Raw genomic sequence first — 135,607 nt, 5'->3', positions numbered from 1 at the left:
TTGTGAGGAATCGGTCAGTTTTCGGGTGCAGGAACAGCTGTAAGGATCGGGTGGACGTACCAAACGAGACCGAAAGCTCCCATGCCAACAGGCTGGAGATCGGAGTATCTGCGCAAGACGAGTCAGCAATGCGATGGATGGACGACTGGTAAACCTCAAAAAAGGATATCTAACTTACCTCGAGGTGATCTCGAACGTGGTTCCGAAGATCTGGGCGCGTACAAACTCGGCCATGGTGAATGTGTGGTTGTTGGGCGAGAAGGTTGAGGGTAAGAGTGAGAGTGAAAGGTGAAGAGTTTCCTAGCTGCAAAACGAGGAACAGGATGCAATGAGGTATAGATGATGGATGGTGGGCGGGGCGCAGACGTAATCGTCCAAGATCGTCAAGTCAGGGCTGGTTGATGGTCCTGGCGTGCAGTGCGAGATAAAGTAAAGAGTAGAAAAGGCAATCTAGCTGTTGGATTGGACGGGTTGCTGGGGATGGAAATGGGATGGACCGATAATGGGTCAGGTGAATGGGAAATCGACGATCGAGAAAAAGACGATGACCGTGACCGGGGTAGCAGTAAAAAAAAGCGATGCAGGTTTTCGATGTCGATTAGAGTGTATCGAGCGCGGGGCGGGAATTTCCCACTGGATAGTGGTTCAAGGAATTTGGTTGATTGATGACTGGATTACTGAAAGTCTTTCTCGGCGATCGACGTTTGTCGTTAATTGTCGCTTTGGACTCTTTTGTGACTGTTGTTTTCCTTCGACGAATGTATTAAGGTGTCGTTGACAGGTAGGACCTAAGCGGGGTAGGTAATGTAGGCGACGGCAACGTGTCTGTCAATCACTGAAGTATTAGCGACTGCTACATAGGTAGGTACTGGTAAAAATGATAAAGTCAATCAGGCGGGTTGGTGAGCAGTTCTGGAAGCCGTCCATAGAATCGCCACCCCAAGCAGCCAATGCTGAGCAGCAAATAACCACTAGAGCAACTGCTGGTGAATCGGAAACAGTCCATGAGTTCCATGTCGTGTACCGTAAAGTCAGGGCTATGACTGGTGAGGGGCAGCTCCGGGCGGGGCGTCTGGGAATGAGACTGCCCTGAAGGCGAACTAGACGTCGGAAGACCAGGTCCTGTCTTGTCCAACAATAGTGGTCGGGTGGCAGCACAGAAACCAGAAATAGCGCCTGAATCTGTCTGTATCACTTCCTGTCCAGTGTAGGCGACGCAGACCTGAACCTTGGGGGGCCTGGGCACCGTCTAACTTGGAGATCACCGCGGCTCTTCACTCCGGGCTGTGTCCCATACACCCACAGCAGCGGTGGGGTCCAAAACTGCCCAACTCCATAGATTGAGGTGCCCTTGACGCCATCGTCCCCCAATAAACCAACCAGCCAATGCTCTCTTGTGGTTGATTGCCAGAGGCCGGACGAAACAGGCACATTGCCTGGTCTTGACTGGGGGGTAGGATCGGAAGCGTTGAGGGAGACTCTGGGGTATTGTCTGCGCAACAAGAAAAGCTTACCTCTGTTCGTCTTTTGCTTGTGAAAGCGACCTCGAGTGCAAGACTTGTTTCGGGTCAAGTCAGGATGGTCGGTCAAGTGTCGATCGCAATGCTAACAAGGCAAAGGATGGTAGGTAAGCAGGTTGGTTGTAAGAGGAGAAAGGTTGCAAGAGGACGGAGGGAAAAGCGAAAGTTCAACAAGGAGACGGGTTTACATGAGGGATGGGAGGGTACATGTACATATATACGTGACATCCATGGCAGAGGACATGCCATGACATGGAATAGGAATTCCTAGGGCAGTCATGAAGCGTCAAGTATTGGTATTGGTTTGTGTGAACGGAGGGCCGCCGGTTTCTCTTTTTTTTTTAGGTGGGGGGTGCATGAGGAGGGGAAAGAGAGCTCCGGGGCGTATGGAGGCTTGAGATGCTCTGTGCCTACCTACCTGCGACTGACTACTTAGTGCCTACAGGTTCCTACCTAGGTACCTACCTAGGTAGACAAAGACGGGAGGACCCCATCCCTTGTCACCGTCTATTTGGTTTGGTCTGGTTGATCTCTGCTCTTTCCCCTTGGAGAGACCCTGGCAAGGCGCAACACGTAATGGGATCGAGATCTCTCAGAGTGGTGGATATCAAGGTTATGCGCTACACTTACTCACTTACAGCAGACACTATCTGTTTTACGAACAAATGATGGGGCTTTCTCATTCAATATGCGGAAAGTTGAAAATTTGATTGATCGATGGACCGATGGATGGTTACCTGCTGCGAGCCCTTACAGATATCGGTTGGCCTTCCTAGGTTCTATACCTAGTCCATGCAAATCAGGGTCTTTGAGAGACGGTTGAAATCATCCTTCTCTCATTATGGATGTTACTTGACTTGATGATGAGACGCTAGATGCACTGCTTGCAATACCTGATACTTGTTGAGTGTCTGGTCTTTGTATAGTCATTCCATGCCTGCGTATGTAGAAACTGTTTGTTGTCTTGCTGGCATCTATGTGATTCAAGTTAATAAGTAAAGTACATAAGGTAGTACATAGACTGACTGCCATGATGGACAGAATCCACTCTCAAGCCTATACCTGCTGGGACTTTCATGCCAAGACCACCCTGACTTGAGCAAGTCACCTATCATGGCATCACTTTAATAAACCACCATGTTCGATAATATTATCTGTTGCTCATATTTACAATTATAACCATCATACAAAACATCATAGTGCCTTGAATTAACCATGTTTTCTTCTACTATCTGTCTTGTCTTGTCTCGTGTCTGCAGAAACCTGCATTCAACTTCACATGGCATGTTTCAAGATATGACGTCAATTCAGCCTCCACTGTCCTAACTCCTAACCCCTGTCAACTATCTTGACAGCGCACGCCCAATGCACTAAGGTTCCTTCCCCTTAGGTTCCCTTTACCTCTCCTTAGGGTCTTTTCCAACGGCGCCAGAACCCTCTTCGATCTCTGATCTTTTTGTGTGGGTCTGTACCTTTACACCCAACATTCGCCCAAAAGGTACTTATGGTCCCGATCCCTCACGCTCAACGACGTAACCCGCTCATCGTGAATTGCATGGGACGATCGAATATTCTCCCGAATAATCTCTGAGGTGGAGCCACTTCCCAAACAATCCAACTCAACTTGAATTGACTACATATCACATCAATCTGAGGTTGGTTTTCATCACGCGCTCACTGCGACCCTGCAATGAATTTGTCCAGGTTTATCGGCATCTCTTTTTTTTTTTTCCCTCGTTTATCTACGTCATCTTGAATACACACACTTTATTGTATGCATGTGCTCGGATGTGAATGGTAAAGAGTCCCACAGGAATAATAGCCCTGACATTGAACAACTGTTGTACAGTACACCAACAGTCCATGCAGTAGGTACATGGATGCAATGGTTTTCTTGATGAATGAATAAAATGTCCGTCTTCCTCAATCATGGCTTGCTTGTTTCACTGTTGCGGTGAGGACTTGCAATGTCATTGGCAAGTGACAACAAGGCTCCCCGATGACTTATATGCAAACACTGAATCGTAACGAGGTCACACACTCGATTACCATTCGAGATCAAAATGTCACGGTTTATCCGTACACAAGTAGATAAAGCATGTATCAATCAGGCCATCACCGCTCAACCCTCGCTTCATAATACGAGCCTGCCCTGTCGATCCCTCCATCCATCTCCCTTCCATCCCATCTCATCCTATCCCGTCTGAGATTCATCTTGCCCTCCCGCTCCCGTTCCCCTAACCCAGGAGAACCCTCCTTATCCTATTCTCGTACAGATCGGCTACTGCCCCTCCGTTCGAGACCATCTGATCGGCATCCACCGAATCTTCAAACTCTGTCTTTCTCACAGATCTTCGCACAGGCGAGCAACCAAGGGAACTCCCGCCCCAACTGTACCAACTGTTTGGTACCGAATCATCGTGGTCCACAGCTCGTCAACCTTTCACTCTGATCATCCACTCAGACTACTGTACATATTATATAGAGCACAGTACTAAGCCAAGTGCTAACGATATCGCCATCTCCGACTCCCTCTTCTGACATCATCCTTTACCGCGGTCGTGGTTCAGGGTGCAACCCTTTCAACACAATCTAAAATGCATGTGCGTGGGCTGTGTTTAGTCCTAGAATATCGTCCTCTCTTACGGTCCGGCTAGAATCCTTAAATCCCTGGACTAGCATTCACACTTGACATGCAACATGGCAAAGATGCCTATAAATCCCCAACTAACCCCTGCCTAGACCTCCTCTAGAACACCAGCTTCCTTCGATTCGTGGACATACTTCCCCACAGAGTACTCTTACCGATGTTTCTTTCTTTAGCAGTGCGCATATGTATATGGTGTGGGGTTGGGAAAATGCGGTGTCTTGCAGGCTGAACAGCCCGTTCGGATTCTTTATCGATCTACACTACTGATCTTTACCCTACTTATCGTACCTGAACATTAGGTAGCACCCCATTCGTTTTCAAGTAACTTTTATCTTGACAACAAACAAGATGACCACATGAAGCATACTCATACGACAGAGAAGCAGGCGCTTACAAGACGGCCAAGGACTAACTATGAACAATGTATCGTGAACGTTTCATTACAAAAGAGAAGCCTATCCATTGCACACTCTTGCCATGTATCTGTCTCACTGCTCAACATAATTCTCTCCATCCAATCATATTGCATCAATCTACTCATCTTTACGCTTCTTGCTATCCCTCACGTTTAATCCACGCCGGACGGTGAATCTATCCACATACCCATGTCTACCTTTATTATAACCAAATCTTTCATGGTCTAATCATGGACAACAAGAGGCTCGGCATTCCAGATACTCTCAGCATATTCATCAATGCAGCGATCACTGCTGAAGAAGCCCATGCGAGATACAGACGTGATTGTCTTCTTGATCCACTCCTCTTGGTTTTGATATGCCTCGTCCACCAGCTTATGGGTCTCGTTGTAGCTGTGGAAGTCGTCAGACACCAGGTAGTAGTCACCATGATCGCGGACGGCTGCAACCAAAGCACTAAAGTCGTGGACTGAACCGAACGTGCCCTTCTCAATCTCAGCAAACACCTTCTGCAAATCAGGATCGATCTCGTGTGAGCCGTATTGATGACTGTGGCGGAGGTCTTCGACATCTTCGGCAAGGTTTCCGAACAGGAAAATGTTGTTCTCGCCAATCTCGCGAGTGATTTCGATCTAGGTCTGGTCAGTGATGGACTCTGAAAGGAAAGTTGATATTTGCTTACGTTGGCACCATCGCAAGTACCAATGATGAGACCACCGTTCAACACAAATTTCATGTTGCTAGTGCCAGACGCCCTGTGGAATATGTCAGTCGCTTTTCTCTCATCTTTTTGGTGCTCACTTACTCGGTACCCGCCGTAGAAATATGCTCGCTGAGGTCCGAAGCCGGTGTGATGATCTCAGCCTTGCTGACATTGTAATCAGGCAGGAAGATAACCTTAAGTAGGTCGCCAATGTCCTCGTCGTTGTTCACCACAGAACCAACAGCATTGACGAGATGAATAATCTGCTTCGCCATCCAGTACCCGGGTGCAGCCTTGCCTCCAAAGATGGAAACACGAGGAACGACCTTCCTGCGCTCTTCAGGGGACAGAGACTTGAGATAAAGGTATCGATGGATGACACCAAAGATGTTGAGCTGCTGGCGCTTATACTCGTGAATTCGCTTGACTTGGACATCAAACAATGCGGAAGGGTTCACAGTGACACCCACGGCGGACTTGATGAGCTTAGCAAGTCGAACCTTGTTGGCGTACTTGATCTCTGACCACTCCTTTCGGAATTCTTTATCCTCGGCATACTTCTCGAGTTGGTTGAGAGTTGTGAGATCCTTGAGGAAACCGTTGCCCCCAACCTTGGATGCGATCAGTTCCGAAAGGCGAGGGTTAGCCTGGTGGAGCCAGCGGCGAGGAGTGATACCGTTGGTGACATTGGTGAATTTGTCAGGGCCGTAGATTTCGACAAAGTCTTTGAAGATGGTGGTCTTGATCAGATCGGAATGCAACTCTGCGACACCGTTGACCTTGTGCGATCCGACAATTGCTAGGAACGCCATGCGTACCATCTTTGTCTGAGACTCCTCAATGATAGACACTCTTCTCAAGATGTCACGGTCGTTGGGGAAAGCCTTCTCGACCTTCTGGAGGAAGAAGAGATTAATGTCGTAGATAATCTGCAAGTGACGAGGCAGAAGGTGCTGGATCAGACCAACAGGCCACTTCTCCAGAGCTTCAGGCAAGACAGTGTGGTTGGTGTAGCCAAACTTGACCGTTGTTAGAAAATAGAAGCATGTCCAGAAGAGGCAATACTCACAGTGTTGACGACAATGTCCCAGGCCAAGTCCCATTCGAGATGTTCAATGTCGATGAGAATTCGCTGCAACTCGACGATGGCCAGCGTAGGGTGAGTGTCGTTGAGTTGAATAGCTACCTGTTCGGGGAACTCCTTCCAAGGACGGTTGGACTTCTTGAAGCGGCGAACGATATCATAGAGGGAGGCTGCAACCCAGAAGTACTGCTGCTTCAGACGAAGCTCCTTTCCACGCTCCAAGTTATCGTTGGGGTACAGAACGGCGCTGATGGTCTCAGCGCGCTGTTGATCGGCAACTGAACTTTCGTAATCGCCATTGTTGAACTTTTGGAAGTCGAATTCTCCACCAGAAGCTTTACTGGACCAGAGTCTCAAATTGTTGGTAGTGGGCGTGTCATAACCTGGGATAGGGACGTCGTAGGCGACGGCTTGGACGATTTCACCCCCTTCCCAGATAGCAACAGACTTACCGTTCGCATCCGTGGTCTTCCTAACATGGCCGAAGAATTGAATCTATACCTGATCAGCTGTGCTTCGACCATGATAAGATGTTGTGTTACTTACATCAACTGTAACATCGTGTCGAGGGAACTCCCAGGGATTAAAGTCAAGCCAGTAGTCAGGCACCTCAACTTGATACCCATCGACAATTTCCTGCTTGAAAATACCATATCGATATCGAAGACCATAACCCCAGGCGGGGTAATTAAGGGAGGCCAGACTGTCAAGGAAACAAGCAGCCAGTCGGCCAAGGCCACCGTTGCCCAGCGCAGCATCGTTCTCTTGAGTAATGATATCCTCAATTCGGAATCCGAGCTCAGCAAGACCAGCTTGATACTAGTGTCAGCGCATGAAGAGGATGTTTAGATTCGAGTTTACTTACCCTTTGCAGTATCTTTCTGGCCTACGTTGAGCATGGCATTGTCGAGGGCTCGACCCATTAAGAACTCTAGACTGAAGTAGTAAACACGCTTGGAATCGCGGTAGGTCTGCCTTTGTTGAGTCCTGTTCCAATCTAGAATTAGACGGTCGCGGAAAGCCAGACTGGTAGCAGAATAGGCTGCATGTTCATCGCAATTGAAAACCGAGCGAGCGAGTGTTGTCTCGACATGGCGAACTACTTCTTGCTCGAAGCCGTCTTTACCAGTAAATCCCTTAGACTGGTTACGCTTCCAAGCTTCACGCTGAGGCTCGGGGATAGAGGCTAACAAGTGTAAGTGGACGTTGACAAGTGGGTCACCGAGGGTCACGAATGGGTAGCTATAAGGAGAAGGAAAGGAATTGGGAAAGTCAAAACGACCAATCCCCCGCTATGCAATTTTGTTGTATGATAAACAACGTACCTTCAAAGCTCTTGATCTCACTTGGACCAAAGCCAGTGGCAGTTCGGGTGTGCTTTGGACGGGAGATGCCTGCGGGGCCAACAGCACCCTGGATATCGACGATCGGAGCCGACGTGGAGGGGCGCCTCTCACGGGTGGGCAGACGTTGCTGTTCGGATGCCATTGCGTCTGTCGGCAACCTTGTTAGTCAAGTGATATGAAGCAGAAGGTAACTGGAAAACGAAAAAGAAGAGAAAGTGTCCCACGAGGCAATTAAGTACTCAACCGCCCAATGCAAAACCCATGTCATATTCTGAAGCGAGAATCAGATCAGATCACTTACATCAAGGTTGACTGATGCCACTGAACGAGTACTGTACGTCAGATAAGACGACTGGCTAAAGACACGAGATGTGTACAGCTTTAGGTGGGGGAGCGGGGTCGTTGGTGCAAGGTAAAGTTGCAGTAGCTTGTTGAGTGCCCTACTACTTTCGGGGAGCTCAGATCCCAATCAACGTAGGAAATCAGGCGGGTGTTTCTTGGCAAATAGGTTGATGTGACAAAGAAATCTTGAAACTGATAGATTTCAAGTAGGGCGTTGCGATTATCCGTCGAACTCTCCAAATCACAGGGTGCTTTGGCGGATGGGGACGACTGGAGAACTCGTTCGTTTAGCTGATCCGATGGGGATCCGGAGAAGGCGGCAGCTTGGGGAACAGGGGAAGCTTGAGCCTTGGTGGAGTTGACAAAAGAGATATGGGGAAGAAGAACGACCAGGGTACAATAAGGACGGATGAAGGTGAGAGCTGTGAGTACCAATTGCAAACTGATACTGCCTATAAGGCGAAGTTAGGTAAATAGGAGGTCAATAGAGGATGATGAGGTTGGGAGTGGAAGGGAAAGAAAAGGAGGAAGAGACCCGATCATGACTGACAGAAGCTGAGGGGGAGCTTTGTTGAGCTTATAGGTCGGCAAGTGCGATGGTGGGAGGGAGCTTTCCGTCCATCTCCTTCACGGTCCCACCCCATCCATTCATCATGACAACCTCCTGCCTGCTCTTGTTTGTGCTTGTACATTCGTCCTTACCTTACTCCTCATGGCAAGACGAGACAACAGAGCTACCATCGATTGCTTAAATTAGCGTGCAATAGCATGGATGGACTGCTGTAGTGGTACTGACCGGTACAGTAGCCGCTTCTTCTAACTCATGTTGGGTCACATCCAGTCACTTTCACTCCGGTTACCCGCCAATGTCGTCTTGTTGTTTGGCCTGCTCCCCTCTCAACCCAGTCGCATACCATCACGAGCTGGTGGGATGGCATGGCATGGCATGTTTCCCCTCCCCCCGCAGCAACCGTTCCGTTCTGTAACATGACGACATTGTCGACGCACGCATCCTTTTATAGAACGATGCATTTGTTACCAAGGTCAATACAATTGCTGCCAGTACTTATAAGGAATACAGCTCGAGTGGACAATAGATGTGTAGATACTACCTTAGTAGAAAGGTATCTAGTCCACATAACATACCCTGTACCTCCAAGTATCTTACCATATGGCATGGTCAAGCTCGGCTACGAGTGTCTCATTCCAATGACCCATGGACCGTTTCTGCGCGTCAATGGTCTTCCCCTCCCCCTCATGCCAATCGACACAGATCCAGACCGTATTCCAACTCCATTGTCAAAGCAACTTACACGCTTACAGCAAAAGAGACCCGCTCACATACGAATGCAAGAGTGAAGCTCGCCTTAGCGCCAACTTCTAATAGAGCGGAGTGCGGGGCCGTAACGCCTGGCGTCTATTACCTTGTAGATACTGTATGATGTGTGGGCTCTTTTCAAGTCGAACCAAGCTCAGCTTTGTTGTAAACATCGGCATCGAAAGCTATCCTCCAAGCTATGATCCAAGGTAGCACCGAGTCTAGCTATGGCTTCCAGGTAACACATGCGAAACTCTAAAAGACAACCCACACTAGGTACCTACCTAGGTACTAAGGTAGCTTAGCTCCGAGTAGTAGGTACTACCCCTGAAAGGCAGTCACATAGATCGGGCCATTATGAGATATAATAATCTCAGTCAAATAACAATGGCCAATCTCAGATCCCCCAAGAAACCATACTGCTGGGACAACATGAACCTACCTATTAGCCTATGCTTGAGCACATTTGATTGATGGCGTCCCCAGTTCTCTTCGAGTATGGGGAACGCATCAGCCCCCGCGTTGGTAACGCCGAGATGTGTCCCGTCACAGGCAGACCGACGTTGATATGTGGTCTAAAAACAAACGGAACACTCTGGGTGAGAACTGCTTTGCTGACATGCAATGCGTGCTCGGCCCTCACAGACCTTTCTTCTCGAGCACACCCGAAGACATTGTCGCCTGGTGTTTCTTTTTTCTTTCCTGTTTCTGGTCTTAAAAATAAAATCTCAATTGCTTAAAGTCTGATCTCGCCTTATCCAGGCAGTCATGATGGATGGATGTATGTCGTTCATGAGAGTTGGTCCTTGCTTACTAGCTCGTCGATCACCTCATGGTCCAAGGTCAAAGCTCCAAGCCACGGCCAGCCCCTCCCACTCCCACTCGACCTCAAATCGACGCACAACCTAACCTAACCCAACGTCACAGGCGTACTTCCCATTCCAGGACAAACCACGTCACAGCGCATTGTGCTTCATCACATGCTCAAAGACCTTATATTGACATGGATACTGCAATCTCATTAACAAAGCGCTTGTAAGGCTACCAAGTTCTGCTTCCAGCCAACCTATCGCCTACTGATGTCTTCATTTATGCTCACGCACGTTTCACGATTGGATAGATTTACTCAGGTTGCTCAGAGGCTCAACTTTCACTGTTGTTGATAAACCGCCCATTCGTTCCTCTCCCATTACATACCTGATGCAGCAGGCTATCAAAATCGGACATGTGCCCAGAATATCGTCAATTCGTCTCATTTGAGCCGAAGAAAAAGCTACATATGTAGGAGTTGAAGCTGTCCATTAGCATGCCAACCCAGACCTCTTCCTGTGACGTTCCCAACCAGCTCCAAAAACACCACTCCCTAGAAACAAAAACCATACGCCTACTTCTCTTCAGCTCTAGGCTCGACGGGATCCATTAGAACGTGGCCAGGTCTTTGCCTGTCCCACGTCCCACGATTACTCCCCAATCCAAAACAGGACCTTTCGCCAAGAAGCATCGCAATCGCAATCCGTTCGCTTCGTGATTTCCATCTGTTTCGTCTCGTATAAGGCCCCAAGCCTTAACCCAGCCAAACACACCCAAAACATGAGCTCCTGCAAGGTCTAGTCGCTCCAAAGTCCATAAAGCTGAACACATGCTAGGCCAAGATATATAAACCGAAAATCAACAGTGCCGACTGTACCCTTTGACGGAGGCCATCGTATGGGTCTTTCGGCTAGTGCGCGTATTCCGAGTAGTCGCATTCCGTCGAGGAGAGTAGGATGAGAAACCTCCACCCGTAGCCGGTGGAGCCATTGTGGAGGAGCGTTTGGAATATAGAAGTCGCGTCGAATAAAAATGAATAAAGCAGGAATCGTATAAATCGAGGTCGTCCTTCATCCTGTGCCCCAAACTCCGAAAATGCTCTTGACGCCAGCCAACGGTGTCCCGTACCCTAACGTCGTATTGTAAACAAAAGAAAAAGCAGTGCTTCACCATCAAAGAATGCCAGAGTCCTTAAGCGCGTTATTCAAGATAGTCTCCTTTACTGCTGCGAAAACAAGTCGGATGTTTGAAGTGTCTGTTGCTTGTGTCAAGCTAGGCTGCGTTAGAAACCAAGGAGCTTGTCATATCAGCATGGGAAAGACTTACTGGGGATACAAGTTCAGATGTGCCCGGTTGACCTGATTAAATCGCCAGAGTAAATACTTGGCTGCTTTGTTGACATCGTTACCGCCAGAGTAGTCCGGGAAATAGTTGCCCAGTGGCGACCGGCTCAGCTTTTGCTTGAAGATATCAACCTTGTTGAGGAACAAGATGATGCTAGTACGCATGAACCACCTTGAGTTGACCACCGAGTCGAAGAGCAATAAACTCTCCATCATTCGATTCTAGTTTTGATGTCAGCGAGAACTCGTGTACCACTATCGCGAATCCAAAGCTTACTTGACTACTCTCCTCAAGTAGAACTTGGTCGTATTCACTCAGAGCAACGCAGAATATAATGGATGTAACGTTCTCAAAGCAGTGTATCCACTTCTTCCTTTCGCTTCGCTGGCCACCTACGTCGAACATGCTGTGATAATGTCAGCAAGACCATACGCAAGATGCGAAATGTGGGTGAACTTACTGTATGCTTAATTGGCCCATCTGGAATCTCGTTTCATATATACCCGTTGTCTTCGTTCGTGCCCGGAGCACGTCCATTTCGTTGGGAAGATAATCGGGTGCTACTATTCGCATTGCTTCTTGAAAAAAACTGAGTTGAGACTCGTCAGATATGAATCGCGTCAAGCGGGCAAGATGCTTCACGTACTATTCTGCTGAGTCCATCAGGTAGAACTCGGTCTGATGCTCCATCAACAAATCTTTCGCAGGGTCGTTCCACAAAGCTTGTACTGCGACTCCGACTTTTGCATCAATCTGTGCTTGGGGGCCAGACTCGGCTTGGTATTCCAGCAGGAATTCGGCATGCGCCTTGTTTTCCTCGTTTTGCGGCTCGATATCAAATTGTTGCATAGCCATAATAACGGCTTTGGCGCATTCGATGAGGTTTTTGAAAACGGTTGGCCGATAATTGAACAGCTCGTCTTCTGAGTAACCCTTAAGATGAATGATTTTCATCTGTTTGACAATCGTCGACTTGCCGCTTTCTCCAGAACCTAGTGCCTTGGTTAATTATCAAAGCTTGAGGTGAGCAATTCAGCTTTCGCCAAAGCACCCTTACCTAATAGCAAGATTTTGCATTCTTTCCGTAAGCGTTTTGAGTCTTCCTCGAGGATCTTATCGATAGCCTGGCTCTTTTTCTTTTGATCCACCTCCTCATTGCTTGAACTCATGCACGCGCCCATCTTGACAAGTCAAAAAGCGGCCTGAAAAAGGCCCTTCAGTTCGTGGAGAAATCGTTCTGTTCGCAGCGGTTGTCAATTCGTAGTACTCGGTTATGATGCGTCCTTTAAACGTGCATGACGGTCGCAACGGTTTGCGATAGTAAGCGGTGTCGAATATTGTGGGGATATCGGCACAGCAAATAGTTCCAAGGGTTTAATGAATCGGGCTTCGACTTGATATATCACGATTGAGTGTGGTGATGAATAGTCGTGGTAGAGAGTTGGCGATAAAGATGGCAATCAGGTACCGCGTATAGCAATGGTGGAGGACGAGGTCGGGGAGATCGGAGCGTGACGGGTGGGCTGTCGTTAATAAGACTCGAAGCTCTGGAAAGGCACCCTCGAAATGGTTTGCTGGATGGTCGACCGAGGCCGAAAGGTGAAAAAAGACGACGAGAAGAAGTCGGACGAGATATGCCTGAGCAACGTCAAGGCTAGAAGGGGAATGTTTGGCGGTGGGCAGGCGAAAGAAAGAGATGGATGGCTGGACGGATGGACCTTGTCGCTCCAGATGGTCGGCCGTAACCAGCTAAGGACGGTGCTGGGGAGCTTCGTGGAGGCAGGGCGAGCGGGCGAGACTAAGAGGTACAAAGGCACCAGGGAACCTCGACGATGACGAGACAAAGTCGGCGGAGGGCAGCGCCAATTGGTGAGAGAACCGACGGTGGGGAAGGAGTCGGGGCCAGGGGTGTGTGAGCCAGCGCGAACCAGTGAGCAGACGGGTGAAGGCGAGAATTTGAAGGGAGCCTAGGAGCTTTGGGGGGTCGAGTTGAAATGCGCCGATGAATGTGGCCTGGTTGAAGGGGCGTCTGCAGCCAAAGTAGCTAGCAGATGAGCTAATAGGAGCGAGATGTGCGAATCAAAGCGCCCACAACCGGATATCGTTGGTTTCAAAGAGACCTCGACCGTTCGTGGCAGAGTTGATTTACAGATCTTGAGAGTCTGGTTAGCAACGATCTCGGTCAGATAGCGAAAGCGGAAGGAAGCATTATCAAGTAGCGGAAGTTTGACTGTCTCCCATGAGGGTAAGGTAAATCGATGGATGGTGGGCAGGCACCGGTTAGTACATACTAATTAGGGGCCTCTCAGCTGTATTCTATACCTAGAGATGATAATATGGGATTGGATGGGTTTGACGGAAAACGACGGGTCCAAAGGTGACGGGACCTATTCCACTACCTACGCGGAAGGCACGGTACTACTGTATACCTTAACTGAGTACTAACCAGCTAAGACGTCGGACGGACAGGCTGCAGAGATAAGATTGGATAATAAATGGAGTTGGGAAAGTATAAGTCGGTACCTTCCCTCATTTCAAATCCATTTTAAGCAGGAGCGCAGGAAGGAGCAGGAGGCATGCGTGGTCGGGCGGTCTTACTGTCTGTAACCTGCAGCGGACTTTCAGCTTTTAGCAAGGGGTTGCATTTCAGCGCTATTCTACGCCGAATTGAAATACCTCTCCATTCATCAACATACTGTATGCTTGCTACCTCTATTCACGCGCACACATAAACAGGCACAGTGAAGTAGGCAGGTACTGTATCTGCATCTATATGTTGGAGTCATTTTCCAGCTCCCCATAATTCGAGCTACGCGTCACTCTGTTGAGACAAGCATTTGCTAACATGTACCTCAAAGTACCTACAGAGAGATATTTCCTCGAGTTTGTTTATTCAAGATCTGGACCAACGAGAAGCTTTGGTTTATCCCAGACAAGGGATCGATTCACCAGGCCAGTCATATTATTCATCGTACACAACAATGATTGAAAGGGCATTGTCCAGTCGCGAAGCTACTTTCTTCCCTGCGATGGAGATGCACAAGAACGAATGCTCAACCATCGCTCAAAGAAAAGCGCAGCGCCCTTGGTTTTTCGATATCATCTCCCCTCCCGGGTTCAATTTGCGCTTGACACGTCCCTCCTTCACAATTAATCACCGGTATATTCCCTTAATGTATACAAACCCCCAATAACTAGCGCTCCTTCAGCTACTTTGACCCTTGTGGGCAGTTCATCAGGCACTGATCGGCGTGCCAAAATCGCATTCTGCCGCTCAATGTCTCAAATTCCATCCGCTGTGGCTTGGCAAGAGTCAGGCTTATGCTAGATGCTGTCCATTGGTTCCCGAGAATCATTCACAATGGGAAGCCGACTGCCCGGGTCTTTGCTGAAAACATCAGCAGGGTCAGATGCTGGATGTGCATCAAGGCATTGGCACTGATGAGTTTTCCTCAAAGTCAAAATCTGATGGCGGGTCTGGTGGAGAGAATATTATCTTGCCGCCCGCACACGGCAGCCCTCTGTCTGGCTGGTACATAAGGTAGCGGAGTTTTACTTCTTCACTGACCCCGACATCCCCTGCATGTACCGCGTATCCCCATGTTTCCCAAGCTGCCTTAGTTGGTAACGACTCCTAATCTGGGCACTAAGTCCCAAGGGCCAAGGCTCGTCGCTGAGGGCGCTGCCCGTAGCGCCATGAGATCTCTTACATATAAGGTTGGAGCGATTCATCCGCATTCCATTCATGAAGCCAGTCAAGGAGCGCGAAAGAACGAGGCAATTATTGAGCACGAGATATCCGTACTGTTTCCTGATTCGCGTACAGCACCTCAAGATATACAGCTTGTAATCAAGCATGCGACTTACTCTGTGTACATGACTCCAGATTGCCGGATCACAGGAGAATCTGTAACTTTACAAAGTATCCGTACAATACGTACTGATGTACAGCCAATCCAGCATAATGAAGCTAGTGGGTATCAGAAAAGATGTCCTTCAATTCCTTGCGGTGACAAAAACAAATGGCCTCAAGATTGCTTTCAATCGAGCAAAGTGGTCAAACTATTTCGTCTCTCGAGTTCTCGGCGGTCAAGTTTTCTGATATCCTGACGGCGAAGCCAGCTCAATGGAATTTTGACCAGGGGGTTTTCGCCGGGGTACCTGGAGATGAAGTGGATCTGGCATTGGAACCCTTGTCAACTCATATTACCGGTATTGCATATAATTATCCATTTCTATTTTCTGTTCTCCTCATACCATGCTGCATTGGTGTTTGCATGCAGAAACGCCGTGCTGGTCACCCAAATCTTTCCCCTTCCCCTCACCGAGTACCGCTACTGTACTCCGTACCAGGTTTCGATATCTGATCAAGTCTCACCACGCGAACTGTATTTACCTACCTGGGTACGCAATATCTTGGCATAACCATTGTTCCTGCTTACAGAAACTTGAAGAAAAATCGAGACTTAAAGCATCCAATGTCCAAGTCATTTTGTCAATAAGCTTCTGTATCCTGGTCATTTTCTGGACCGCCTGATGAGGAATAAGCCTTCTTGATATGGAGAAAATCGCAGCTTGGGCTGCCCTTTTATGTTTGCATGCTCTCGTTCTTGTTACCCCTCGTTGTTAATGCGAAACCCTCGCAATATTGTTAATGAAATTTCTCTTGGCCGCTCTTGAAACGGCGTACTGTATGTATTGCTTGCTGCCCCCGCGGGAAGTTTTCTTGTCTCTGCAGAATACGGATACCGGTACTCTGTACTGTACATGCTATCGCCCCAAAACCGGATGGCTCTGGCTCTTATTTCCGTCCTCTGATCATGATTATCTTGTTTCGTTTCGTTTTGTTTCAGCCTCATTGAAAAACGCTTGTCAAACGATGCCTTCACACCAAATCTTGATATTGTCCTGGCAATTCCAAGTCCATCTAAATCCATGTGGTTCTGATGATTCATCGATCTTTATGACTTGTACTATATGATGTCTCCTTATCCGGCCTATAATATTGGACGACGAGTCGAGCCTGTCGACTTGAAAGGATTGCGTCTATCAAACTCGACTTTCTAAGTATGTCTCATTCAAGGCCGTCTTTGGGAATTGCGCCACATGAGATATTGGCTAGAGCCAGGCCTGCCATGTCTCTGCATTCCTCCCAATTACGTTGAGTTTATGGTGACTTATCTGGCTTCAAACATGAAACGAATTGAGCTACACCAGTGAGATGTTGACGATCACAAGAGAAAGGAGTCTGTCGGCCAACTTTGGTAGCGGGTTCACTGATCTGGTTGTAACATAATAGGTTCTACCTTAGTACAGGTCCGGGTTGTTTCTCAAATTTTTAAAGAGCCTCATCGATCTTCCGCTTGTCTCCGATTGGATCAATGACAACGGTAGATTCAATATGGTCTACGGTTTCGGCCAAGTTACAAGGTATGTGTTGTTATCAAGATGGTGGATCTTTGACAGTGAGATTGCGATTGATTTACGTCCTGGTTCTTTTATCCTTGATTTTTGGTTATATCTTGTTCCGAGCCTTTGACTACCTAGTCTGGAAAACGTGGGTTTGAATTGCTGAAGCGACCACGAGTATCCGTACGCATCCACGTATGGAGGTAACAGAAGAATTATCCTCTAATGCTTAGGTTGCTGAAATCAAGTAACCCAAGAGCGGGCCCAAGCTGGTATAAAATGACTAATAAACTATTTCATCTTTTATGCTTTTGGCGGTCATTTCTTCTGACACCCTGAGGGCATCCCGTCCTGCAACGAATGAACAATGCCCTGTTGAGCTGATACTGAGATGGAGGTTTCCATGCAGCCAATGCCATTGACAATATGCAAGACACGTCGACTTACCTGCACCAGGCGGATAAGACCAATCGCAGCTTAGTACCCGAGCAGAGAATGTTTCTATGTTTAGGCCGAGGCATCGAGTCTACATATTGTATGGAATGCCACAATATGTCTTGAAGAGGAGTACACCTTGATTTGGGCCTCTACGATAACATACATGACTATAATCGACGTCATTCGAGTTTAAGCATAGGTAGGTCATGGGAATACGCCGTCATTAAAATATTTACGTACCTTGTTGATCAAGAATAATATGTGATTATTACCTAGTAGTCTTTTCACCTCCATATTATATATTGAGCTTTGATCCTGGATCCTGTCCGGGGAGGGGACGTGCTTCCATTGTTAATTGGTGATTTTATGGATCTAGCTCTGTAGGTGCCCCTCAGAATATCCGTACCGCTTCCCTTTTCTGGTGATACTGTACGTTACAGTACCTTTCCTGTATTAGTTTGATTTCTGTTACTGCACGTCTATCTTCTCCTTAAAAGTGATCCACCTCCATCACTCAATTTCATCTACATACTGGCTACCAGCATCAGCATAATCACCACCATCAACACCAGAATCGCCATTTCTCGACGGAACCAGTATAGTCTGGTCAACTCATATTGCAGCAAGCCAGCACAGCACAGCATAGCACAGCACAAAGGACATATTATATTATCCATACCGCATCTGTCGAGAGCATTTTGCGATCAACTGTTATGCGACATTGAACTTTTATCGACACATAAATTTACTTTTACAACTAGTCCCGACTTCTTTGACCGCTTCACCAGCACTAGCACCAGCATATCATCCCTTCGATAGCTTCAGAAGTGCGACTGAGGCCAAGCAACCCCCCAGCTTCTCACGAGAACTGGGCGCCTCGACGTCCAACCGACACTCGCCTCCCCCATCCCCGACTTTCGGACTCGAGTCAAGCAAAGCCACCCTTATCGCGTCAACAAGCCGCTTCACTTGTCGATCAGCCCCTCAATAACGAAAGAAAAAGAGGCACGGATTCCATCGTTAGGACAAAGTTTTTAGATATCTTTATGGCCGGCGATTGACGACACTCCCTTTGGAAAATATTAATACAATGAGCTCCGACGAGTCCCCTCCCGGCGGTCTTGGCGCGCCCGAGTACAGCAATGACCTCAAGCCTGTTCTGTCACCTATTTTGCCCGCCTCGCCTTCATCCTCCAACAAGCCCGATTTCATACCGCTCGTTACCGTTGTCGGATTCCACCATGCCAGAGGCCCTGAGGTAGAGAATTGGTTTGGCGTGGAAGAGGGGACTGATCCAGCGGTCGACTATGGCTGGCCTTTGTTACCTTTTATGGCCCTGAGCGATGGTGCGCACGCGTGAGTTCGCCTTTTTTATTCCAGTCGGCTCATCTATTGGGAGAGCGACCACTTGTTGTTAATGGTGCTGAGATTGTTGGGTAGATCAGAAGAGGACTTTTCCTACTTTACACTCCTTCGTCCAGCAACGGACACGAAGCCGGCTACGTCACTTTTTGGAATATCCTGTACTCGACAGCTCGACTCAACCCAACTCATCAACCGTCCTGCCGATGTCACACGCTCCACTGTACAGAAAGCTGTTGTGGTCATTGCCGACAGCCCACAGTTCTTTGGCATGCTTCGTGAGCGTCTGAGTATCGTGACACAGGCTTGGTTCGCCCAACGCGAGTTCACTGATGTCGAGATCCTCCGCAGGTTCCAGGAGAGCCTCGCTGATGAGAAGACTAAGGGTGTGCTCAATGACCAGGTAGATCGAGACCAGTACCTCGGCATGAGTCTACGTGAGTTGATTCACGAGTACAAATGGCAAACGCTGGTTCTCTTGAAGTGCTGTCTTCTTCAGCCAAAGGTAAAAGCTTTCTTTGCGCTTCTTGAAGCTTGTATAGCTAACCCACTTACCAGATGCTTTTCTTTGGCTCGAGGTGTGATAAGTTGTGCATGATGCAGTTTTCTCTTTTGTCCTTGATACCCGGCCTCATTCGCAACCTACAAGACAGCGCAGACCCCGAACTAAACAGCTATGAGACAAGTTTGACAAAGCCTACCAGTTTGCGAACTAGTGATCGCAACTCTTTGCTATGCTACATGGGCCTTCCGCTTCAGATATTTGGCAAGGTGCGTCTTACCGTACCGCATTCTTCACAGCAGTAATTAATATTTAGTGCAGGGAAGCTTATTTGGGCCTTATACACCCTTACAGCAACTCGACATCCTGGCCGACTTTGGAACAAAATCCTATATCGTCGGTAGCACAAACTCACTCTTGCTTCAGCAGAAAGACCGCTATAGTGACATTCTCATTAACTTGGACGAAGAATCAGTCGTAATCAACTCACAACCACTCAGAACCGCTCTTACTCTCACAGCTGCGGACCGAAGATGGATAGATTACCTGACCCACGAAATTAACGAGACATGGGATGAAGCCAATCCCAACAGACCGAAGACTTTGAAGTACGTCGGCAGCGAGGAATTTATCAGGCTCCAGTTCGAAGAGTACATTCTCGCCCTCATCTCGTCCGTTAAATACCACAACTACCTCAATGCAAACCCAAATAACCCCAAAGCTATGCTTCCCGAGGTCGAGGGTGACCCCGTTGCAGACTTTGGCTACGAGTGGGTAGAAGCTTGGAAACGCACAGAGAATTATCGCATGTGGAACGCAAACACCGACTCTCACCTGTTTGACATTGTCGACCCTCGACATCCCTGCGCAGGCGGCCTCAACATCGAGGATGTTCAACGTCGAATCGCAGAGCAAGTAAAAGAGCTGCACTTAGACGAGCGTTTTGCGCAAGGGCGCGAAGTCCTTGGCAGGAATCTCGCTGCTGGTCGGGAGAAGGCCTCATTTGTGCTCAACAAGCTTTATGCTGACATGGAAGCTCTACGAGAAGCCCAGAGACGCCGCGCCGAAGAAGCCCGAGCAGCGACTCTACAAGATAATCCTGACCAGCCTGCCGGAACCGACCCATCAAAAGCTGGACAAATTGGACAATCGGCTGGCGCGCGAGCTGGCGCTTACATCGGTAGCTGGGCAGCCTGGGCTGGCGAGAAGCGCCGAACAAGCGGCTGGGGAGCCAGTTGGGGTCGCAAAACAACGACTAAGCCGGAGAAATCTGCTGATGACTCTACATCAAGCAGCCCGATTGACAGAGATTACCAGATGATCAGTGCCCCTGAATCTAGAGGGGGGAGTTCAGATGATCAGGCCTCGCGAAAAGACAGAGGAGCAAGCTTTAGTGAGAGTATACTCTCAGGGGTCAGTGAGTCCAACAGTCGACCAACTTCAGGGACCAATAAGCCTTTACCTGGCCCACCAGTGCCCAAAAAGGAGGATAATGGTTTCCAAGCAGAGGGAGTCGTTGGCTCAAAGGACAGAGGGCTTGAGGTGAATTCTCACCCTGAAGGTAACGGTGCAGCAGTGAAGGATTGATGAGACTATATATAAGTGAAAATAAGAAGGATACGCTGCTATATTGGACGAACACCTCATGGAATATAGATATGATGATCAGACCAAAATGGGTTAACCTCTAGCGAAAATCATATATGTTGTTTGCACCTGGTCGGGATTTGTCGCCAATACATCGTAAAGTCACAGGTCAAGCACAAGTCATCAGCACGAGTTCAGCTTTGCATGAACGTTTATTCTCTTCAAGTTTATTCATGACCAAGAGCTTTCTCTTGTGCCGCTCATTCCAGTCCTTTTATCACTATACCCTCAACCTGATCGACCAAAATCTTCTGCCCCATGGATGGCCGCCCTCTTCCAAAAGCATGATCAAAACCGACGACGTGTTGAACACCAGAATAACATAGGGGTGGTATAAGGGGGAAGCTCGCAGCACCTTGTCCTGGATCAAAGTGCTGACATCTAATGTTAACTCCGGCCTACATCACCTTTATCCACGACCCTTTCCTGACCACTCAAGGTGACAAGAGGCAGTCGCGTACGACGGGTGAGAACCAGATAACTGTGCTCGGAGTAGACACCCAATAGACCGAGCGTGAGAAGGATTGTAGGATGAGGAGGGCCTGATTTTGTAACCCTCGTCTTCCAAGCGATGTTGTGTAAAAATTGAGACTTAAGCAAGGTATCCTAACTCATCGTCGTCTAGACGCTCTAGGTACTCCTTGTCAAGTAAAATTTCTATGCACTTCTTGATGTCGCCAACCTTTGGCACAAAGCGGGACCTGATCTGGTTGATAGTCTCACTGACTAGGTTCTGGTGCTTCATCTTCTTACGTGCCTTCATGATTCGCACGATTGCGGACTATAATCAGTTAGTAAAGTTCTTGTAAAGTCCCTTGCTGTGGAAGAAAATACATACCTGAAGAACCAGCTTTCGGTCCTCCTCGATTGTCTTGTTGGTCTCGACCTCCTCTTGCTTAGCCTCCTTAACACCACCAATGTTCAAATTAATACGGATTTTCTTGCTCTTGAAGTCATAGTTGAGCTTGAAAGTCTTACCCGGCCCTGGCTTTTCACCAGATGCGCCGGGCATGACGAGCACCTTTGCCTTCAAGATAGTAGCAAGGGCCTGATCTATAACCTCCTTGCTGAGTTGAGTAGCGCTGAGCATATCATCATAGCTGTAGCTGTCCTTCTCGTTGAAAAGCAGGAGGATAGCCATCTGGTAGATCGATACCTGGAAAGTGTAGGGAGTCTTGCTAGCCTTGCAGTAGCCAGCCTTGATCTCACCCTTGCAAAGATGCCACATCCACGTGAGCTTACGGCCATCATGCTTGTGCTTATAGAAACGTGAAAAACGCTCGATCTCGGCTGCGATTTCAGGAGGCGGGTTGAAGTCAGTGGACGGCGCCGTCAATGGCCAAAAACCGGTTCCTAGAATAGAGAAAGTTGAGTCGACCACCTTCGCAGACTCAACGTCTTCGAGGTGAGCCCGGAAGTCCTTGTTCAAATCTGCCGAGATTTGCATATCCTGGAACATACGCTGAAGCTTGTTGGTGTACTCAAAACCGCACGCTTCCTTGAGTTTGCTGATCATGCTGGTCTCTGCATCATCGGAAGACGAGTTGCTGTTTACTAGGCGTCGAGCAAGCATCCGTGAGTAAAACTTTTGGAATACGTCCTTGTCTTCGATGTACTTGAATACCGTCATGATCTGATCAAGAATATGTTCCAATTCGGATTCCTCGATGCTGGTACTGCTCTTCTTGAGCAAGTGATCGGCGTACTTAGCCAACAGCTCCGGCGATTTGCTAGATCCGGATTTGCAGACTTCGTTACGGTTGACGAACTCCCTGCATGCATTGTCCAGAGATCGTGTAAACTCAGGCTCGCTCTTGAAGGCTCGCTCAACAAGACCCTGATACTGTGTGTGAATCTCAAGTAGAGCGTCCACATAAACCTTTGGCTCAAGCTTTTCACCCTCCGAAGACGAGACCTTTTGCACGGCAGCAAGGCCAGCCTTCCTGACGTGTGTTTCGAAGCGGGATCTAAGCGGCTCGAGCCCGTCCGGAATCCTTGACAGAAGCTTATACATCCTGGCCATGTCTTCTTCGCGATCATTATCAAGAAGTACTTGGAACTCCTCCCTAAGAAGAGCTGAGTGGTCTGCAATAAGAGCTTGATTGCAAGACTTTTTGAGTGGGATGGCAATGTCCTGATGAAGATACATGCGAACACGTTCCTCTTCCTCAGCGAGGCGCGCTTCGGCCTTCTTCATGTATTCCACAACACTGTTCTCTGCCACAAATTGCTTCGATTCGGCATTGTAAAAGTCCTTAGTGGCATCGAGGAATGGGCGCTCGAAATGGTAGCGGTAGACATCGAGGGTTGACTTGGATGGGTCTGCCTCGTCCAATCCCAGAGAAACGAAGGAATCCACGACTTGCTTAATCTGGCCGTGCTCGATAGTTTCGCCATTCCTCTGCTTCTCGACGAGCTTGAGAACCGCATCCATAACCTTGACGCTAACCTTCTCAAAGAGCTCCTTTCTCCATTGCACGAGATGCAGCGTGTAGACGTCGTAGATATTCTTCTTGCCCTCGTCAATCTCCCGCTTGACCCAGTGCCGGTTGAGGTAGCGGAAGAGGTGGTGAATGTACTTGGCAGCGACTGTGTATCGACCCCATTCTTTGATGTAGAAAGCGAGCAAGGCCTCGTCGGTGTGAGTCTTGCTTTGATTCACGAGATTCTCGAGGTGATGCTTCAGGTAATCTATAAGTTTGTTGTATAGCTCCTCGCCGAGAAGATGCGCTGGCAAAAGTTAGATCTGCTATCCGTAAGTAGAATATGTGGATGTACTTGCCTCCTCGATGGTTAGAGTGCATCGCAGGACTGTTCATGCCAACAGCTTTCTGAGACGTACAAAAGTTGTGGACGGCGCTAGAAAATGTTAGCACATGATCTCCGTAGACCAGGGAGTATTATCAAAGGTTACTGACGTATAGACACCCATATACATTTGCATGTCGATACCCTGTTCAAGGTCGTTCATTACGCGTGCGATACCAGCTTGGAGGTAATTCCATCTGGTCTAGTCAGCTTCTGCAGTTCAAAGTTACCCAAGCGGGAGACTCACGTTGCGACAATATCCTCCCTGTTGGGTATGGGGGGCATCTGGCCCTGTGCGCCCATCTTGGCGGCCATCATGCGCTGACAGAGGGGGGCGAATGGAGAGTTGACGAAGGTATCGGTGATGGAGGCGGGGTCGGTATCGAGGGGCTCGACGCGATGTCGTCAGAGTCGGCGAAGTGTGTTTGCGTGATGGGAGTAGGATTACAAGACGGGAGACCGAGATGCGGAGATTCAGGGCGACGGTGAAGACAGCCCGCGGTGTGGTTGTTTGAGAAAAGAAAGTTGTCGGATTTAGGATCGAGTTCGTTAAGTAGCAAGAATTCTGGCTGGGGTGAACTCAAGAGGCGGCTTCGGATGGATAAAGTTAAGGGTCGATCAAGAGTTTGTGCTTTGGGTGAAGTAACAGCAGGTCATAAGTTTAAATCAGTCCGAACCACGCCAAATGAGTCATAAAAAAGAAACAACTCGTGAAATGAGGGCGATTCTTCACGGTCAAACAAATGCACAGGAATGGGAGGAGGATCAGGCAGTAGCTGGAGGTCAGACCGCAGCTGGGATGAACAGGAGGACATGGGCAAGGCAAGGCAAGGCGTACCTAGTCTACCTAGGCTATCGCTATAACTGGCTTAGTGCTTGGATCTGCCGTCATCCACCGCCAAGGGATCAGGCTGGGTTTTGGGTTTTGTCTCCGACGACAGGGGCCTAGAACGTGACAATGGAAGCCTAGAATAGGTACTTTAAAATACTATTCCATTGTTTCAAAGCTGCATGTGGAAGTGTATAGCAGAAACCTACCTCTACTCTATAAAGGAAGGCCATTCAACACAGACGATAAATCAATCTGAAGTTTAACTCAATAGAAAAGATGAATACATGAAACACTATTTAAAATTCATCTTAGTACACGTTTCATCAGCAGCATTGTTCAAGTTATTTAGTTCTGTTCATTTCATCTATTTGAGGTATCCCCGACACTAAGAAATGTACTACGAGGTATCCGCATTGTTATAAGATACCTGTCTGTCTGCCTGCCTGTAGGGAGCCATCCGTAATTGCTCATGATAATACTGATAAAGGAAAGAAAAAGCAGCAATGAACGCTAAACACGGTCTACCGTGATATCAAAGTCAAATGTTCCATATTCTAACAAGCCACGCCATAAGCACTCCCTGCTCGAAGGGGTATCCCAAAATTCATAAGCCAAGTCCGTTGCACCGACCCTCATTCTAACCGTGTACGCCATCATCCTCGCCTCCTCCCAGACGCTCAACAGTGCGGAATATGTTGACTGCAAAGTTCATGGACCAGGCAACCAATCCTATCAACATAAATGCTGCCAGAGCTTTGGACAGATTCCGCACTGCGGTGTCAGACAGGTTATGGTAAACGAGGCTTTCAAACGCGAGTGCTGTGCTCGCGGATTTGAAGATAATGAAAAAGAGGTCCAGTAAAATCAGGGAAATCTTGGACACAACTGATCGTAAGCCCAGAGGCTTTCCTGTGTATTCGTCCCAGATCATGTAGCCGATGTAAGGAATAGCTACACAGTCTACAGCGACGGCAACGATAGATTGTGTCTCCTCAGCCGAATCTGAACTGTCGACGTCTTCAAGTTGATGTATTCGTGCCGCGACACCAAGTGCAATAATGGAAGTGACCATGACACTTAGCCTGAACATTAGAGGTGCGAGAGAATGACGGATAGCCATGTACCATATACGCTTGTATGGTGCAAGGCGCTTTCTCTTCCGAGATATCTTGGCTTCCTCGGCGTTGTAGGGGTGGCGAGCTGGCGTATCAAAGTTTGGTTGCAAGTTCCGGAGAGCCTCAATATCCATCACTTTTGAGTCCTCGTCCGTCATGCGGCCCCATGCGGATGACTGAACAAAGTCTTGCCAAGCTACACTCGGTTGCGAGGTTAAGGCTGGTTTATGTCCAGGCACAATAACAGGTTCTGCGGATCTCAAATGATCCCATTTCCTGCCACGCATCGAGGCGCGCCCATACCGCATAAAATGAGGAATCTTGCCCCTCGTTTCCTGACCTTTACCGAGAAGGGGATCCTGTGGATCGATGAAGCCATCTTTGGAGACCCGCCTTTGAGGGTCGCTTGGTGATGAATTGTGCTGAGGTGGAACGGCGCGCGAAGGAGGTCGAAGGAGTCGTAATTGATCGTCACTCGCCGAGCCATGTTCGCCATCGTAAGAGTTAATCCATGCTATATTCAAAGTCAGCTTTTGAGGAATCGAACAAAGACATCTCGCGAGCGCTTACGTGGGAGAGATCGAGGAGGGCGGAGACGGGCAGATCGACTCGCAACAGAGCTGCTCAAGGTGCGACCGGAATCATAAGTACGGGGGGAGTCGTGATGTGTGCTAGAGCCAGTGCCATTTCCAGTACCAGTTCGTGGGGGTGAAGGAGGTGAAGTCATGACTTGCGGGCGGCAACAGTGAAGAGCCCGGTCAATGATGACTTGAAACTATATCTTCAGCCGGACGTTGAAGCCGGCGAGGGCGATCGCAAAGCGCACCCAGAACAATCTCTCATGGCAATCGGTTTGTTGGAGCGCGGCTGAGCCGGCGAGCGCGCAGGATTGATACCAAGATGGCAAATGCACAAGAGCGTATGTAGAGTAATGCAACCAAGAAGTGGTATGGGTTAGAGAATAATGTAGTAGGTATAAAGTAAAGTATGGAAAGTAGCCCCAGGAAGGTAGGCAATTAATTAAATCTGGCGACAGTCGAGACTTGGGCTCAAACTACTGTACGCAACACACGACAGAGACGGCGACAGCGACAGGCAGATAGACAGACAGAAAGAGAGACAAAAATTACAATGAAAACGGGGAAATTGAGATGAGCTTGAATGGGAACATGCCCGGCCGCAGCCAAAGCCGTATTCCCTGTCGCCTGTCTACCAGGTTACTTTGTTCCCCCGGGCGTTTCGACGCGCCTGGTCTGTGCAAGCCCGTCATTCAGAGTCCGTTAGTGGGTGAGACTGCCTGGGCTCCACTGTCAGCCTATGTCCTGGGAGCTCTGGCAGCGCTAAAAGGCGTCATTGCCAAGGTTTCTCGTGCCGCTACCAGCGTCTTGTGCCGGTTTTTCTTCTCACAATAGCTGTAGAATGAAATCATGAAGACAATGCACGTGTCCACTGTCATCGAGAGGAAATATCCGTTGAAGCAGTGAACCGACAGTCTTGCATGGTTTCGCTCACTGCAGAGTAATAAATAAATAAGCTTCAAGTGCAACCCGTCATTCTCAAATTACCCCTGCCAGCCCCAGTCGTGCCCAGAGTGCCCAGTAACCATTTTGCATACCTGCTGGCTGCCTCCTTGCAGCAACGTAGATCCTACAGGCACGGAGCAACAGGGTCTCTGTCCCAATGTCCCAAATGATGGATTGGGCAGGCACTCTATTTATACGGATACGCGCGAAAGTCACAGCGTTTAATTAACATCACGCGACAACCCGACCTAGCTCCACAGCCGCAAGTCTAGCTATTTAGGTCTGTATCAGAATCAGGAATCTCTTTCATTCATCTATATCTGTCTGTATTCGTACATATGCAATGGACACAGAATTACGAGTACTATTCAACAAAAGGGCATGACATAATGGATTCAGACAGGATACAATGACTGCAACCCAAAATTGTATTCTCCGAACTTCCAAAGACCAATAGATTGAATGTCATCTATCCCCACATCACAACCATACCCAATGGAAGTCTGACGTATGTCTATACTCGGAGGGCACATACAGATACACCCTTGCATCTTCGGTACCTTGCTCGTCCCTAAATAAGCTTCAAGGGTCCCTCCCGTTTCTCGTTTACATCAACGGCCAAGTTACATACATACTTAGTTACAGCAAGATTGCCTTCAGGTTCCTTGTTCGAACAGGAACTCAGGGACATATCGACAGGCTTATTGAAAGCTACCTAGGTCGAAAGAAATGTCGAATTAGTGCCTAACACAGGAACAAAGTACAACAAGCAGGGCTGCTACTTTTTCCTAACTGGGTACCTTACCGACCTACTTTAAGGTGCAGCTATGCAAGCTGGAGTTTTGCTACATAGAGTTCTGGTTGCTGGCTACGTCTAATCAAATTACAGCAAACAGTCTTCAACTCCCAAAAAGCTAATTCCCGGTTTTGGCTTGCGTTCGCAGCTACGTAACTTCCTCAGATGCTTAGCAGACCTGATTACATCTCAACAAGTGAATGGACTGAATTGAAGCTTTAAATATTTTTTTTTTCTATTGCTGTTGTTTACCTGAGATATATCTCCCCAAGAGACGGATATGATTATGCTGTAAAGGCATAGCCCATGATAATATTGACCTCAATTGTGCTTCGGCTATCCAAGGCACGATCCTCGCACTGAAGTAATTCAACTTTCTTGTTGAATCTTGTAGGGTTATAACTGACGTCGAGCCGACGTTCGGGATAGGCGATCTGACAGTCAAATATGAGCTGGTGAAGGAAGTTGCTCAGCTGGGTTTCGTGGTTGTCAAGGCCATGAGTATGGAATTGGGGTATATATGCGTCCGATATAGTCCGCTTGAAGTTGTTGTATCAATTCTCGTGGGTCATCGGCCCGTCTCGTTATCGTTCTTGTGAAACCCTAACCATTCTCCTAGCATACCGCCCGGTTTCGGTAGAGGACATTCCCTCTTGGCTCTTTCCTGTGCGCTCTCGGCTTCCTCGCTTGACACATCGTTGAATTGTACGATTCCGTCTTCGACCTTGGGGTTGGTGTCCTTTCGCTTCCACCTCATTCGTCGGCCATTCTCATCAACCATAATATCTCCATCAGCGAATCGGGCCCGTGGTACGGGGCAAGGGAGCATGTGTGGAATTGTGACGACGATAAAGCAGGCGGCGACAGTCGTTGCGAAGAGCGACGACGTCATTCGCGACTTTGGGTGAAGGAGTGGTGGCATGATATGATATGATCCGATTCCAGGATTCAGAAGTAAGTCGTTTGATGAAGGACTCTAAAAGTCTCAATTGGCCGTCAGCGGGTGCTTCAATGGGTGTTTAGTGCCATTGAACTCACATAGCGACCGTAGCATCGTCCTCCCGACACGCGTTGACGAGGTCGACGAGCCGGTGGTTTCGAGCGATTTGTGGTGGTGGTCCGGAAATCCAAAGCTGCTCACTCAAACCTGAGTTATGCTATCTTTCCCATTGGCTACCGGTTGAAGGGGATGCTGTCGGCGGACGGTCGAATGTAAGTCCGATGTAAGCCAATCTTTCGCGGGGCAGGAGCTTGGATCCACTCCGATAAGCCGATAGAGCGTCACTCAGCAGCGCGAATCGCGAAATCTCCAAATCTATCTCCAACACACGCGACCCAGCGTTTTAGTATTCCCCACGCATCCCCTTAAACGGCAGATCGCAACTTTAAGGTTGGATTAACTAACTATATCTTCATTCTTGCTTAACTGCCCCCAACCCCCTCCGAGCCGTCTCTTAGCAGGCACGCACCACCCAATCGCCACTCAACTGTATAATTAATTATGAGCGACCTCGACAAGTGAGACTCCAAGTCCAACCGCCGATCACCGGACCTTTCGAGCTAATATTTCGTTTCAGGGCCATTGCGCAGCTGCGCGCATGCCGACCGATCCCAGAAGCGCAAGTTCGGGAGCTTTGTCACAAAGCGCGTGAGCTTTTGATTGAAGAGGGAAACGTCGTCACTGTATCGGCGCCTGTCACGGTATGCGCTGTTCCCCAGCAAAGGCATCTGCTATATCTTAACAATCGCTGATATCTCTGGTAGATATGCGGTGATATTCATGGGCAATTCCACGACTTGATGGAGTTATTCAGAGTTGGGGGTGACGTTCCTGATACAAACTATCTATTCATGGGTATGGTCTTTCACCCAGTTTTGCTTTTTTTTCTTAAGTCAGAATTCTAACACGGATTGCCAGGCGATTTTGTCGATCGCGGTTTCTACTCACTAGAGTCGTTCTTACTGTTACTTTGTCTAAAGGTCCGATACCCCGATAGAATGACTCTAATTCGCGGAAACCACGAGTCTCGCCAGATCACAACGGTTTACGGTTTTTATGACGAGTGCATAAGAAAGTATGGCAGCGCAAATGTTTGGCGCTATTGTTGCGACGTTTTTGACTACCTGGCACTTGGTGCTATCGTGCTGGGCGCCTCAAACACCATGTCACCTGGTGTAGAGCCCGTCGACGACGAGACCGAAATCGAAGTTTGCGACCAGAACGGCTCCATCATGAGTCGATTTCCCCGACGCCGACCAGATGAAAATTCGCAAGACCAGATTCAGAGCCCAGGGGGCACCGCGATGGACAAGACAGGCCCACCAGGATCAGGCGCTTCAGGGTCAAGTGGTGGCTCTGTCGGAAATCCCGCTGGAGCAGTACTCTGTGTTCACGGTGGCTTGAGTCCTCTGGTCGATACAGTGGATAAGATCCGACTGATAGACCGGAAGCAAGAAGTACCTCACGAGGGAGCTATGTGCGACCTGCTCTGGTCCGACCCCGATGAAATCGATGGCTGGGGTCTTTCGCCGCGAGGAGCAGGCTTCCTATTCGGTGCAGATATTGTGAAGGTTTTCAACCATCGCAACGACCTCAGTCTTATTGCACGCGCTCATCAACTTGTTATGGAGGGATTCAAGGAAATGTTTGACGCTTCTATTGTCACTGTTTGGTCTGCTCCAAACTATTGTTATCGTTGCGGCAACGTCGCTGCTGTTCTTGAACTCTCTGAGGATGAGTCTGGCACGGGCCTGTTTGCCCGTAGCAACGGTGATGTGGGAAGAAGCGATGGCGGCGCCGGAGTTATGATGGAGGGTGCCATGCCGCCTAGAAGCGGACCTGCACGGAGATACAGAGTCTTCCAGGCTGCGCCACAAGATTCGCGGGGCATGCCTGCTAAAAAACCTGTCGCTGATTACTTCCTGTAATCTGGGTAGCATGCCTTCGGTATTCATTTTTCCTTAATATTTAGACATGAGGCGGTTTTTGCATTACGAGATTCATTAGGTTTGGGATTATGGATATGGCGTGGGAGTTAAATTCTAAATCCATTTTTTTCCTTTGCTACCTGACTAAAGGGGTATCACTATAATGCGCCACTCAAATGTTTCACGATGCAATAGTCTTTGATACATGATGTGCTGTCTCCGGGTGGGTTGTGTTTGTCCAGCATGAAAGCTCATACTACAAAAACACCTTCTTCCTCTTTTGGTTCAGCCCCTGCGCGACTGTCAAATTTCTCCATCGTCTTCAGTTGATCCTGCAAGTGATCAAAACTCTCAATCTCTCCCCAGTCCGTCGAATCAGGACTATCGTACAATCTTATCAGAAATTCGAATGCAGACATAAGATCTTCTCCTTGTTGTTCTCGTGCCTCTCGTGTCATGAGATATGGCATCAATTCGAAGAGTGTATGCAGTTGGCCTCGTTCTTGACTAGAAGGCTTCCTAGCCCCCTGGCAGATATCGGTGACAACACTAAGTATGGCAGCGCCGGTATGAACATCGTTTGTATCGAATGAACTCGAACCGTCTGCAGTGGCAACAAATTCACCAGCAACGTGTTTGTCGGCCACAAATACATATGTGCTTGCTCGAAATGAATCTCGGTCTTGGCTCTGCTCTGTCTCGACTTTTGATACCGCATGAGTAACCCCCTTTTCGTCATCTTCCAGAATGTCAGACCTATTAGCGATACCTATCACTTCGCCAGGTTCTGACAATCGATTCTCACCTGACCCAGGCATTGTCGTCTGCCCTTCTTTCGCTTCCCCTTCGTCTTTGGGTCGATGCTTCTTAGAGTGATGCTCTTCGCCTTTCTTCTTTGGGGATCTGAGTGACAGTCTCTGGCCCATGTCCACTTCGGTTTCTCTTTGACGAGTTTCTTCGCTTGCCTCAGATCTTTTCTGGTGCGTTGGATTCTGGGCTTACCCACCCACGTAGGATATAGTCGGTCTCGATCCGGGCGGTTGTTCGCGCCTGAAGAAAACGTAGCCAAAGTTGGAGTTGCGAACGAGAGTTTGATTTGGGGGATGTTGTCGATTGTTGTAGTCAAAAATATACTTGATCTTCGGCTGATCGAAAGCATTTGATTGATGATAGAATCTAGACTTGATGGATAATTCGACATGGTTGATATGATGAACAGTTGCACCAAGGCATCGGGTTGCTTTATAGCTTCGTTGGAACGAATGTTTCTGGCAATCTTAAGGCGAAGTGTTCTTTCATCTGAGATAACAGGAGGTGTAGCTTCTGAACATTTTCGACTGTTCGTTCGTTTGTCTTTCTGCATTGTTCAAAGACATTGTCCAATATCTGAGAGGCAGGTTCGTGGATTGGTTGATGTTTGTGCAATCGCTGTAGATATGAACTGCCGCTAAACGTAACAAAGAGAGCTAGAACTGATAGGTTATGTGGCAAAGCATGAGTTTGTTATGTTCTATTCTTCTTTGATACTTGCTGAAATCCCGTTGTCCATCCGTGCTGTTTGTCCGGGCGATATTCGTAGGTGTTCGAGCTTGATATTCTTCCAACGATCCGAAAAAGGTGAGTTAGTAGCCAGGCTGTCGTTGTAAGCCGCAAAGCTTGAAGAATACAACGGATCATAGGCCTTAGGCTTTTCTTTGTCAATATCATTTTCGCTATATCGTGATCAGATTTCAAGGGACTGAAGAGATCCTGAGCGCGTGGATGTATCCCTCTAGGTCTCTGTGCTCGAACCATGCAAGGATATTCAAATGGAATTGCCATTGAGGCTCCATCGTCCCGTTAAACATAATGCGTTCTCGTCGTCTAAGTGGGTGATGTAGTCGTGGATTGGTGTTTGGACAAAATCAGCTATGGTTGAGTCGGCTTCCTGCTGGGATCCAGCAAAGATCGCAATGTTAAGCTAGTTTCTGAGAATGCTGCGGTGCAAATGCCCGAAAATTTTGAGGCCACCAGATGCAGCATGGATTGGATCGAGAAAGCCCTCTGCATGATGCTCATCCAGTCAACACGGCCCAGGAGGACCACCATCTTGTCCTACGGGGTTATGAAAAGTATTTATCGCCATACTGTAGCCCAACGATGACGAGACATCTGTAGGCATGGGTGCCACAGAATAGCTATGCCGCCGAGGATCATCCATCAAAGATCCAGGGGTACTGATAGGATGATAGTTTTCCGTTCGTGAGACTTGAGGGTCAGAAAACATTTGCGATGTGTATTGCTGTGGGTGCATCGCCGAAGTGATCGAGTGTCTCGGTACTGGCGTAGGAACGTTAGAAGGGAGTGGCCGGGCATGGGCATGGGCATGGGCATGGTTATGGGTATGGGCATATGCTGAGCCAGGCGGAAGAGATTGGCCAGATTCCCAGAGAGAAGAGCTACTGGTAGATCCACTGGCGATAGATGGTTCGCGACTCTCTTGGGGAGGAACAATATAAGACATGCCTGTTTCGAGAGTCGTAGGCCTTCTGGGCGCAATGACTTGCTGAAGAGACTGAACGCTCTCGCTCGGTGTGTTGGAGGTGAAATGGGATACTGCTGCTGGGTCTGTCTGCGCCGTCGTTGTAGAAGTTAAGTAGCTAGATATGTAATCGTCGCCGATTCCATGTCTGTTAAGGAGACCACGAAGCTGTCTATTCTCTTCGGCAACCCTCCGCGCAGCGTGCTGAACCTCCGAGGACGCCTCGACACCCTGAAGCTCGTACACTCGAAGTCTTTGCTCTAATTCCTGGAGATACTCTCTCCTGCGGGCCCGGGATCTTCTCTGATTGTCTCTGATCCGGGCAAGATTGGCTTTTTGCTAGAGGCAGGGACGCGTTGGTGTTAGGAACAGTCAACCGCAAGAAAAAGGAGATAGACGAGAGAACAGAAACGTACTGCCGGTGTAGACATTGTGCCTTTGTACAATATGATAGGGCAGGCGTCGTCAGTCTGCGGTGAGAATTGGCATCTGTGTAGTTCGTAAATCTAGCAATGGCCAATTTGCAAGAACACCGTAAGGCTAGTCGAACGACCTTGATCAAAGTAACGGGAGGCACTCAAGCCAGGTTGTGAGAGCTCAAGATGGATCAAGCTGAAATAATTTAGATGGGGAGCACCCAGGTCTAATAGATGACGCTTTCCCTTTTATCGAAAAGATTGATGGGGCACCAGCAGTGACATGTCCCAGGGTATTTATGAAGACGTATTAAGACGATAAGCTCATGAGAAGGACCGCCACATGGGAAATGTCAGCCACGGCGGCAAGTCCTTTCTTTTGGAGAGGGCGAAAGGAGACAAAGAGATTGGGGGCCTCTATACTACAGTATGGAGGAAGTATCAGATACATGTATAGATTCAGGGCCCGGAGAACCCCATCAACGGACAAGGCAGCCCTATTGGGACGACGACGAGGACGCCGGTGCGGGATGGAAAAGACCAGTCAATGCAAGTTATGTCGAAAGAGCTGCAGGGCTGCGCTACGAAATAAAAGTTACGAGCTAGCTGCAACCCTGGTGCAAGTCAATCTGCGACAAGAGCCGGTGAAGTACAGTAGTTAGGGGAGTCAAGAGACGGCTCGAACGAGCAGCACGCCACCAACTCGATATGTGGAAAACGGTAACAAGCCACACTTGGGCGCTGACACTGCGACACTGGTCTTATCCATTCACAATCCTGTTCAAATATCTGAAGTTCTTGATAGGAGGCGACGCAACTTTCGCTCGCAGGGTCACGGTGCGAAGTTGGGGCGTGTGATGGGCCTCTAGACAGGCGTCCCATTAGTAAAGAACGACATATATGATTCCAGGTCTTAACAAGATGAGCTGTGGATGTGGTATGGTAAACTGTATCGAAGCCTGTGAGAGGATATTTCACTGAGCGGCTGTGCCAAGTTGCAGTTGATTGAACAGGAAGTGATGCCGTATGCAAGCTGCTCAGGGATCTTGTGAGTTGAGGTAGTGGCTGAGAAAGGTTTTGAGTTTGCAGAAAGCGGAGATGTAGCTGAAATGACGGAGGTCCGGGACGGCAGGAGGGGCCAGGACCAAAGGTCGATGTTTAGTGATTCGATGAATGGGTATCATTCTGTGGTGAGGTACTGCAAAACCTCATCGACGACGACGTGATTCGGCGACCGCCAGCGTAGGAGCTCCGAGGGTATGGCTACCAGACGATACATCACACCCACTTTGAAAAACGCGCTGCAGAAAAAGACGGGTTGGCGTATGCCGTTGCCCCCTTGTGGCGATAAGGTAGGTGTAAGTCAGACAGACAGGGTGCACTATACGGAGATCATTACTGAGCCACGCGCTCATAAACACGCATCCTTGAATTTGTATCGCAGAGGATTCGAAGAGATGAAAGCGTCAAGCCCTCCCAAACCATTTAACAGTGCGGGGTGCGGTGTGTTGCCCAAGAGTGCCGCGCTGGATGCATCAGAATACATCTTTCAGTTGCTGCACCGGGCTGCTAGCTTGGCTTGTTGACGGGCGGCTCTTACCTCTGCGCTAGGTTGTCGTGGCTAGCATAGTACATACTAGATATGTGTTGATGAGATTCATGTACTTAAATCGCTGACAGGCATCCCGTTTGGCCTAAGTAGGGTACTCTTGATACTGTAGGTAGGTCGTACAGTGAGAATGTGAACCCCCTGGGTGTGACACTGTTCCCCAGTTGCCAGTAAGGGCTAAGCTTTGCTGGAGGAGTTGCCGGGCGCCGTTCCTTTCTTTTTTCGAGATAGAATTGTGAGGTAACTAGGTAAGTAGGCATAGGTCCAAGGACAAGATGCAAAGTCCGGGACCACGCTAGCGATGCACGGTCGCTCATGGTTTAAGGGACCGAAAAGGGAATCGCGAAAAGCAGATTGACGATGGCGGTAGAGGTAAAGGCAGATCGGTACGTACTGTATCACCGTTGGCTGGTGGCTCAACCCTACAGCTAGGTGCTGTGGTAAAGAGACCCGACAGCTGAGCTCCACGGACGGCGTGTAACTTGGGCCCGGCACCAACGGCCAAGAATAATAGCAACAAGCGGTGATGATTGGGTTCAGGAGAGGCAGCCCAGAGCCAGGATACATGGATCCGTTGTTCGTACCGTACTGCACCGCATCGCATCGCATCACACGATACGGGCGCAAATTCAAGGAAATCAACGTCTTCGATCAGGCGTAACATCGGGAATTTGAACTTAAGCTTGAACTTTGGAGTTATCGAATGAGACAGATGGCGAGCCTAGAATCATTTGAGCGGATCAAGGTCAGAAGGAAGACACTGATGCAATGTACGGATACAGTAACATTGATTCATCTGAGCCAAGCCTACAGTGCAGCAAAATGCAGTACCAGGACAGGGACAGATGCATGGATGGATGCAGAGGCCGAGGGGCGAACACAAAAGAACTCTCTCTTTTTTTCTTTTTCTAATGATGATTGAGTTCTATTGCCTTGTCATGTTTGGTGATGGAACATCAAGGTCGTGATATGATGCGGTGTGTTGTGATAATCGACTGGCGGCAGGCACCACCAAAAGTACAGTACAGTAAACCTCACCTTCCATCTTTTGGAGGAGGTGACGGGACCGAGGAAGGACTGGACCTTCGTCATGTGCCTGTTATTCCCCAAATCTAGCGAGCCCCTTCCCTGGGTCTGGGGGTTCTGTCCGAGTTCAGTGGTTGGAGGCTGGAGGCTGGAGGTAGGAGCCGGGGCCGCCCCCAAATCTCGATCTTCGCCAGGGAAGGGAAGGAAGCACCAAAGGCAGTTCCAAGGGTTTGGAACTCAACGTCGAATGTGGCTGAGGGGCTCAAATTCCAGACCCTGCCACCCCACTTCGGTAAATGCCGACCGTTGGAACATTGGAAGATTAAACAGAACATGACAGATGCAAGTGCTGACAGACAGAAACATTTATTCATACATACATACATACTAACAACGGAGCAACATAATGATTGACCTGCCTTGGATTGAATTCAAACAGCAGATCCCATTGCTAAGATAGATCTGAACAGCAGAGCAATACCCAGTTGTAAGTTTTATGTCAGTATTTGTAACATTCAAATAGGGACAAGCGGACTATGTACGTAAGTTCAACTACTCGGCTAACATTAATTGGAGTTTGCCGAAAGACAGCCTAGCCTATCATTTACAGTATTACATACAAATAACCTTTCAACATTTTTTCATCATGTACATACATCTCGTGTTCCTTGTCTTGTTTCGGTCCTTTGAAGCCGCTTAGTTATGTGATACGTCGAAACAAAACAAAACAGGCCACAACCATGGTCGTGCAATCCCAGCACCGTGGTAATGGTAACGGGGGACACCGGGCTTGTGTTCCGTCCCGTCTACCAACCTACAGTACTGCCTAAGTACATGACCGTACAGTACAGTACAGTACCTGGATCTGATCTGATCTGCGCAACTGCATCATATCATATCATCTGATGGGCTAAAAAATGAGAATGAGACACATGGATCTCTTCACATCCATGACCCGTCTCCTATGCAGTGCAGACTGAGACTGCAACATGTACGTAGGCTATCAGGTATCAGCCGAGGTCCTCGGTCTGCGTAACGACAACCAAAACCCAATCCGACACATAACCGTCTGGTGTACGCAATCCGTGTGACACGAAGCATGTCTATTTTTTTTTTGAGGCATAAACCGTCGCTTTGTTCAGAATATCTTGGTAATATCTTACATGAATAGTAATGGAGTGGTCCTGACTTGTCCCGACTCCCGAGACCCGCTCTTGTCCGCCCCGGTCACGGAGCTGCCGTTGAGAGTGGGTCCTGCATAGGCCGGGTGTTCTACTCTATCATTCGGCGTCCCCTTAGCTCAATTTTTTCCTCCCCTACACCTACAAGCCATGCTACTGATCCATTCGCAGTTTTCAACCCTCCTTTTGAGTCCTTTCTTTTCTTTTTGCTTCCAGTTCTCTGATAATGGATGCATCCGATATGCGTCTCTCGGGTGTTACAACTGCGAACCCAATTTCCTTTATTGTACTGTCTCAGCCAAGCAACTCCCATCTAACCATCCACCCGGAACACCGTCCGCTACCAACTGCCAATAGAAAGCCGTCGAGTCAGGTGCAAAAAAATTGTCTCGGCTTGGTAGTGGACACTGACACCTACCCAAGAGTCAGACTCATGCACAATAGATGGACCATGAGATCCCGACCAAGCTGAATTGTCGGTCCGCCTTCCAACATCTTCGGAAATTTATTTTCCAGATCTTTTGTGTGTGTAGGAACGTAGCATCCACGTCAGATTCACGATTCAGGCGGTCAAGGGGTACCTTGAAGAGAAAAACGTGGTTGTGTATTGACAGCTTTACCGATGATACGTTAAGAACAGTACCATGTGGCAGCTGGTGTGACCCTTTTTTCTATCATTTTCAGCCATCCTATCCCTGTATATCATTGTTTTTCTTGACTCACGCATCAACGACAGGTTAATATTCGTTGTTCACCACAAGTACCGTATACTTCAACCTTTTCTATGGGCTGTTCTCATCCCTACCTACCTACCGACTTGACCAAGATCGAGTCATGGCTTTTACACCGCAAACTCTACCAGCTTGTCAACCACGTGCTGAGTTGCTTGAAGTAGACCTCATCCCGCAGCACCGTCTCAAACTCGTCTCTCTTTGCAAGCATGATTAGCTCATCATCAATCGCTTGTGTTCGGGAGAAGCGCAGCCTTGCCGCTCGAAAGTCTTGCGTAGCTTGTCGAAATTTCTTTTCTGCTTGGGTCAGCAGTTTTTCTTTGAGACAGTGTGCGCAGAGACTCGGGATCCAGCCCTGATCTGGCAACGTTCTCGGGAGTAGGTGAAGTCCTTCTCTGGTTAAGGACCTGGTTGGAATTGCATGTCCACATCCAGGGTAAACGAGATCAACTCGACAGAAGGGGCAAGTGTCCTGAGTCTTGAACCACTTTTTCAGGCAGCGCGAGCAAGCAGTGTGTCCACAGGGCATTAAACTGAAATTGGTCTCGTCGAGCGGCTCTGCATCTGACTTGATCTGACAGCTCACTTGACGACATATCTGGCACTCGAGTCCGATTGGCTCATCGATCAGAAATGTAACCTTGGGAAATGGGACAAATGACTCTTCAGAGTCGTAGCATCGGTGAGGCTGAAACCACGAGGTGAATCGTGGCAGGAGTTTTGACTTTATCCGTGATCCCAAGGTTGTTGATGCATACGTTTCCTGGCTCTGAGTTCTGGACTTAGTGTTAGCACGGGTTCTTAGGTATCTCGTCCGAAGTGGTTTCTGGTGCGTCGTCATGGTGGATGCTGCAAGTGATTCTTGATCGAATGGTGTAAGTTGATATGTTACTGCTGTTAGTTGGCAAAATAAAGAGGTAAGTTGCAATTTGGCGAGAGATATGAGTCAAAAGTTGAATTGGAACAGCACTTAGAATCTAGAGAAATGCAATCATTACTACTCGACTCTCTATATAAAGAACAAAGAACGTTTTTCTAAGTTCGGTGGTTGACGTTAAAAGAATGAGCTATGTTGAAAACACTTTCTGTTCAGAGGACAGGACAGAACAGTCCCTCGTTTGTTGTCTGTGTCCACATGTTCATCATCAGTACTCCGTGGACTCTTGTTCAATGTGGAACCAAACACTATTGTTCGAAGTTCGGACTAATCAACGACATACAATGTATTTCTCAGAACATTTATTACGATTGTACACCCGGCCAGTTTGCTCCGGTGTGCATTCAACTACGAGATGTCTTCACTATCATATATCACAATACACATAGCAAGATTAAAGGTGGAAAAGATCCCGTTAAGGATGGTTTGATTTGATCTTCTCCTTGGAAATCCTTGTATAGTAATTTCGCCAGTCATGAGTTGCGTTTGCCCTGGACATGGTTAATGGGCTCTAGAAACATACCACACACACCCCTAAAGCAATAAAGGCTACGGGTACGGTGCCCGGTCGGATCCCGGATCTATTGGTCTGATAGTTCCCAAAATCCTACTTCTTATAACGGGCTAGCTATAGCAGTTAATTGTACTGTGATATGGTAGCTTCAGCCGCTCAGGAAATACGTGTATTGGGTGGAGATATTGGGGAAATTAGAGTGACATACCAGGGGAATCTTCGTTCGTCCTTTCCTAAAGCTGAAATACTTGCATGAACCCTTGATCGTATGCACCAAAAGCTGATGGATCGACCAGCTAATAACCTGGCAAGCAGGTATTAGTAGATGAACATCCTTTTCTGGCTATTAACCCGCCACGCGTCACAAGAACGTGGCCGCTGTCCATGACATGCTGTGCATAGAACCACGGAGTGCATAACTAGGCAGCGATCCCTCTCCATGAAGCGGTAATTTTGATGTGGCTGAACTACTTTTGCCCTCCACAAAGTCTTGAGGTGCTGTAAGGGGGCTTGTGGTATACTCGCGCGGACTAAAACTCACCGGATATATCATGAAGATGGGTTAAACATCTCGGCTGGAGACACTGTCGGCTGCATTCAGAGTTAGCAGTATCTAGCAAAAGGCTAGTGAAGCCTCCGAAGGCTGTGCATCACCCGAGAAGGTTATTCCGTGTCGGGCCGTAGGGTCAGGCGTCGGAACCGGAAGCGCGAGAGGGAAAATATGGGGCTCTTTTCCGGTCTCCGGGATTTATATCGGCAAATAAACGAAAAGAAAATAATAAAGGCGGGAGTCAAAACTGAATCGCGTAACGCCAAGATCCGGCGGGACATGACCGCATCGTCGACCTTTTACTAGAGAGTAAGCTTTTGACCATGGTTAGACTGAAAACCTTGGGCTGTCTTCCTTATCATGGCTGCATTTTGTTGTAGAAACCACTTACCACAGCGTGGGTAGGTAGTCTATATCTGACTAGCAGCCGTTGGGTAATAATAGTACGTAGTTTCCGTGGTCTGTTGCAGTACTACGCAAGTGGTGTGTCATATGAGAGTGGTCTCCTCCATATGTGCCAGGTTAGTAGTTTACACCTTACAGATACTATCGTTTTGTAGCTAGTATTGGTAGTCAGGGCGATCAGCAAAGCTATGTAACATATTCACAAGATTTCCATAGATCAGCAACAGGGATATCTTGACACCGTCTTTTTGATCCCAATCCCGTGTCTCCATCAGACTATGTTTTCACTTCTTTACTATCACCTGGGACAACGTAATGTTTTCCCGGCTCTTTTCGAATCGTACCTTACTAGGGTACAGGATTTGCTCGATATGATCAGACGAAATGAAAAGCAAAATGTATGTTGTTGTCCTGTTGACTTTGCACGAAATCAGGTTTACGGTCAGATCTATAGGGTAAGCTAGATGTCAAATCCCTACACTCAGCTCTGGTTGCTGGGTCACACAAAGTAAACAGGGGTCCTCAACGGCAGAAACAGCCGGTCAAGCCCAGACCCAGTGAATCCTCCATCATAAGAAGAGTCCTGCACTTCTCCTTGGTCAGAATCAACTCTTGGCAGCTCTTTAAGGCAATCAGATCTGTGCATCAACGGGCCGCCCATGTAAGAAGTGACACAGAAAAACTGCCTGGTGAGCCTGGATAGGGGCTGCCGGGCAACAGGCGATTCTTGGCCTAACATCGGACTTTTTTACATATATATCAGCGCTCGTATTGCAGCTCCTATTTGATTATTCGTGATTCACAAACTAATCCTTTTGCCCTGAACTCGTACATACTCAGCTTCATTCACCACGTCGTTGCGAATTATATCCTTGCGTACCTATCTTCAGTTAATCAACATGCCTTCTCTCAAGACTCTGCTCGCCTCAGCCGCCATGGCTTACCTTGCCACGGCCAAAACCATCAAGATCACAGCTACCAGCGATAACAAGTTCGACCCTGAGACGGTCGAAGCTGAGAAGGACGATGTTATCGAATTCCATTTTGAGCCAAAGAACCACAGTGTTGTTGCTGGCGACTACCGCTACCCCTGTTCTCCTCTTGATCTGGGCAGTGGTTTCTTCTCTGGTTTCCTTCCCACTGACTCTGGATCTGCCGTAAGTTCTAACATCTCATAATGGCTCGACACACCATCTGACACAGTCTCCAGGACAAGGTTTTCCAGGTCACTGTCAACGACACAGACCCTACTCCTTTCTACTCTTCCCAGGGCAAGGAGTGCGCTGAGGGCATGGTTGGTATCATCAACCCTGACAAGAACAAGACTCTGTCCGACTACAAGGAGCGTGCGGCCAAGCTGAGCTCTGGCGTCAACCCCGGCAAGAAGGCCTTTGGCGGTGAGCTTGTGGACTCTAGCGATGCTAAATCTGACGACAAGGACTCTGGCGAGTCCTCGGACAGCAAGGACGGCGACGGCGATGACAGCGCTGCTGGTACGATCGGTGCTCCCTTCGCTGGACTTGTTGCTGCCATTGGTCTTGCCTTTGTTATGGCTTAGACTGGGAGAGTTTAGTAACGTCAGGATGCGACATGATTTACATGATATTGCCTGGGGCTGGGGCTGGGTCTGGAAAAGCGAAAGTAATTAGAGGGATCAATAATCGTATTTTCGCGATCCCAAACATATATTCTTTATACTAATACAGCGTTGTTGATTCAAATGTTTGCATGTTAAGGAAATGAGAGCTTAGCTGTCGGCTCATGGAAGCAACTGTCTGGCGTTCCCTATCGTCAACTCCAATTGCTAATGCGCATATTGAAGTCCGAGCCTCTTAGCAGATAGAGTAACAGGCTAGTGTCCGGAGAATGGCCACCAGCAATACGAACTGTTTTGTCATGTGAACTTGAGCAGCTGACCATCAAGAAATGCGCCTGGATTCTGGAACATTCATACAGGGTAGGCTTATTCTCAGGGTATTGATAGATTGATAAACAACGTCATGTTAGCCAACCTCGGCAGTATCGTATAGTCTCGCTTAAACTGCGGCTGCCCGCATGACGGGAATATTGCATATTGCATATTGCCTCGGGTCTAGGAAGACGAATCCCGGAGATCAATTCTAAACCCGGCCCACCATCATCATTTCAATACTGGGCTCACAAATTCCCCTCCATGCTTTACTTCTCCAAAATCACGTCTTTTCAGTAGAAACGAATCAGCGATCGATCGCGAAACCCTCAGGACCCGAGAATTGCGACTTATATATGCTATCAACATGCGCGGCGCACTGAGGTGCAGCACCGTTATCCGCCAGCCTCAAGCTCTTAGGCCGTTGGCGGGTAGTGGCAGATATGCGAGGTCGTTCCGCACGAGCGCAGCGCCACATGCTTTAAGAGCAGGCTCATGTTACCGCAAAATACGACCAGAACTTGCGATTCAAGGCGCAAACCTGTCGACATCATGTCCCAAACGCTCTCGATCAATGGCGACAGTAGTCGATGCCGAACCTGTCTACGGCGGAGGTCCAATTCCAGAGTACGACAGAAGGGTGGCAGCGGGAAGATTAAGGAACGATGAGCACCAGAGAGGTGAGCAAAGATGGAACATGTATCAAAATGTACTAGTAAAAACTGACAAAGTCAAGGAATTATTCAAAACTTCCAAAACCTATATCATGAATTGGAACGATATGACGCCCCGCCTGTCGAGCATCCCACCATAGAATCCCTCAAGCCCACCAAGAAATCCATATTCTCGTCTCTTTTCGGATCAGGTGGTAAGAAGTCTGCGACGGGAAGCATTCCAAGCAATCTTCCGAGAGGGTTGTATCTATACGGCGATGTTGGCTGCGGCAAGACCATGTTGATGGACCTCTTATACGATACTCTGCCTCCTTCTGTTAAATCGAAAAATCGCATCCACTTCAACAACTTCATGCAGGATGTGCACAAGCGATTGCACAAGTTCAAGATGGAGCATGGCAACGATATCGATGGTGTGCCCTATATCGCAGCTGACATTGCTCAGCAGGCAAATGTACTTTGCTTTGACGAGTTTCAATGCACTGATGTCGCAGACGCTATGATTCTGCGAAGGTAAGTGCGGCCCTTTACGTTCAAGTTGCGCAGATCTGACAATTCGAAGACTACTAGAATCTCTTATGGCAAATGGTGTTGTTCTCGTAACGACCTCCAACAGACACCCTGACGAACTGTATAAGAACGGCGTCCAGCGAGAATCTTTTATTCCTGCCATCAAACTCCTCAAGGACCGCCTACACGTTATCAACCTAGATTCTCCAACAGATTACCGAAAGATCCCCCGACCACCATCTGATGTGTACCACACATCGCTTGACAGCCATGCCCAAGCGCACGCTGAGAAATGGTTCCGGTTCCTCGGCGATCCCGACCAACCGGAGCCTCGACCTGAGACCCAGAAGGTCTGGGGTCGCGAAATCTATGTTCCCCGAGTTAGCGGACGGGCAGCGTGGTTTACTTTCGACGAGCTAATTCGACAACCCAAGTCCGCTGCCGATTTCATCGAGCTTGTCCGCTCCTACGAAGCATTCATCGTTACTGATATTCCTGGCATGACTCACCAGCAGCGAGATCTTGCGCGTCGATTCATCACATTTATTGACGTTGTATATGAGGGCAACGCCAAACTAGTCCTGACGACCGAAAAGCCCTTGTCAGAGCTCTTTATATCTCGCGATGAGATTGCCGAAAGCCTCATGAAGCAAGGTGTCAAGAGTGCCGATGCCGAAGATGCAGCCGAAAACCATGATTTGGTACACAACGTCGATAAACTCAAGGACTCGAACCTTTTTGCCGGTACAGAGGAGGCCTTCGCATTTGCTCGAGCCCTCAGCCGGCTGCGACATATGGAGAGCAAGGAGTGGGTAGAGAGAGGCATGGGCCTCGAGGCTTCAGGCGGCAAGTTGGACAAGGACAACTGGACCAAGGCTAGAAGTCGACAGATGGAAGACTCCATGTGAAGAGCAAGAGATGGAACCTTGGTTTGGGAAGCGAAGCATTATACCCAGGGCATTAACTCGGCATAGCGAGCGTTTGCCTGGTCTTGTATGATTTACTGTGAACTGTCAAGTGTTGATTGCTTAGGCAATTGGGACTTTGGATCCAGACATGAATGTATTTACGGGTTACATATTTGCATATATATATATAGAGACATGTGGCGAACTCGACTTACAAACAATCTTTAGTGGCTGGCTTGTACCTAGTCCTCACTTATAATACGTATTCATAAAGCCCACGAATAACAACGAGGCTAGATATCCGAACGGGCAATTCAACGGCTTGGAAAGGTTTTAGACACCCCTGAGTAATTGAGTGATAGGCGAAATGCGCATTTAGCCTTGTCGGCAACATGTCCCAAGAAGTATCGAACCACTGAACTCGAGACTGGACTAGTGAGTATCCGTACCAGATGACGGCAATTTAACATTGTAAATTGCCATGGCAGAAGCAAAAGGTGGGCACATGGATGCATCGCCCGAAACCATCTTTCTACAGCACTTTAGAGGGTTAGTTCTTTATTGAAGGGTTCGAGCACCCTATGACGATAAACACTAGGGGCTCACTAGGATGGAATGCAGTCTAAATGGCCGGAAGTGTCTACTGAGACGAACTGCCGGTAGATCTCGCAGTTTGAAACTGAGACAGTCGAAAGGTACTATCTTGAGGAATGTTGTGTCTAAGACTACGACGATCATCATCTCTAAAGCCAACTGTGTCAGACCAGCCACTCTTTGTAACCCAAATATTTGACGGCAACGACGGAAGCAGTACGGATACAGCGACGTTTGACACCCTGCTGTTGGGCAGGTGATGAAAACACCAGGTATTTCGAAACAGAACCGAGATGAGTCTCGTGGCATTTAGATACCCGAGCTTGATTCGTAAATTGAATAATCGCATCGCATGCAAGCAAGCTTAAAGTGGCAAGTCGAGGATTGCTGGGGTGAGGTGAGGCTAAGAAGACAGGGTCTGCTATGGATGCTAGTAAAGACGTTGAACAAAAACAAGCCACACGCAGCAATCAATATCGGTTCGTGAACGTTGTTTGTCAACCTAGAAAGAGACAGACCGAGGATGAAACAGTGACGTTGGGCGATGTAACCGGCTGGAAATTGACTCTGAAGAACTTCGCGATCACGTATCTTCATAAGTGTTAGCGTGCATCTATTGTATAAGCTTGGTGTACTAATCTAGCTAGTTGTTGATAGTTGTCGTATGTTTGCGCACTTTAATAGATTTATGAATTCGTGTTGTGCAAGTCAGCCTTGGCTGTTTACCTACGTGATGAATCCGTAATCCATAGCATTGACGCACGAAACTTCTGTTATCTCGGCGTGGAAGAGGCACAGTCAAAGCCAGTGGACACTTGGAGACGAGGAGAAGCAAGCGGATCGACGGGCCATGCATGCACAGACTCGGCTCCAGTTGTTGTTTCGACTGATGGAGTCAAGTCAATGCGGCACCTGGAAGCGGTCAAAGTACGGGCGATTAACAAAGGAGCAGTCATTTTGTTTCTTTGTTTCTTGAAGTCTCTCGGGACTGAGACCAAGATGAGAAGAAGCTTCCGTGAATAGAGCTGGGGGTCGAGAAGGCTCAGACCATCTAGGTATGTTACCATAGTACGACTTAGTTAGGCGTGGTAGGCTCTAATATGAAAGGATTCATCTTGCAGCTAAAGCCAGGCCAGGCCAGGCCAGATCCTCAGCAGCAAAACATGGAATTGTTCATTGCGCTACGCCACTGAGAAACACTGCCCGGTAGACTGACTGGGTGGACAGATTTACCTACCGTAACCTGGCACAGCTAATGATTGACTGAGCGGCATCTGTCCACTTCACCAGAATCCAAGACATCAGTCGATCAAGGCGATAAGAAAGAGTTGCTGAAGATAATCGATCGATTCGCTGGAGCTCATTATTATTGCGACATTTAATAATTAATGCATCCATAAAAAGGAGAAGGGTGAGAGAGACAGTGTGTGTGTGGGATAATTTTAATGAAATCGGGCAATTTGCGCCAGGGTCTAAATGAGAAGAGGAGACGTTGGAGCTTGAGAAAGCTACCAAAAGCCACAGAGTCAAGGGATTGGTCAGGTCCTCAGCGGTTCCTGGCTAAACAGATTTGGCGGGACAAGCTTAGCCAATCAAATTTGCTTGGTCCCTGACAGCTGGCGTCAGTGGCCCAAGCCACCCCTGACTTTAATCCCCGTAAACGCGCCTAACCCCCTGGCTACTGCGAACCTCATCAGAGGCTGCGGAAGGATCCCACTGCAGCTGCAGGGATCAGGTTTCGCTACCTTGAGAGCGGGTTTTTCTTCCCTTTTTCGCCTACAAATCATAGAGTTGCTCGATTGCTCAGCTTGGCCCGGAGTTTCTCTGCTGATCGTCATCTAATTATGCATAGCATAGCACTCGATGGAACCAACGGGTGGAAATCACGCCCTGCCTCATTTCTTGGTGAACTCGACTCAGTCTCGTTGACGCTCACAGGCTGGACAATGGAAGTGACACGGCACGAAGCAGCATGACTCCTAGAAGGCTTGCATAAGTGGTTGGTTAATTTTGGAATATGATCAATCTGATCTAGTCTGCAGTAGTGTATCTTTGTGCAAGGACAATCTTGTGTGATTCTCTTCCATTACTCGTTGCCAGTTTGCGCTCTGTGAGACTGAGCACAGACTGTCGTGTTATCAAGATGTAGGTCACATTCATTCCATCAAGGACTGAGGTCAATGTTAATATGTACTGCCATGTACTGTAGAGCTGGCTCAACTTGAAACACGAGACAAACAGGCCTGTCTTTCCATCAACAACAGAGCAAGATACCTCGAAATACATGGCCAATGCCCTGTCACTGCCAGGTTCAGCTCTGCAGCCGCTAGGATTACTGCAAATACTGCTAGGTCTGTTAGCCCAGGCCTCGGTTGGCCCTATCAAACTTTTAGCAGGCAACTGAGTGGAAAGTCCGGGGACCTTGCCTTGCTCGGCAACCTCCCCCCGGCTGCACTCCGCTCCTAATCCCAGGTTCCCCTTCTTCTCGCACCTCTTTATCCATCCACTTCCGCCTCCCATCTGCACCTTTCTTTTTTCGCTCTTTTCAGTCTCTTGAGATTCTGAACTGCTTCTGTCCACGGTCGCTTCACTTTTACGCTGCAGCCCGTGTCGAGTTCGGTTCGTCCATTCGTTTCACTCCTTCATTGGCGTGTTTTTGCAAAATCGCCAGCTTGTGCTCAAAGCCATAATCGTAATAATTATTGCTTTATTTGCACACATTACACTCATTTGGCAGCCAGTCCAACTTTTTACGTTCTACGCCGTAACTAGCAGTTGAACTTGCGCTTTTACATCACCCTCGTTACCGACGCACTACCCACCGCTGTTCTCATCTGAGACCTCGCCGCAGCCGCAGCCCGAACAAAGACATCGGTCTTGAAACCCCTAAAAAGGAAGTCCATTCTTTGTTCCTGCCCTCCGTTGCAACGCCCTTCATTCCAATAGGCTTGGCAACCAGCCCCGCGAGTTTCCCACGTTGAAGACGATATATCCTGTTAGAACGACACGCCCGTTGAGCGAATATCGATCTCACCTACCTACCTTAATTCCACCTCACTTCTTAGATCCTAGCAAACATGCATCTCCGGCACGTGCAGGTGCACCGGAGAGCCGATGGGCTTTTCGGGTTTGGAAACATTGCTCATGAGATCGACGTCTCTTCCGGTGCGGCAAAGCGCCATGTCGAGAAGCGAGAACCTCGTAAGTACACTCTTAATAATTTCACAATCACTTCTGGCACATGTGTGCCTGGTTGTTAGAGAAGATCTAACTTCATATAGAAGCAGTAAAAACCGTCTTTAAGACTGTTGAGGCAACATTTGAGGGTGAAATCGGTGGATACAAGACAGTAGGCAACGAGCCCGAACCCACAGGCTCATCAAAGGACGACGAAGACGACGAGGACGACGAGAAGGAAAAGAAGAAGGAAGCAGAGGAAAAGAAGAAGGAGAAAGAGGCTGAAGAGAAGAAGAAGGAAGCCGAAGAAGCTGAAGAGAAGGCAGAAGAGGCCAAGGAGAAGGCCAAAGAAGAGGCGGAGAAGAAGAAGGCCGCCGAAGAAAAAGAGAAAGAAGAAAAGGAGGAGGAGGAGAAAGAGAAGAAGGAAGAGGAAGAAGCTGCTAAGAAGAAGGCTGCTGAAGAGGCGAAGTCGCGCAGTGAGGCCGAAGAGACAACCACAAAGGAGAGCACGACAGCCAAGCCGACCAGAACGCGCGCCGAAGTCACCACCAGTAGCGATCCCTCATCTATTCCTTCTGCCATCAGTAACCCAGTCGACAGCCAGTCCATCGAATCTATTCTCGCCAAGGCAACCGACACAGTCGCCTCTGCTTCAGCAACCATCGGTGAGGTCGCCGACATGTCTGGCTCCTCGAGTCTCCCCAGCTCCACCTCTGTCCCTGAAGCCAGTGGCACCAGCGCAGGAACCAAGGCTGGTATCGCTTTTGGTGTTCTAGGTGGACTTCTTGCCATGGGATTATTGGTCTTTTTTGTCTTTTCCAAGCGCCGCAAGCAGGCTGAGATGGAACGTCTCGGAAGCGATGATGAGAAGCTTCATGGCCCAATGGCTGGCAGTGGTGGTGCCCCCATGGCTGCTGCCGCCGCAGTCCGTCGTTCCATAAGCCCCGAACCTTTTGAGCCTGACACCGCATCCGTCCGCACCGATGCGAAGGCCCCTCGTGTCAGCCTTCGACCTGTCACCCAATTCCTCCCTAACTGGAACGGTCTCGAGAACCAGAAGCGTTCAAGCAAGGGCGCTGCCTTGGCTCTTGCCGTCCCTACCTCCGGTTCTCCTCCAAACGCCAATGGACCTCTGTCACCACGAACACCCGGTGGTAGTGCCTGGGAGCGTCCATCCACAGCTCAGAGTATCGATCCTGCAAACCCCTTTGGCCAACAAGCTGAGCGTGTTCCTTCGCCCGTTCAAGAGGAGACTGCTTCTGCACTCCGTGCGACTCCCAGCCCTATGTCCGAAAAGTCAGCTATTGGCGTTGCAGCTACTGCTCCTGTTTCACCTCAATCACCTTCCGTAGACCCTCTCGTTGCCACTGGAGTTGCTGTTGCTGCTGGAGCTGGAGCTGCTACAGTCGCTCGTAAGACGTCGATACGCAAGGATGGCCCTCCCCAACTTGATCTGACACTTCCCAACGCTCCCATGGCCGCCGTCCCCGCTAGCCCTGCCGGTACAGAGAACAGCAACAGTGGTGCTCCAGAGAGTCCTTCAGTTGGCGCCGCTGCCATTGCGGCTGCTGGAGGACCTGCCAACTCAGCTGTCCACCGTGTACAGCTTGATTTCAAGCCTACTATGGATGATGAATTAGAACTCAAGGCTGGCGATCTTGTCCGACTCCTTCATGAATACGATGATGGCTGGGTAAGTCCATTTACTAATGCAATGCTTTGTCTAAACCATACTAACTACCTTTCAGGCGCTCTGTATCCGACTTGACCGGTCTCGACAGGGTGTCGTGCCCCGAACATGCTTGTCAACCCGCCCCGTGAAGCCCCGTCCCGCCCAAAGTGGCCCTCGGCCAGGTCCTCCCGTCAAGGGCGGTCCTCCTCGAGGACCTGGATCTATGAACCCCAACGGCGGACATCCCCAATCACCCATGGGACCTCCTAGGGGACCCCCTGGCCATCCTCAAGGATCTCCTCGTGGCCAGTCACCTGGACCCTTCCAAGGACCTCCCCAGGGCCGTTCTATGAGCCCAGGACCTCGATCACAGTCTCCTGGCCCCCGTAATGGACCACCTGGTGGCCGACCTATGAGCCCCGGACCTCGCTCTCAATCGCCCGGTCCTGCTGGTGGACGTTCGCAAAGCCCTAATGGAGTGAACCGACGAAACAACCCTCCTGGACCCAGCCCAATGAATCCTTCTCAAGGGCCAACTAGCTCAGGCTCTGTCAACAGAAAGCCCGTCCCTGGCCAGGCTTACTGAGCTTGTGACAGATGACAGGACTGATGAAACAGGATTAAAAGGGACCGGCGTTCTGCGATACCATGGAGAGACCCGAGCATTATGGTCTGCTCACGATTCTTAACTCTTCTGCTGGATGATTTACTTTATTTCGAAACCATTTGTCATTCACTTGAACAATTCTTTTCCCTTATGTGGCCATTTGAGCCCCTTTTTTTCTCTCACGTTCATATAACGTTCATACATCTCAGGCGGCCGCTGCTCTGCTCATGAACACTATCATGCTACCTCTACGTGTCAGTGCGACTACGAGATATTCTCGATTACTTGGTTTTGGAGAACATTTGCGTGCGGGTCGCGGCGTCTTGCCACGAGATAATCTTCACCCTTATGGGAGGAGTTGCGCTAGTCGCTAATGTGTATCCATGTTTGCGTTTGCCTTTTTCGCATATCATTCCTTCCTCCTGCGGCCGGTTCCAGGTCGTTGGATGGAGATGAAAATATAGCTTGCTGGAAGGGTTGCTACCGCCAGAAGCCAAGATTTGAAGATGTCAGATGAAAGATAGGAAATGAAATTATTCCTTGATGATATGATCCGATTCTAGGTTCTCTTGTGAGGCCACGTCAGATGTAGACGATCGTGAAAGAGATAAAATGTTGACGAATAGCTAATACAACACTCTACTTAAGCGTAAGTGAGGCGGTTGATTGTGCAACCAAGGCACTGTACAAGGACGGGTTGAGCGTAGATCTACAAGCTGTGTCCAGGCTGAACACATGCTCGCAGTAGGAGTATATGCTCATTCAACGTGAGATGTAGCGAGCGATATGCAGATGTGCTCACAACTCTTGAATCACTGCACTCTTTGTTTAGGCTACAAACTTTCCTCCGCAACCTCCGCAAGTTTCACCAGAAGATTCAATCCTCGTTCCTGGCCCAAAGTTCTCTACAGCAATGCGAGTCAACTCCGTGACCTTAAGACATCGAAGCTCACACACAGCGCAAATTCTGGATATATCTGGGGCCATGATAGCAAGTCCAGTCGAAGCGCAGCGGGCTGTTCCTGATTGTTAGTAATAATATAGCCAAGTGTTGAAGACATCGGACTCACCAAACATATGTCCATTGTCGCATTTGGCCTCGTCTTCTTCCAAACGTAGCGCCGCATCGCAAAAGACACAGCGTTGTTGTGCTGTGATACCTTTGAACTGCTCCCTAAGCGGTGTGTTATGCAGCTCGGGCGCAATCTTGCTCGTGGATGTAGTTCCGAGCACTTCAGGACCATTCCCATACATCCACTCCCAGACCTGCCCTTCAGTTGTCAGTTGCTTGACTGACATAACTGAACCCGCTACCTCATCGCGTTCTTCATCCCTTCTGGAGAACATCAACTTGCAGAGGGCCCTCCTCTCTGGATGAATAGTATTGTAGCGTGACACAAGGACTGCCGTTGTTCCACCACCAGGTGAATGCGCCAGACCCCAAATACGGTACCTTGCCTCTGGAACTTGCAGTTGTGATGTATCTTCTTCCATTAGGTCATCCTCTGAATCTTCTGAATCAGAGTCTATGCCCTCTAGGGCAGCTGCTCTAGGCACCAATCGTGTTGTCTGCCTTCTGATTCTTGCAGCCCATTTAGGGACCGCGGCCTCTTCGGTAGAGAGGTTCGTTTGGAACCAGTCTTGATTTCGAGCAGTCGCTGACAACCTAACTATAGAGTAATGGGGAACAGGTCCTGGCTTTACATCACTTTGGTCATGGACCATAAGCCCTAGATGTCGTTAACTACTGTTACGGTTATACTCAACAGAGTTCCTACCGGTGATCGGATTCGATGAGACCATCTCGCCTTCTTTAGGATATGTTGTTGAGCACTCCCAAGTATAATGAGAATCAGTTGGCTGCTCGGCGTCAACCAAGGAAACTTGGAATGGCTTCACATCGAAGGGCGTGGCGACGACGCCTCGAGCTGTAGGAGTATCGCCATCATATACAATCTATATTAAGGTCAATAACATACTTTTTCCAGTACTAGGAGCCTCATACCTGGTCCTGCCATTCGACATAGGCATCTGTGGAAAGAAACATGCAAATAGCTGCCGTGTCTACGTTGTCGACCTCGATGTGTGGGGGTTCGCCCCTTTCCCAATTCCCTAGGATGGTAACTCTCCGGAATCCAACGTGGTTCTTGGCTAGATACGCCAGTATAGCTGTCCGTCTACCCATACTGTTGGACCAAGGACTCCATTTCAGAGAGAAGGCGCTTCCATGAGGAACGTAATCCGGATCTGTTATATCCACAGCCTACTCCAGATTAGAAACACTACCAGCCAAGTCCAGGATAGCTCACATCTTCCTTGGTATGTCGACCTCTGCCATCGAATCGATGGACTTCTCGAATGTCCCAGAGGGCCTCTTCGCTATCGGGGTCGCTCTCTTTTGGCCGTGAGAAGTGTTGAACTGCCATTACAGCAACTTCTTCCATGTCATTGCAGTACGCCAATAAGCACCTTCCTTCACGAAACTCTCTAGCCCATGAGAAAGACTGGATACGTTCGTTCATATTTCGGTAACCGTCCTCCTGAGTAGTGTCTGGTAATGGAAGTTGGGCCCCAAGACCCCAAAGTGTCTTCCACGCCTTGAAACTTCTGGCTCGCATACCCGCAACCATGGCAGATTGTCGATCTATATGTTCACCTATGGCGTAGATGCATCCGCTTGTAGAAAGTGCCGTCAGAATGGGCCGAAGATTGCATCCAAGCCCGTGCGGCGACCATTCTAACCTTACAATCTGGCAGATGGGAGCACCTGAGCCTGTAACAAGGCCACTTCCTACTCCGGGGAACCAGTTCTCGTCATTAGCTGGAGGCCCTGCCACTCTGATGCCCGAAAATGCACAGAGCTGGGCGTTGATTGTCGGATCTGGGCGAATCAAGCCTGAGGCGCGATAAGAGAGCGTATACTGGCTTTGCAACTCTTCATCTTCCGCTACGTCATCTGGACCACCACTACTTGGATACTCCGGTAGGAATATGTAGATGGTGTCATCTGTTGAAACTGCAAGCTCGGCATCGCAAGACCATGCCAGGGCGTGTGTTGTAAGTGGACGCGACTTGAGATGAATAGTTTTGAGAGGCCGTGTCTAGGTTCTGGCAGTCAGCATATGACCTTCTCAGTTACTCAGTAAAGCAGGAGCAATTTTTCTCATTATTGCTTTCAGTGTTGGGTCGTGATTCTCAGTCGAGGAGCATCATGAGTGTTGTATTGTTGTTGTGATCTCACCTTCGATTTATCCATGCTTGTAAATGTCGAGTTATTTACTGCAAAGGCGACAAGCAATAGGAATAGGAGTCAAGTCTCAGCAAGTTGCTTTAAAACAAATGAATTAGAGGTATCTTTGCCAGGTCGCAGCGGCGCAAAACTGAGATTCTATGTAAAGGTTCGTGCGAAATGCTCAACAGCAAAAGGCTGCTGACTAAGGCAAAGTATAACTTCATAAATCGAAAATGAAAATAGCCGTTGTCGCGCCTTGAACCACAAATCCTCATCCATCAGACGCTTTTGAAAATGTTAATTGAAAGAAATTGTATTGAAGATCAACTTCTTAGATTATCCAAGTTATGCTATTAGTACGGAAGCATAAATACATCAATCCCTTTAAAGACGCCATTCTCCCGGTTTCTTATGCCATAGGTATATAATCATAACAATGCTCATTCGAATTCAGTATTTAACCCTCCAAAACAGACCCCAGGGCCCAGAGAAGCCCACAGCCTGCCAGCGCTGTCGCGCCAACAACCTTCTTGGTCCACCAGTTGTCATCCGTCAAAGCCTTGGGTTTTTGAATCTTCCTGGCAGACTCAGTCGGGGCACTGGCAGGTGCCTGTGCAGACACCTTGTCCTCAACTGTTTCCTTGGTAGCCTCTGCCTCTTTTTGTCGCAACAAAGCAATCTTCTTGCTAAGGGCTAGGAGGTCCTCTTCGAGAGTCAGGTTTCCGCTACGGTCAACCTCGACGTTTTGGATGTTGCCGAAGAAATCTGTAATCAGGCGGCTGCGGGCGTTCTCTTCACCACCGGGGAATAGGTCGTAGCGCACACCGGCATGGGAGTGGATCTTGCTGTAATCGTAGCTGTCAAACAGTTCGCCGACTGTCTTCTGACTGTTGAGATCTTTGACGTTGTTCTCGAGGAATTCCAAGTTGTAGTATGTGTATCTATCAATGACAGCGACTCCAACGTCGTTGTCGGCATGGTGAGAGTAAGACGATTGGTCGAGCTTAGAAGAACCTGTGGCGATAATGTTGGGGGAGTAGAGCCTGCTGTACATGGTGTTCGCCTGGCAAGTGTCGATCATGAAGAGGATTTCATGGTATCTGAATGGAATGTCAGTACTATCTCACTGGTGGTAATGAGGCTATCACTCACCTCTTCTTCTCCCACATCTCCTCGAAGGCGTTGGCAAGATCGAATGCGCCAATCTCCTCAGCATCCTGGAACTTGAGAAACTCGTTTCCTCCATGACCGGTCATGTACACCAGAATGTTGCTTCGATCATCGGTAAGGAGGCGCTTGCTTCGAGGCATCTCAGCGCCAACGCGATCTGTCAGGAGACGGATAAAGTTCTCGACAGTGACCTCATAGCCACGGTAGTCGACCTCGATGTTGTCGCCGTAGAGATCAACGGCGCGGTCGGAATTGCTGTAGACGGTTCCGGGGAAGGCATTGCGGGGGTTGCAGGCCATGTCATCGGGGAGCATGAGGATGATCTGGGAGTCGGGAATACCGAGACGTTTGACGGTTCGGTACATGGAGAGGACATTGGCGAGGTGGCGGTAGTTGAACCAGAATCGTGATGTGCAGACGAGAACGGCCCAGTTGCTAGTATGTTCGGCGAAAGCGGTTGTTGCGAACAGAGCCGCTGCCACGAGGGCGTGAAATTGAAGGTCGGAGGGCTTCATGGCGGGGATACGATGCGATGCGATGCGATGAGATATGCTGAAAGGAAATGGTTGACAAGGGAGCGGAATCGAAGAGGTAATGAGCGAAGATTAGAGGCCAGATAGAGCTAGAGCTGGCCGCTAGCAATTGGGTGAAGTTGAAGTTGCTGAGAGATGCTCCCTCAGGCTTACAAATCTATAGAGCAACGATGATGGACATGAATTCCATCTGTTTGATGGTATCCGTATCCCTTTTCGGATCAACGTCACCAAGCAAATGGAAGGAACACCTTACGGTTCATCACTAATCGGGGTCTTACCGGATCTGGACCCCGGAGTTTTCGGCGTCTAGCGCCCGAAGCGACCATCACCCCTGGCGCTTGTACTGATTGAAGGCACTAACAATTTCCCAATCCAGTCACCTGGCAATACTTCACTTTGTGACATTGAGGTAGGTAGCTGAAGAAGAAGAAGTTTGAGGTGAGTTGTTTCCCAAGATGAGAGATCTTTCCTATTCTAGACAGGGATTATCAAATAGTTGGGGTTTGAGTTTTGTTGGTGCCATGCATTGTTTGATGAAGGCTTCGAAATGGTTCGACTAACAGTGATATGCTCTGATATTGGACAGAGTAGGCTCATGGATGTTCTACAAAAACAATTTGATAATGAATTCAGTTAGATGCTATCTACTGTTTGTACGATTGCACATACGAGCGTCAAGAACCTAACGTGGCATGCATAGTAGTGGTCTTACATGACTCCTAGGCAAGCCATTGTTTGACCACTATCCAATAATTCTTGGTATCACGGTGATATTTAGAACGTGTCAGCCTCTGTAAGCTGACAGACCCTTCATCTAAGGTTAGTTTTACTGTTCTGACCCCTAAGAAGGAGACTTAGTTATACCTAAATGATGACAATAGCGGTGCGTGCACAAATCGAAGCTGTTTCAATATCTCCTGGCTTACATAGGAACCAAAGATGGGTGGTAGTAGGCAATGGATGCCACATGTCACCGAGCAAAATCTTCAATATTCAAGCCTCTTCATCTTAGGCTGAATATTCAGACAGTGACTGACTGATGTTACACGGATTCCCCGGCCAAAAGCCCCATAACCCCCTCTTTGTCTTGCGCCTCTCCGAGGGTCATGATGGGAATTGGATTTTCCCCCCCCCTCGGGATAAGAGATAACGGCAATGTGAATCTGTAATTAGTAAGTGACTTACAGTAGCGTAGAGACTATAGCGGAGCTGCATGGAAGAAGGAACAAAAAAGGACGGAAAAGAGAAAAGAGGACCCTGCAAAGACTCCACCATGACGATGTGATGGATATTGGACGGATGGGACTCTGGGAAGCCAAATCAAGCTGTTCGCAGCAACGGCAGAGGGACTAGTAACCAACTGAAAACCATGAGTCCAGACAAAGCCATTGTAGTACACAAGCTACCTCCTACTCTGTACTATGCCGAGGATTTACGACTCCATAAATCTCCATCAGTCATGCATTGTCAGGTGGACTGAAGAAAAAACAACCCAAGGGCCGGGACCGGAGACGGAAAAGGTACATAGAAAACTACAATCACATGAAAGAAAATATTAATTTGGGGACCTTGAAAACGACTCGAGTCGCGTTTTTTTAAATGGATGGCGTAGTTTGATCCACTGGCAGTTTATAGCCGCTACCTTAACCCATGCACTGACATTGACAGCCCCAGGGCCAGGGCCAATGCCTGGGTCAGGGATCATGCACTGTATGCGATTCTGTCTAGTTGTACTGTACCGTATCTAGTGTCTAGTGGCCGAGGTCAACCAAGCAATAATATCCTGCAGAGAAGCACGGGGGGCACTCTATTTGAAGCTGTGAGGTTGAGGGTCAAAACGTGCACGTTCGAAACATCAGCTCGAAATACCTCAAACACGACATATTATAAGAATAAGAGATGAGGGTAACAGGGAAAACCTGGGGTTGAGATGGAATCAGGATAGGATGATGTATCTATCATGAGAGTCTAACCCCCAAGATCTAAAGCCCCAATCTCCGATATTGAACCTCGCTTCGACTGTCAGTGTGATCCTTTGACTGACCACAAATGGCTATATACAGTATTGGCTTGGCAAATGTCTCACGATCCAATTCCAATACTCTTCAACAATGCTGATCGATACCATTTAGCGCATGGTGACAGTCCACTTTGACGGCGCGTCTCCAAATCTGATCCTGGAACCGCTTTTGAATGCCGTGCAAGTTTTGTTTAAGTTTCTTGTTTTTGTTTCTTGACTTCCGACCAGTAACGTTAAGTAGAGAGAGATGCCTATTCATGATACCCCACTGAGTCTGAGAACAATAGGTATGGACTGTACGCACTGGAGGCAGCCCGTAGAATGGATAATTACCCCCTCTCTCTGGGTAATGGGTATGGATGGATGGATGGTCCCTGTGGGTGTGCGTGCGCTGTGTTGTGTTGTGTTGTGTTTCGATGGATATTTAATTGTCAGAGGATCAGTCAGGTTGCTAAAAGGAGACATCATTCATTCATCCATACCTAGGTCGTCTCTCCTCTTCTTTGTTCTGTTTTGTTTTGTTCTCTTACTCTTCTTCCACTTTATCTACATTATCACTAAACAGGATCGTTAACTTTATTTCTTTGTTAATATCCAATTCATCCAATCTCATCTTATCCGGGGTGACACACACGGTGTGCTCACTCACCTCAGGTCAACGGTCTACCTGCCGGTGACTGCCTAGGGGACCAACCTCCCTGACTGGTCACCTGCTGCACTACACTGAAGTACCTAGACCTGTACTCTCTAGAATAGGAGGTACCGAGTTGTCTCATATTTGAAATATCAAAAGGTCAACACCCAAGAAATAGGACACTTTTCTATTACTGTACGACACTCCATTCGGTGGATATTTCTCTTTCAGGTTCAAGGTCAAATCTTGGCCTCCACTGTCTGCCTGCTTTGCCTTGCCTTGCCCTGCCTACCCCGTCTGCCGGCTTAATAGTGGGCGCCCTGCACTTGCACAAGCTCCAAATAACTTTACTAACTGTGCAACCCGCGCCAGGTCCAGGCCCAGGGTTATTTGACCATCCATACCCCCTTGGCTTCTCTTATTCGGTTCAGCAGACCAACCTCACTCCTCTCTTCACATACACTCTGCCTGCTTGGTTCTTCTCTTGCTCAATATCTCTCTTTGCCTGCTGTCTTGAGCACTACCCACACTTTACTCCTTTTGATCCTGTCGAGACCTTCATCATGGGCCGTACGCCGGCCTATATCTTTGTCGTCAGGTACGTATCCAGCTACTGTACCATTCTTAGACCCCTGTCGTCATGATGCATCGTCGCAATTGCATCGCGCACTTAGCGCGACGTCTACAAGCAGGAGCATGATCTTTGAAGGGATTCAGCTAATTTTCAATACAGGCACGGCAACCGTCTTGACGCTGCGGACAAGAAATGGCATCTTTCATCTCCTACTCCCTATGATCCTCCTCTAACCTACGGCGGCTGGCTTCAGGCCAGAGCCGTTGGTAATCAAATTTCCAGCATTCTTGAACAAGCCAAAACCGATTACGAGTCGAAATCCAAAGACACAAAGAGGCGGCGTCGATTTAAAGTTGTTATTCATAGTTCGCCCTTTCTACGATGCGCCCAAACATCAATCGGAATTAGTTCTGGGCTTGCCCAGACTCCCCATGAGTCGCCCTACCGCCCGAACGACATTTTGGTTTCTGCCACTGGCCCGCCAAAGCACTTTCGATCTACAATATTACGTCTCGACTCGTTCCTTGGAGAATGGCTATCCCCCGAATACTTCGAACAAATCACTCCGCCTCCTGGCGCCGCTCTCATGCTAGGAAGCGCAAAGGCTGAATTACTAAGGCGTGAAGACTATAGCACATTGACATCTACGCCTGCTCCCGCACCCGCCTCCAGGCCTCATAGAGGTTCTACGGCTTCTCTTTGGAATGGTTCGCCAGCCGCCAGCCCGTCTCTCGGGCCCATGAGATCAGGATCCGCGGCGGAGGGCTCGGCGGGCCCGGCTATGGCAGCAGCTTTGACAGGTCAGCTAGCTAGCCAATTGATGAAGAAGGGATACACAGTACCAAAGCCCAACTACGCCATTTCGAGCTCCGGAAAGATTCCAGACGGATTTGTGGCCCATGCTCGTGACGAGTGCGTCGTAGTGGATTACCAATGGGATTCGATGAGAGCTCCGCTGGATTTTGGAGATGGTGGCCAGCTCGGCGAAGAGTGGACAGACATGCACAAGAGGTTTCGACGAGGTCTGAAGAAGATGGTGGACTGGTATGCTACAACTGACGCGCCGGACGAGATGGTCACGCAAGCTGCTGGAGCCTCACAGGAGGGTACTAGTAACAACTCGACCGTCTCCGAGGATGAAGATGTGGAGACCGTCGTTATTCTGGTGTCGCATGGCGCTGGCTGCAATGCTCTAATCGGTGCCATTACCCATCAGCCTGTGCTTATGGATGTCGGGATTGCATCTATCACCATGGCAGAACGGAAAGAAGATGCTGATTACAATGCTCTCTTGGCTGCATCAGCCAACGCAACGCCGGACGAGCCTCACGTCTCGCCCCATCAGATGTACGATATCCGAATGTCCGCAAGTACCGACCATTTACGTTCAACCACCTCGACTCCAGTATCAGCCAGATCAAACGCGGCCGATTCCTTCCCTACCACAATCCGCGGTCGCAAGCCCAGTATCAGTGATACCGAGGGCCCTGGTCCGCTTATTGGCTCATTTGTCTATTCCGATCCTATCATTCCTGGAGGTAGTCGCAGTGTTTCGGCTAGTGCAGCTTTTGGGTCATCGCTACGCCGAACATCAGGCTCTCAACGGCCTCTAAACCGTGGACCAAAGCTCGGCACAGCGGTGGCAGTAGAAACGGCGGCAGCGACAACAAAGAATGACTCCCCGAGAAGCAACTCGCCAGGCGCCAGCACACCTTCATTTGGCTTATGGACCCCTCGTTCCTCATCCCTCAGGCTTATGGATGATGGCAGTGACGATACTTCCGACAAAGAAGATTTCGACGACGTCCTACCCAATTTTGGCCGCTTCGACGTCAATGTTGAGAACAAGAAAGATGAACCTCGGACTTCGGCTCCAGAGGTCGCTTCAAGCTTACCCATCCAATCGTCACTGCCTTCTTGTTTCGAGCTCAAATCCACAAATTCGTTGACTATGACCCTGCCACCAGCGGCATTCACCTCATTGAGCTCGTTTTCTTTTCCTTCTAGTGGAGAAACCACCCCGAAGGCGACCCCTCGGGGTCCTATACTGTCAGGTCCGATCCGAATAAAGACGGATGGTCTGCATGACCTCGACAAGCCGGTTGAGGAGCTCCAGATCGCACAGCTAGGGGACGGCCTTGGTGGTCTTTGGGGCCTTCCTCGACCTCCTGGTGAGGCAGAGCGTTATCGCGATGTGAGCCTCTCCAAACGACGCTGGACGACTACCGAGCGTGCTTAACCGGGTGCGCCCAATTTTTTGCATTATTCTACTCCATGTTCCTTTGATGAGGTGACGACATGGTTCCAATTTCTCAAAAACTAGGTCAGGACACTCTCTTCTCCCATCACACAATTCTTTTTTTAGCGGATTGCGCCTCTTGGCCGTTTATTATTGTTTCTACTTGGCGACAGACAGGTCTGTCTTTTTACTCATAGCATCGGCGAAAAGGTGGGGCACCATTCGTATGAATAAGGGAGGCCAGCGATGCGAACGACATACCAAGCCCATCGGCATTGGAATTGATACCTAGGGAAGGGATGGATTTATACGGCCACAATGTGTTTCAATGAGTTGCTTTGGGTTGTTTTGCATTTTGATTTTGGCGTATATGGAGACAAGACAGTCTGGTCCTAGGTCGGGTACGATACGATGCGAACTTTTTGTATTATAGAGCGCCTATAAAGTCTGAAGATTGCTTAAATTTATGTTTATAAGAAAGCAAGTGGTTGCATGAGTCTGTACGTAATATACTTTTACTCGTGGCTCGCTGCGAACGAAGTCGAGCTAAGATGATGCAATATGATTTTCATCTATAGATCACTATATAAAGGAATTCCAAGATCTAACTTCTCATGGTCTATATATTCGGAAACAGAAGGTATGCTTAAGCGCTAGAATATTGCTTCATATGCACCCATCAGGGTAAAAGGAAAATACAAGTCATGACATGCCCATCCACCAACGCCTTCCATCCGCTGTACCCTCGTCCGACATTCATTCAACAATCCATGTTGAAAACAAAAAAATAAAGGTAGCTTTTCCCTTTACATACCGGTAATAGCTTGGAACCCCGGACCCTTTTCGTCTAGCCAAACACCTTGTTCATGGCCTGGTGAGCCAGCTCAACGCCCAGGAAAGTAGCAGCGTTGGCGGGCACAGCACGAGCCAGAGCAGGACCGAAACCGGGGAAGAAGGCCTTGACACCTCCCCTTCCATAGAGCTCACGAACGATGCTACCAACTGAGACGTTGCCCTCAGAGGTCTGGAGACGAGACTTGACCGTGTCGACGGGGAAAACGGGGATCCACATAGCAACTCCGGCGGCGGCTCCGGCACATGTGATAGCTGTAAGGCTGAGCTGGCCGCTGGGCTTTCCAGTAAGAGGATCAACAGGTGTCATCTTGCGCTTGATATATTCGTAGGCGGCAAAGTAGGCAGCAGAACCAGGACCATCACGGGCGAGAGTAGCAGCGCTACCGCGGAAGACACTGCGGATGCCACCCTCCTTGTAGAGCTGGCGAACGACGTCGACACCACCATTGTACTTGGGCTTCTCACCGGGAGCGAGTTGCTTCTGACCTTGGACCTGAAGAATGACCTTGATGCGCTCGAAGGGGGCGGTAATGGCAGTCATGGGAATGGCGGAGATGAAGCCAGCAGTCGAAATCTGGGCGATTGTGAGACCCTCAGCGGGGACTTCACTGGCGCCCCGGACGATTTGCTTGCCCAGATCGTAACCCCAGAAAGAGACGGCGACTATGCAGGGTTAGTTCACTGCGCGGGGTCATTGAGGACGATAGAACATACACATGGGGGTAACACCAACGAGAGGAGCGCTCACGCCAGCGTAGAGACCTCTTCGCAGACCATCACGGGCGATACTTTTGCGCACAACGTCGACAGCGGAGGAGTAGACGCCTCGCTCAGCGGTTTGAAGGCGGACCTTTACAAGGTCAAAAGGATGGCCTACAACGACAGCGCAAAGACCACCGAAACCACCGGCAGCAAATGCGCGAGCCTGCTGAGCAAGTCCTGAGGATGCGCCGGCCTTGGATTCGTCCTTTGGTTCAGGAGCGGGAGCAATGCTCTTGAGCTTCTCGGCAGCGCGGGCCTCGATGGCTGAGTCTGGAGCGTCGGCGGAGGACATTGTGAAGGGATGAAGAGGGGGGTATTACTGAGAGGAGAAGAGGGAAGAAGAAAGAGAGAAAGAAGGAGAAGAAGGATATAAGCTTGGTTAAAATGGTTTATGTATGAATGAACCTCGGAGTGTCGAATGCGGAGGAGTGGGAGTGGGAGTGGGAGTGGGAGTGGGAGTGTGGGGTGGTCGGCCAAGGGGAGGGCGTACTGTGTAGCTTGGAGCTTACAGCTTTTGGGAGGATGATGTAAGTACCGATTGAGCCTTTATTACTACTACCTAATGAAGCTTGAAATGCATGGAATAATGCAAAATAACATGAGAAAAAGGAAACAGGGGAGACATAAGATGTAGTTATAGCTAACAAGCCGTTCAATACATCACTGGGCGTCTTTTCTAAGCTTCTATTCGGTTGGCGTTGCTTCAACTGAGACTCTTCTCTCGAAGCCTTCCACCTCTGTTCTCTATTTAGTGTTGAGTTTGAGATACAACAGTTTAACCGAATGAATTCTCAAAAGTGAACCAATAGCAGCCGCAAACATGATTTCCAAAATGCGATGATGACCCTGCAGCTTCAATCCTTCTCCAAATCTTACCCCTCGGTCTTCCGGGGCAATGATACCCAAAAAAAGAGAGAATTAAAAAAAAAGTCTACGAACCCCGGGCCCCGGCTTTCTTTGCCTCGGCTTCGGCTCGCGGGGGGTCGCATCATGAGTTCTACTCCCCACATGTAATGAGCCGAGTTTCGTGGGGTACCAGAAGATGATGACCGACGCTACGACTACCTCTTGGACCGCCTAGACTATTTTCTAGCCGGTCTTTCTCTTATTAAACAAGGAAGTTGGTGTGGTTGATCACTGGAGCTTCCTGTATAAGGCTGTAAAGGTTGCGGTTAACAAGCGGCCCGGGCACACGGAATTGAGTCGGATTTGAGGATTTGTGTTCAAGTGAAGTCATCCATGGTTGTACTGTATCGTCTCGGTAGATCAGATCCCAATCCCGTCTGCTAACGTTAGTTAGACTCTTACATAGACTCGTTAGTCTTGAGGTTACGGTTGGAGAAGAGCCCCACAATCCGCATCTCCATCAGTTGAAGACCTCATTATCACATGCAAACAACAATACATTCAAACTGACTTGATACGATCTCATGACAGGTTGATTAAAGTAAAGCCAAAGCCAAGATACAGAGTAGGCTGTAAGAAAATAGAAAGTCATTCGAACCTTCTTTATTGCTGGATATACACCCTCCTTTAGTTCTACAACCCACCTCTCTGTGATAGGAATCATATATGCTAAGATGAAAAGTGATAATACATGTGATCCTCCGCTTGCCTCATGCATGACCTTGTTGGTCAAAACCGTTCCATGTAAATCCTCAATCCAAGAAATACAAAAGCATCCTATCTCACCTCGTGATGCCGTCGATACCTTGATGGCTTCCGCTCTGATCGAACTTGTCCAAAAGTCCAATAATCAGTAGTGGCCTGGCCTTCATTAACAAAGCGAGTCGTACCTCCAGGTTCGCGACAATGCCTTCTCCTCAATGTACACTCCACATCTATCAACCTCTATAGCTTCTTATATCCTAAATCTAAGCCCATCTCACCAAACTATAGCAACAAATTTCTCCTCTAAAACGCCTTCGCTGATGCTAATGTTGGGGTCGCTGGTGTTGCTGGGATTCCTCGCCTGCTGCACCAACAGCTATTATCTCCTTCTCGCTCGACTTGCACAACCACGTCTGCGCCCTCTCTCAATAAATATTCGCGCACTCGATCTCGAACGTCCTCCAAAGGAGCTCCTCGGGCGGCCACGACATGGACGACACCCAGTAGCTTGCCTCCTGTCGGGCTAGCACTGTGGTCATCCCGCCAAAATTTGGGTGAAGAATAGCCCACTACTCCTCGTTGATTCAAGATACCACCCAGGCTGTTTCGCAAATTATACTCTGTGTCCTCGGGTATGCTAAGCAAAAGTCGCTTTGCAGAGGAGTAAACAAGAGGCTTGGAGGAAAGGAAAATCAGAATGGCGATAAAGCACGACGCCAGAGGATCCCATCCAGCCCAACCCCAGAAACTCGTCAATATTGTCGATACAATAACTGACACACTGCCCAGGGTATCGGCAAGAATATGCAAGTAAATGCCGTGCATATTCTCGTTGTCATGACCAGAGCAACCGCCTCCATGAGAGTGATCATGGTCGTCGTGTCCATGATGATGGTGGTGACCGAAAGCCATCATTCCGACTAGGTTGACAAGGAGACCCATTGTGCTGACAATAAACAGCTCGCCCAGTCGTTTTGTCTGTGTTCCCTCCCACAACCGCTCGAACGCCTCAAAGGCAATCTCCACACTGAGCAGCCTACAAACAGCCATTAGCAACGTACCTGCATACGTCCCGAAAGTTACTCACATTAACAGAATGCCATTGGCGAATCCACTCAATGTCTCAATCTTGCCGAAGCCATATGGGAAGCGCTGGCTTCGAGGCCATTTGCTCAGGACTGCTGCCAGCAAGCCAACCATCAGTGCCACGCAATCAAAAAACATATGAATGCTGTCGCTCAGAAGGCCAAGCGAATCGGTGACATAACCATAAAATGCTTGAACAGCCATGAACGAAAAGTTGAGCCTGCACGAAGATCCGAATTAGCCTAACATTCCAAACCCGAGTCTAAGTCAAACATACGCCATGAAGTAGAAGATTCGCCTGGAGTCCTTTTCGATCAGAATAGCATTTAGAATGGGAAACCTTGTCGTGTATGGGAGTATCATCCTTGTGAACATTGATCTTTTACCCTTGTCGTCTTCGTGTGAGTGTGAGTGGCCGTGACCATGTCCATGATGGTCATGGCTGTGAGAATGGTCGTGGGAGTGAGAACGAGAATGAGAATGAGAATGATCATGCGAGTGGGAATGGCTGTGTGAATGATCGTGGTGGTCGTCGTGATGGTCGTGAGAATGGTCGGGGGGAGAATAGGTCATGTTGGCCGACGCAGGGCCTGGTGTGAGAATGCTCTTGCCTCCGGGTGTCTTTTCTTCTGTCCAACCCTCCAGTGTGTTCAATGGTGCTGGAGGGAGCTTCTCGCGGGAAATAGATGCGCTTGTGTTGGACATGCGGGAGCGTCTGTGTCCATGTTTGTGGACGCTCGGTTTGTGTGAGTGTGCACCGTAGTTCCCATTGCCGTGGTCGTGGTTAGCTTCGTGACCATGATCCTCATCAGGTACTGAAGGAAGGCTCCCGTTGGAGAAAGTAGACTGTCGCTTAAGGTTGTTGAGCGACGATTGGGAGGTATTTCGTGTGTGCGAATGCATATGATTCTGATGCGCATGCGGTAAGGAAGACGTCGGCAAAGCGTATGAAGAAGCCATTTTGTTTCGAGGCTCAACGGTGGTGCTGAAGTCAAGTTCGGTCTGGGTACAATACGTGGAGAGTCGGTCGCTCGGAGGCGGTGATCAGATATGGACGGCGCAAGTAGTCGTTCGCTATGTAGTTGGGAGAGAGTCCTTACGACTCCTTGAAAGCCAATCGCAACGTCATCAGTCGAGTAGGAAATTGATTTTGTGCAACGGGCGCGTCACAAAAATGGTTTATTGTGTCGCTAATATAAAAAACAAGAGTAGAAAGAGGTCGTGGGACGTCACGGATGCTTTACAAAAGCGGACGGGCGAGGCCTGAAAGAGCCGTAGGTGGTTGTGGCGGGCTAGAGATAGGAGACTCCAGCACGTGGAGCTAAGAGAGACAACCCGAATGAGCAGCGATCGACGGAGCCAAGAGGACTGGGACCTAGAATCCGATGGGTAAAAAACCTCAGGGCGAGAAAAGTGACTGACTCGTTGGGTGGACGAGTGCGAACTGTAGAGAGTCGGTGAAAGTATTCGTCATGTCAAGATAGTGAGTTATCAAGAAGTGAATATCCAATCTCAGAGTCACTTGATTCTTGGACTGCAATCGCTCCTTCCTGATCCTACAACGGGATGATACTGGATCATGCATTGGTCCTCATGGGCCTGTAGCTCGGCCGGGGATGCTGGGGAAAGACCAATTCTTACTGGCTCCGAACTGAATTGGTTGATCTGCCCCCTGCATGCGGCCTGCTTGCCCGCTAAAAGTTAGTGCCCTTGATGCTCTAGCTTAGTCTCTTTTGGACACCCTGCAGCAGCTTTCTTCCTCCTCCACCATCGTGCATCATCATCGTCAGAATCATGATCAGACGCGCATCGCTTCCAACATCTTCTTTGAGGAGAGCCTTTGCTCATCCTCAATTATCATCATTTCAGCACAGTTTCTCTACAACAAATATAATCCAGAACCAAGCAAACAACCCCAGCGCCGACGCAACCTCCGTCGACACCCATGGACACGCGAGAATTGGAATGAAGCCCTCCAGTCCCACCGCCGTTACAATAACCAGGGTTCGTAATCAAATATTTTACTAATGTTTTCTTGGCCTAATTATTTCTAGCCAAACAAGAAGCCCTGAAAGCAAAAGCAATGGCAGCATGGCCATGGTATCGGAAACTTTGGGCGAAGTTTTATGCTACAGCGACTTAGTTTGTCAAGTTTGCTACCGGGTTTCAGACCGTAATAATAAGTATCAACTTCAAAATTCATTTAGAGCTTCATACTAACTTACTATTAATTAGGCGTTGTATTGTGGCTTCTGGCCAGCACTCGACATCGTTATGGGCTTGATCAAATGGTGGTAATGAAGACGGAGCTACAAGCGGCTAGTCAGGTTATGCACAGCTGATGGAAGTCGTGCTATAATAGAGCGTTGCACCCAATTGAAATGTTCCGTTGCCTTTCGCTTCTTACGTTTGATCATCTGCTAGGGCTAATTCCTACGATCATGATCGCTTTACGTCTTAATTGGTTGCTTTGCCCCTGCTCATGAACCTATAACCTATAAGCCATAGAAACAACTTTAGAGTGCTGGGTGTGCATTATCAGGTGGGTAACAGAAGAATCATCCTTTAAGCCTTAGTCGCCAAAATAAAGTAGCCCGAATTCCGGCGTAAGATGACTAAATTATTTCGTCTCTTGTCTGTGGAACCTCACTCCAATCAATGCAAGGTGGCCTTGGCCAGCACCAACACCTACCGATACACCAACCAAGACAATTTAGTAGCAACGGAGCACCACCAAACGGATTAGCCTGAACGCCATGTCATAATTGTTGGCTCCTTCTCTCAACATGTCGGCCGCATTCTTTGTCTCTGTTATCGCAGGCGGCATCAGCTGTGCCATCCTTGTATGGCTGCTGAGTGGTCTCACCGTCTTGATCCCAACCCGCTACCAACCAGCTGAGAAGCCTGAAGATGATCATATCCAAGTCCTCGTCGTCGGCGATGTTGGCCGTAGTCCTCGCATGCAATACCATGCGTTGAGTGTGGCCAAAAATGGCCGACAGGTCGATATCGTCGGTTACAAAGGTCATACACTGCCCAACTTTCGAACTCTTTCACAGCTAACGCTGAAGTAGAAACCTCAAGGCATCCTGATCTTATTGGAAACCCCCGAGTCACCATGTATGCGCTTCCACCACAGCCAGAAGTGCTTCAGTGGGGAACTTTGCCATTCTTTCTCAATCTTCCTCTCAAGGTTCTCTGGCAATTCTGGGGTTTGTTCCGTACTTTGATGTACGATGCCCCTGCTGCGAAATGGATTATAATCCAAGTAAGTTGACATGAACTCCAAGAGCATTCGATTCCAACAGCGACTGACGCCTTACAGAACCCACCTTCTATTCCTACTTTTCATGTTGCACTGATGGTCTCCCTACTCCGTGGCAGCAAGCTTGTTGTGGATTGGCACAATTATGGTTACACTATCCTGGCACAGAACAAATGGTATTATAAGCCACTCGTTCCCATCTATCGCTGGTACGAAACTGGCTTTGGGCGCTATTTGGGCGATATCAACCTTGCCGTTACTGATGCTATGGCCCGACAACTCAAGGCAAAGCCCTTTAATGTGAAGCGTTCTGTCTACACACTTCACGACCGACCTGCCGAGGTCTTCCAACCAATCCTTTCCACCAAAGAGCGGCATGCGTTCTTGTCTCGACTCGCAGAGACCAAGACGGTTGCCAAGGATATCGTAGAGGGCGCAGTACGTCTCATTGTCAGCAGTACTTCATGGACACCAGACGAAGATTTTGGCCTCCTTCTCGACGCACTTGTGTCTTATGCCAGCTCTTCTGAGGCCGCGCCGATACTTGCCATCATCACCGGAAAGGGGCCGCAGAAGGGACACTACCTAGAACGAATCAAGGCGCTCCAGGACGAGGGCAAGTTGCCCGGTATTCGTATCTTAACAGCATGGCTATCCACCAGAGACTACGCTTCGCTACTTGCTTCAGCAGATCTCGGTATTTCACTACACAAGTCTAGTTCAGGTGTTGATCTCCCTATGAAAGTGGTGGACATGTTTGGCGCAGGTCTTCCTGTTGCAGCCTACGCAGCTTTTGAGAGTTTCAGCGAACTCGTCAAAGAGGGACAAAACGGCTGTGGTTTTGAAACTTCGTCTGAGTTGACTGATATTCTCACACGGCTGTTGAGCTTCACTGGGGGTGAAGAGCTGTCCCGGCTGAAGAAGGGTGCCGTTAGCGAAGGTGCTCTGAGATGGGATCAGGAATGGGACCGTGTAGTTGGTAAAGTCATCGGGCTCGTGGACGAAAATAGTACTTAGATACTGTTATCGCTTGGAGAAGCCAATAATTGCATGACCTGTGGACACGGAACAGAAAGTCGCTTGATTTTGATGATTACAAAACACTTTAAAGCTTCATGGCGCCATCCCAAACGCTGATGATTGTCGTCGCGGCCTTTACAGCCACATGCTGTCGGACTGCATGTATCTTGCACCCACAAACGCTTCACATAAATCTATCCCGCCTTAATCCTCTCCGAGGCTCTCCCTCACGCACTTTCTACAACGTCTTCGAAAGTCCTTGTGCTTGCCCTCCCTCTCCTCACGAAACATCCGCGCAGCCTCTACATTGGCAGGGCTCTCGTCGTTGGGGCTATGGAAGAGACTGATAGTGCTGATCAAGATACTCTCGGGCGTCTGCACAGGACTCCAGCGCTCAGAGGCATCTTCGTAACCGTACTCATCGTCCTCGGGAGGGTGTAGAATGGAGATACAGAGCTTTCCGTTTTCGTAGATGTTTGGGTGGAAGGGAATCGGATCCTGGAAGGTGAGAGACGGAGGCATATGCGGATAAGTCGGGGGAAATGATAGACGGGCTCGGAAGTTGCCTCCTAGGAGCGCGCATAGGTTAGCATCAAAGTCGTGAAGGGTTGGGACAGGTTGGAGAGAACATGATCTTACCGCCATAGTATTTGCAGTCGTCGCTGATCATGAGCATCACTTCCCACTCAAAGATGTTGTTATCGTTGACAAGACCGCATGAGATTCCAGGAATGTCCTTGCCCGCCTGCATCTCCTTGAGCTGTCGCTTTAACAGCGAAGCCGCAGGGGCAGAGCTTGCAGTCATTATGTCTTTCTGTCAAGTAGTGATTCTGGCTATATATAGTTTTGGTCTCGAGAGACCACGAGAGTAGGCCGTAATGTGGTAGAAGTGTATGCTGGATGATTAAGTCTGATGAAGTGGGATCAAATAGTAGATTAGCTTGGTGATACTTGAAGGCAGTAGTGGATCAAGGGTCGGGCTGGTGGGGGAGTCGGACTAACGGCCCCGCTCACGATTCGGGGAGAACGAACATGATCGTGCATGAAGCAATTCGCAATATCATACTATCGTTCTAGAATTATCATTCATGTCATAGACACCAATCGCTTCTTTTTGAAGCTCGCGTTCATCATCCTAAGAACAATCTTTTATATACTGAAGGACCTGAACGCTCTATCTTTGCCAAAAACAACCCAATTTATGATGTCGACAGTACTCATGTCTAATATCCATGAGCAGTAGGATGAATGGTCGACCGAGGGCTATAATTCCTCGATTTACCATGTTGAATATGGGGTATCATTAATTAATCCAGATATCCATCACTTCTTCGACGTTCCGAACCCAGTAAAGCCCATCGAAGCCATCATGTCGTCCTCGTCATGCTCGCCTTCAATTCGCACATCTTCTCCATATTCTGTCTTCACCTTGCTTGCCTCCTCCTGCTTAAACCTCTTCCTCTCCATCTCATCTCTTCTCTTCTGTCGTCTCTCCTCTGCTTCCTTTTCGGCCTCTTCTTCCCGCAATTGCAATCGCTCCTGCAGACTGGTCTGCTTCTCCTTCTCCAGTTCCTCTTGTCTTCTAATGTGTATCTCGATACGTTCGTGAACCTCCTCTGCCGTCGCACGCTTGACGTTCATCGTTTGGCCCGTGTTCATTAAATGTTGCGGTGTAGTAATGTGCTCGATAAATTGTTTGTTGTCCTTAAACGTGAGGTCGCAAGCCTCACAGTATTGTCCAGCTCCACGACCTCGCTTTCCCACGCCTGCTCCACCTGGGACAAGCTGCGTCTTTCCGATCTGCTGTGTAAAATCTATCACATGGCGTCTTGCGGATGTGTATGTTTCGTCGCCAGTCAGAGGCTTGTGGTATTTCTTGCCAGCGAGCTTGGCTTCGTAACGCGCCTTGGCCTCTTCCTTCTCCTTTGCTTCGCGTTCCTTGCCTTTGGCGGCATATTCTTCGAGATCCCATGTCTTACGGAAATCGGTGTCGCCTGATGGCGCGCCACCATAGGCGCCTTCTTTCTTTGTATCGGGCATTGTGGATGGTGTTGGGTGGATGGATGGAAGATGTTTAAGAAGCAATGCGAAATTGGTCCAGGTTTCGTTGGATGGGAGGGTCTACTAAAAAGCGGGAACCTTACCGTAAGTTTAGCTTCGCAACTTGAGCTCCCTGTAAAGTCTTAGAAAATTCGATGTTTTATGGATGCCTCGGTTAGTAGCTTGAACACTTTACATATATGGCGATTGCCATGACTTTTCACATCTTATGTTTCCTTCAGCTCAGAAACATTACCAAAAATTGAAGACGATTTGATCTTAACGGCAGGACTATCCCAGAGTACCTACTAAGCAAGAATTGTGACATTCTTCTATCGATTACATGTTTTCAATAAAGACACAATGATCCAGACAGCTGGTCTACTAGGTATCCAACAGTGTATATGAGAATCAAGCTTCCATAAGTTATCTTGGAATCGGATATCACCACTGTTATTATCATTAGCTGGCGCCAGTTTCGCAATAGACGAATGGAGGTGGCAGGGGTTTTACATGCGCTAGATGAGGTCACAAACAGAAAACGCTAAAAGTACCCCGCCGCGGGGCATCTTTTTTTATATCGCGACCCAAGACAATTTTTCACCACAATACGCTATTACAATCCATATTACAACGTGAAAAGGATTAAACATGCTGTACCTCGTGGGACTTGGTCTTTCAGACGAGACAGATATTACTGTCAAGGGTCTGGAAGTTGTCAAGAAGGCTTCCAGAGTTTACCTCGAGGCATACACTAGCATCCTGCTCGTCGAGCAGTCCGTCTTGGTATATATACCCTACCATGGTCTATAGCCATATAGATGTTAACAATGATCCTTAGGAATCATACTATGGACGCTCTATCACAGTAGCCGACCGTGAGATGGTCGAGTCCAACAGCGACGAGATCCTCCGCAATGCGCAGAACGAAGATGTCGCATTCCTTGTCGTTGGAGATCCCTTCGGGTATGAACTGGAAACTTGACGCTCCTACGTTCAACATTGACTGACTTTTCAAGTGCCACAACGCATACCGACCTCGTTCTTCGTGCACGAGAGCTCGAGATTCCCGTCCGAACAGTCCCCAACGCCTCAATTATGTCCGGTATTGGCGCCTGCGGCCTTCAGCTCTACAACTTTGGTCAGACCGTGTCCATGGTCTTCTTTACAGACACCTGGAAGCCCGCCTCATTCTACGATCGCATAAAGGAGAATCGCCAGATTGGACTTCACACGTTGGTCCTAGTGGACATCAAGGTCAAGGAGCAAAGTCTCGAGAATATGGCCCGTGGTCGCCTGATCTACGAGCCCCCTCGCTATATGACCGTAGGCCAGTGTGCTCAGCAAATGCTTGAAATCGAGGAGGAGCGCAAAGAAGGCGTATACACCAAGGATAGTTTGGCCATCGGCGCTGCCCGTGTAGGAGGCAAGACTGAGAAGTTCGTGGCTGGTACATTGGAAGAACTTTGCTCTACTGATGAGGAGCTTGGTCCCCCTCTTCACAGCCTTGTTCTTCTTGGACGAAGGACACACGAGCTAGAGCTCGACTACGTGCGACAGTTTGCTGTTGACAAGGAGAAGTGGGACAAGCTATGGAATGCCGAATATGGAAAGCAGCTTTGATTGTGTACTAACGTTGTCATGAATTCGTATCGCCATTGATATAAAATCCTATTGTACAAGCGAGATTTGTATTATCTAGACCATTACTCTCGCGAAGCGCGCCACGAGCGCACATCTCCCTCCGAAATCTCCCTCAAAGTGTTGGGCGAGGCAGGCTTGCCGGTGACAGTGCTGGAAGCAATGTCGGCAACGCGGCTCAGCAGGTTCTTCGAGACAAGCGAATATGTTGAAGAGACGGCCTTGACACGGATAACACCGATACGGGGATCATTCTCAGATCCGTCGTGAACACCGTCGCCAAGGTCACCGAGCCAAGCCTTGAGGGTTGGGCTGTAGTGCTTAGCAACAAGGCTGCGATCTGTGCTGATGCTGGCGTTTCCAGCGATGGAAGCCCACTCTCCAGAGGCGTTGATGAAGGAAACGTTGACGTGAGGGTCAGCATCGAGATCGTCGGTCTTGCCAGACTCAGTGTTGGTGTGGAAGAGAAGGTCAATGCCTCCAGTCTCCTGCAAATAGGTATGTTAGTCATGACATAAATAGTCCAGGAGTTCAAGTAGACGTACGGTGGCGGCCAGCGCCATGCAGCGGGAGACCAGGTTGCCAGAGCCAGAACCACGAGTGGTCATCATGCCAAACTTCTCCTTGGTGATGAAGTTGACAAGATCCTCGATCTTGGTCTGGAGGGGAACCTCATCGGCGTTTGCCGTCTTGTAAGGGTCGGCGGGGGCATCACCGGTATTGGCATTGGAGAAAGACATTTTGTTTGATGTGGTTGTGATTAATCTGACGGTTTGTTGTTGTTGTATGTGTTTGAAGATAAGATCAGAGCTCGAACGTGAAGCTTGGAGCTCACCCAGTAGAGTTATATACCTTCTCGGGTGAGCTGCCTGCTTACGTACCAAAGCAGGCAAGCCAACATGGCACAATCGTAGCGATTTCATCATCGATGTTCTGTTGATTTGCAGGTACAGTGGGGTGTTTGGGATCGAGAGCTGCGATGAATGGTGACGTCACACTCACAATCGATTCGGAGAAGGAAGCTGTTTTGTTGAGGTTGTATCACGATTGCCTGCCAATCAAGGAGCTCTTTGAACAAGTGTTTGATTTGATCACGGAAGTTCTGGCGGCAATTGACACCTCGGAATGACAGGAGGCTTATATACCTGGAGACAATCGTTGGGTGGGATCCTTAGCACAGGATGATGACAGTTTGATTTGCTCTTCGATCTGCAAAAGCCCGATAGGTCTATCTTTCCAAGAACATTTCGGGCAGTTTGCATAAACCTAGACAGTAAATCCTTCACGGTATCAAGATACTAGTAAGTTGATATACAAGCAGGTTGGTAAGTTAATGCTTCTTCGAGAAGTTCAACCACAAGATCACAACAACTCCCCATGAAGCTCTGGAGCGTAGCGGGGAACAGGGGCCAGAGGGGCCAGAACGGTGTAGTTACAGCCTCAGCGGAGATCCCCAGCCATGGGTTCTTAAAATAAAATGGAACTGGTGGCATGTACCTAGGACAGGGGTAGCTACTAATGTCACTCACCAGGATCGTGCTGAGGTAGATTGATCGTTAATTCTTGACCATCATCAATCACCTCAAGCTGTATCATCAGGGTCCTTCACTCGACCCTACTACTGACTTCGGTTTGAAGTGTACAAACCCACCCAATCCAGCCTTCTTTTACATATGATCATATTACTAGTCAGATCCGTCAAAGGTTGACAGCATAGGATACCTGATATCCAGTATCAAAGGAAGCAGCAAGTCTGTTTGGTACATTTGCTGTTACGAACAACATACGACTATCGGGCGCCTACAATGTGAACGGGCACTTACATGACAATGCGCTTACTTCACGTTTGTTCTACGGAAAGCAAATATTTGTCAAAACTAACGGCACTGCCGTTTTCTTGGATTGGGCTACCTCTATTTACGAGTTTCTTTAACGGCAGGATCTCGATCGCATATGCTGCCGCTTTTGGGAAACTTAATCAGCAAGTGCACCTCTTCTAATGCTTTTTTCCCCCCAATCTTCATGCATAGAAAATCCAGAGAGAGATATCAAGATGAATTGAAGAATTGGCGAACGAACACGAACACGTAGGCTGGTAGTCTCTCCGGTAAATATGATAGAATATAAGAGGATTGTTAAATTCATTTAATTATCCCGTCTTCCAACATGTGACTGAAGCCCATGAGATAGACAGGTAGGCAGTGCCTGCCACTGCCTGCCACTGCCCCGCGGTCGGGCTCTTGCCTTTTCCACCGTGCCTTCCGTCTTCGACTGCCCGGAGCGCATCACGTCACACAACCTAAGAAGTGCCGTAGGTAGAGACGAGTAGGGAAACAGCAGATTTTAGGGAACATCCACCCGAGCTTCAGCAACTTTGCCCTCATCTTCTCACTCATTCCAACCTCACCCATCTTCAAACATTAACGAACCAGCGCGACCACAAAGCGAATCTTGAGGCTTCGCGCCTCTGCCTCCGCCGTCTTATACCTTGCAAGTCTGCTTAGGGGCAAACAAAGAGCGTTTGCCTGTTTGGATGCATCTTTCCATTTCCCACTCACTTATCTTCATCGTTTCTTTAAACCGCATCACGGCAAAGGAAACAACAAACAACTGATTCACTGCCGGCGCAACAGGAGTGCAGCCCCCTACGTGATTTTATTCATTTCTAGGCTTCCTGCCCGGTTCAGCTCACCTCTATTTCTCCAACTTCATTTTGTCTCAACTTTTCTGTCTTTCACATGTACAACGGACTATCTGCAGGGCACTCCTTTCCACTTGCACTCAAATATTGATCATCTGTCGCTTAAAACCGATCTTCGCGGTCTTGTTCATTATCCGTTCTGCCTGCTGACACTAGCGGAACTATTTGGGAAAGAACGATCTGCTTCTGTCAGCTTTCTCGATTTCATTGAAAAAAAAATGTCGAACAATACTCCGGTTGGTATATTCCAAGGGTTATCATATTCCATGGTTTGACTAACACATATAGACCGTATTCCCCTGGGAATGCCGAGACAAGGAAGACCAGGCAAAGGATGCTTTCACCCATCCGCACCGCCGTTTGAATCAGTCTCTTACTGAAGAGAACATGCGACTGAAGCGCATTCTGCGCGAGAATGGCATTGCTTGGTCTCCTGTTTCAATGAACCATATACAGCAGTCCAACCCCCTCAAGCGCAAGACCCGATCTTCCATGCCCACTTCAACCCCTTATCTTCCCATGGAAATCATCCTCCGAATCCTCAAATTCGCCATGAAATCTCCTAATTCGATTGTTGACCCATTGTCCCCTCTGATACCTGAGAATCTATCGGACAAGGAGAAGGCGCAGGGCAACCAGATTGCCATCAATTTTCTAGCCACCTGCAAAGCTCTTCATGCTGAAGGTACCCGATACTTGTGGGAATCGAATACGTTCACCTTTACAACTTCTCGGGCCGTACGTGTCTTTGCAGACCTTCCTGCCGAGTTTCGTCGGGGTATCACTCATGTCAACTTCCGTATCATTGCACGATACTATGACGACCAGCCGTCTCGCCGACACAAGTTGGATCGCCGCTATCACGCTGATCTGAACAAGGACCATCACTTGAAGGTCCAGCAGCGCCCTACCGAATCTCCTCTTATTCGGGGCGGTTTCCGGTGCTACACTTGGAATCAGATTGTCGACTGCCTCGAGGGACTTCGTGCACCCTTCGATCCGAGTTACCGAAACAGGAAGCAACTGCGACCCAAAATGCTGCCATCCCTGGTTTCCCTCCGGATTGACCTTGTCAATTTTTCAGACACCCTTCTGCCATTCTCTGGCTCAGAATTACATGACATCTGCGCCCACGAGCTCGGCTGCACCCTGAATGAACTTCAAGTCACAGGCATGCCATTCGATGATACTGGCCTGAAGGCCTCTGCCGAAATGAGCGGTATGCTCAAAGATGAAGGTCTATATCTCGATGGCCCAGCTGCGTACATGGCCCGCTCCAAGTACCTTCAACGTCTTAGAGGGAGGAAATGGTGCGCTAGAGTGGTTAGAGCATCCAAGCCGGAAGACGAGGAGGAGGACAGCGATGACGACGACGAGCCGTTTCACGGCCATTCGCATGCTAGACTTGGAGTCTTGCCCCCTGCGCCGAGTGAAGAAGGACACCCAACCTCAGACCGAGACGAAGAGACTGTGATCTGGAAGCGAGTACCTATTAACCGAGACGCCGATAAGCGCGAATGGGTTCAATTCTCCCGTCAAACCGGATACGAGTCTGCTGACGCCGACTGGGACAGCGAAGAAGAGGGCATCTGTCCCTGCTGCGGAGACTCCCACTCCCACTCAGGCTCGTCCTTTCTGGATGTTTTGATGGATGAATAGTAGAGCTAACAGAACATCAGCATGACCGCTCACACGCAGCCACAAATTTGGTATTGAAAAGGGGGCGACGAAAAATGGGAAGCGGTACGGAAAATGACGATTATGCCTTTATGTCCCAGAACATGACTAGATACCCTTGGAGCTATGGCTGCTGATTTTTGATGAAATGGAATGGAGTTGACGGATGGTCTGAAGGCTGCTAAATGTGTTTGGTACCTAGCCTAATACTACCACATAACAAATGCTGTGCGATGACCAAGACTTGTGTATGAATCATGAACCTTTACTTATATACTGGGGTGGTCTTGTCAAACTTTGTGGCATGAACGAGGAAACTGACCGGCGAGTGATCTTGGATGCTGATTTCGCAACAAAATCTCATCAAAGAGCGAGGTCGCGTGGCCCAATGGCAAGGCGTCTGACTACGAATCAGAAGATTCTGGGTTCGATCCCCAGCGTGATCATTTCATTTTTTGTCTTTAGCATGGACATCATGAGAAAACAGCATATTATTTTCTTGCCCTTTTTAGATTGTCATGATCAAGATCCTAGGATCTGAGGCCTTGTTAATACTATATATAAGGTATGGTTTTTGCTTCTTTGGACCAGTTATGGATCGTCGAATGAAGACTTTAAGTAAGGAGTAATGAATTGAGTTTCTAGACATCACAGCCACGCAACTGGAAACAACACTTGACGGTTCTTCACATTGGCAGTGCCACGGTCCCTGGGTGAGGGACAAGATAAGCAAGATGCCGTTGAGCGATGTAGTCAATCATCACTCGCAGTACGTTCCTCAGTATAAACGCTTCGCACACGACACTATTCTTGCGGTGAAATTGCTTCTAATTTGCCTACTCTTCACGCTTTTCAAACCAAGTCAGACCCTATTCTGAAACAAAATGCAAATGCTATTCGTTGACGAATTGAACTACACCAAACCAGCCAGCAAAAAAAAGAAGAAAGATTTCCATATGAAACATCTATGAATCGTCATCCAATATACATACACCTTGTAATTTTGTCTTTTAAAGTCAATGCCGATATCAGACTAAGGCATTGGCGGAGCTCCCATATTTGTGATCTTTGGCGTCCTTTGAGCTGTTGGGCTGGCCTGGTTTCCCATTAAGTTGCCGGGCTTCTGTCCCCCTTGTGCGTTCCCACGGAAAGCGGGTTCTTTCTTGGGATCAAATCCAGGGAATGCGGCCTGTAACCTGGAGTAGAGGTCCTTGATGCTGTTGTTTCGCTCTTCGCGATCTGCAACTGGATCGATGTTGTTCTCTGAACCCTCAGGTCCTCCTACAGCAGGAGCGCGAAGTTTGAGTGCAAGATTCAGTGGCGGCGCACTGAGATATGCTGGACAAGGCGGAACTTTGACCTCGGGTTTTCGATCTGCAAGGGCCGCCATATAAGACAAGTTTGTTTGTAATCGCCTCATACATCTGTCATATCGTTAGTTGGGGTTCCAGGACAACAAGTGAACTGACTTACTGAAGATAATCTTGTTGCAATTGTGTTTCCTCATCTGATGGCTTCTTGTCTCCCGTGTTTCCGGCAGCAGCACTTTCTTTCTTCAACTCTTGTTGCGTCGCCTGTATCTGAATTGACTCGTAGAGAAGTTCATGGTTGATATCCAATAATAAAGCGAAACGCTCCTTGTCTCGTGATTCGGTTCCAGGGCTTAGCGGTACAGCTGCTGAGCTGCCATTAACGGTTTGCCCTTGATTTGAGAAAGTCGGCGTCTGGGGTGTTGATAAACCAGCGGATAACGGTTGTTGCTGTTGCACTTGCCCCTGCATCTGCCCTTGGGGCTGTTGGGGTTGCTGTAGTTGTGGAGGCTGTGGTTGTTGTTGTTGTTGCTGCTGCTGGTTCGTTGGGGTTTGGCTCTGAGATGGAGGTTGAGGAGTCGGGAACTGGCCCTGTTGAGAGGGTAAGGCGTTATTCGGTGTTCCTTGCGCAGCGCTCGGGGGTCTCTGCGGGGTGGAGGCCTGGCCCATACCACCAGCATTGGCAACTTGTTGTTGTTGTTGCTGCTGGTGTTGTTGCTGTTGCTGCTGCTGCTGGTGTTGCTGCTGTTGTTGCGCCTGCGCCTGCGCTTGTTGTTGTTGCTGCTGCTGTTGCATTCGCTGCATCATCTGAGGTTGTTGAGGCATACCGCCCTGGTTCATCGGAAAGCCTTGCATACCACCACCCATCATGTAGTTCGGCGCAAAGTTTTGGGGAGCGACCGACGAGGGAACAACTTGGCCATATGGGTTACCCGGGAATTGCTGTTGGAATCCTGCCACTATGCGCAACATGTTAGCTATCAAGATCAGAGCGATGGCGTAGGTGTCGCGTCGAGGAGTAGTTTGCGCCGCGCTCTATAGGTGTCGCGCAACTGTTCCAGTCATCATAAAACTTCTGGTGTTAACCAGAGTCTTGAAGCTCAGCGCGTACACCAAGGTTCGATCGATTGTCGCGTGCGAATACAGAAATGAGACCTACTCTGACCATTGGCAGCCATATGCTGCATACCGGCGTTAGGCATCATGCCTCCAGGACCACCGGCCATCATTTGAGGATTCGCGCCAGGGTTGAAGCCTCCCTGAGGCGTCATACCGGCGAACTGCTGCTGCTGGTTATACATCATCTGCTGAGCGGCTGGTTGAGCTCCAGACTGCTGCTGTGGGGTAGGGCTGTTGAAAGAAGGAGCAGCATTGTTGCCAAAGCCGTAGCCGGCGGAGTACATGGCTATCGGTTCGGGGCGTCAAAGGCGTCAGTGCAGCGCTTCGAGCGGCAGCGTGTGCTATGCTGTGGATGCTGTAACAGCGGCAGACAACAGCGCAACGTATAGTGGGAGGGATAGGGGTCGGAGGGAGGGAGGGAGGGATCGGATGCGCGTGTGTGAGCGAGGACAGGCTTGTAGTTGGCTGGTGATGGAACACGAATGGGGTCCAATCAATTAATCCAATCTGTCAGGTTCTTGGAGAATGAGCGACAGGTCTCTTCAGGTAAGCGTGGGCGTCGGAGCGGGAGTGGCAGTGAGAGTGGGATTGGGAGGCTGGGCTGGTCGCTTGCGTACAGACGCGGTTCAGTTGGTTCCAGGATTGGAAATGAAAATGAAACCTGGAGTTGACGATTGGGATGTGGTCGTGTGGGGCTAGGCGTCACAACCTGAGCCTCAGACAACAAATAAATCAGGATGGATGTATCAGAAAAGCTGACTTCCAAGACTAGGTACATACAAGTGCAGCAACAAATAAAACAACCTCAAAGTCACATTTGAATTGATACAAACTATGTTGCATATTTCATCTCCTATGCTTTCAGTAGCCTTGTCTTTTACCTAGGAATAAACCACCCAAGGTTGAGTATGGATAATTATTGCAGTTTCGTGAATACCACGATGCATAGACGGTATATCTTGGAGCTTTACAGCTCTGAGTAACTGAACTTTTTACGTGAGCCGTAAGAAAATGAATCACGCTCTGCTGAGCATGCATCCTGTAAGCGGATGTACATGTGCACATCATCACTTCCATGATGGTGTTGTACTAATGCTCTTCAAGGTGCATTGTCTCTCAACTATGTCAGTGTATCAAGATTCGTAGTATATTCCATAAGTTGTTGAACTACAGTATTATTGGAAACCAAAATTTGGATTGCACGTTGTCGTACCCCTTGGCCATATACAACTTCCCTGTTTACCTACCCGGGACCATTGAGTATTCCAGTCTTGAAAAAGGTCTCAAGGAAATGCAACACAACTATTGGTTCAACATCGAGAATCTAAAGCTCTACAAACTTATGAGTAAGCTATATGTATCACAATTGGATACATCTACCTAGCATTTCTGCTCACACAATCTGGTGGTGTCTACTGAAACATGTAGCGATTCATGCATGCTCAATTGGCTTTGTGACACACACACACACAAGGGCCTCTAGACACTGCTGGATTTCATGAGATGGAATGGTAAATTAGTTTGCAAGCTCTGTTTCCGCAATCTTGTGCAGAAGGTCCCTCCCTGCCATATAACTTGGTGTGTTTGGTGGGACGTCCTTAGTTGCACTAGCGACCTAATACTTGACGATTGTTGCTGATCGACGAGTCTGCATTGCAAATGGCCGTGAGTGTTTCCGAAGCTCTGATCGTGCTTGTGTGGGTTCTGAAGACTTTGCTGTATGAGAACAAGAAATTGAGACATCGTCTGGCAACTTCTGTTTGAGCTCGTTTTTAGAAGTGTGGCCAGTTGCTACGGGCGTTATCCACGTAATCTGGCTCTGCATCCCCCAAATATCATTTCGCCATTTCAAAGTTCTTGTTGTAGTTATCAACGAGTAGGTTCAATTCCAAGTTTGCCTATGGCTGCGATTTCTTAAAGCACCGAGCATTGTACTTCCAGAGCACTGGCAGAGGAAGTGGAGGACGGTTGAATGAAAAGAACGGTTTTAACTCGACCCGTCGAACGGTCGACTGAAGTTAATGTCAATAAAGGTCGGCAAGCATTGGAAAGGTGAAGAACATTATGGATATCATGGACAACGTCTTTCAATACTAACGAATAAAGTTTGATTTGATTGCTCTATGATATCCATCCCGTTTGGTGTAAGACAGAGCCATGTGTTCGTGTGGCACGAGCCTCACATTGATGCATAGAATCTACTTAACCTGCATGGATCTATACCTCCAAATTTCAGGAAACAGAGACGAAGAAGCCGAACTAGATATTGTGATAGCCTAAACTGACTCACTGGCATCGTCTTACAGGCTTTAGCAGTCAAGTTTTTCAACACTCCAAGACGGATTTGAACGGCTTGTATGAAACTAAAACAAAGTGGACAATCAATGTCAGCTAATCCAATCGCAGCAAAGTCGAAACAAAAAAAATCTTTTTTTCTTACCTGCGGAGGTGGATGAAGAGTGGAGTTTATGGTTTAGCCTGTGATGCAGCGCGCCTTTTTCTCTCACTGCCGCCCTGGGCTCGAGCTTCTGATCTTGGGGTGGTTCATGGTTGATTGCCGATGGCTCCAGTGGGAGAGGAGAGATTCACAGTGAGAGTTGAATATTTTTACGAACGAGGCAGTAATTACTGGGCACACTCATTGTGCAGCTAGAATCGTGCAGTGGAATGTTTCATGATCGACTGCATGCATCATACTGTATCTTTGTTGATACCAATACCACAGACTTTGTCTTGTGTCTTGTCATGACAACTCCATACCAGATATCCGTATGATTCTTCCGTTACCGGAGTCATATCAAGCCTCCCCACCACCTGCCCGTCCGTCCTCTGGTCCTCCAGCTTCCTTGGTTATCTTGTCGGAGCGGCTAAACTGACCGCTGATCGAATAAACCCACTTTGAGAGGCTCAAGTCCAACCATTTTTGATGGTCGATCGCTCATGATGAAAGGTTGTTGCGCAGCTTGTGGAGAGGTTTGAGAGGTTCGGCCAAGGCATGGCGGGGCATTTTAGTGTCCCTGCAGATTTTAATGGAATGCTGCAATTGGACGCCTTCAGGGAACTACTGCTGAATTGGCCAATTATAGTGCTCTTCGGCCCACAGCGGGGAGCACCCTGCAAGACAGCAGACAGCCCGCTGGGCGATAAAAAAAAAAGTTTCCCAGGGCCGCTTTCGTCAAGATCTCTTCTTCTTCTTCCTCTCCTCCCCAAACCCTCGCTCTTCCAGCATTTTCTTCTCCCGCAACTCTTTGTTGAGGCTGATGATTGCGAGGTAGCTTCTGACCTTACCAGGGTAGCTCTGAAAACGAGTTAACTTGCCGGCCCGTCGCTCGCAATCTCCCTGTCCTCTCGCGGCGACCCCTCCATTGTTTCTGCCCCGCGCTTCTCTGGGTCCTCGTTGATATAACCCAGCGCAGGAGCTTATTCTTTCTCTTTTTTTGCTTCAATCATATATCACAACCATCGCAATGGCTTTGGTTCCCCAGCCTCCCGCCTCTGCTCGTCAGTTTGGCGCCGAGGATGACGGCCTCGTCTGCCTCGAGCTTGAGGATGGCTCCTCCTTCCAAGGTTACAGCTTTGGTGCCCAGAAGAGCATTGCTGGAGAGCTGGTCTTCCAAACGGGTATGGTGGGCTATCCCGAGTCCGTGACGGATCCTTCGTACCGTGGCCAAATCCTCGTCATCACTTTCCCTCTCGTCGGAAACTATGGTGTCCCCTCGCGCGAGGCCATGGATGAGCTCCTAGGCGATCTGCCTGCTCACTTCGAGTCTAGCGAGATCCACATTGCTGGTCTCGTTACAGCTTCATATGCTGGCGAGGACTTTTCTCACTTCCTTGCCACATCTTCTCTCGGCACATGGCTCAAGGAGCAGGGCGTTCCCGCCATGTACGGCGTTGACACCCGTGTCTTGACCAAGAAGATCCGTGAGAAGGGTAGCATGCTGGGAAAGATGCGCCTCGAGACTCGCGGCCTTACCAATGGCTCTGCCAACGGTCAGGTTGATGGTGCTCTCGCTGCTCTGCCCCTCGACCACTTTGAGCAGGTCGAATGGGTCAACCCCAACAACAACAACTTGGTGAAAGAAGGTGAGTTCTCCAGCGTTTTCGTACTTGAAGGCGCATGCTCATATCTATGTAGTATCTATCAAGGAGCCCAAGCTCTACAAGCCACCTCCGTCGGTCGCCCGTAAGCACCCGTCAGGGCGTACTATCCGTGTTCTGTGCCTCGATGTCGGTATGAAGTTCAACCAGCTAAGGTGCTTCCTCAAGCGTGGTGTCGAAGTCCTTGTTTGCCCTTGGGACTATGATATCGCCGGTGCCATTGACGACTTTGATGGTCTTTTCCTCTCCAACGGTCCCGGTGACCCCGCCGTGCTCGAGACCACCGTTAAGAACATCGCTACCGTCCTCGAGAAGAACGAAATCCCCGTCTTCGGTATCTGCTTGGGTCACCAGCTCCTCGCCCGTGCTGCTGGCGCCACCACCAAGAAGATGAAGTTCGGTAACCGAGGTCACAACATTCCTTGCACCAGCATGGTCACTGGAAAGTGTCACATCACTTCTCAGAATCACGGTTTCGCTGTCGATACTGACAGCCTGACCAACGGCTGGAAGGAGCTCTTCGTCAACGCCAACGACGGCAGCAACGAGGGTATCTACCACACTGAGAAGCCTTACTTCAGTGTGCAGTTCCACCCTGAGAGCACTCCTGGTCCTCGCGACACCGAGTTCCTCTTCGATGTCTTCATCAACACTATGGCCAACTGCGCTGAGAAGCCTGAGCTCCTCAAGACCCCCGTCCACTTCCCCGGCGGCACCATCGAGGAGAACGAGCGCCTTCACCCCCGTGTCCACGTCCGCAAGGTCCTGGTTCTCGGAAGTGGTGGTCTCAGCATCGGACAGGCTGGTGAATTCGATTACTCTGGTTCTCAGGCTATCAAGGCTCTGAAGGAGGAGGGCATCTACACCGTCCTCATCAACCCCAACATCGCCACTATCCAGACCTCCAAGGGATTGGCTGACAAGGTTTACTTCCTTCCTGTCAACGCCGACTTTGTCCGAAAGGTCATCCAGTACGAGCGTCCCGATGCCATCTATGTCACCTTCGGTGGACAGACTGCCCTTCAGGTCGGTATCCAGCTCAAGGATGAGTTCGAGTCCCTTGGTGTCAAGGTTCTTGGTACACCCATCGACACTATCATCACCACTGAGGATCGTGAGCTCTTTGCCCGCAGCATGGACTCCATCGGCGAGAAGTGTGCCAAGTCCGCTTCTGCCAACAACATTGACGAGGCCATGCACGTCGTCAAGGACATTGGCTTCCCCGTCATTGTGCGTGCCGCCTACGCCCTTGGTGGTCTCGGCAGTGGTTTCGCCAACAACGAGGACGAGCTTCTCGACCTCTGCAACAAGGCTTTCGCCGCCAGTCCCCAGGTTCTCATTGAGCGCAGTATGAAGGGCTGGAAGGAGATCGAGTACGAGGTTGTCCGTGATGCTCAAGACAACTGTATCACCGTTTGTAACATGGAGAACTTTGATCCCCTGGGTATTCACACTGGTGACTCTATCGTTGTCGCCCCCTCCCAGACCCTGTCCGACGAGGACTACAACATGCTGCGAACAACAGCTGTCAACGTCATTCGCCATCTTGGCGTCGTCGGAGAGTGTAACATTCAGTACGCCTTGAACCCATTCTCCCGCGAGTACTGCATTATCGAGGTCAACGCTCGTCTGTCCCGATCCTCAGCTCTCGCCTCCAAGGCCACTGGTTACCCTCTTGCCTTTATCGCTGCTAAGCTTGGTCTCGGCATTCCCCTCAAGGAAATCAAGAATTCAGTCACCAAGTCCACCTGTGCCTGCTTTGAGCCCTCGCTCGATTACTGTGTGGTCAAGATGCCCCGATGGGATCTCAAGAAATTCACTCGTGTGTCCACACAGCTTGGTTCCTCCATGAAGAGTGTCGGCGAGGTCATGAGCATTGGTCGATCTTTCGAGGAAGCCATCCAGAAGGCTATCCGTGCCATTGACTTCCACAACCTCGGTTTCAACGAGACCGAGGCCCTCATGAGTATTGAGGATGAGCTCCAGACCCCCTCCGACCAGCGTCTGTTCGCCATTGCCAACGCCATGCACGAGGGTTACACCGTCGACAAGATCTGGGAGCTCACCAAGATCGACAAGTGGTTCCTCACCAAGCTCAAGGGTCTCAGCGACTTCGCCAAGAGAATGACCGGCTACAGCACCACCGACATTAGCACCAGCCCATCCATCCTCCTCCAGGCCAAGCGTCTCGGTTTCAGCGACCGTCAGCTCGCCAAGTTCTGGAGCTCCAACGAAATCGCCGTCCGCCGCATGCGACTCGAAGCCGGCATCCAGCCCTTCGTCAAGCAGATCGACACCGTCGCTGCCGAGTTCCCTGCCTTCACCAACTACCTCTACATGACCTACAATGCCTCCGAGCACGACGTCAACTTCGACGATCACGGTGTCATGGTCCTCGGTTCCGGTGTCTACCGAATCGGTTCCTCAGTCGAATTCGACTGGTGTTCAGTCAGAGCCATCAGAACACTCAGAGCAACAGGTTTTAAGACAATTATGGTCAATTATAATCCTGAGACGGTATCCACTGATTACGATGAAGCTGATAAGCTTTACTTTGAGAACATTAACCTTGAGACTGTTCTTGATATTTACCAGCTTGAGAACTCGAGTGGTGTTTTGGGCGCTATGGGTGGACAGACGCCCAACAACATTGCTTTGCCTCTGCACCGTGCTGGTGTCAAGGTGTTGGGTACTTCTCCTGAGATGATTGATAACGCTGAGAACCGATACAAGTTCTCTCGTATGTTGGATCGCATTGAGGTTGACCAGCCTACTTGGAAGGAGCTTACTAGCTTTGCTGAGGCTCAGGACTTCTGTAACAAGGTCTCTTACCCTGTGCTTGTCCGACCTTCTTATGTTCTTTCTGGTGCTGCCATGAATACAGTTTACTCTGAGAAGGATCTTAAGAACTACTTGGACCAGGCTGCTGAGGTTTCTCGAGAGCACCCTGTCGTTATCACAAAGTACATTGAAAACGCCAAGGAGATTGAGATGGATGCTGTTGCCAAGGATGGTAAGGTCATTGGTCACTTCATCTCTGAGCACGTTGAGAACGCTGGTGTTCACTCTGGTGATGCTACTCTTATCCTGCCTCCTCAGGATTTGGAGGCTACTACCATCGAGCGTATTGAGGAGGCTACTCGCAAGATTGGTGCTGCTCTTAACGTCACTGGTCCTTTCAACATTCAGTTCATTGCCAAGGACAACGATATCAAGGTTATCGAGTGTAACGTCCGTGCCTCGCGATCTTTCCCCTTCGTTTCCAAGGTTATGGGTGTTGATCTGATCGAGATGGCTACCAAGGCTATCATGGGCCAGCCCTTCCAGGCTTACCCTCCCACCGACCTTGCCCCCAACTGTGTCGGTGTCAAGGTGCCTCAGTTCAGTTTCTCCCGTCTCTCGGGTGCTGATCCTGTTCTGGGTGTTGAGATGGCCTCCACTGGTGAGGTTGCTTCTTTCGGTGTTGACAAGAACGAGGCTTACCTCAAGGCTTTGATGTCCACTGGCTTCAAGATCCCCAAGAAGAACATCCTCTTGTCCATTGGTTCTTACAAGGACAAGCGTGAGATGCTTCCTTCCGTGCAGAAGCTTGAGAAGATTGGCTACAAGCTGTTTGCCACTTCCGGTACCGCCGATTTCCTCCAGGAGCACGGCGTTCAGTGTCAGTACCTCGAGGTTCTCGGCAAGGAGGAGGACCGCAGCTCCGAGTTCTCGCTCACTCAGCATTTGGCCAAGAACACCATCGATCTGTACATCAACTTGCCTTCCAACAACAAGTACCGTCGTCCTGCCAACTACATGAGTAAGGGTTACCAGACTCGACGTATGGCTGTTGACTACCAGATCCCTCTTGTCACCAACGTGAAGAACGCCAAGATTCTCGTTGAGGCCATTGCCCGCCACTTCGAGCTCGAGGTATCCAAGCGCGATTACCAGACCAGCCACCGAACCGTCGTTCTCCCTGGTTTGATCAACATTGCCGCTTTTGTTCCTGGTATTGCCTCCGCCAACAGCGATGATCTCCAGACAGTCACCAAGGCCTCCATCTCTGCTGGTTTCAGCATGATCCGAGTCATGCCTCTTGGTGTTGATGGTGCCATCACCGACGCCATCACCCTCAACACTGCTCAGCAGAACAGCCGACGAGGTGGTTACTGCGATTACAACTTCTCCGTGGCTGCTACTTCGGACAATGCTGACCAGATCAGCCACGTCACCGGCGAGGTTGGATCTCTCTTCATTCCTTTCAACCACCTCTCTGGCAACATTAGCAAGGTCGCTGCTGTCACTGCTCACTTCGACTCTTGGCCCAACCACAAGCCAATTGTCACTGATGCCAAGCAGACCGATCTGGCTTCCATCCTCTTGCTTGCCAGCCTTCACAACCGTCGTATTCACGTTACTTCGGTTACCAGCAAGGATGACATCAAGCTCATCGCTCTCAGCAAGGCCAAGGGTCTCCAGGTTACTTGCGATGTTTCCATCTACTCGCTCTACCTCTCCCGCGACGAGTACCCTGAGTGCGAGCGTCTCCCTACCGCTGCCGACCAGAAGGCTCTCTGGGCACACATGTCTACCATTGACGTGTTCTCCATTGGCAGTCTCCCTTACCGCCTGGCTACTTCGCTTGGCCACAAGGGTGATCCTCACATGGGTATTTCCGACGCTCTGCCTCTGCTCCTGACCTCTGTTGCTGAGGGTCGCCTTACTGTCGACGACATCAAGGACCGTCTCTACACCAACCCCATGGAGATCTTTGAGCTTCACGAGCAGTCTGGAACCACCATCGAGGCCGAGATCGACCGCCCTTACACTGTGGCTCCTGGCAACTTCTGGTCTCCTTTCGAGGGCCGCCGCATGCGAGCCTCTGTTCAGCGAGTCACTTTCCAGAACACCACCGTCTGCCTCGACGGTGAGGTTCTTTCTGTCTCGCCTCAGGGCAAGGACATGTCTTCGCACATTGCTCCTCCCATGTCGCCTCCTGTCAAGCCTACCACCTCGATTGCCCAGACCACTGACTCACCACGAGATCGCCGACTTTCCATGCTGGGTGGCTTCCAGCCCCTGAACCGTCTCCGCGGTGTCGATGCTGTTGGCGCCACTTTGCCTTCGCCCGCTCGTGGTGCTGCCCCTGTTGATGAGCTTGCCCCTGGCCTTCAGCTTCAGCCTCTGGTCAGCTCTTCGCTCCAGCAGCTCCTGTCTCAGGCTTCGTCATTCAAGAACGCCCACGTTCTGTCCGTCAAGTCCTACAGCCGAGCTGATCTCCACCTGCTCTTCACTGTTGCACAGGAGATGCGTCTTGGTGTGCAGCGTGAGGGTGTCTTGAACATTCTCCGAGGTCGCGTCCTGACCACGCTCTTCTACGAGCCTTCTACCCGTACCTCGGCGTCGTTCGATGCTGCTATGCAGCGTCTTGGTGGTCGCACCATCGCCATCTCCACCTCTCACTCTTCCGTCCAGAAGGGTGAGACCCTCCAGGACACCCTCCGCACTCTGGCTTGCTACGGTGATGCCGTTGTCCTCCGCCACCCCGAGGAGACCAGCGTCCACGTTGCCGAGAAGTACAGCCCTGTTCCCGTCATCAACGGTGGCAACGGCAGCAAGGAGCACCCTACCCAGGCCTTCCTCGATCTCTTCACCATCCGTGAGGAGTTGGGTACTGTCCAGGGCTTGACCATCACCTTCCTTGGTGACCTGCTCTACGGACGACCTGTGCACTCTCTTGTGTACCTGCTCCGACACTACCAGGTCCAGGTCCAACTTGTTGCTCCCAAGTCCCTGGCTCTTCCTCCCAAGGTCCGCGAGCAGCTTGTCGCTTCTGGTCAGCTCCTCTGTGAGTCTGAGACTCTCACTCCTGAGATCCTGGCTCGCAGTGATGTCCTTTACTGCACACGTGTGCAGCGCGAGCGTTTCCCTACAGAGGATGAATACCAGCGAGTCAAGAACTCTTACCGCGTGGACAATGCTTCGCTCAAGCATGCTAAGAGCTCTTGCATCGTTATGCACCCTCTTCCCCGCAACGAGGAGGTTGCTGAGGAGGTTGATTTCGACCAGCGGGCCGCGTACTTCCGACAGGTAAGCATTCCTTCTTACGTCTCATTGATCACATTTGCTAACATGATACCTAGATGCGCTATGGCCTCTACTGCCGCATGGCTTTGTTGGCGTTGGTTATGGCTGATTCGTAAATTATGTGATGGATGGGTTTGGAAAAGTTTCATGACAGGATCTTTCTTTGTCTTTGGTTGGGAATTTGTAATATTTGCTTTCTGAAAGCCGGATAGAAATTTGCGTGCGTTAGCAAGCATTCCGGATTATGACCGTGAACGATCTTTGATGTTATAGAATGTGTAAACGCGACTCACGTCGTTGCGTATGATTTATGTATGTTATGTATATTATCTGTATGTACGTCGTATACGTATATACGTTTATTTAATGTTATTACTTAATTACTTCATCCGTGCGTTCCATCTGTTCTGTGTCGTGTATGTGTTTTGTTTTGTTCTGTTTCTTAGGTGTTTAAGCCATCATGACTGCAGTATGCTGGCTACTTGTTTATGAAGCATCTGCATCACTATCTATGTTCATGCAAATAGAATGCTTACGTTGGTTGTACTTGCAGCTTGTCTGTACCTGTGTTTCTGTTCCTGCATCTTCAAATGTCACCCTACCAAAGCTGAGAACCTTCGAAGATGTCATGACTCCACCGTGTACCACAAAGTACGTACCTTTTTCCCTCTTAAACATACCATCTCATCGTATGCCTCAAAGACCATCTGTGAGTCAACCCAATCCAATCGCATGATCTCCCGTAGGGGCATAATCATATATAAATCAATCAATGCGTCTTCTGATACCGAAACTCAGTGCTAGATTCTTTTCCACTGCAAAAATGGCTCTTCATTCAGCAGACACCTCAAAGCTCATCTGTATGTTACCCCTCTCACTATGCGACAATCACCATCATGACTCTGCTTCACTTTTACCAGTGACTAACACTTCATAGTCGCCCCTGCTGGCCATCAAGCCACGGGCCAGGCGGAACAATTCACAAAGGGAACCCTTGTGCGCTCTCAGCTTAACCCGGAATCTCCCATTCCTCAATTCCATGCTTGGTTCTCTCGTGCTCAGGAAGACGATTCTGGTGTCGAACATCCCGAATCCTGCACCCTATCAACCGCTTCTCTTCCCTCAGGTCGCATCTCATCTCGCACAGTTTATCTCAAGGAGCTCGATAAGCGAGGATTCGTCATCTACACCAACCTCGGCACTTCACGCAAGTCAGCAGATATAGCAACCAACCCACGCGCAGCGATGCTCTTCTTCTGGGAATCTCTACAGCGCCAGGTCCATGTCGAGGGACGTGTGGAGAGAATCTCAAGGGAAGAGAGCCAGAACTACTACGACACCCGCGCGAGAGGGAGCAGGATTGGTGCGTGGGCCAGTAAGCAAAGTCAAGTGCTTGAGCCTCAGGACGAAAACGACGATGGACGCAAGCAGTTAGAGGGATGGGTGAAGGAGGTTGAGCAGCGATTTGAAGGGCAGGAGAAGATTCCTGTGCCTGACTTCTGGGGAGGTCTGAGGATTATTCCTGATAGAATTGAGTTCTGGCAGGGAAGGGAGAGCAGACTTCATGATCGTTTTGTGTATGAGAGAGATGAGGGAAGTGAGTCTGAAGAGTGGAAGCTCAAGAGGTTGAGTCCTTGAGGCAGGATTGTGCCAACTCTATTCATTCAATTTCGAATCTTTAGCCAGGCGAAGTAAAATCGAGATATCAAAGGCAAAGCGCTTAGTAGAAAGCTCTTCGTTGAAAGCATCTTGTGGATCAGTCTTCTATTGATAGTACTTCCATCTGTGTCTTAGTCTGACAATAATATTGCACAGTAGCATCGCATATAAATCCAGACTTCAAAGCCGGCTTCAGTTGCCGAGTACTCGCCACCCCGGCATACTCCAAGACTTATCGAAATCATATCACGAGTTTTTAGCTGCGGTGAACCCTTAATGAGAGATCGGCGGCAAGCAGGTGGGTATTCCTAAGGAATGCTGGCACGACATGGCATGATATTGACACTGGAACGTGCGCCAAGAACGAAAAGAGTTGCGGAACCGGGAGCCATTTATAGAACATTACAAAGTACGTAGTTATTGACTAGAATACGGAAAGGGGTATGTGTAATCCTAGCCTCAGATGCCATGCCATGCCATAACTTGTTCCTTGATTAAAGAAACTCAAAAGGTTCCTCCTCAATAATGCCTCCCAAACGTGTGTATAATACCGTAGAACAATGCTATTTCCGCCCTATCGCCCGAACCCGATCAGGGACGTAAAAGAAGGGGTCTGATTCCCAAAACGACACACAATATGATGTATATACCACGCCGGATCGAGTCAACTCGCTTTCAAGTCAATCCACAAACAATCGCTAAATGAGTTGGTATCCACGGTAACGCCTCATTAATGCCAAAAGTCAGAAAACGCCGTTTTTCTTTTCTTCTTCCTTTCCTTTCCTTTTAATGCTCTCGAGCCTGGAAATGGTTGAAGTAGTCGTTGCAAAGCCTCGAAGGTTGCGGGGTAGTCGCCTGACTGGCCTCGGCTGTCGGAGTATCGACTGGAGTAAGAGATAGGCCCAATCCCAAGACTGCCGATCCTGAGCCGAGTGTCTTGGAGCGAGAGTGACTCGGTACGTAGTGGTTGATGTTTGTGCTATCGTCACTCTCCTCATCGCTGTCCATGGGCATGTACTCATTGAGCTCCCACTCAGGCTGCTGAGCTGCGAGTTGCATGTCAACCATGGCATCTGTCAGGCAATCTTCTTCGCAGAGAGGCATGATGCGGTAGTTGAGATTCTCCATGATGCATCGTTCAGTGGCATTGAGCTGCTGGTGAGACCACATGCCATGACCCCATGCCTTGCAATAGTACTGAGAAGCATCCTGGGGGTCCTCCGTAAACTTGACGGCAATGACGAGAGCCGCTAGGATGATGATCTCTGGATTGACTGAGTCGATGTGTAACTGTTGTCGCTGAGGCATGATGGGCGTGGGAGGAAGGGTGTGTCGCTTAGACGTAGGAGAGAAGTAGTCGGACAGCAGAGGGCATGAGAGGCGCCAGCGGCGGGCGAATCGAGAATCGAGGCTGTCGAGGATGCATACTGCAAGAGCCACGGTCTCAATCGGGAGATTGGCTCGGCTCAAGATGGCCTGGACGAGAGGGACCGAGGCCGTGGCCAGTGAAGCAGATGATGGAATAAGGTTGACAAGGTGTATAGCCGGGCCTGTGGTAAAAGTTAGTACTGAAAAGTTCCATATATCAAATGCATCGTGTGGCATGACATAACAGGAGATGCAAGTACAACGTGATGCTAATATGCAAACAAAGTTGACTGATTTCCTGCTTGTTTTGCCTTGCTCTGCGGTAAGACAAACTCACCTCGGAATCGAGGCATCAATGGCTCTCCATCATCAAGAGTTGTTCGTGGTGACTGGGCTGCGGACGAGTTACGGGAGCTCGGTGGTGGTGTGGGTAGGTTGGAGAGAGGTCGATAGGTAAAGTAGCCTTCGAAGCGGCAGTTCTTGTCGTTGTCGGCCATGACGGGCTCGTTTCCCATCTTCATATCTCGGTTCATCTTTTCGTTTATTGGTAGTTTCGTCGTCCGATTTTCAGGTTTAAGCACTCCCAAAGGTCCTTTCTCATGATTTGGCGTAGACGTATATACGTAGGGTACGTGTGAGCGCGTGCGCAAAACGAGTAACGTAGAGTAGAATGAATAAACTCGTTTTGTCTACGAAGGTCTCTTAAATATTCCAAGAGAACTATAATCACGCAAGCACACACACGTCAAGCCACGACTGCATACAAAAGTAAGTTTATGATGCAGATGTACTGTAGCAAGATCAAGATGGGAGGGGGGGAGAGAGAAGTTATATATCCCAAGCTGATCCAAATACAGTAACTACAACGCACTGTAGTAAATATAGGCCAAGGCCTAAGACAAGGGGGATGGACCCGTTCACCGTGAGAAGTAAGGCTGAGCAGTCTGCTAAACCAGGATCTTTCACTGCAGTCTCTCTCCAGTTGTAGCGGTGGAAAAGGCGGCTGGTTAGGTGTGGTGGATGTCCAGTACTAGGACAGGGGGTGGCCAGGGGGGCCTAGCATCTGGGCTAACTTGGCTAAGTTACTGCACGGCTTTATTCTAGCCAGCAAACGGCGGACCCTGTCCTGGTTTTTTTACTTTTATTGCTTAGTCCTTGGTCTTGGTCTTGACGAGATCACAGCCCATACGTACATATATGCCTGGACCTAGACCATCAACTGTGAAGCTTGATCCGAGACAGCGGCTGAAAAGCACAAGCAGATACGGGCTGTGGCGGTTTCCAAGTGATCAAATGCTGTGCTGTACTGTAACTCCAAGCCAGGCACCGTATGTACTGTAGATCCCTCGTTTTCTTTGATTTGATGTCCAGTGTTTTTTCTTGGCTTGGTTCAGCTTTTTCGGGGCCGCCCGTACCTACAGCACTGAGGAGTACTGCACTGCACTGCAAGATGCATTGCGGAGTACGTATCGATCGTATTGCTTCCATTTTATTTTTGGTGCACAAAAAGTTGTTTTAAAGCACCGCCAAACAACTTTGGACTCCCCGGCGTGGCGGAAAGTGGACCTTGGAATAGTGGACATGTATGCTGGACTGAGCCTTTTTTTGGCCTGTATTCAATCTTTGTCTTCCATGTCAGGTCTGGCAGTCATGCTGTAATACCGATTCCAGATTTCGGGATATTTAAGTCCCCGAGGCTTGTGGTAAGAAAAATTCACCAGCCAAGGCATTTCCGTGTTTACAGCCCCTGAAATTATGGGTTGGCTGCTTACATGAAATCCCTAGTTCACCTCAGCTGAAAGCCACAGCAGCTGTCACAGATGACGGGTCGTTGGTTCACAATTACCGTAGGCATGGGTATCGCTGTGAATCATGATGCGCTCAAAGAATTGAGATGAATGAGGCTGCTGACCGCTGGCTTTGGCTTTGGCTTTGGCTTGGGCAGCTCCTGGTACCCAACGGCTTTTGGTACTGTACTCCTTCGTCAGTATTTCGTACGAAACAACAGCTCTGGTCCTTGTCGCGTGGCTGACAACCAAATCAGGGAAATGGTGCAATATGAGATCTACAACAAATCGGTTGCGTGGGCAATTGACAATTGTGTGTCTAGAGCCACAGAGTGGTCTGCCCTCTAATAAGACACAGCTGCGGCGCTATAGGTAGCGATGCGCGGGTTTCGGTTCCTGACTAGTCGAGAGACACAATTCATACGTCAACGGTGCGTCTCGACCTTGATCGATTTCCCAATCAATCAAGATGAATGACGAAACTCTCTCTCTTGATGCCGCTTCCAAATGCAGCCAAGGACTTTGTGAAGCAATCGGATCCGTCATGGGAGAAATGAGCACTGTCGTCTCAAACGAAGATCGTCGAGGATAGCACACCCACTGATTAAACTCATGGATAGTGCCTCGGGAATCCAGGTCTCATGAGCACCTCAAATGCACATGCAAGCGCCCAGTCGTGAGGCACCATACAGTATGGATATACTTGTGAAACACACGTCAAGGCTGGCTCACTGCCACACGGCGGCAGTTCTCAGGTGGCTTTTGAGCGGCACTGAGAAACCTTATTCAGCTTCTTGGGCTGTGCTACAAGTCAAAAGCCCAAACCTCTTCAGCTTTGTCTTGAGTGATCGTGGCCCGTGGCAGACCTGTGAGGCAGAAATGACTGTCTCGGTTCACTGTCGCTCAGTAGCCATCATTCGTCCGAGACAGACGCCACGGGTGAGCGTTTTCTTTTCTTGGGTCAGTTGCGGTGGGCTTTGCCCACTATGGGACCACCCCATGCACGGCACCTCGGAGCAAGCAATGGCGGCACCAACAGTACAGCAGTAGAGTAGCTTTTGGGATTGGGGAGAGGGGGTCTAATAGCCTGTGCGGCGCTCATATCATCATATCATGGGGATTTTGCTTTTCCCGGTTGAAGTCTGGGCGTACTTCCATATGCACAACGGGCTTTGTCCTGCATAAAGTCGCGTGCTCCTCCACTGAGTTGGCCGACTGAAGGCTTGTGCCGAGCCCATCGCCGAGAAAGACCCCTTTTTCCTACTCACTTCGCTTGTTTGAGTATAGCCAACGATGGCAGGAGAAGATCGTCGTCATCCCTGAATGCCCATGTCAGAGCTCGGGCTTGGCGCAGTCCAAATCCGTATTCTAATGCTCTCTGGGACAATCTCTGTGTTGTAATAATAAATTGGATGCCGCTGAGGCTCATCTTGGTCTGGAAGCCTAGAAGCTTTGATACTCGAGAGGCTTGACAATTAGCCTGGTGGGCTTGATGTAGGTAATACATCATTAGCGGCTGACAAGGAGCAAGATCCTCGCCAGAACGGAACTGCAATGCCTGCATTTGCAAGGGACCGCCAGCTCGGGATCTGACAACGATCTTGTGCATCAGCAGATTTCCGACTCTGTTCAATTTTGACATCTCAAAGGTGGCTCATCTGTTTGACGCTTCAATCCTTCATCTATGGCCTATGTTTTGAGTTCGTGATTTAATTAGAAATCACCGAACAACGTCAGCCAAGGCATGTTGAGTAACCGAGCCTCTTCTAAGCTGGTCGCTAACCTTCATCAAGCCTTCTAAGCGCGAAATGACCGATTAGCCGCACAGGGTCTAAACACCCTTGCGGCGGCGCGCGCTGACATTTGTTAACTTCATCTCACCGCTTGGACACTCTCGGGCAGGTTACTTTATGATGGGACTTTGGTTAGCAACCCCCGTGCCTGCATCACACATGTCGTGTGGTGCAGGATACAGAAGCCTGAGAGGGTTGAGCAAGCTGCAAACTTGACGGAAGACTGCACAGGTGGGCTAAGCTTATCGTTCAGCTGAATGGTGTGAAACAGTGTGTTTGACGTGCATATGATTTTGGCGGAAAGTCTCTGAGGTTTCCAGGTGAGGTTACATTTCGTCGTCCGATATCATGAACTCTCTCCAATTTCCTTTGCGAGTCAGTTTGTCGGCCTAAAGAACTAGCAGCGCTACCTGACCGCATGTTGTCAAATGTGTGTAGTGTGTAGAAGCCCTTCCTGCTAGTTGAAGGAAGCGCGATATAGCTGCAATGATCCGAGTTTCGTGATAAGTTGATGTTGCGGGGTTGTCGATCTGGTGGTTGATCTGGCTCCATTGGACGGTACCAACAAGAACGTGGGGTGCATCAACAGCGGATCACTGGAATTGGTTTGAGTTAAGTTGAGTTGGGTGCATGTGTTTGCACGCACATATCTGCAGGCTGTTAGTTGGAACTTGAGTGATTGTGTGCAAAGACCTCACATCCTCTCGTCCATCACAGCAGCTGTTCAGAGTCCATTGGTGTCTTGCAAACTCAAAATCAACAAGAATTTCTCATTTTTTGCTGGTTTGTGTTTTGGTGCGCGCACGTGAATATTATCGATCTTGAGCATTTCGATGGCACATGTTCCGATACAGTTGAGGTGGGAGAATGACCATGCTTCGGGTCATGGGCTAAGCATGAAATGGCACCGTTGGGGGATGTTTGCATGATGAAAGAAATGCTACACTCGTCATTTGACCTTTTTCTGTATGAAGTCTGCCGATGTCATCGCTCTCTTGCCACTTAGGAAGGAAGGCATGGGTAGTTACCTGCCAAAAAGGGTGGAACAAGCCGCGCCAATCCTTCCTAAGATATCATGTTAAGATGCAATACCTATAATTCGTTCCTGCCTGCCCAAGCATGGTGGTTCATCGAAGCAGGGTAAGGAAAGAACAGAGTGCATACCTACCTACCTACCTAACTGACGATGAAGAGAATAGAGTCTTGACCCGGCATCACGACATGTAGTGCAACTCTTGTTTGTGGGAGAATCGAAGAGTACAAGTCCTGGAGAACTCGATCGATGGTCTGGACCTTTAATACTTCTCTAGCGCGCTATCACTTTGATGGAATTATATCAAGACTTACAGATATGTCGAAACCTGAATAACTACTCCAGTCACCCAGCTAGTTGGTAGCCATCCTCAAACTACTAACCTACCTACCTACCTACCCTGGGCTGGAGGATTCAACATGCAAGTCTACTGAGTCTTTTACTATATGTACTCGACCTAAATGGTCAGATCTCGGTCTGATACAATCTGGAACCGCCCTATTTGGCTTTATGCAGCTTTCTGTAAACGCCATGTTGCGGAAGACCTATACTGAAAACGTGCTTCAGCAATGTATGTTTGACTAGACAACACAATGCAACTCTGTTTACCCCTACATTAGTTGAATACTCAGGCAAACCTGGCAGCTATAAAATCATAAATGAGGAAAGTGAAACAAACAATCATGTGAAATCCGCCTGGCTTTTTTGAACTTTTTATTGGTAAAAGTTATCCATTTTTTGTCAACCTTTGAAATCTGGTACGCCTCGTTACTTGACACCTCAACCTCTATTACCTAAGCCAACTTTAAGCATCATCAACACCGCCATTATCATTCCAACTAGACAGGCACTCCGTACACCAGAATGACCAGCCGCGATGGTATTCACTGGGCTGCTCACCTCCAACAATAGAACTCCTTCGGTCCGGTCCAAATCGAGCGAGTCCGATCTCCACCTCCAGCCAGAGTACATCTACGATGAGGCCCAGCTACCTTGTCTCCCGCCTGAGAGGCCCGATCTCCGCGAGCTGAACAACAGCCTCGAGGCTCTCGCTGCCGTATTCCCCGATATCCAGATCGAGGTCTTTCGAGAGCTGCTGTCCAACTTTGACGGCGAATCGCGTCTCGCTCTTGTCGCTGATGCCCTTTTAAAGAACAGGGTGACGTGGGTCAAGGGCCGCTGGAGGGTCCCTGATAAGGAGACGACCCGTCCCGAAACGGTTCCCAAGACTGAAGCGTTCAAGAGCAAAGAATATAAAAGAGCTGTGCAAAATCTGGCATGGCACGAGTTCAAGGGGTTATCACGATCCACCATCAACGCTGTCCTTGCCGAATCCAATTACTCCTACCTCGATGCTCGACAAACCCTCGTCACATTATCTTCTAAATCATGGCGTTTCACAATATCATCACTCTTCTTTCGACGTAAACCTATCGCTACAGGGGAGGCTGAGAATCACCCGTTGGTATCATGGCGCTCAACCGGCCAAGGGTCTATCATACCCACCATTCGGGCAACAGGCAGTGCAGAGCTTGACCGCGAACTATACGATATCTTGGTGGCCCCTCTGAAAGAGAAGGATAGATTGGATAGAGAGGGAAGAGATAGAGGCTTGGCCATGATTCTCAATAACGAAGAAGCGGAAGAGGCTGAAGCAACGCACGAGTGTGTCTGTTGCTACATGTCAGCAGCCTTTGAAGAGTTTACTCACTGTAACCGTGAGGGCCATTTAGTCTGCTACCGTTGCGTACAGCACTCAATAAAGGAAGCTGTATTCGGCCAAGGTTGGCAGAGCAGCATCAACCCAGAAATGGGGACGCTCAAGTGCCTCTCCTCCGACGGCGACGGATGCCCTGGGCATATACCACCCGATCACATTCGTCGAGCCATGGAAGAAGAAAAGAAGGGTGCAGAAATCTTACACAAGCTTGATCGTCGACTAGCAGAGCATAGTCTCCTGGCATCCAATCTACCATTGGTACGGTGCCCTTTTTGTGACTACGCTGAGATCGACGACATATACACACCAGCTCACGAGTCTGCTCTTCGCATCAAGTCGGATAGTATATCCAACCTAATCGTCCTGATCCTTTGCATCGCGACTATACCCTTTGTCTTTCCTTTCGTCCTTATCTCTTCCGTTTTATGTCTCATCCTCAGCACACAGCAGTCTTTCGGCGACTACATTTCAGTGGAATGGTCCAAGGCTCTTAACCGTCATCGCCGCCGCCGCCGCGGTACAAAATTCACATGCCAGAGCCCCGAGTGCGGTCGTGCGTCATGCCTCTCATGCCACAAGTCATGGAAGGACATTCACGTGTGTAACGAATCATCGCTTGTCGCGCTCCGTACACAGGTCGAACAAGCCATGAGCATGGCGATCAAGCGCGTCTGCCCCCGTTGCAATACGTCATTCGTGAAGAATGCAGGCTGCAACAAACTCACATGCCCGTGTGGCTATAAGATGTGCTACGTCTGCCGTGCCGACCTCAGCGACGAGGGATATCGCCACTTCTGTGACCACTTTCGCCCCGAAGGTGATGCTACGCCCTGTAAGGAGTGCGATAGATGCAATCTTTGGGAATCAGAGGATACAGACAAGGTCCTGCAGGCTGCGCGCGAAGAAGCGGAGCGTAAGTGGAAAGACATGGAAAACCGAGAACTATCAGGCACAGAGCGTGCGTTTCTTGAGACAGGCGTTGCAGGGAACAGGATGGACGTGAGTGTTGAGCGCGTGTTTTTCAGTGGGCGAGTTCCTGCTCTTGCAGAAGTTTTCGACCTCATCGTAGAAACTGTGTTTGTTTGAGGGCACGGATGGGTTTACGATTTAACGGCGTATGACAAGACGGACTAAGAAAGCCTCACAGCGCTGGCAGAATAAATTTGCATACATTGGGTTATCAGGAATGGTACGGGGCGTCTTGTGGTTTATATAAATATTTGTATTCTGAAACTGGTATCGAATTGGCATTCAAGATTGGGCAAAACAGGACATGATTTAAGATCACATCACTCAACTACAATACAGACTTCATGATATTACACTAAAATCCCAATCGCAAAACTCCGTTGATGGTGCAAATTTTTGTTCAGAGCTTGCTCTTGCCGTCGGTTCTGAGTTCTGCAGCGGCACCGGCGATGGCGGGCTTGCCTGTCTCCTTAACCTTGGACTGGAAGATGATCTTGTTGCCCTCGCGCCACATCTCAGTGACGATAGTCTGACCAGGGATGACAACACCAGCGAAACGGACCTTGATGTTCTTGAAAGCACCGAAGCGCTCGTAGACAGCCTTTCCGGCAACACCGAAACTGCAGAGACCGTGAAGGATGGGGGCCTTGAAGCCACCAACCTTGGCGAACTCAGGGTCGATGTGGAGAGGGTTGTAGTCACCACTCAGGCGGTAGATAGCAGCTTGGTCATCGCTTGTGGGTGTCTCGACTACAACGTCGGGGTCACGAGCAGGGGGCTTGTTGGCAGCAGTGGCAGAACCGCGGTCGGCGCCACGCTTGGGACCACCCCAGCCACCAGTACCACGGAGGAAGACGCTGGCCTCGTTATAGAAGACATCCTCGCCAGTGTTGGCGTCAACGGTAGTGGTGGCGCTTCGGGCAATAGAAGCGTTACCCTTGTCAACGACCTCAAGGAGACGGCCTCGGCTAACAAGGCGAGCGTTGGTAGGGATAGGGAACTTGCGGATCTCAAGGTATTGCTCTCCGTGGAGCAACATCATGGGAGAGAAGTTGGGGACAATGTTGCCAAAGTCAAAGGGCATCTCAGTGTTGAAAGGAGGGATGACACCGAAAGTAGGAAGGACCTGGAAGTCTTCGGCACCCTCAAAGACGTACTTGAGATCGGTGCGCTTAGCACCGACACCAAGGTTGTAGAGAATGACATCTCGCTCCTCGTAGTTGTACTCGGTAGGCTTGCCCTCCTTCTTGAGAGTTTCGGCGATGACCTTCTTGTAATCAGTCTCACCCTCACCAGATGACTCCTTGGCCTTGCTTGTGTTCTGCATGTTGGCCATGATCTTCTCGATCGAGTCCTGGGACTTGCTAGGGTGGTCGGCACGGCCGTCGAAAGTAACGATGTCCTTCCAGTGCTTGACAACCTCCTCGGGGACGAGGGTAACATCCACAGGGAAGCCGTGGCCGCCGGTTCGCTGCCAGCGAGTCTGACCGCACCAGCCGCTTCCGACCTCGTACAAACCGCCATTAGGGGTGGGGCACTTGTCACTGCAGAGAGCAAGGACAAGAGGAGCAATGTAGTCGGGCTTGAAAGCCTGGACCATCTCCTCGGGCATGATGGTGGCGGTCATGGCAGTACCAGCGTTGGGGGCGATGGTGTTGACGTAGATGCCGTACTTGTGACCCTCAAGAGCAAGAGCGCGAGAGAAGCCGAGGATACCACATTTAGCAGCAGCATAGTTGGCCTGGCCAAAGTTGCCGTAAATACCACTGGTAGAGGTAGTGTTCAGAACACGACCGTACTTCTGCTTAAGGAAGTAGGGCCAAGCAGCCTTGGTGACCTTGTAGGTGCCTCGGAGATGCACGTTCAGGACAGGGTCCCAGAGATCATCGTTCATGTTAGAGAAGGCCTTGTCGCGAAGGATACCGGCATTGTTGACAACGATATCGATGCGGCCAAAGGCGTCAATAGCAGCCTTGACAACCTTCTCACCGTCCTCAGCGGAGGCCTTGACACCGACGGCCTTGCCACCAAGCTTCTTGATCTCAGCAACCACGGGCTCGGGGTCAGCCAGATCGTTGACGACAACTGTTGCGCCATACTTGGCGAAAGCCAAGGCGTAAATGCGACCGATACCAGCACCACCGCCTGTCACGAGAGCGACACGGCCAGTGAAGTCAGGGTTCTCGCCCTGCTCAGTAGGTCCCATCTTCATAGAATCCTCGAGCAATGTGAGGAAATCGTTGGGTCCTGTGGGGTATTGGGGGTTGGAGTAGTCAATGACCTTGTTCCAGTTCTTGATGATAGCTCCAGGGGTGTAAGAGTCGTCGGCCTTGAGTAGGAGACCGCTGGATCGCTCCCATCGAAGCTTGGCGACGTGGCCACCGCCAACCTCGAAGATACCACCAGTCTCCTGTGTGTTGTTCTTGTGAACCAAGACAGCAACCAGAGGAACAACCCATTCGGGCTTGAGCTGCTCGAGCACATCAGGAGGCATGATGGTCTCGGTCATTCTGCTAGCAGCTATCTGACGTCAGTATATGAGGTTCACAAGAGGAAGCGCGTTGATGACATACCGATAGGCGCAATAACGTTGGCCATGATGCCGTACTTAATACCCTCCTTGGCGAGAGTCTCTGTGAAACCGACCATGGCGAGCTTAGCAGCAGAGTAGTTGGTCTGACCAAAGTTGCCGAAGAGGCCAGCAGCTGAGGCAGTGTTGATGACACGGCCATACTTTTGCTTGCGGAAATGGGGCCAAGCAGCGCGAGCGCACTTGTATGATCCCTTGACGTGGACCTTGTAGATAAGATCCCAATCCTCCTCCTTCATGTTCTTGAAGCTGACATCTCGTAGGATACCAGCGTTGTTGATGAGGATATCGATTCGGCCGAAGGCGTTGATGGCGGTCTCGATGATGCGCTCGCCGTTCTCTACTGAGTCGTAGTTGGCAACAGCCTTGCCGCCTGCGGCCTTGATCTCGTTGACGACAACATCGGCAGCCTATCGCGACCAGAGTTAGCTGTATGCGCTTGCGCCAAGGTGAAGCTGTTTAGTGTTGTACGAACCTTTGATGAGTTGCCCTCACCCTTTGAGGTGACGCCGAGATCGTTAACGACAACGCTGGCACCGCGAGAGCCGAAAAAAGTAGCATATGCCTTTCCAAGACCACCGCCAGCACCGGTGACGACAACAACTTGGCCGTCGTATCTCAACTGCTCTGCCATGATGGTGTGTTTATGATGATGTGATATGCGACAGAAGGTGGGTATAATGGGACACGCTCAATATGACGGGACAAAAAAAGACAAGAAGAGAGGTGAGATGGAGATGGAGATGGAGGAAGAGAGGAATGAAGGATGAATTGAGGATAAATAAAATAATTGGGGAGGCAGCGCAACGAACAGCTCTTAACAAGCTTGGGCCGGCCCTGGGTGCAACTCAAAGGACCCGGGGGTCATGGACCTTGTGAAGGGGAAGCCTCGGCTTCTATGGGGTACCGAGGGGACTGGTTGCGGGGAATACGCTAGGCCGGGAATGGCAACGGACTTTGTTCACATGTAAAGATTGACGACGGTAGATGAAGTCATGCGCAGGAATATGTGCCTATTTCATGTCATGTCACATGTTTTTATAGAAATAAAATGTAAGATCTGGGGTAAGTTAACTGGTCAGAAGTAGTAGTATCGAGTTAGCTTGAAGTCTTGAAGATACAGTTGCAGCAGTACTCTGTAGATCAGTGTAAGTTGAGACTGCATAGATATAATTAATTTATAATGAATTATTCATATTTAGAATGTGACTGATTTAATTAGTATTGTCCCGTTGCCAGTTAGATCGTTATCGTTATTAGGTATGCTTATAGTAATTGACATCCCTCTGCCGACCTCTTGTCCCGATCCCGGCTAAGGTAACTGTCCATACAAAAACACCCCCACAAATGCCTCTTCTCACTCACTCTCTAACTCCCCGCAAAATCAAACCCGATCAAGGCCAAGGCCCAAGGTCAAGCCTAGACCCAGACCCAGACCTAGACTCAGGAAACAGTCCTGATTTGCTAGTTTCCAGTGCCGTCATATTCTCTCACTCTTGTCTCTCGGGCTCGAATTGCCCGACCAAAAAAAGAAGGCAATTGACTGACAAGATCGCACTCAATCATTCATTCTATGGCTGCACTACCAACCTCGGACTACGCTTACCTCTCATATGCAATACCCTTATCCTTATCCTTATCGTAACTCACCTTCTCTTAACTTGACTTCTCATCATGGCTCCCCACTTCATTGACGATAAAACTGAGATTTGCCTCCCCTTCATCCTCTCTCAGCTCAAACTCCACCGCGAAGAGTCTCCCGACCGTCCCTTTGTCATCGGTCTCAATGGTATCCAGGGTGCTGGCAAGTCTACTCTTGTCAAGTCCTTGAGTAAGGCTCTGGAGGCTCAGAATGTCCCTACTCTAGTCTGTAGCATAGACGAATTCTACCTCACTCGTCAGGACCAAGTTGCTCTGGCTGAGTCTGATCCTGAAAATGCCCTCATTCAACATCGTGGAGAGCCAGGTAAGTAGGCTTATTTGAACTCTCAATTGAACGCTTCTAACGCTCACAGGAACTCATGATCTGCCTCTGGCAAAAGCCTTCTTTGAGGCAGTACTAAAAGGAGAACCTGCAAAACTACCAAAGTACGACAAGGCCATTAATGGTGGTAAAGGAGATCGACTTCCCGAGTCAGAATGGACTCCGGTAAACCAGCCTGATCAGCCCAAAATCCAGGCCATTATTCTCGAGGGATGGTGTGTAGGCTTCCGCCCCTTAACGCAAGAGGGCGTAGAAGCCAGACTCAACATGCCCAACCGAACTCTTAAAGCGCATAAGCTTGAGCATCTCCTATTCGTCAACGAGAAGCTATTGGAGTACGACAGCCTCACAGATTCCTTTGACGCCTTTATTCAGATCGACGCCGAAGACCTTGGCTATGTGTATGGCTGGAGACTAGAGCAAGAGGATCACCTGCGTGAGGAAAGGGGTGACCCAGAAGCTGGAATGTGTTCACAAGAGGTCGTCAAATTCGTCGACGGTTATTACCCCGCTTACGAACTCTACACCGATAGAATGCGAAAAGGAGTCCTGGCCAACCGACCAGGTCGTCAATTGCGAATGGTGGTAGGCCGTGACAGAAAAGTAAAGCATGTCCGAAGGGTCTGAACAGGGGAGACATATTCAACCCAACCACACAAAAAGGAACTCACCAAAATCCGTTACGACTAGACATTAATGAACTACTTACGGTCCTGAGCCGTTTCAACGAAACCACCGAATACTTCTCACGAACCATGTGATTCACCGTCGTACCTCTATAGAGCCCCTGTTTCTGGCGTGAAGACCCTAGATGTCTTTCTTAGTTTCAAGTTATAAGTTTAGCATGAGAATCGAGCCTGAGTGTAAGTCTATGCAGTTATACTAACTTCTATAGGCCTTAATGATATAAGAAAAAATATCTACAGGGTTATGAATAGTCTAGCAGGAGAACATTCTGCATATTGCTGCACTCTCGCAAACCATTTGAAAATATCACGCTCCCAATGTCGAGCAAATCAGCCTCAACTCCATCATAATGCAGTCGTATCGGTCGTAAAACTCATGTCTCGCACAGTTTCGTCGGTAAACGGTAGATGATTCATCCAGTCTTATCATCAACCACTCGCTGGCCATCTTGCTTCATCTTGGAGAGCTTTCGGTCAACAGCTTCTGTCCGGAGACGAACAGCTTCCTCACGATCGGCCGCTTCCTGCTCAAATTCCTGAATGATCATGCGCTTGTTGCGCCTCGACTCCATAAGTCGTTGCATCAAACCACTAAACTCATTGACAAACCAATTACCAGACGTCTCCCAGTTCTCAATCGACATATGAGAGAAGAGGTCATGTTGTTCCTGCTCGCCAAGATGACGAAACTGGTCCAATTTTGCTTCTATATTGCCAGGATCCACTCCGGTCCCCTTTTGTTCATCCTTGGATGGATCGAAGTCAAAAGGCTGCTGTTGAAGGGTGGTGAACGACATGGATCTGAGGGCAACATCGTCGTACTCTGGGTTTGGACGGCGTCGTTTCTTGTCTGTACGGGTCATTCTTGGGACTGGATCTGTAACGGGTGGTATGCTCCTCAACTGAGTCCTTTGAATCACCGGTTCGGCGGCCTTGGGCCTGGGTGTCGCATGCTCCTCCTCCTCTTCTTCTTCTTCCTCCCCACCACGTGAAGAACTCTCCAAATCCTCGTCATCGATATGATGCACAGTAGGCTCTCGCGGCATCTCAATTCTATGGTTGCTTGGCCGATGTGTCTCACGGCGCTTGGGAGATGGGCTCGGTACCCTGTTCAAATCGTAGGCTTCTGACCGGCCAGTATGTGACTTTCGAATTTTCACTTCACGCATGGGAATCCTGGAGTCAGGTCGTGCAGGTGATTCAGGACGGGCCCGTCCATGATTGTAATGACCATTAGCTTTTCCATGTCTAACGTTCACGTTGTCTTGAAAACCATCGCCCATATGGTCGATATTGTGTCGTTGAGGTCGAGAAATGACATTCATGCGAAGATCATCCCCAATAGCGAACAAATCGCTTAGCGGCGCCGCGGCAGGTCGTTGAAATCGGTTGCGATCAGGGTTGCGTGACGGAATGTTCTTCTTAAGATCACGAGTCAACTCGGGCCCGAGTCTAACGGGTTCAGAGGGCTCATTATATGGGGTAGTCAGACCAGACTCCAGGAAGTTGTCATCAAGCTGAGAGCCAGAGAAGAGATCTGGACGACCGTTCGAGTTAGGTCTGGCATGACCGTTGGGTGAAGATACTACTGAGAGCTGTTGTGAACGGGGTGAATGGGGTGGCGGTGGTTGGCTGAAAGGGTGGTTTTGTCTCGGGGGTGCAGTGTTTCTACCACCAAGCACCGCGATCTCTCGAGGAAAACTAGAAGGACGAGGTGTAGGAGCTGGAGGTGGAGCAGCATTTCGTGGTGGCTCTACACTTGAGGATTTGATGTCGACTTGTGATTGCAGTTCATTTTTTGTGCCAGCATTGGCAAAAGCCAGAAGCCGACCGCCTTTGTCTTTTAGACTCGGCGGCATCGTGTGGTTCGCTTGATCCCGGCCAGCTTTGCCGTGAAAAGACTGGAGTGATAGAGGAGCGCTTCCCGTCACGCGATGGCCCTTAACTCTGGCGGCAATGGGATGTTTCGTAGGCTCGTGGTGTCGCATAGGTGGAGTTTGTTGTCGATGGACAAGAAAGAATAGACCATTTGCTCAAAGAGATCGATTGGCTGCACTGAAAGCAAAATGGAATTCTCTTCGCAAGAAACAACTGACCAAAATGACGTTCGTGTCTCGCGGTGGCAAGCTTGCGTGCTCACAAACCTGGATAAGTTGTTGAAAGAGTCAAGTCTGTTTATATAAAATCGCAGGCGCGATCTCACAACTCATGCCTGCCCAACAGGGGTCGCGCCTGGGGAAAGAGCGATGCGCTGTAACGTCGCGACGTCAGGTGACGTTGGCGGGGTGCTCAGTGGACATCAACACCATAGAGATCCCTGTATCTTCGAACAACTTGACTTACACGAGCTTCAAGTCAACAGGTACCCAGCATGCTGCATTCCAATAAACTGAGTGGCATGCCAAGAATTTTTTGCGGAATATTCCTCTATTGACTTTTCAAATATTGACGAACACAAATTCCTACCAGCCCTTGACAAAGTCAGCCCGTATAATTCTAGTTTCTCCTGTCACCTCAACCTTGACACTTCAGTCATGGAAGTTCTAAGATCTTGAGTGACTTCCGATCTCGTTTCCAGTCCTCAACCGATCTCTATCTCCTTCTATAATCGTGATTGGGTTCCTGCAATCATCGGCTTCGGCTATGATTCACAGCATGGTGCATCCGGACATGCAACGAGAAAGACAACATCGAAAGGTTCAGATTGTGTGGTTGGGATGATGAAGATCGTGGATGTCACGGGTATGTTGACTTCTTATCGCCTTCAAAGCGGAATCGCCTGTCCCATGGGCCCGTGTCGATGCATCGGGCAGGCCGACGGCTGCAGTAAGTAATGACTGGGTCACCAAGACTCATTATACTTAGCTCTACAGTCTGAGTAGCGCTATGCATATCTCTGGATCTGAGGAATATGTACTTAGCAGGATCTCGATAAGTCACATGAAAACTCGACGCCATCTTGTGTGAACCGGTCGACTTTCGACGCCATTGACATATGCGGACCTTTCCGATGAACCAACATGCAACGCTATGGCTTCTCAACACATCTCACGATATCTCACTGGTAAGTGAATGATCTGGATTCCACTTGGATCAACATCGATATCGCTGAGACCGGCCAGAACGCATGATGACCAGGCGAAGTTCGTTCTCGAAGGCGGTAGTTCCACCATCGTGGCCTTTCTGGATCGTTTAAAAGGACAAGATCAGCAAGGCATTCTGGTTTTATTTCAACTCATCATCAAACAAATTCGATCTCACATCATTCAATATGTATAATATTGCTTTGTATTCGCTTCTCTATCTTGCCCTGGCCTCCTGTTCGAACGCATTGCCTGGAGCCGTGTCGCAGATTCAGAAGAAAGGTCCATGCTCTGGAAATACACCATCTACTCGAGACCAATGGTGTGGATATGATATCCACAGCGACTACTATTCTGTCATTCCCGATACGGGGGTCACACGAGAATATTGGCTTGAGATCAGTGAAATCATCTTCGCTCCAGATGGAGTCCCTAGGTTCGCCCAAGCCATCAACGGAACAGTACCTGGTAAGATTTCCGCCATACGAAAGCTTTAATTCAGGATCTAACTTCTTAGGCCCGACTATCTTTGCAGACTGGGGCGATAACGTTGTCGTTCACTTGACGAGCAACCTGAAGACTTCGACCAATGGCTCATCCTTCCACTTCCACGGCACTCATCAGAACTACACGAACCCTCAGGATGGCGTCGTTGCTGTTACACAGTGTCCTGTGGCTCCTGGGTCTTCAACAACATACAGGTGGCGGGCTACTCAGTACGGAACTTCGTGGTATCACTCGCATTTTGGTCTTCAAACTTATGATGGTGTCTATGGCGGCTTGATCATCCGTGGCCCAGCAAGCGCCAACTACGACGAGGACGTGGGAACCATTATGCTGAGTGATTGGTCTCACCAAACTGTCAACCAGATCCTACCCGAAGTTCAGAGAAAGGGCCCTGCGTTGATGGACAATGTGCTCATCAACGGTACCAACACGTACGGGAAAGAAGGTCACAAGAATCAGACCGGTGAAAGGTTCAGACTGGACTTTCAGGAGGGCAAGACATACCGGCTTCGTCTCGTCAATACTGGCATCGATACGCTCTACAAATTCTCTATTGACCATCATACTCTCCAAGTTGTTTCTGTGGATTTTGTTTCTATCGAGCCATACGAGACCGACCATGTGAGCATCGCAATCGGTATAACCCTCTGCTTCCTTTTCTCGCTATCCCGCTAAAATGTTTAGGTGAACGCATGGATATTCTTGTTACCGCCAACCAAGCCTCAAAGGCATCTGCCTTTTGGCTCCGTGCTATCCCCCAGCTCGACTGCACCAAAAACGCCAATCCACAAAACGCTCTCGGCATTGTGTCTTACTCATCCAACAGTTCGACGCCCACAACGAAAGGACGAAAATTTGAGGATCACTGCGAAGACGAACCCTATGAGAGCATCGTACCTGTCGTTCCCCATATTGTCGGCCCCCCTGACACCGAAGTCGTTGAGAATGCCAACCGGTCTTGGAACTCGGACGGCATTATCAAGTGGTCCCTCAACAGTACTACCATGATTGCTGAATGGAACCACCCTTCACTCCTCAAACTCGGCACCAACACCTCGTTTACCGATTCAAATGCTGTGATTCGCATTCCAAAGAAGGACGCATGGGTCTACCTCGCTATCGAGACGGAACTTGACATCTCTCATCCGATTCACCTTCATGGTTTCGATTACCATATTCTCGCCCAGGGTGTCGGACCATACGGTCCCAATGTCACCCTCAAAACGGAGAACCCGCCACGTCGTGATACTGCCCTATTGCCTGCGAAAGGGCACTTGGTTATCGCTTTTCTTACCGATAATCCTGGCGTGTGGCTCATGCACTGTCATATAGGATGGCATGCTGCCGAAGGCTTTTCACTACAGTTTGTTGTACGAGAAGACGAAATCCCGGCACTGGTATCGGATCAGGAATACGAGGAGATTGAAAAAGGCTGTAAGGCATGGAATGATTTCTCGCACGGAATGGAGATGGAGCAAGATGACTCAGGGATCTGATGAGATTGATGATTTATGAATTTGAGCTCACGAATTTAGATTATACAGTAGACACTTTACGACTTCCTTGTGAATATGACCTAGAACAATATATTTGATCAACACTGGCAAAAAGCAATGATCACGCTGGGGATCGAACCCAGAATCTTCTGATTCGTAGTCAGACGCCTTGCTGGTGTCTTGTTAGTATTGAATGCTTGTGGCTTGTGTAACCTCAACGAGGTGCACTGGTGATTGAACTTACCCATTGGGCCACGCGACCGTTTTATGTCAGGCGGCCTTATAGTTAGACTTATTAGTCCGCGATTGAAGTGGGAAAGCGATTCTCAAGAGACTTCTCATAGGTGAATGCGGTTCGGCCGGCATCGTAGCCATTGTATGCCTTCTGTGGAAAACCCACTTGGTGAAGCGGGACACGAGAAGCGAAGCCCACAGTGGAATGTTGGAAGTTTCTGTCTAGTTGCAAATAACAACATGAATTACTAGTTATAAGATTTAGAAGCTTCTGTGTAGTTCTCTTGTATCTTATTGAGAAGTAAAGCGAGAAGAATGCAGTGTAGAGTTGATCAGAATCAAAGTTATTCTAGCCAATCACGATTCAACCTGACTTATACCAACCCAACTAAACCACTTGCCAACCCATATTCGCCATCCTGCTTGGAAAGACAATTCAAAGAGTACAGCAATAATCTACCAGACTTCGGTTCCAAGTTCTAATTACTCGGCCATTATTAAACTTGATCTACTGTCAGTAGCAAGTCAGTTGCCGCAAGTAAAGTCAACGCTAACTTGGTTACCTAACCCACAAAAAAGGTTTGCGCCGACTCTCTCCCCACAACCAAGATCGACAAATATTCGACACCAGAGTCAAAAAGATTGATCACGCTGGGGATCGAACCCAGAATCTTCTGATTCGTAGTCAGACGCCTTGCCATTGGGCCACGCGACCTTTCTTGTTGAAAGAGGCTCATATTCGTGGATATATTGTTGATTGCAGCCGTGCTGTGTTAGTCGATCGTTGTCTCGCCTACGTCCGGACTTCTGTAGATAATTGTATTGCTTCTGCTAAGTGATTCGTTGTCTCAAACCTCACTTTACCGTTCTACTCACTACCTGTATGCTTTAAGGAGTTATCAGAGAACAAAATAGAGAGCCTAGTTGACGGTTTTCGTTGCTCCTGTTGCTGAGTCTCGTCAATGTTTTATTTGTAATATTCTGTGAAGGAACACCAATAGTTTCCACCCAGCCGTGTGTATCATCACAATCGAGATCCAATAGTCTCGGTTCGAGGGGAGATGCTCTGCTACACTAATTGCGCTTATAGTCTGCCTGTTCAAGTATCATATGGCCATTCAAGTATTATTCTCTTTCTCTTTAGGGTAGTGGAAGCACATGTAAGTGACTCGACAGCGTAGATGAACCAATGCTAACTCACAAAGACTCCGAAACTCTCATGCAGTCATCATTCAGATTCAATCCTTGTCCAATTGCTTATCAAGGTACCAGACATCAAATCTTCCCTTGGTCAATTATCCAATACTTTGAACGCCTTTCACACGATAACATCGCGCCCCACAAAAAATCCGATGACTCGCCCCTCCGGCCGGCGTCGGCCTTATCAAGCAAAAGTGGCTATACGTTAACAGCTTAAAGAGCAAGAGCTTCGCATTCCCTTTCATATCATCTTCACGTAAACACTCAATTAGACTCCCAATGGCTCCCTTCAACCTCGAAACCTGCGCTAGGCCCAATATTCTGGCTCTACAGCCGTATCGCTGTGCTAGAGAGCAAGTTGCCCCTCCCCCGCATCAACCGAAAGAGAGGACTAACCATTGATACAGCGATTACAAGGATGACGGTACAAACATCCTTCTCGATGCCAACGAGAACGCGTATGGTCCTTCTTTGAACTCGGATGTCGCCAAGCAGACTGCCAATGGCGTCGACGTCGATCTTCTCGGCCTCCACCGTTATCCCGACCCTCACCAGGAGCCATTGAAGCAGCAGCTTTGCGAGTTGCGTAACACCCACGCCCACACGAGCAAGACGCTTAAGCCCGAAAACCTTTTCGTTGGAGTCGGAAGTGATGAGGCTATCGATGCGCTGCTGCGATGCTTCTGTGTCCCTGGAAAGGACCGTATTCTTACCTGCCCCCCTACATACGGCATGTACTCCGTGTCTGCACAGGTCAACGACGTGGCCATAGTCAAGGTTCCTCTTCTGGAGGCTCCCTCATTCAGCATTGATGTGCCTGCTGTCCTCGACGCCTTGACGAATGAGCCCAACATCAAGCTCGTCTACCTTTGCTCACCAGGTAACCCTACCGGTTCAGTTCTCGCCAAGTCCGATGTCCAGAAGATCCTTGACCACCCAACATGGAACGGAGTTGTTGTTCTTGACGAAGCCTACATCGACTTCGCTCCCGACGATGCTTCCCTCGCTGAGTGGGTGACCGAGTTCCCCAACTTGGTTGTTATGCAAACCCTGTCTAAGGCCTTTGGCATGGCTGGTATCCGTCTCGGTGCTGCATTCACATCACCTCCCATTGCCCGACTTCTCAACAGTCTCAAGGCTCCTTACAACATCTCTAGTCCTACAAGCGCTCTTGCGTCATACGCTGTCTCCGAGAAGGGTCTTGCTATCATGAGAGACCACCGCGCTCGTCTCCTAGAGTCGCGCGATCGTCTTATCAAGGAGCTTCCCAACATCCCTGGTGTTGGACGTCTACGAGGTGGCACCGAGAGTAACTTTTTGCTTTACGAGATGCTCAACTCAGCGGGTGAGCCAGACAACAGTATCGCCCTGGCTGTGTACGAGAAACTCGCCGAAGGCAAGGGTGTGGTTGTGCGATTCAGAGGCAAAGAGCACGGATGCCTAGGATGCCTACGTATCACAGTCGGTACAGACGCCGAAGTGACAAGATTTTTGGAGTCGTTGAAGACAACATTGGCTGAAGTTAGAGGATCCTAAAGCACGACGGGGAACAACGATAAAATGGCGTTTGAAAGTTAGATCTAGATTTCTAGACGTAATCTCGTGAAATTATAAAAGGCAACACTCATAGGCATGAGCGTCTTATAAGAATTTTGGTCCTTTAGACCAATCGATAATCAATCCATTTCCCGAACGCCTGTCCATTCTATCCCGTTTAAGATCTAATCAATCATCAATAACTTTTGTCTAGGCCAGTCCCAGGAAGGTGAGGACAGTTACAATACTGAACGATGCAAGGACGAGATCGGCCCGGTACCCGTTGGCCGCATCCTCACTCTTTGTAGGCTTAGGAGCTGCATCAGCCGTTGCTGACGCCGTCTCAGCGGATTTGGAGGACGATGACGGGGTGCTCTTAATCTTGGACTCGTGAACGTCCATGGCAGCCCAGTCTGTGCTACGGATAACCTTGACATCTTTGCCCTGTAGCGGCGCGGGAGCGTCACCTAACAACAGTCCCTGAACTGCTTCGAGAGCGCACATTTGCTGGCCGAGTCCAGTGCTTCCATCATTTCCTTCAACGTACCATCGCAGACCGCACTCACGACCTGTCTTACCACCTGTGCAGGTCTGGACAGCAGCTTTGACAGTTGGCTCAAGGTGAGCGTGGACGTGCTCCTTCAGGCCAGGTTGCATTTGGATGGACAAGTACATGAAGCGTGATAGGTAACCCTTGAAAGTGGTCATGTCTGCAGTGCAAGTCATGACTGTCTCGCAGGCGGCTTCATACATGACGTTGGTGACGTTGCCAAAGGGTGCGAAGAACCAGTCAGTGCCCTTAAGCAAGTTCTTGCTGCGATCAACCCACTCTTGGTTTCCAGTGTGGTTTGCCATAACAGCAGCTCCGTACAGGTAGATGCCCTGTGTATAAGTAAATGAATGATAAACGGTCTTTTGACAGTTGTCTTTGATATCGGTGCCATCATAGACGTGGTAGTTGCGGTGGTCTATGAATCCAACATCCCACGACCAGTCCCAGATCTTAACAGCCCAGTCGAGGTACTTGGATTCACCCGTGATTCGGCCAAGACGGGCAGCGAGCTGGAAGAAACCACCGTTGCTGACCGAGTTTTTGTATGTCATGCCGTTGGGGTTATCTGGGTAGATTTGCCATAGAAGACCACCGCCACACGTGCTGTCGTCCCAGCGACCAGCAAGCTCGTTGAAGACGTTTTTGGCAATGTCAAGCCAAGAAGGAAGGTCTTTGTTAGGCTGGGGGAAGTTTCGTTCAGCGGCGGACAGGACAGCATTTCCCCAGAAGAAGAGATCGTCGTTGCCCTCTTCATCAGCATGCTCGGCAGGCATGTAGTCGAGACCCTTTCCGAGGTTTGTGGGACCCAGAAGTGCTTCGATAATGACATCGTTGTATGTGTAATCTCCAGTGAGGTGGTAGTAGTCGAGCATGATGCCCCAAAGGGCACCAGCTACCCACCAGTAGTAAGGATCTTGAAGATCACCTAAGTCTTTGGGGTTTGAAGAAGTGTTGCCTTTGTAGTAGGACATGGCATCGAAAGCCAGGGTTCCTGCTACATTTCTGATGGAGTCTGAGGTTGTCAGTGGTGTAACGAAGTACATGACTGTAGTACATACCTGGATTTGAGGTGTCGAGTGATTTGGGTGCTGTTCTGGTGGCAGTGGCTAGAGAAGCCAGACCGGCCAGAGCCAATCTATTAAGCTTCATGATGATTGAAAGGTTTGTATGTGTATGTATCGCTCGGCGATCAATGGGCTTCTCCAGGAAGTCGCTGGCACTTAAGTGATGGTAAGATCGGATCTTTATAGAGATTTACTTTGTAAGAGGCTTTATCGATGGACCAGTAAATGTGCGTAGTTTGATGTCCTAAGCAACTGACGTGGCGATGATGAGTCTGTCTGTAGTGGTCAAATAGACGTGCTGCTGGTGCTGAAGAGGCGTAGGTGTGAAAAAGAAAGATCAAGCCATTGACAGGTATAGTAGAGGTAAAAGTCAAGAAGGAGCGAAAAGGCCAAGAGAGTGATTGCCAGAAGAAGAGAGGAAAAAGTAAGGAAGGAAAGACGATAACAGAGTCGACTAGAGAGTGGAATACGAGAACGCAATAAGCTGAAGCTCAATAGATCAGACGTTTGATCGTTTTCAGGCTGGATTTGGCTTGGCTAGACTTAAACTGACTAGACCAAACGTTGACTTAGACGAGAGATACGATACGATACGATGGGGGACCAGACTTGGGTTATGTATTCAAGATTTTTGCTGTAACCGCTTTCAGGCAGGTCCAGGACGGATCTCCAAGGAACGAATAAAGTATGAGAGTAATAAGACTAGACAGTAAAGAGTGAGACTTTTGCTGATGAGCCCCAGACAAGGTGAACCGTTGAATCGTGAATCCTAACAGACCACTAACTCTCCCCGCACACGGACAAGACCCCTGATGCTCTCGGCGATCAACCGTGCTTCCTGGCCAGTAGAACAAACCATGGTGGTTACAGACATAGACAACTAAAGGGCCGGTTGTTTCGCGTCACCGCGCGGGTAAAAGAAGAGAAGATCGTCAACAACAAACAACAACCCCACGGGCAACATTTGTTTCTTGGAACGAATGAATTGGTGTGAAGGACTAACTAACCAACTAAAACAGTGGATGAGGAAAGGATCCAGGGGTAAGAAAAGACACTAAATCTCTAGCTTCTGGACTGACAGATGTCTCGGGGGAGGGTCAAGAGGGGATTGGTAGACATCAAAAGTTGGAGAGACCAGGCTTGGCGCCACGAGATTCATGCATTTGTCAATTGAGAAAGGCTTTCTCTATACTTTACTTTACTCTGTGTTCTTTTGAGTGACGGATGGTTACACTTATATCTTGAAGTATAACATGACCTTTCTATCATCTCAGAGCCAAAGCACAAACATACTTGCATAAGGCATTAACGTTACCGTATTCAATCACCCCAGCAATTTTTCTTTCTTTTTTTACTTTGACTTTTCTGCCCTTGCTTTGAGGCTGAGCTGAGCGATTAGAGGCGCAAATGATCGTCCCATAAGAGCCTGACTCACAGACGAAACATAAAGGAGATCCTGAAACACGAAACAAGTCCAGCGTTTCTGTCGGTCAAAGGAAATTTTATGGCGGTCTCTTTCACAAGCCAAATCTTATGGCAATCCGAGTCTATTCCAAGGGCAAAAGAAGCTCATAGCCAAGCTTCATTGTCTTGCACACGGAATTCGTCTCCGCATTCCCTGTAGAACTTGAGACTTCCACGATTTCCTTTCCTGTGTCTTGGTAAAACTCCAAACAGATATGCTTACCGGAGCTTGGCCGGACCCTATCTTCCCTTTTGAATGCGATACCTTAGATTATGCAAGCCCATTGGGATTGGGGCTGCAGACAACATTCATGTCGTGCCACTGTCTCTTGCAGATTAAAACCATCATCCAGTCAAGATTCCTCCAAGACTTTCTCACCACCAATTCATTATCCCGTAAAGAACATATGAACAATCTGTCACAAGGAACGTGATAAGCGTGATGGGACTTGACCGTCGAGGTTTATTTCTCCGAACCAACTGACTTTCACCACCATCTATCTAGCAGCCAAACAGCGGGCATTTCTTGAACCGCGTGGCAAGCGATGAACTCTATGCTTAGTCTTCTGACCTAATAATAGTGTAGAAACACGGCGTGTCTCCGAAAACAGTCGCCCTTCTCTTGGACATTTCCGAGTCTTTGCCTCCATTCCCACTGCCGCGTAATCATCAAGAATGTGCAAAAGTCAACAAACTTTGAAGACGAAGAGTCTATTGGCTAGTGTATGAGTCTTGAAGTCATTCAAATCACGGTGCTTTCGTCAATATGCCCAGGCGAGGGAGGGGAGAAGGGTCATATCAATACTCTTGAAGGTGCCGTTGGTCGATTATACACCTAAAATTAACGACAAGACATCGCATTCGTCCAACCTTTCACTTCAACCGTCATCAAATAGCTGTGATGAATCATCTTTTTAAGCCACTGCCTACGTGCTTGAGATAACCTTGTGAGAGATTAGGTGCAAAAAGTCAAAATGAAACGACAACGACAGGATTCGAACCTGCGAGGCCGAAGCCAATAGATATCCAATCGTGATGATTCAAGTCTATCTCCTTAACCACTCGGACACGTTGTCTAGTTTTGATTACGTACTGGCTCACTAAGAAAATAATATGTACCCTTTCAACATTAAGTCAGCCAGAATTCGTATCAGTGCAGATTAACCGCACATGCCGTATTGTCTGGCTGGAGACTGAACGCCTTTCCTTTTTCTCCATATTCAATCCGGTATATCTGAATTGGAGGCTCATGGACCTTATCCAATAAGCGTGTTAAGAATTCAGTCTTTCAGGTACTAAAGTATACAGCCACAATGTACGTCACATTAAGCATAACTCATAATGTCCAAAGTCTTCTTGTTTTGGTATAAATAATAATAAGCCCATGCTAACATATGATGAAAATGCCATGTTTGCTAGGCAACCCCAGTCTTAAAAACAATGCTTGCTTGCGCCTCCCAATCCAATATCCCGTCATGATTCATGGTCTCATAAAATGTCCAACAGGCCACGCTCAAAGCCAACCAGCCATCAATGTGCAAAACGCTGTTAGTAGAGCAATCCTCTGGACGCCAACATCCAAGGTTGTCGCCGCACTGTTGGCATCCGTAGCTAACGGCAACGAAACGAATTCTGTTGGCGTGGTTGAAGCCGCAGTAACAGGGTCAGGATCCTGTGGTACAGGGCCCATAGTCAAGACGCCCCATTGAGCATCTTCGCCGGTGAAAGTTGACGTCCATAATACTTCGGTTGGGCCAGTATGTATACCGTCATTATAGCCCTTGTCAAAGCTAGAGGATCCAGAGCAGGTTGCTTCGGTTGTGCCTTTTAGGTTGCACTCTAGATTTGCCGTTCTGTACTATGTTAGAAAGATGATAGATAAACAAGGGGGAAACGTACAATCTTGAAGTATGTGTTCCGTGGAATCGAACAGTCTCAGGACCTTCGACAATTACGAAAGGAAACTCGAGGGCAAGATCACATTCTGGTGGGTTGGGGCCTTGTTGGTCTGGGCAGAATATCGTATATGTGGTCTCCTGAGCCTCCTCGTCGCTCGAGACAACACTACCGCGCACCAAAGACCAAGACTCCTCGCTGTAGTAGGGCAAGTATATAGGCGCGGTGGTAATAGTAGGCGGCACCTCTTCAGCATATGTGACGCGATTCAAGACCATCAACGCCAGCCAAGTTGAGGTGAGTCCCAGCAACATGGTACAGGTCCAGTGCAGTACAGTACAGTGGAGGCAGGGATAAGAGAGTTTGGAAGTGACCAATCAAAAGGGGTTGAGATGCGCTGTAGAGTGACGATCGTGGGCGCGAATATACAAGGGTTAGACTAGTTTTCAGTTGTTCTGATCGAAAGAGGTAGAATGATAATGATTCTTTTTAGAAAAGGAACTTGACTCTTTGATAAGAGAAGAGAGAAACTGGGATGGAAGTTGGGGAGGGGCGCAAAGACGTGAGCCAAGCATCAGCGGAGAGTGCCAAGGCTTGGGCTTGGGCTTGGACTTGGAAGAGCGGCTGAGGCTGAAGTTTTGAGATTTGGCGATGTTTAGTTACCTACTACAAGACACTTGATAACTAAGTATAGGTAAACTACAAAAAAACAGAGTTTCCGACTACAGATAGATTCGCCATAACATGAATTCTATCGGATATCGGCTTCATGATAACAATTATTGTAACATGCCAAGACTGAGGATTTTGACTGAAACTTCCATGCCAAGACGGACAACTTTTGAGCGCCAAGGCTTTTTTTCATTTTGGTACCCCAGCAAAAAGGGAAAAAAGGCCCCGTTCCGAATTTCCACTCGCTGCGGCTTAACCGAATCCTACATCAGTAATACTTAGTAATGATACTAGTTGAATCCTCATTTCGCATCTGAAAATCTTCAATTTTGAAAAGGGTCTTTATTATGAGTGAATAGAAGTGCCAAGAGTATTGGATTTTTACTTAGTCGAAGTCGGCTTTATCCCATCCGGTGACCAGACATTTACCCGTAGGCATTGGCGATGATTGACATCATGTCTAATACTAGTAGCTACAATTTCAAGAGGGATATTGTGTATTTAATACAAGAGGCCTGTATCCCTAACCTAACATCTCATAGGCAGTATCCGTACGGAGTAGAGGTGCACGTCTTTGCAAGATGTAGCTTGACAAGTCGCGTCTGAGCATGAGTATAACCAATTCCCAAGACAGGAGAAATCTAGCCACAAGTCAAACCGATAGGGTAACTAACTAAGGATAATGAAGGCACAAGCTTGTTCATTGAGCAGTGTGACTCTTAACAACACTTAGAATGCTTATAGCCAAGAAACATTTGTTTTGGGCGATCAAGTTAAGCTCAATCGTCAAGGCTTGAGTGGAGGATATCATCGTAGCCAAGCACCGGCCCAGATCGTTCTTTATTCCCGCCGAGGTCTTGGCCTTGGTATCCTCCCGAGCTTGGTTACTAGCCTCAGAAACATGTAATGCGTGTCGACCTGGATTGTCTAAACGATTGATAGCGTCTTTCGTCGCCAGTCAGCAGTCATGGTAATCGCTGTCTTTGCGCCGCAAGCCTTCGCATGTTATCAACCGTGAACATGAATCTATCGTCATTACGGCGATTACTGAATAGAGTAGAGCCCAAGATCAATTCCTTTCCGGTTACAGCTTCAAAGCTGTCAGGGTATCCCTTGTCCTACGGTGTAATAGTCCAGCCGATGCCTACCGAGACATGCCTACAGTACTGCATCAATCATCTATCAAGTCTAGGCTAGATCTATTACCCGAATGCTGCCTACCTTTCTCGTACGAGACGAGAGCTAGGATATGACACCGACCAAACTTCAAAGGATGCGCCACCCCCATAAGGCTAACTCGATTCAATTAATGCTTCAAAAATAAGGATCAATAGTCTCAACGACTTTGTTCCTTGACAGACGCCAAAACCTCCATTTTCGTATTACTTTCAAAGAGCCTCTTCTCCACTAATCTAGAAGTTGGTTGTCACTGAAATAATGAAGATCATTGACGTTTTGACTCTCCTTACTGTAAATCTCCCGCTGCAAAATGCAAATCTTCAATCTACTTGTTTCCCTCCCCTGCCCTACGAGGCCCGAGAGGGTGGTACCAAGGCGGATCCTCGGAACTATAGAGCCTCTGTAATCTCCTTTCTCAACTCTGAAAAGGTAAGTGTTTCGAGAATTAGCGCTATCACGGTCTAAGCGACCTCCGGAAGGATTCACTCAATCAATTAGAACGGTTGGATGACGGGTGACTCTAAGCTCAGACCCTTTGTCGTTGCAGTTGGTCGTGACTAGCATGAGAAATTAAGTAAATAGGAGAGCATCTGCCACCTCTTGAGTTATTTAGTCTCTCTTGTTGATTATCATTGTTTTTGAATCATCTACAGTTGATCATCCTATACATTCGTTTTTCTACGTCCAACCCAATACATTCATTAGCTTAATTATACACACTCGTTAATTATCCAACAAAAATAATCTTCAAAATGGTTCGATCTCTTGCTCTTCTCGCCGGCGCTGTTGTCGCTGTCGCCGCCCAGACTACCACCGTCGAGTTCTTCCTCCCTGGATACGATGATCAGATTCTCGAGGGTTCCGTTGTTGCCGTCAAGGGTGACGCGACTACCATGGCTATCAACTGCCCCAAGGGAGTCGACTCTAGCGAATGTGGCATCATGGACACCAGCACTATTATCGGTGGCCCCTCTACCATGGAGATGGTCTACTACTACGAGCCTGATGAGGAGTTCGGTGGTGGCAAGATGTAAGTACATGTCTTTTAAGATATCACCAACCAGCAACTAACATATCTATTTGAAGTGACCAAAACATTGGCTGCAAGCTGAACCCCAAGGACGATGTGGCCATCTGCTCCATCGACGCTACCAACGTCATGTCTGGTTTGACCGAGTCCATGGCTACCACCACTGCTCTCAGTGGCTACAAGCAACTCCTCATGCCCATCACTGTTACCGCTGGTGCCGATAAGCTCAAGGACGATGGCTCTGCTCCCGCTTCTGCCACTGGCTCCGCGGCTACTACTGCCGACAAGCCCAAGGCCACCGGCGCCCAGGCTACCGAGACTACCTCTGCTTCTGCTTCTGACGCTACTTCCACTCCCGCCGCCGTCACCGACAACGCTGCTGGTCCCATGGTCACCCAGAACGTCTTCCTGGTCGCCGCCGCTGTTGTTGGTGGTGCTGCCATGCTTCTGTAAAGGAAGAACCGTAACGAGGAAGAAATATGATGCTTTGGTAACGCGTTTAGCAGTAATGATATCTAATTAAAACCATTCAATTCGAAGTCAAATCATACACATGCCACTCCAGTGAATGATCACTACAGCCAGTCTTGATCTAACGTGATGAATCTGTCCCAGGAATTCAACCCAGCCTCTCATAATAAAGCACAAAACGATGGTTCTACCGTCCTCGCTAACAGTAGTGCAACCATACATACAGCAACGCAATAAGCAAAATGCGGTTTGCTCGACTCTTCAACAACTCAAAGCAACGAAAGAGCAAAGCCAGGGGTATCATATACTTGCATAAAACGATATGGCACGCGTTCAGGTGCGGTCCTCTCTTCCATCAAGCCAGCTAGTGCACTGTATACAACGAACAGACTAGAGAATGTTAGTAGACACTCGGCATTACTAGGACTATTATCTTACCTTCTCGTTGATACGCTGCCTGCAATACTTGCACTTCTTGGTATGCTTGATAATAGGTTCGGAAGAGGCAAGCTGCCACAGATGGGCAAGTCCATATAAAGCAATACCCAGTATGAGAAATGATATCATTTGGCCGATAAATGATCTACAAACTGTCAGCAGTTGTATCAATTAATGTCTGATGATGCCTACCCATAAGCCAAGACGACAGCACCATCATCTTGTGCCTGGTGTAAAGTGTTGTAGCCTGAGGTTGCATTGTAGTTGGGTCCCTTTTGCAAAACGGCAAACTTCTCCTCCATATTCTTGTTCAGTGGCAGAATGACGGAAATTGGTGGCATGAGGACATTGCTCACAAACGACTTGACCAAGTCGGTGAAGGCAGCGGCAAGACTGTTCCATTCATGTTAGTTACCAGAACAAGATAAACAGTGTGGATCTCATACATCAAACCAACGGCAATCTTGAGAATATCATCCTGGAAAGCAAAGTCGATAAAGCCATCCCAAAAGTGCTTAACTCTCTTGTGACCTCGACCGAGCAGAGACTCGGATTCGCCAGAGGCGGACTCCTCATCTGGGAAACGACCAGGCATGTTGCGGTAGCTTGGGCGTGATGTTCTCCAAAGACCAGAGAACCAGGACATGAGTTTTTTTATTGTGAACAAAGTTTGATGACCCGAGAAAGACTGAGAGGATTTTGATGGATTTGTCTTAAACGTGGCAGACTGAAGGAAGGACCATCATACATCCAATGTTAGTGAGACACGGAGACACGCGCTTGTCGCGGGAATATCACAGTGACGTCATGGTCACATACCAGATGGCTACAGGGTAATCAAGTTGACAACAGTATCATCTGTTAGATATCGTATGTTGCAGTACGGTTGTGTATTGATAATTACATATCTTGTTCTCTCGAGTTTATCACTCATCATCAAAGATGGAATTGCTCCTATGAATTGCTACCCACTAAGGTGGATGCCTCGAGACTCATTCACCATTACTATCTACTGACACACGGTCCTCGTTGCAATCATCAACCATGAAGTTCTCCCAAGTACACCTAAATTTTAGAAAGGAATGGCCGTCTTGGCCCGTATGTTATCATGACAGCTTCTGATACAAAAGCATGTATCATGAAATGTCCAAAATCAGCCATCACCTTCTAACATCCATAACCTGATTGGCCAATCAAAACCTCAGTATCCACTGCGAGCAGAAGCATCAGAGCTAAGCCATTAGAAATCCAGACTTCTCATACCCATCAACCATTTATATAAAACAACTCAACTTCAAAAACTCACAAAATGGCTACTCCTTTCCGCTTCGTACGACCTATCACTCAGGCTGCCCGATCTGGAGCCGTTTCATTCGCTGCCCGACCCTTCCACACCACAGTCGCACGATTCGCTGTCCAGGACATCAAGACGTGAGTTCAAGAGATACACCAGGTTGGGCCACAGTAACTAATTGGTATCGACAGAACAAAGGAGTTCAAGGACCTTGTTTCCACAACAGATAAGGCCGTCCTAGTTGACTGCTTCGCTACCTGGTGCGGTCCTTGCAAGGCCATTTCTCCCATCCTCAACAAGTAAGTCAAGACAAAATGTCCTTGGGAAGTCTTAAACTAATACAAAATTCCAGGCTCTCCGAGGAATCTTCTCTTTCCAAGAGCATTGATTTCGTCAAGTTTGATGTGGATGAGCTCCCTGACCTGACTGGCGAGCTCGGCGTTCGCGCCATGCCAACTTTCTTTGTCTTCAAGGGTGGTGAGAAGGTTGACGAGTTGGTGGGCGCCAACCCTCAGGCTCTCCAGAAGATGCTTGCCAAGCATGCTGCTTAGAATGGTGATTCTCCTCCCGTTATGTGCTCTACTGGTTTATTTGCGGAAAAGAACCGCCATGATGGACCTGCCCTGCAGGGATTTTGTATAAAAGGCAGTACAGTAGGAAACTGTGTATATTAGCAAGGTTTGGAGATAGACTTTGCAACTGATCATTGATATCTTATCTTGTCATGATCATCTTGAACCAACAACGAACATGCAGATCACAGTCTCGGCTACAGGTGGTTCAGCCAAATCGTTCTCCCCTGGCTTTCTATTTCCAGCTTAGAGGGACGCAAGCGGAGTTGGAAGGCCGAAGTATGGTATCACAGAAGATCATACGGCCAATGTCATTTGCGCCCAAGAGGTTTTGAAGGGTTGGAAAAGGCGTCCTCACAATTAACACGATTGGTTGATTTAACATACAGGACATGATGAATATATCACTGGACCAGCCTTATCTTTGCCATTGCTTCTTCCGCTATCATTGTGGATGGACGGTCCCGGTTTCGGCGGACCCGCGGCGGGCGTGAATGTTTCCCGCGGCGGACTTGACTGAAACAGGCCAATCAGAAGGGTCAATTAGGCCGGTTCAGCGATCGGGGCTTCAACTAGTAGCCGAGGAGAAGGTGAGTATAAGGTCATGAGACAGGTCAAGTTGATGTGACAACCTCAATTCATTATCTGCCTTTATAAGTCTATTCAATTGCCTTAGTATCTCGACACGCCTAGGGCCCATATACTGTAAGCAATTTCTAGAGTGTGACGTCTATCAACATGGCCAACACAATCGTCGTCGTCGGGTGAGTCCTGTAATCCAAGCCCTTGCAACAAATAACTGACATTGTGAAGAGCTGGTGTTTCCGGATTGACATCGGCCTACCTTCTCTCCAAGAACAAGGGAAACAAGGTCACCGTCGTGGGCAAGCATATGCCTGGTGACTATGATATCGAATATGCCTCGCCTTTTGCTGGGGCTAATGTATGCCCGTAAGTCCAAATACATTGGCCGCTCATGACATCCACTCACGACCTTGTAGAATGTCCACACAAGAGAACAGCAGATGGGAACGTCGAACATGGGTAGAGTTCAAGAGACTCTGCGAGCAAGTCCCTGAGGCGGGTATTCACTTTCAAAGTGCGACCCCATGTCTTCTCGCTAACAAGTAGTCTTGCTAACAACTTATAGAGTGCTACATCGACAGACGCAAGAAGGATACAGAGGCAGCAAAGAACAGTACATTCCCTGATGCCCTATTCCAAGAAGAGCCATGGTACAAGGAATTGTTCGAGGACTTTAGAGAAAAGAACCCCAATGAGGTTACCCGCGGTTATGATTCAGGCTGCGAGTTCACATCCGTCTGTATCAACACCGCCATCTACCTTCCCTGGCTGGCAGGTCAATGCCTCAAGAATGGCGTCGTTATCAAGCGGGCCGTTTTGACCGACATCAGCGAGGCCAAGAAGTTGAGCCACACGGGCAATGTCTCTAACATCATCGTCAACGCTACAGGTCTGGGATCACTTAAGCTCGGCGGTGTCAAGGATGAGACTATGGCACCCGCGCGCGGACAGATCGTGGTGGTGCGAAACGAGACCACACCCATGCTCATCACATCTGGAGTTGAAGATGGTGGTGCCGACGTGATGTATATGATGCAGCGCGCAGCTGGAGGTGGCACAATTCTGGGAGGAACATATGATATCGGCAACTGGGAGTCTCAACCAGACCCCAATGTTGCCCAGCGCATTATGCAGCGCGTTGTTGAGGCCCGTCCTGAAGTTGCTGACGGTAAGGGCGTGAAGGGACTGAGCATTATCCGACACGCTGTTGGTCTACGACCTTGGAGAAAAGATGGACTTCGACTTGAGGAAGAAAAATTGGACGATGAGACGTGGATCGTGCACAACTATGGCCATTCAGGTTGGGGATACCAAGGATCATATGGTTGTGCTGAAGGTGTAGTTGAATTGGTCGACAAGGTTGGCAAGGCCGCCAAGTCAAAGCTGTAAATGATTCAAGCGACTAGCGGAGAGAAAAATTGGTTTCGGACAAATGGTAAATATTTGAGTTATGATTTCTATTTTCCCTCTTTTTTGAAGTCTTGTTACACAAGTTGGTGATAGTAAAGTTTATGCACATCGCGGGGCCCCGCAATACCATCGATTAGCTGTCATGAACCCCTAGGCCCAAGCTCATGAAGCTTCCCTTTTCAACCTTTCACAGGCGAGCGACGTTCTCAATCGACGAAAAATGGCAGAACCAGCGCCTGGCGTCGTCGCCCAAAGCACTCGCTTCGTGAAAGAACTTCTGACCGGCCAACATGCGCTTTCCAAACTAATTCCCGTCGCGCTCTGGCTCGCCGACGCGGTGGGCACAAGTCTGATCATTTGGAAGGTCCCATGTGCGTTGCGCTCGATGCCTCATGGCCCATGACGAAGCTAATTCTTTGTACGCAGATACCGAGATCGACTGGGTGGCATACATGCAACAGGTTTCACAATTCATCTCTGGCGAACGAGACTATACCAAGATCAAGGGCGACACGGGTCCCCTCGTGTATCCGGCTGCGCATGTCTACACTTTCACGGGACTGTATCATATCACGGATGAGGGCAAGGACATCTTCCTCGCACAGCAGATCTTCGGCGTGCTGTACATGGCGACACTGGCAGTGGTCATGCTCTGCTATTGGAAAGCCAAGGCAAGTCACCAGAGAGTTGATTACGATATGGTTTACTAACGTCGCTCAGGTGCCTCCGTACATGTTCATCTTCTTGATCGCCTCGAAACGATTGCACAGCCTTTTTGTCCTACGATGCTTCAACGACTGTTTTGCCGTTTTCTTCCTGTGGCTCAGCATCTTCTTCTTCCAGCGTCGAAACTGGACGTTTGGATGCCTGGCTTATACTTGGGGTCTTGGAACCAAGATGTCGCTACTGCTCGTCCTCCCTGCTGTTGGTGTCCTTCTTTTGCTAGGCCGAGGTTTCTGGCCCGGTCTACGTCTCGCATGGATCATGGCACAGGTGCAGTTCGTCATTGGCCTTCCCTTTATCATGAACAACGGTCGTGGATATGCGGCTCGAGCCTTTGAGCTGTCGCGCGAGTTCAAGTTTGAATGGACGGTTAACTGGCGCATGTTGGGCGAGGAAGTTTTCCCCAGCAAGAAGTTTGCTCTATTCCTGCTCGCGTGCCATGTTACAGCACTCCTGGTTTTCATTTCTCAGAGATGGCTCCAGCCAACTGGGAGGCCTCTCTCTGCCTTGGTCCCTTCCTTCTTGCGACTCAAGTCCCCGTTCACTGTGCAGGAACAGCTTCGAATCTCTAACTATGTCACCCCCGAGTTTGTCATGACGACAATGCTCTCCGCCAACGTTATTGGTCTCCTATTCGCAAGATCGCTCCACTACCAATTCTATGCCTATCTCGCATGGGCATCACCCTACCTCCTCTGGCGTGCCACAGAGGATCCCTTCATTGTGCTGCTAATCTGGGCAGCGCAGGAGTGGGCCTGGAACATCTTCCCAAGCACCGACCTCAGCTCCCGCGTCGTCGTGGGTGCTATGTTTGCGACAGTCGTGTTGGTGTATCGGGGGACAGCCTGGTCTGCTGTTCCTCCTTCTCAGGCTAGGAACATCGAAGCGAAGGACAAATAGATCTGGGTCTAGAATCTAGCTTCACTCATCTTCGGAGTCACTTGGGGGCATTTTGCCGACGTTGGATTCTTCTTCAGAGTCGCTCAGGTCATATGTGCTCTTCTTGACAAATTCCTTGGGCCTATCATAGATCTCGTTAGCATATTTGATTTCACGCAGAATAGACCATGAACTCACCAGTAGGACTGTTTGCGCCAAGCCTTCTCATCTCGGACCACATTCACGATCTCTCCATCTGCTCGAGTATCCTCTTTGCTATCTTGGTATATCTCGGCCAAGACAAATCCGCCGCGTTTAATCCAAATAGTGTTTCGAAATCGCTGGGCCAACTCCAAGAGCAGGGTTTTGGTGTTGGGCAGTTCGCAGGTGTACAAATTGTTTCCCTCAGGCTTGACAACGCGAACAAGAGACTGGTTAGGCTCGAGAGCATCAGGTGGTGTCAGAGCAGCCTCTGCGGCGGCAAGAACGTTTCTCTTAGGGCGTCCCATCTTGATGTTTACTTTCGATGACTTTCACAAGCTTTTGCTGGGCTTTTTTTTCTGGTATGATGGAAAATGTGGAGGGGTTACTTTGGAGGGGCAGATACTGGCTATAGCGATATGTGAACCTTTGTAGACTTTAGCTTTGACTATTGCTTTATCCGAGATGTGTCAAGCTACAACGGAATTACTGCATTTGGATCTTCCGGTCTCTTGTCTCTTCTCATGATACCATTACCACCGACTTTGCTCATATGTATTTATGCTGTGTCATAAATAACCTTGTCTTTCACCGGCCGCTAAGATCTCTAGACTAGGTAGGGTAACATGGTAACCGCCACTGCTGGACTGGTAACCCGAAGCAGCAAGACTACCAACCCTGATCATCATAAAGTGAACACAACAGCTGGAGATGGTGGCCATTTTGTCAGCAAAGCATCATGAATTAGAGATCTTCACCCAATCGGATCTTTTACAGATCCATCTTAACGTTGCCGTGTAACTAACTGCAACATGCACAAGGGTAAGCTAGTTCCATAGGTATCTGACATCGTGGGTAAATTATTCGGCAGTTCACGCTATTGGCCTGCTGGTTCTGTTTCACCTCGTTTGGCCTGTCTAAGTGGACTCGGCTTGATTGCCATTCCCTTCTCTCACCTCACCGTTCTATATACTACTACCTGATGAAGACATTCCACTACTGAGAAAACGTTTCGGGAAGCAAATTTGAGTGGACAGGTGACTCGAGTATTTATCTATTACAAATCTTACGGTGATCTTGTCAAGTTCCCTGACCTGTGTATACCTATATCAAGCAATCGCCGCCATGTCCCGACCACATTGCTCTTCGTAGCTTTACAAACCCTAATACATATCTTACGCTCCATTCACCCATTGAACCGCGGAGGATATCCATCATGGAACCTTCAATGCTCTCGGGCCTTGTTGCAGTTCGATCTGAATCTGCCGCTGCCAACTCACCAACCGACGAGCTCTATCGACCGTTGACAGCTCCCGCAAAGACAGTTCCTAGAACACGCCTCGGCACTCAAAGAGAGTCTTTCGAACTCCATGACATATCAGCTCGAAATGATCGTGCACGAGATGCTTCCTCTGTCAACGCCAGCAATGACCTGGAGATGAGTCGACCCAATACTCCTGACTCTAATACCGAAGTCGTCGAAGTTCTGCCTACCTTTCTGGAACCCTTTATGAATCGCTTTAGAGCTCTTTTCGGCTGTCTGGCTCAACTCGGTAATGCACTAAGTGATGGTGCTGCTGGTGCTTTGATTCCCTATATGGAGAAGTAAGTTCTCTAACTCACCGTTTGACAGTAATAGCTAACAAATCAAAGATACTACGGCATTGGATATGGCACAGTATCTCTGATCTTCGTAGGACAAGCCATTGGATTTATCTCCGCGGCTGTATTTCTCGACATCCTGCGGGCTAAGATTGGTCGAGCCAGACTTCTTGGCCTGGCTCAAACCATGGTTACTCTAGCCTACATCCCCATTATATGCGGAGCACCTTTCGTCGTTGTCGTCTTCTCCTTTTTCTTCATCGGCTTCAGCATTTCGGTCAATGTTGCCATTGGTAATCTCTTCTTTGGCGGACTTCGAAACGGCACTTTTATGCTTGGTATCCTGCATGGTACTTACGGAATAGGAGGAACGATAGGACCACTCATCGCAACTGCACTTGTTACAGCTGCCAATGCGGTATGGAACCGATACTACATAATTACATGCGCTCTCGGTGCCGTGACAGCTGTCTTGGGTACATGGGCGTTCTGGACATACGAAAAAGAGATGAGCCCAGCGGAACGCCAACGAGAAACAAACCAGGCAGGAGAATCGATGATGAACAGCATGTTTCTTGCCATGAAACTGCGCATCGTATTCTTGGGCTCTCTTTTCATCTTTGCATACCAAGGAGCTGAAGTCTCTATCTCGGGCTGGGTCATCTCCTTTCTCATCGAGGACCGTGATGGAGATCCTTCCTCAGTCGGTTATGTAACAGCAGGCTTCTGGGCCGGTATCACCATCGGTCGGTTCCTGTTAAGTGCTCCTGCCTCGCGTATTGGCGAGAAGAGACTCGTTTATGCTCTGACAATCGGTGCTCTAATATTCGAGCTTCTTGTTTGGTTCGTACCCAACATTGTGGGCAATGCTGTTGCTGTCTCTATTGTTGGTCTCTTCCTTGGACCTATCTATCCATGCGCTGCGGCGGTCTTCCTCCGCGGTATGAGTCGACGTGAAGCTTTGAGTGGAATTGGGACGATCAGTGCTTGTGGTAGCGCAGGAGGAGCTGTTGCACCCTTCGTTACTGGTCTTCTCGCTCAGGCTGTTGGCACATTTGTACTCCACCCGATTGCCATTTTCCTTTTCGTTGTCATGTTGCTGTGCTGGTACTTTCTTCCTACAGAGGAGAAGAGAACAGAATAGAGGTCAAATGAAGGCTTGCTAAGGATCTTGATCCCACTTATGCAGTATGACAAGTTGGAACGATGGTGCTGGGATACAGTGCAGGTTTACCCGGATTGACCATTTCTATTCAAAACCTCTAAAGGATCTATGATATGATCTGTGTAGATGGTGTATATCTAACCCCTCTATCCTGTATGCCTCTATCTGAGTATATATATAGATACCAATCCAATTTCCTTATTTTATGTCATAAATCATAGCAATTAAATTAGATACGTCCACGGGCAGCATCCTTGACAGAAACGGTGCCAGCCGCAATGTCCTTGACGGTCTGGGTGATGCTAGACCAGTCACGGAATGTGACGAAAGGAACGTTCTCGTTCTCACACCAGGTAACAAGATCTAAGGAGTCAGCATTTATTCCAATATACACAAAGTCATGGTTGTACTCACCCTTATCAGCCTTGGCGAACAACAAGTCGGTCTCCTTGGCAGCAGAAAGATCGGAAACACCGTCGCCAGCGTAGAACATGGTGGGTCGATCAGGTAGCGAAGAGTACTTGCGGATTTCGATAGACTTGTCATGACCGTGGATACTATCATGGTCAGCATGAGGACAAGGACCAGTAAAGCATGGACATACCTGTCGTCATGGAACTCAATTCTCCAGCCACCCTCATCCTTGAGAGTCTTACCCTCGCGCGCTACCACATCGTTGCTCACGATCTGAATGTCCCAACCGGGTCCGAGGAGAGTATCCAGGAGAGCGCGAATGACAGGCTCCATACCACCACTGAGGATGACAATAGGAACGTTGTTCTGCTGAGCCCAGTCGTAGAACTCCTTGAAGCCAGGGTCGAGCTTAATGTTCTTGAGGAGAATGTCAACACACTCGTCGAAAGGAGTCTTGATGCTGTCAAGCATCTCCACGAAGCTGTCGCGGAAGTGCATGTTTTCGTAGAGAACAGCCTTGTTGAGCTGGCGACGGCGCTCAACACCGAAACCAAGGTTATCGGTCATGTAGTCATTGGAATCGGCGGTGGTGACAGTTCCGTCGAAGTCGGTAAAGAAGATGAACTTGGGGTTGTTCTTGAGAGCTGGGGTTTCGGAAGAAGCCATGATGACGGTCTGGAGGTGTTATTTGTGTAGTTTTGTGACTTGTGAGTTGTCCCGTTATTGATCAAGCTGTGTTTAAGCCAGAGTAATAAGTCAATGACCTTTATTTGGGTCGTTCTTCAAGAAGGACCGAGTCGTGTTGTTAGAGGAAGATATGACAGAGCGCAATAGAATGGCGGGGGAGGGGCACAAGTTTTCATGAGACAGACAACAGAAGAGATCAGCAGAAATAAATAAACACCTGCTATTGTCTGGTTAAGCTGATTGGATATTGATACTAAGGAATCCTGACTAGGTCAATGAGTAGCAATATAAATCACGTACTGTACATAGCAGAAAACACCGCATAATCTACTGTATCAGCGCAGTCAGTTCTTGTTATCAGTGTCTTTCATGGATCCTTTAACCGTCTTGGCTTTTAGTTGGAGCAACTGTCGTCATTCTCATGACTCTGACCGACTACGCCATGGAATTTAGTGCCCCTCCACACTTTCTTCTCCCTGTAATTGCTCTGAAGCATAGCTCCTAGGACCCTGACCAGTCTGAGTCAAGACTCCAGCATAATGACAACAAAGGCGGTGACTGTATTTGGTGCTGCCCCGGTGGCAGAAAAAGCCCGGGCACGGAGCCGGCTGTAGCTCCATGGAACGGCTCGGCCCAGGCCCATGCGTTCGTCCCATCAACTCAACATTTATTTTTAAGGCTTCAGGGACTCCCGCCCACGACGACGACGCCGTTGCTGTATCGCACCAAAGCTTTCTCTGGTCGTCATGCAGCCGTTCGCCCGTCCAGCGGCAAGGCTTGTCTGGAGCAATGCGCGATTAGGTTTCGATCGGACCACGAGGCCGGGCAGGTCATGTTGGGAAGCCTCGGTATTTCAGAGCTCAACATTACGTATGCGATACAATATACGGACCATTGGCTCACAATCACGACTCTATTCCTCAGAAAGGCCACCGAAAGATCCTGAGGCGAACTCTAGATCGAATAGCGATGTCGAAGCCGAGCTCCAATCAATTCTTAAACCTCGGCCAAATATTCTAAAAGAGCTTCAGTCACCTGCCGAGAGACCGAAGTTGGAGGACGTAAAGGTGTCTTCCGAGAACACTGTACCTAAGGACGACAAACCCGAGCCTCCCAAAACCGAAGAGGCCAAGACTGATACCACAAAACCGGATGATGCCGCCTCATCACAGGAAACCCAGTCGACTACGGATAGCCTCCAAGTTCTCCGTGATCGCGCGCAACATCGTGTCAGCGAGTTAAAGGAAAGATTCGGCCATGCTATGGGGACGCTACAATATCGAGCGATGAACGCTTCCCAGACACTCAACGATATCACTGGATACACTAGCATCGAGACCATCAAGCAGCAGAACGCCAAGCTTGAGAAGGCACTCGCCGAGGCTCATGAGCGGGTTCGAAATGCCCGACAAGAATACAAGACGTCGAATGCTAGCCGAGCTACGACACAACGTGAGGTCACAACATTGTTGGCAAGAAAGGACAGCTGGTCACCAATCGACCTTGAGCGCTTTACCGAGCTTTACCGAGCTGATCACACCCTTGAGGGCAAGGTGGCATCATCCCAAGAAGCCTTGACAGAAGCCGAGATTGAAGAACAACGCTTAAGCCAGCAACTCAACGCAGGTATCCTGAAGCGTTACCACGAGGAGCAAATTTGGAGCGACCGTATTAGAAAGGCGAGTACCTGGGGAACATGGGGTCTAATGGGCATGAACTTCTTGCTGTTTGTTATCCTGCAGTTTATTGCCGAGCCCTGGAAGAGAAGGAGATTAGTCAAGGGTGTTGTAGCTGAGGAGAAGGCTGTGCTCGAAGAGGTCCGTGGCGAGCTTGAGCAAGTCAAGCTTGCCATTGAGAACCAAAACCATTCTGCTGCCGCCGCCGCTTTTGCTTCAGCTGTTGCGGCGACCCGGGAGGCAGATGTGGAGCCCATTACTGAGATTGCAGAAACAGAACAAATTCCAGTTGAGAGTCTCTTCGCTGCTGAAGAGGCAAGTACCACTGAGGTACCCGTTGCGACTCCCATCGAGCCAGAAAACGAGGCGCCTATTCCAAATCCCTTTTCAACAAGAGTATGGGAGGATGTCCTGCTCGACCCTTTGTGGTGGAGGGCTCAGGCAGATTGGTGTAAAGCCAAGGCAGACGATCTCTGCAGCGAGCGACGAATCAACCTACGCATGAAAGACGCTTCGTTATTGGCGCTTCAGGGAGCTCTGGCCGGTGCTCTGTTTACCGGAAGCGTTGCGATGCTAATCGTTCGACGATGATGATAAGATGTAAGATAGACATAAAGTTAAAGGCATTGTACATTATAATATAACTGTACCTATAGTTACAAAGAGAAAGATAGCTATCGGGCACGAACTGAACTGCAAGACTTTCACTGACATGCCTTGTGGCGATAACCGACGATGCTTCAAGCAAGTTATCTCTGGCCAATCGGATGTAGGTGTGCTGCATGACCTGTAGGGCTGGTAGTTGGAAGAATGATGTTGAGGATTATGGCACTAAACCATTTGAGCTGTCAAGAACAATAGTTTTATGCATGTTATGCCATGCATATCATGACATGTTAAATTGATTACTTCAACTGCCGACACATCATCCATTACGTAGATTATTTTGCTCTACCGTAAACCTCAACTACTAGAGAATACTCCATATCATGACACCTGCCCCTTCAACTACAACCCCTTGTCGTTCCACCCTCAAGGATAACCCTGACGATTAATTTGAGCTTGGATGAGGAAAAGTGCACTTTGCAAACCTGATTTGCCAGACATTGAGATTAACGGCAACTAACAGCTAAGGGTCCTGATACAGCCTTTTGACCGCTTCCTGGCTTGCGGATTTAATCGGAGCTGGACAGGCGGATAACAGAAAAGCTGTCCTCTATGGTTTAGGATACCAATATAAAGTAGGATAATAAGTGATGGTCTGAGCTAGTATAGGATGATCAAGTTATTTCGTTCCCCGTGTTCACGGAGGTCATTATTCTGACACCCTGTCGACTGGAGTTTGTTCAATGGCGGGGCAGTTTAGAGCTGTTCCAATTCTAGGACTTTTGAAGATGGACTTTTAGGACTCAGTCACATCCAGTGTAACCTGGTTACCTGCAAACCTATGGCTCAGGTACGGTGCACCGTGGGAATAAACAAGCGCAC

At 49.0% G+C, this 135,607-nt stretch overlaps 44 protein-coding genes across 44 annotated transcripts in view; 21 read left to right on the top strand and 23 right to left on the bottom strand.

The window, feature by feature from the left end:
* FIESC28_04868 (uncharacterized protein) overlaps positions 1–234 on the bottom strand; it is a gene marked incomplete at both ends in the record, with an annotated part of 1,641 nt that extends 1,407 nt beyond the window's left edge. The window contains 2 exons of the mRNA XM_031159015.1: positions 61–108; positions 179–234. Coding sequence (XP_031016967.1) covers positions 61–108; positions 179–234 — 104 coding nt within the window. The remainder of the gene's footprint in view (positions 1–60; positions 109–178) is intronic.
* Positions 235–4,810: 4,576 nt separating this feature from the next.
* Positions 4,811–7,861, bottom strand: FIESC28_04867 (uncharacterized protein; the record flags this gene model as incomplete). Its single annotated transcript, XM_031159014.1, has 7 exons — positions 4,811–5,218; positions 5,269–5,341; positions 5,392–6,308; positions 6,359–6,868; positions 6,920–7,185; positions 7,239–7,559; positions 7,699–7,861. 7 exons carry the CDS (start codon positions 7,859–7,861, stop codon positions 4,811–4,813), a joined length of 2,658 nt encoding a protein of 885 aa, XP_031016966.1.
* Positions 7,862–11,361: 3,500 nt separating this feature from the next.
* Positions 11,362–12,714, bottom strand: FIESC28_04866 (uncharacterized protein; the record flags this gene model as incomplete). Its single annotated transcript, XM_031159013.1, has 6 exons — positions 11,362–11,461; positions 11,516–11,754; positions 11,810–11,939; positions 11,994–12,122; positions 12,180–12,525; positions 12,591–12,714. The coding sequence occupies 6 exons, from the start codon at positions 12,712–12,714 to the stop codon at positions 11,362–11,364; spliced, it is 1,068 nt and encodes a 355-aa protein (XP_031016965.1).
* Positions 12,715–18,470: 5,756 nt separating this feature from the next.
* FIESC28_04865 (uncharacterized protein) lies at positions 18,471–20,831 on the top strand (the record flags this gene model as incomplete). The annotated part of the gene is made up of 4 exons (XM_031159012.1): positions 18,471–18,736; positions 18,821–19,247; positions 19,301–19,513; positions 19,566–20,831. 4 exons carry the CDS (start codon positions 18,471–18,473, stop codon positions 20,829–20,831), a joined length of 2,172 nt encoding a protein of 723 aa, XP_031016964.1.
* Positions 20,832–21,483: 652 nt separating this feature from the next.
* On the bottom strand, positions 21,484–24,014 carry FIESC28_04864 (uncharacterized protein; the record flags this gene model as incomplete). Its single annotated transcript, XM_031159011.1, has 5 exons — positions 21,484–21,672; positions 21,730–23,621; positions 23,734–23,750; positions 23,810–23,896; positions 23,947–24,014. The coding sequence occupies 5 exons, from the start codon at positions 24,012–24,014 to the stop codon at positions 21,484–21,486; spliced, it is 2,253 nt and encodes a 750-aa protein (XP_031016963.1).
* A 1,154-nt stretch (positions 24,015–25,168) lies between these two features.
* Positions 25,169–26,373, bottom strand: FIESC28_04863 (uncharacterized protein; the record flags this gene model as incomplete). Its single annotated transcript, XM_031159010.1, has 2 exons — positions 25,169–26,160; positions 26,217–26,373. The coding sequence occupies 2 exons, from the start codon at positions 26,371–26,373 to the stop codon at positions 25,169–25,171; spliced, it is 1,149 nt and encodes a 382-aa protein (XP_031016962.1).
* Positions 26,374–28,533: 2,160 nt separating this feature from the next.
* FIESC28_04862 (uncharacterized protein) lies at positions 28,534–28,887 on the bottom strand (the record flags this gene model as incomplete). The annotated part of the gene is made up of 1 exon (XM_031159009.1): positions 28,534–28,887. The coding sequence occupies one exon, from the start codon at positions 28,885–28,887 to the stop codon at positions 28,534–28,536; it is 354 nt and encodes a 117-aa protein (XP_031016961.1).
* Positions 28,888–29,466: 579 nt separating this feature from the next.
* On the top strand, positions 29,467–30,893 carry FIESC28_04861 (uncharacterized protein; the record flags this gene model as incomplete). Its single annotated transcript, XM_031159008.1, has 4 exons — positions 29,467–29,483; positions 29,543–29,666; positions 29,730–29,820; positions 29,884–30,893. The coding sequence occupies 4 exons, from the start codon at positions 29,467–29,469 to the stop codon at positions 30,891–30,893; spliced, it is 1,242 nt and encodes a 413-aa protein (XP_031016960.1).
* Positions 30,894–32,955: 2,062 nt separating this feature from the next.
* Positions 32,956–33,845, bottom strand: FIESC28_04860 (uncharacterized protein; the record flags this gene model as incomplete). The annotated part of the gene is made up of 2 exons (XM_031159007.1): positions 32,956–33,753; positions 33,831–33,845. 2 exons carry the CDS (start codon positions 33,843–33,845, stop codon positions 32,956–32,958), a joined length of 813 nt encoding a protein of 270 aa, XP_031016959.1.
* Positions 33,846–41,682: 7,837 nt separating this feature from the next.
* On the top strand, positions 41,683–42,341 carry FIESC28_04859 (uncharacterized protein; the record flags this gene model as incomplete). Its single annotated transcript, XM_031159006.1, has 2 exons — positions 41,683–41,940; positions 41,994–42,341. The coding sequence occupies 2 exons, from the start codon at positions 41,683–41,685 to the stop codon at positions 42,339–42,341; spliced, it is 606 nt and encodes a 201-aa protein (XP_031016958.1).
* Positions 42,342–43,059: 718 nt separating this feature from the next.
* FIESC28_04858 (uncharacterized protein) lies at positions 43,060–44,784 on the top strand (the record flags this gene model as incomplete). Its single annotated transcript, XM_031159005.1, has 3 exons — positions 43,060–43,372; positions 43,429–43,879; positions 43,929–44,784. The coding sequence occupies 3 exons, from the start codon at positions 43,060–43,062 to the stop codon at positions 44,782–44,784; spliced, it is 1,620 nt and encodes a 539-aa protein (XP_031016957.1).
* Positions 44,785–48,455: 3,671 nt separating this feature from the next.
* Positions 48,456–50,813, top strand: FIESC28_04857 (uncharacterized protein; the record flags this gene model as incomplete). The annotated part of the gene is made up of 3 exons (XM_031159004.1): positions 48,456–48,579; positions 48,660–50,248; positions 50,304–50,813. The coding sequence occupies 3 exons, from the start codon at positions 48,456–48,458 to the stop codon at positions 50,811–50,813; spliced, it is 2,223 nt and encodes a 740-aa protein (XP_031016956.1).
* An 849-nt stretch (positions 50,814–51,662) lies between these two features.
* Positions 51,663–54,090, bottom strand: FIESC28_04856 (uncharacterized protein; the record flags this gene model as incomplete). The annotated part of the gene is made up of 6 exons (XM_031159003.1): positions 51,663–51,850; positions 51,905–52,564; positions 52,613–52,790; positions 52,840–53,097; positions 53,144–53,935; positions 54,076–54,090. 6 exons carry the CDS (start codon positions 54,088–54,090, stop codon positions 51,663–51,665), a joined length of 2,091 nt encoding a protein of 696 aa, XP_031016955.1.
* Positions 54,091–54,523: 433 nt separating this feature from the next.
* On the bottom strand, positions 54,524–55,751 carry FIESC28_04855 (uncharacterized protein; the record flags this gene model as incomplete). Its single annotated transcript, XM_031159002.1, has 2 exons — positions 54,524–55,166; positions 55,219–55,751. The coding sequence occupies 2 exons, from the start codon at positions 55,749–55,751 to the stop codon at positions 54,524–54,526; spliced, it is 1,176 nt and encodes a 391-aa protein (XP_031016954.1).
* Positions 55,752–58,989: 3,238 nt separating this feature from the next.
* On the top strand, positions 58,990–61,239 carry FIESC28_04854 (uncharacterized protein; the record flags this gene model as incomplete). The annotated part of the gene is made up of 2 exons (XM_031159001.1): positions 58,990–59,024; positions 59,160–61,239. 2 exons carry the CDS (start codon positions 58,990–58,992, stop codon positions 61,237–61,239), a joined length of 2,115 nt encoding a protein of 704 aa, XP_031016953.1.
* Positions 61,240–62,086: 847 nt separating this feature from the next.
* Positions 62,087–63,148, bottom strand: FIESC28_04853 (uncharacterized protein; the record flags this gene model as incomplete). The annotated part of the gene is made up of 2 exons (XM_031159000.1): positions 62,087–62,757; positions 62,809–63,148. The coding sequence occupies 2 exons, from the start codon at positions 63,146–63,148 to the stop codon at positions 62,087–62,089; spliced, it is 1,011 nt and encodes a 336-aa protein (XP_031016952.1).
* A 1,622-nt stretch (positions 63,149–64,770) lies between these two features.
* On the bottom strand, positions 64,771–66,513 carry FIESC28_04852 (uncharacterized protein; the record flags this gene model as incomplete). The annotated part of the gene is made up of 3 exons (XM_031158999.1): positions 64,771–65,503; positions 65,555–65,773; positions 65,831–66,513. The coding sequence occupies 3 exons, from the start codon at positions 66,511–66,513 to the stop codon at positions 64,771–64,773; spliced, it is 1,635 nt and encodes a 544-aa protein (XP_031016951.1).
* Positions 66,514–68,339: 1,826 nt separating this feature from the next.
* Positions 68,340–69,835, top strand: FIESC28_04851 (uncharacterized protein; the record flags this gene model as incomplete). Its single annotated transcript, XM_031158998.1, has 3 exons — positions 68,340–68,577; positions 68,628–68,821; positions 68,879–69,835. The coding sequence occupies 3 exons, from the start codon at positions 68,340–68,342 to the stop codon at positions 69,833–69,835; spliced, it is 1,389 nt and encodes a 462-aa protein (XP_031016950.1).
* Positions 69,836–70,042: 207 nt separating this feature from the next.
* On the bottom strand, positions 70,043–70,643 carry FIESC28_04850 (uncharacterized protein; the record flags this gene model as incomplete). Its single annotated transcript, XM_031158997.1, has 2 exons — positions 70,043–70,407; positions 70,478–70,643. 2 exons carry the CDS (start codon positions 70,641–70,643, stop codon positions 70,043–70,045), a joined length of 531 nt encoding a protein of 176 aa, XP_031016949.1.
* Positions 70,644–71,161: 518 nt separating this feature from the next.
* Positions 71,162–71,878, bottom strand: FIESC28_04849 (uncharacterized protein; the record flags this gene model as incomplete). The annotated part of the gene is made up of 1 exon (XM_031158996.1): positions 71,162–71,878. The coding sequence occupies one exon, from the start codon at positions 71,876–71,878 to the stop codon at positions 71,162–71,164; it is 717 nt and encodes a 238-aa protein (XP_031016948.1).
* A 651-nt stretch (positions 71,879–72,529) lies between these two features.
* FIESC28_04848 (uncharacterized protein) lies at positions 72,530–73,501 on the top strand (the record flags this gene model as incomplete). The annotated part of the gene is made up of 3 exons (XM_031158995.1): positions 72,530–72,664; positions 72,720–72,844; positions 72,898–73,501. The coding sequence occupies 3 exons, from the start codon at positions 72,530–72,532 to the stop codon at positions 73,499–73,501; spliced, it is 864 nt and encodes a 287-aa protein (XP_031016947.1).
* An 83-nt stretch (positions 73,502–73,584) lies between these two features.
* Positions 73,585–74,259, bottom strand: FIESC28_04847 (uncharacterized protein; the record flags this gene model as incomplete). The annotated part of the gene is made up of 2 exons (XM_031158994.1): positions 73,585–74,007; positions 74,065–74,259. 2 exons carry the CDS (start codon positions 74,257–74,259, stop codon positions 73,585–73,587), a joined length of 618 nt encoding a protein of 205 aa, XP_031016946.1.
* Positions 74,260–76,438: 2,179 nt separating this feature from the next.
* On the top strand, positions 76,439–77,879 carry FIESC28_04846 (uncharacterized protein; the record flags this gene model as incomplete). Its single annotated transcript, XM_031158993.1, has 2 exons — positions 76,439–76,456; positions 76,509–77,879. 2 exons carry the CDS (start codon positions 76,439–76,441, stop codon positions 77,877–77,879), a joined length of 1,389 nt encoding a protein of 462 aa, XP_031016945.1.
* Positions 77,880–78,930: 1,051 nt separating this feature from the next.
* Positions 78,931–80,610, bottom strand: FIESC28_04845 (uncharacterized protein; the record flags this gene model as incomplete). The annotated part of the gene is made up of 3 exons (XM_031158992.1): positions 78,931–79,321; positions 79,371–80,166; positions 80,367–80,610. The coding sequence occupies 3 exons, from the start codon at positions 80,608–80,610 to the stop codon at positions 78,931–78,933; spliced, it is 1,431 nt and encodes a 476-aa protein (XP_031016944.1).
* A 3,183-nt stretch (positions 80,611–83,793) lies between these two features.
* FIESC28_04844 (uncharacterized protein) lies at positions 83,794–90,615 on the top strand (the record flags this gene model as incomplete). The annotated part of the gene is made up of 3 exons (XM_031158991.1): positions 83,794–84,412; positions 84,465–90,502; positions 90,556–90,615. The coding sequence occupies 3 exons, from the start codon at positions 83,794–83,796 to the stop codon at positions 90,613–90,615; spliced, it is 6,717 nt and encodes a 2,238-aa protein (XP_031016943.1).
* A 707-nt stretch (positions 90,616–91,322) lies between these two features.
* Positions 91,323–92,137, top strand: FIESC28_04843 (uncharacterized protein; the record flags this gene model as incomplete). Its single annotated transcript, XM_031158990.1, has 2 exons — positions 91,323–91,359; positions 91,437–92,137. The coding sequence occupies 2 exons, from the start codon at positions 91,323–91,325 to the stop codon at positions 92,135–92,137; spliced, it is 738 nt and encodes a 245-aa protein (XP_031016942.1).
* Positions 92,138–92,944: 807 nt separating this feature from the next.
* FIESC28_04842 (uncharacterized protein) lies at positions 92,945–94,059 on the bottom strand (the record flags this gene model as incomplete). The annotated part of the gene is made up of 2 exons (XM_031158989.1): positions 92,945–93,708; positions 93,864–94,059. 2 exons carry the CDS (start codon positions 94,057–94,059, stop codon positions 92,945–92,947), a joined length of 960 nt encoding a protein of 319 aa, XP_031016941.1.
* A 4,957-nt stretch (positions 94,060–99,016) lies between these two features.
* FIESC28_04841 (uncharacterized protein) lies at positions 99,017–100,945 on the top strand (the record flags this gene model as incomplete). The annotated part of the gene is made up of 1 exon (XM_031158988.1): positions 99,017–100,945. The coding sequence occupies one exon, from the start codon at positions 99,017–99,019 to the stop codon at positions 100,943–100,945; it is 1,929 nt and encodes a 642-aa protein (XP_031016940.1).
* A 283-nt stretch (positions 100,946–101,228) lies between these two features.
* FIESC28_04840 (uncharacterized protein) lies at positions 101,229–104,052 on the bottom strand (the record flags this gene model as incomplete). Its single annotated transcript, XM_031158987.1, has 3 exons — positions 101,229–103,348; positions 103,402–103,828; positions 103,894–104,052. The coding sequence occupies 3 exons, from the start codon at positions 104,050–104,052 to the stop codon at positions 101,229–101,231; spliced, it is 2,706 nt and encodes a 901-aa protein (XP_031016939.1).
* Positions 104,053–105,092: 1,040 nt separating this feature from the next.
* Positions 105,093–106,029, top strand: FIESC28_04839 (uncharacterized protein; the record flags this gene model as incomplete). The annotated part of the gene is made up of 2 exons (XM_031158986.1): positions 105,093–105,384; positions 105,434–106,029. 2 exons carry the CDS (start codon positions 105,093–105,095, stop codon positions 106,027–106,029), a joined length of 888 nt encoding a protein of 295 aa, XP_031016938.1.
* A 472-nt stretch (positions 106,030–106,501) lies between these two features.
* FIESC28_04838 (uncharacterized protein) lies at positions 106,502–108,076 on the bottom strand (the record flags this gene model as incomplete). The annotated part of the gene is made up of 1 exon (XM_031158985.1): positions 106,502–108,076. The coding sequence occupies one exon, from the start codon at positions 108,074–108,076 to the stop codon at positions 106,502–106,504; it is 1,575 nt and encodes a 524-aa protein (XP_031016937.1).
* A 1,283-nt stretch (positions 108,077–109,359) lies between these two features.
* Positions 109,360–111,174, top strand: FIESC28_04837 (uncharacterized protein; the record flags this gene model as incomplete). The annotated part of the gene is made up of 3 exons (XM_031158984.1): positions 109,360–109,639; positions 109,689–110,315; positions 110,363–111,174. 3 exons carry the CDS (start codon positions 109,360–109,362, stop codon positions 111,172–111,174), a joined length of 1,719 nt encoding a protein of 572 aa, XP_031016936.1.
* A 1,713-nt stretch (positions 111,175–112,887) lies between these two features.
* FIESC28_04836 (uncharacterized protein) lies at positions 112,888–114,144 on the top strand (the record flags this gene model as incomplete). The annotated part of the gene is made up of 2 exons (XM_031158983.1): positions 112,888–112,943; positions 113,016–114,144. The coding sequence occupies 2 exons, from the start codon at positions 112,888–112,890 to the stop codon at positions 114,142–114,144; spliced, it is 1,185 nt and encodes a 394-aa protein (XP_031016935.1).
* A 210-nt stretch (positions 114,145–114,354) lies between these two features.
* FIESC28_04835 (uncharacterized protein) lies at positions 114,355–115,846 on the bottom strand (the record flags this gene model as incomplete). The annotated part of the gene is made up of 2 exons (XM_031158982.1): positions 114,355–115,709; positions 115,756–115,846. The coding sequence occupies 2 exons, from the start codon at positions 115,844–115,846 to the stop codon at positions 114,355–114,357; spliced, it is 1,446 nt and encodes a 481-aa protein (XP_031016934.1).
* Positions 115,847–118,738: 2,892 nt separating this feature from the next.
* On the bottom strand, positions 118,739–119,435 carry FIESC28_04834 (uncharacterized protein; the record flags this gene model as incomplete). Its single annotated transcript, XM_031158981.1, has 2 exons — positions 118,739–119,078; positions 119,125–119,435. 2 exons carry the CDS (start codon positions 119,433–119,435, stop codon positions 118,739–118,741), a joined length of 651 nt encoding a protein of 216 aa, XP_031016933.1.
* A 2,289-nt stretch (positions 119,436–121,724) lies between these two features.
* FIESC28_04833 (uncharacterized protein) lies at positions 121,725–122,455 on the top strand (the record flags this gene model as incomplete). The annotated part of the gene is made up of 2 exons (XM_031158980.1): positions 121,725–122,002; positions 122,059–122,455. 2 exons carry the CDS (start codon positions 121,725–121,727, stop codon positions 122,453–122,455), a joined length of 675 nt encoding a protein of 224 aa, XP_031016932.1.
* Positions 122,456–122,806: 351 nt separating this feature from the next.
* FIESC28_04832 (uncharacterized protein) lies at positions 122,807–123,506 on the bottom strand (the record flags this gene model as incomplete). The annotated part of the gene is made up of 4 exons (XM_031158979.1): positions 122,807–122,863; positions 122,912–123,056; positions 123,104–123,304; positions 123,358–123,506. 4 exons carry the CDS (start codon positions 123,504–123,506, stop codon positions 122,807–122,809), a joined length of 552 nt encoding a protein of 183 aa, XP_031016931.1.
* Positions 123,507–124,220: 714 nt separating this feature from the next.
* Positions 124,221–124,756, top strand: FIESC28_04831 (uncharacterized protein; the record flags this gene model as incomplete). The annotated part of the gene is made up of 3 exons (XM_031158978.1): positions 124,221–124,342; positions 124,397–124,504; positions 124,558–124,756. The coding sequence occupies 3 exons, from the start codon at positions 124,221–124,223 to the stop codon at positions 124,754–124,756; spliced, it is 429 nt and encodes a 142-aa protein (XP_031016930.1).
* A 759-nt stretch (positions 124,757–125,515) lies between these two features.
* Positions 125,516–126,751, top strand: FIESC28_04830 (uncharacterized protein; the record flags this gene model as incomplete). Its single annotated transcript, XM_031158977.1, has 4 exons — positions 125,516–125,541; positions 125,591–125,728; positions 125,779–125,876; positions 125,928–126,751. The coding sequence occupies 4 exons, from the start codon at positions 125,516–125,518 to the stop codon at positions 126,749–126,751; spliced, it is 1,086 nt and encodes a 361-aa protein (XP_031016929.1).
* Positions 126,752–126,992: 241 nt separating this feature from the next.
* On the top strand, positions 126,993–128,395 carry FIESC28_04829 (uncharacterized protein; the record flags this gene model as incomplete). Its single annotated transcript, XM_031158976.1, has 3 exons — positions 126,993–127,143; positions 127,199–127,394; positions 127,444–128,395. The coding sequence occupies 3 exons, from the start codon at positions 126,993–126,995 to the stop codon at positions 128,393–128,395; spliced, it is 1,299 nt and encodes a 432-aa protein (XP_031016928.1).
* A 21-nt stretch (positions 128,396–128,416) lies between these two features.
* Positions 128,417–128,883, bottom strand: FIESC28_04828 (uncharacterized protein; the record flags this gene model as incomplete). Its single annotated transcript, XM_031158975.1, has 2 exons — positions 128,417–128,516; positions 128,573–128,883. The coding sequence occupies 2 exons, from the start codon at positions 128,881–128,883 to the stop codon at positions 128,417–128,419; spliced, it is 411 nt and encodes a 136-aa protein (XP_031016927.1).
* Positions 128,884–129,791: 908 nt separating this feature from the next.
* Positions 129,792–131,321, top strand: FIESC28_04827 (uncharacterized protein; the record flags this gene model as incomplete). Its single annotated transcript, XM_031158974.1, has 2 exons — positions 129,792–130,180; positions 130,229–131,321. 2 exons carry the CDS (start codon positions 129,792–129,794, stop codon positions 131,319–131,321), a joined length of 1,482 nt encoding a protein of 493 aa, XP_031016926.1.
* Positions 131,322–131,571: 250 nt separating this feature from the next.
* Positions 131,572–132,422, bottom strand: FIESC28_04826 (uncharacterized protein; the record flags this gene model as incomplete). Its single annotated transcript, XM_031158973.1, has 3 exons — positions 131,572–131,705; positions 131,757–131,899; positions 131,947–132,422. The coding sequence occupies 3 exons, from the start codon at positions 132,420–132,422 to the stop codon at positions 131,572–131,574; spliced, it is 753 nt and encodes a 250-aa protein (XP_031016925.1).
* Positions 132,423–133,315: 893 nt separating this feature from the next.
* On the top strand, positions 133,316–134,710 carry FIESC28_04825 (uncharacterized protein; the record flags this gene model as incomplete). Its single annotated transcript, XM_031158972.1, has 1 exon — positions 133,316–134,710. The coding sequence occupies one exon, from the start codon at positions 133,316–133,318 to the stop codon at positions 134,708–134,710; it is 1,395 nt and encodes a 464-aa protein (XP_031016924.1).
* Positions 134,711–135,607: the final 897 nt, after the last annotated feature.

This window comes from Fusarium coffeatum (genome assembly GCF_003316985.1).
Source record: "Fusarium coffeatum strain FIESC_28 chromosome Unknown BRIP53273_contig_106, whole genome shotgun sequence".
Classification (NCBI taxonomy): Eukaryota; Fungi; Ascomycota; class Sordariomycetes; order Hypocreales; family Nectriaceae; genus Fusarium; species Fusarium coffeatum.
This window is presented reverse-complemented; position numbering and strand designations above follow the sequence as displayed.